At 39.9% G+C, this 127,105-nt stretch overlaps 17 protein-coding genes across 17 annotated transcripts; 6 read left to right on the plus strand and 11 right to left on the minus strand.

Annotated features, from left to right (window-relative positions):
• Positions 1 to 1,037: 1,037 nt before the first annotated feature.
• K441DRAFT_726455 (uncharacterized protein) lies at positions 1,038 to 1,815 on the minus strand (the record flags this gene model as incomplete). Its single annotated transcript, XM_067654144.1, has 4 exons — positions 1,038 to 1,253; positions 1,298 to 1,432; positions 1,542 to 1,643; positions 1,735 to 1,815. 4 exons carry the CDS (start codon positions 1,813 to 1,815, stop codon positions 1,038 to 1,040), a joined length of 534 nt encoding a protein of 177 aa, XP_067502151.1.
• Positions 1,816 to 2,235: 420 nt separating this feature from the next.
• On the minus strand, positions 2,236 to 2,475 carry K441DRAFT_569545 (uncharacterized protein; the record flags this gene model as incomplete). The annotated part of the gene is made up of 1 exon (XM_067643869.1): positions 2,236 to 2,475. A coding segment is annotated over one exon (240 nt), but the record flags the coding sequence as incomplete, so codon positions are not given.
• Positions 2,476 to 55,508: 53,033 nt separating this feature from the next.
• K441DRAFT_678805 (uncharacterized protein) lies at positions 55,509 to 56,235 on the minus strand (the record flags this gene model as incomplete). Its single annotated transcript, XM_067651190.1, has 2 exons — positions 55,509 to 55,823; positions 55,885 to 56,235. The coding sequence occupies 2 exons, from the start codon at positions 56,233 to 56,235 to the stop codon at positions 55,509 to 55,511; spliced, it is 666 nt and encodes a 221-aa protein (XP_067502153.1).
• Positions 56,223 to 58,351, plus strand: K441DRAFT_614319 (kynureninase). The gene is made up of 2 exons (XM_067645674.1): positions 56,223 to 56,978; positions 57,073 to 58,351. Exons 1-2 carry the CDS (start codon positions 56,445 to 56,447, stop codon positions 58,084 to 58,086), a joined length of 1,548 nt encoding a protein of 515 aa, XP_067502154.1. The 5' UTR covers positions 56,223 to 56,444; the 3' UTR covers positions 58,087 to 58,351.
• A 6,817-nt stretch (positions 58,352 to 65,168) lies between these two features.
• Positions 65,169 to 66,275, plus strand: K441DRAFT_662776 (arylamine N-acetyltransferase 2). The gene is made up of 2 exons (XM_067649097.1): positions 65,169 to 65,569; positions 65,656 to 66,275. The coding sequence occupies exons 1-2, from the start codon at positions 65,199 to 65,201 to the stop codon at positions 66,218 to 66,220; spliced, it is 936 nt and encodes a 311-aa protein (XP_067502155.1). The 5' UTR covers positions 65,169 to 65,198; the 3' UTR covers positions 66,221 to 66,275.
• A 529-nt stretch (positions 66,276 to 66,804) lies between these two features.
• On the minus strand, positions 66,805 to 69,800 carry K441DRAFT_688239 (vacuolar protein sorting-associated protein 35; the record flags this gene model as incomplete). The annotated part of the gene is made up of 7 exons (XM_067652165.1): positions 66,805 to 66,966; positions 67,061 to 67,207; positions 67,272 to 67,817; positions 67,864 to 68,338; positions 68,392 to 68,908; positions 68,963 to 69,597; positions 69,667 to 69,800. 7 exons carry the CDS (start codon positions 69,798 to 69,800, stop codon positions 66,805 to 66,807), a joined length of 2,616 nt encoding a protein of 871 aa, XP_067502156.1.
• Positions 69,801 to 70,003: 203 nt separating this feature from the next.
• Positions 70,004 to 71,389, minus strand: K441DRAFT_662779 (uncharacterized protein). Its single transcript, XM_067649098.1, has one exon. It carries the CDS (start codon positions 71,174 to 71,176, stop codon positions 70,340 to 70,342), a length of 837 nt encoding a protein of 278 aa, XP_067502157.1. The 5' UTR covers positions 71,177 to 71,389; the 3' UTR covers positions 70,004 to 70,339.
• A 3,091-nt stretch (positions 71,390 to 74,480) lies between these two features.
• Positions 74,481 to 75,681, plus strand: K441DRAFT_678812 (uncharacterized protein; the record flags this gene model as incomplete). Its single annotated transcript, XM_067651191.1, has 3 exons — positions 74,481 to 74,491; positions 74,574 to 75,517; positions 75,566 to 75,681. 3 exons carry the CDS (start codon positions 74,481 to 74,483, stop codon positions 75,679 to 75,681), a joined length of 1,071 nt encoding a protein of 356 aa, XP_067502158.1.
• A 16,296-nt stretch (positions 75,682 to 91,977) lies between these two features.
• Positions 91,978 to 94,489, minus strand: K441DRAFT_662783 (uncharacterized protein). Its single transcript, XM_067649099.1, has one exon. It carries the CDS (start codon positions 94,392 to 94,394, stop codon positions 92,085 to 92,087), a length of 2,310 nt encoding a protein of 769 aa, XP_067502159.1. The 5' UTR covers positions 94,395 to 94,489; the 3' UTR covers positions 91,978 to 92,084.
• Positions 94,490 to 94,673: 184 nt separating this feature from the next.
• K441DRAFT_706601 (uncharacterized protein) lies at positions 94,674 to 96,563 on the plus strand (the record flags this gene model as incomplete). The annotated part of the gene is made up of 1 exon (XM_067653675.1): positions 94,674 to 96,563. The coding sequence occupies one exon, from the start codon at positions 94,674 to 94,676 to the stop codon at positions 96,249 to 96,251; it is 1,578 nt and encodes a 525-aa protein (XP_067502160.1). The 3' UTR covers positions 96,252 to 96,563.
• K441DRAFT_176800 (uncharacterized protein) lies at positions 96,497 to 97,172 on the plus strand. Its single transcript, XM_067640351.1, has one exon. The coding sequence runs from the start codon at positions 96,743 to 96,745 to the stop codon at positions 97,118 to 97,120; it is 378 nt and encodes a 125-aa protein (XP_067502161.1). The 5' UTR covers positions 96,497 to 96,742; the 3' UTR covers positions 97,121 to 97,172.
• K441DRAFT_176832 (uncharacterized protein) lies at positions 97,173 to 100,250 on the minus strand. Its single transcript, XM_067640352.1, has 3 exons — positions 99,280 to 100,250; positions 99,078 to 99,214; positions 97,173 to 99,021 (listed from the first exon to the last, which is right to left on the minus strand). Exons 1-3 carry the CDS (start codon positions 99,906 to 99,908, stop codon positions 97,226 to 97,228), a joined length of 2,562 nt encoding a protein of 853 aa, XP_067502162.1. The 5' UTR covers positions 99,909 to 100,250; the 3' UTR covers positions 97,173 to 97,225.
• A 343-nt stretch (positions 100,251 to 100,593) lies between these two features.
• On the minus strand, positions 100,594 to 101,630 carry K441DRAFT_688248 (DUF833-domain-containing protein; the record flags this gene model as incomplete). The annotated part of the gene is made up of 2 exons (XM_067652167.1): positions 100,594 to 101,505; positions 101,565 to 101,630. The coding sequence occupies 2 exons, from the start codon at positions 101,628 to 101,630 to the stop codon at positions 100,594 to 100,596; spliced, it is 978 nt and encodes a 325-aa protein (XP_067502163.1).
• A 907-nt stretch (positions 101,631 to 102,537) lies between these two features.
• On the minus strand, positions 102,538 to 103,287 carry K441DRAFT_662786 (uncharacterized protein). The gene has a single exon (XM_067649100.1). It carries the CDS (start codon positions 103,126 to 103,128, stop codon positions 102,670 to 102,672), a length of 459 nt encoding a protein of 152 aa, XP_067502164.1. The 5' UTR covers positions 103,129 to 103,287; the 3' UTR covers positions 102,538 to 102,669.
• A 675-nt stretch (positions 103,288 to 103,962) lies between these two features.
• On the plus strand, positions 103,963 to 105,083 carry K441DRAFT_570023 (uncharacterized protein; the record flags this gene model as incomplete). Its single annotated transcript, XM_067643892.1, has 2 exons — positions 103,963 to 103,991; positions 104,159 to 105,083. The coding sequence occupies 2 exons, from the start codon at positions 103,963 to 103,965 to the stop codon at positions 105,081 to 105,083; spliced, it is 954 nt and encodes a 317-aa protein (XP_067502165.1).
• A 327-nt stretch (positions 105,084 to 105,410) lies between these two features.
• Positions 105,411 to 106,449, minus strand: K441DRAFT_688244 (Mgm101p-domain-containing protein; the record flags this gene model as incomplete). Its single annotated transcript, XM_067652166.1, has 2 exons — positions 105,411 to 105,681; positions 105,785 to 106,449. 2 exons carry the CDS (start codon positions 106,447 to 106,449, stop codon positions 105,411 to 105,413), a joined length of 936 nt encoding a protein of 311 aa, XP_067502166.1.
• Positions 106,450 to 109,783: 3,334 nt separating this feature from the next.
• Positions 109,784 to 111,556, minus strand: K441DRAFT_614347 (monocarboxylate permease-like protein). Its single transcript, XM_067645675.1, has 2 exons — positions 111,037 to 111,556; positions 109,784 to 110,983 (listed from the first exon to the last, which is right to left on the minus strand). The coding sequence occupies exons 1-2, from the start codon at positions 111,373 to 111,375 to the stop codon at positions 110,024 to 110,026; spliced, it is 1,299 nt and encodes a 432-aa protein (XP_067502167.1). The 5' UTR covers positions 111,376 to 111,556; the 3' UTR covers positions 109,784 to 110,023.
• Between the last annotated feature and the right edge of the window lie 15,549 nt (positions 111,557 to 127,105).

A 127,105-nucleotide genomic window follows, 5' to 3' on the forward strand; every position in this document is an offset into this window, starting at 1 on the left:
GCGCTGTTGCCTGAACTACTAATTCTTTACAAATTTCAGCCACGATTATTTTCAGCATACATGGGCAACCCTAGTTTATACTAGTACTAGTATACTAGGATTACTAGGATTACTAGCCTTGGCGCTAGGCTTGGCACACAAAATCAATGAAGCTTCTGTCGATCGGTAGTCCGTGCACCGATTGTAAGAAAAGAATGATGACTCTGTCTCATTGCAAGAGGTCCTAGAACTTCATTATATACACAAAGTAGATGAAAAGACTGACGTCGACACTGACGTTGATACTGACGTCAATTTGAAACTGTTACCCCATAGCCATTTGATCGACATTGAGTATAGGGTAATGGAAGGGTAATAGAAATAGTATGAAGTCATAAGGTGTAGGTAACTAGAACAGGAATAAGGTAGTCACAAAAACCAGACCTCGATCGACAGCTTCAAACCCCCATATTATCGCAGTCTTGTATACAAAGCATGGTGTTGAAGTACTACTAGCTACCAAACCACGGAATCTCATTGATTATCTCATCGGTAAACCTTGGGATAGCCTCATCCTCTGCTGGATCCATTACCAACCCCATACCCTCGTCAGTAGATAGTTGAATGAGGCCTTGTTTGATCTAACTACCGACACACTCAATCATCTCAATACTGATAGGATTGAGGCGCAGTCTGTCCCAACTACAAGTCCTTCGCGCGTCTGAAAAAACCCTCTCTGCTTCTGCAGATTCCGGTGGTATTAAGAGTATAGAGATAGCCATACAACTCAGCTTTGGATAGCGGCGTCTCTGCTGCGGACGACACTACCATTGGAGCGGTGTCTCATCTTCATCCAGTATCTCAACCTCGCCTTTGTAAAAGGCCTCAAAACTATCGTAGTCTACCGGCGTTATGGTGTTTGTAACGCTGACCTCGCTTTTTAACCGATTGAATTCGACAGATTCCCGCTTTCTCTTCTTCGGACGCGGTGGTAGTAGCTCTGGCATCTCCGGAATCTCATTACCACTTAGTAATACTATGCTCTTGTAGTCCTTTACCTAAATTTGAGTGGCCTTTGCAACCGCTGGCTTGATCCAGGATGGATGCCAGTTCTTCTTAATGTAGGTAAGGCGCTTTAAAGGATCGAGAAGGAGAGCGGCGGTATAGACAGGGACCTCGTCAGAGCGTTTGTAATACTTGTCGATAATAAACCATCCTATTTCAATTGAAGTGAGCATTAGATCGTCGCGAGTAGCAAGGGACTTGTATTTCATCTAGTAAAACGTCAGTAAAGGTACAAAAATAAGATTTAACGGACCTTCTGCTGTTCGTAGTGACGGAGGAGAATATCTATGGTCATAAGAGCAGAGGAGATAGATGATTTATCGCCCTCGCTGTATAACGTCGCGGCTGCGAATAGTTGTAGAAATAGGTGCGCTTTCTGTAGAAAATCCTAATCTTCGGCAGTCAGATAGTTATCAGGTCCTAGGTTAGCTTTATTCTCTGTATAGAAGTCTATTATCTTATCCTTTTTCGCCAGAGCCTTAGTAATAAGCAAATACTATAAGCACCACCGCGTCTTGTTGTCTAGTTCTAGACGTAGATTTACGGTCCTTTGCTATAGCTTTACGCGAATAGAACTGCCTTTGATCCACTTTGTAAGGCTATGAAGTTGTTAAAGTGGTGGTAAAGCTTCTAGTTGATCAATTTTCTAGTGTTAAGGATCCTGACTATCGCAACTCTGACTACACTCACGTCCGCGGCGATTTGAAGGTGTTGTGAGGATCTTAGTAAAGCGGTCGAAAAGCTCTTCGCCTGGGATAAGAGATGAGGCATCTAAAGCTGCTTAAAGGGCTTCTTTTGAAGACGCGAGAAGGAAGGCTTAAAGGGATAGATTGATGATATGACCAATACAGCGGACGCGGCGTTCTTTGGCGTTGAATTGAATCTAGTAAGTAGACAGTTAGTTAAGGACTTAGAATATAAAGATAACCTACCTAGTGGTTTGAAAGAAGGCAAGATTTAAGTACTTCTAAGCATATATCGTTTGAACTCGCGTTATCGCCATCCAATTTTCGATGTAATTTGATGCTTCTTAAGAACCTAAAGAATGAGGTTTGCTTAGGCCTTACCTAAGTAATCGTCTGGACATTCAACGAGTCCCAGAAGCGCCTTTTAAAGCCGATATTTATAATCAACCTATTAATCGCAGACCCCAAGGAAGGAGTAGTTGTGAGGTGAGGTTTAGAGGTCAGATTAAATATAAATCAGACCATTAGCCTGCGCAAGACTAGTTTGAAGCTGTCGAAGGTAAAGGTCGTAATTTAAGGCTATAAGACGAACCGTAGAGTGACGACTAGCAACTAGATAAGACTTAATAGCTGGATTATAGGCTAGAGCTAGTTGTCGTAGTACTGGCCACTTAACCGTAGAGAACGCGACTCTGTCTACTATAAGTAATCTAATAATAGCTTCTCGATAAGCTATTGGATTGAAGATGCGCTATAGGGCTTTAGTTAATATAGTAGTTTGAAAATAGCTTAGGATTGACTGCTGTTAAATCTCTGGCGAAAAGGATAATAACGGAGTGATTGTAGATAATTAAGTCTAAAGGCCTAGAATTAGGATAAAGTATTCGACAATAATATAAGGCGTTATTTCTATATGGAGAAGATTATAGGGGATTTAAATAATAATAATTCATTGCTTAACGTCCGATTTGGATCCCTATTAGGCCTACGCAGACTACTCCTTATTTACATATAGGGAGAAAACTCAAATTAAGAAAGACTTAACTTAAGAAAACCCTATAATCCATCTCCCTACCTTTTAAGGCTTGCCTATAAGGCGCCTGTAAGGCGCCTACAAGTCACCTATAGTGCTCCTACTACCTTACTTTTTAACCTCTTTAGGAACCACTGCTGCCGTAATAAGCCTACGGACGCGCTAGTATTGTATACTTTACTCTACTACTATAGAGTTATTAGGGGCCGCCCGTTGCTCGCCCCCCCGCCCTCTATTATTATTTCCTTTATAACCTAAAACTGGTTTAGTATATTTTAGCTAATAAGCCACTAGGTAACCACCTTAAGGCCTTTTTATATTAAGAGTAGTATCTTATAATTCTCTATGCTAGCTACTAAAAGTATTACTTCTTAGTTAGTGCGTAAGGGGCATAATAGTATTATATATTTTAGTATCTGTCTTAGCTAGCTATATTTACATCTTAGGCTACCTACTAAGATACCTACCTAGTAGAGCTAGTCTTTTAGTCCTATTATTCCTATTCTTAAAAGTGTTACTATTATATTTTCTACCTTTATTAGGCCTTCTTAGAGCCCTAAAGTATTTACCCCCTATAGCGTTAACTATACTACGGCTTAGGTTCCTCTTACCTTAATTAGCCTTTATACCTTTAACTTTTATATACCTTTTTAGCGTTAGTTTAGCTAATATTATATTACGGTAGATAGTTTCCTAGTATTCTTTTATACTCTACTTTAGCTCCTTTTTCTCTCTTACTATTATTCTTACTGGCCTCTTATATATCTTTCTTCCTCCTCTATATAGGCCTAGGCCCTAAAGTAGTACTATTTTTCTTCTACTTTCTTTACCTATTTCTCTAATATATCTTCCCTACTTTAGGGTTATTAGTTTATTCTCCTATAAGGCGCCCTAAGGTCCCTCTATAGTTTATTTAGGCGTATCTTAATATACTTTATAATATTAGAGTTATATTCCTTTTACGCCCTTTATATTGCAGTGGCTTTAATATATAGTTATAGGGGGGGAATATTAGCTTCCTTCTTAAGCAGTACTGTAGCCGTTTACTTATATCCGCCTATTATACTCTAAAGGTAGGCTATTTAGACCTTTTAGAGTGGTTTAAGAAGTAATTTAGGGGGGCCTTTCTTAGATTCTCTAATGGCCCAGATACTAGACCTATATATTATGGTTAGCCGGATAACTACTATATATAGTAGGCGTAACCTCTAGAAGTATAAACCCTATATAGAATTAACAATCCTAGATAATGTAATATACTATACTTAGTCCTTATAGGCCGCTTACGCTATATATACGCTCTACTAGAGCTTACTATCTACCTATACTTCTAATACTCTTAGGCCCTAAACTAGTTAACCCCTAAAGCCTTAGATGTAAATTATATGCTAAAGATCTATAGATTAGTTGCGTTTTCTTATAAAATAGATTAGCTAGTATTTCTTTAGTAAGAATTAGACTCTATATTGTCTTGCCTATTTTATATAGGTATTATATACTTTTTCTAGTGTTTTACAATTCTTTACGGCTGTTGGCCTATATATAATTAGGTTTATATTATTAACAAAGCCTATCCCCTAGGTCGCCCCTTTCTTAAAGGAGTTAAGTAGGTTGCTTATAAAGAAAAGGAAGAGTATAGGCGAGAGGGGTAATTCTTATAGTATTTCTATTATAACTGTAATAGGGGGGATTTAGTATTCGCTAAAGACTAGTAATATTTCTTTTTAATCTATAAACCCTTAAATAAATTATATAATCTATTCTAGGAAGCCTTTTGCCCTAAAAATATATAGGAGATACTTATGGAGTATATTGTTATAGACGCCACTAATATTTAGGCTAAGCATTAATACTATAAAGTCCCTTCGCATCGCCTATATAGATTTAATAGTAGTAGTAAGTAGTATAAGTACTAATAGTGTTAAGCGGTTCTTTCTTGCCCCTATTTAGCTTTATAGTAGTAAGGTGTATTCCTTAGCCGTATCTACTATATAGTCCGCTATTACCCTTTTTAAGATCTTACTTAGGGTATTCTCTAAGGCAATAAGGCGGTAGCTCCCTAGGAATAAGTAGTCTGCTTTACCTTCTTTATATAGGATAAACGTTATTATAGCTCTTCTAAGTCTTAAGTAGTAGCCTATTATAAAGTATACTTTAGCTATATCTATAAGCTATAGTACTATTAGTAGTCTGTAGGTCTTTATGGCTTTATTTAAAATCCTATCTAGTCCTAATACTATATTATTTAAAAGGCGGCTAATAGTTCTGGCCATTTCTTCGGTTATTATATCGCTATTAACCCTTAGGCGAGTTACCGGTGCTTTACCTATAATATTACTAAGGTCTACTAAAGCTAGTTAAGGGAAAAATCTTTTTATAAGGATCTTTGCCTTCTTATTATTATTGCTTATAGCTAGTAATTTACCTAGTCTTTATAGGGGCGGAAGGTATAGGTCTTCTACTAAACGTCCCACCTTTCTCTTTACCTATTTTGCTATTTTTTAAAGACCTTTGTTATAGGGGAGGCTCGGATTAATAGTATGCTTATTTATAAACTATCTCCAGCTATTCCTTATTTCTTTTTTTAGGGTATTTTTTAGCTGGTTTTTTGTGTCTTTATCCCTTATATAGATAGATTCGTCTATAGAAGGGTGGCCTAAGCTTAACTAATTGAAAAGCTGCGTTCGGGCGTATGTGGTGGTTTTTTCTTCATCTAACGCGACAATTTAGGATATTGAGTAGGCGGAATAAAGTCCTTATCGTTAGTTGTATGATTTCTAACCATATTGGTGGTTTATTTAATTAATGTTCTTTGTTTTATACGCACGGGCTATATCCGCACGTCACCTATCTATACAAGGGATATTATCTCTCGTCTTTAGGATTATAGCTATTTATATATATTTTTCTCACTTATTATTAGCTGGCGATAAGAATTGTATATTATACGGACTATGCGTATCGCGTATAGGGGCCCAGTTTTAAGACTAGGTAGTGCTCTTCTAGCCTATTTTTAATTACTGCCTAAATCCTTTCTAATCTTTAGTTGATTTCCTTAGGGGTAGCTAATAAGCCTTGCTTGTTTAGTATTGGGTGGATTCCTTCTAGGTCTTAAAGTTATTGTTTAACTATATTAAGGAAGCTGTCTATTTTAAGCTTTCTTATTGCGTATCTTTTGCTATTTAGTTACACCTTAATATTTAGATCTAGTTATATCTAGATAGGGATATAGTCTAAGGCGAGTGCCTATTCTTCTTTAGGGTTATACCTTTTAAGTCTCTGGTATAGGCCTTCGTCTATAAACATAAGGTTAATTATACTTTTAGTGGTACCTTATTGCTATATAATTGCTCCTAGGGGGGTAGCTAGCTTAAGGCCCCAGGTGTCTATAGCTCTTAATAGGCACTCTACCTATTATTTAGTAGTAATATAGATACCCCCCCACCATAGGTGGTAAAGGTTTATATCTCCTAATAGGATAAACTCTATACCTTTAGTTTTTAGTAAGCTTATTACTAATATAATATTCTCTATTTATAGAACCCCTTTAACCCTAGGGTTATATATATTAATAATCTATACTAGTCCCCTATATATCTAAATTATTATAACTATAATATTTAGGTTAACTACCTACTATAACTATAAGGGTAGGCTAATAGCTTTGCTAATTATAAAGTATACGCATATAGCTGCTTTTGGTTTATATAGGAGCTAGAATCCTTAGGGGTAGTATATTAATTATATATAAGCATTATAATACGGCTCTTGTATAGTAAGGATATAGTATTTCTTTAGGTTTAGGCTATCTAGTAAGGGCCTTATAAAATAGTGGTTTATATTGCCGTAGTTATACTATATAATAGATAGGTAGTAAACCCCTAGCAAGGGTCCTTTACCTTTTCTTTATTTCTCGCTTCTTCTATTTCTACTTTCTCTAAAATATTTAGAACTTCTATCTCTTATATTTATACCCTAGTTATTACTTATTTTATATAGAGCTTTCTATTTCCGTATCTTATATTTCTACTAGCGCTTCTATATTTAAATCTATTATTATCTCTAGTTCTTCCCCTATTCTTACTAGTTAGCTATATACCCTTTAAGAGTTAGCTATAAATGTTATATTTACCGCATTAAGTCTAATTCTTAATTATCCTGGTCTTAAGCTTACTATAACTGTCTATAAGGGTTTTCCTATAGGGCGTCCTCTTCCTTATGTCCCCTATAACCCTTATATCCCTATATAGTCTAGTAATATCGCGCGGCGTCGCTTCTAGCCCATTAAGGCTTAGGATAGCCAGCCTAGCCCCCTAGTATTAAAGGTAGAAAACGCTAGGAAGGCACCTACGCCCCCCTAGCTTATTGGCTATTATTTCTATTTATATAACCTAGCGTTTAGTTATTCCTATAGCTATTAAGCCCTTACCTTCTATCTCCTGTATTTAATGCAGTCTTCTCTCTCCTACGCCTTATATATACTTTAGTAGCAGTTTACGCATTTTATTTAGCCTTAATTTAAGTAGTGTCTTATATTGTGGGGGCCTATATAGTAGCCGTAGCATACCTATACTGCGTATATAGATTAGGTATATCCCTATTATATATAGTAATAGTATTATTTTAGGCGGAGTCTATAGTTATAAAGCCTTATATTATATATAAGGCTATTTATAATAATACCTTTTTAGATAAGGAGTTTTTATATTCCTAGTATATATATACTAACAATAAGGGAGCTATGCGTTTAACTAGCGTCTCCCTAGTAAGTTTCTGGCGACCCTTATATTCTTTTATTATTCTTATTATATACTTAGTTTACATTTTCCTATTAAAGCTATTAGATTTAGGTAATTTTAAGTCCTAGTATAAGGCGTTCCGTTTATTTTACTATCTTATATATAGTTGCTATATTATCCACTTAGCGTCCCTTTTCTACCCTTAGGCTTAGGGGAACCACTAGGACTTTAAGTAGGTAATCTTCACAAAGCACTTTTATACTAATACGTTCTTCTAGCTATCCTTTACCCTTATAGCTCGTTCCTTTGCCTATTAGTCCCTTAAGGTAACTTTAATATCTCTGCTCCTAAGATATTAGACTATAATAGCGTTATAAACCTCTTTATAAATCTTTATAAGGACTTCTATTTCTAATTATCCCCTAAGCCCCTCTACTTTTTCTATATTTAGTTATATTATAATTATATACCCAGATATTATCTTTAGGGGGGTAGGTTCCCTATACTATAAAAGCGCAGCTACGGTGGCCTAAGTGCGGTTCGCCGGTAAGGAGGGATTTTATTAGCGACTTAGTTAATTAAGGCATAGGCACGGCAAAAGGGACGCGCAAGCCTATATAATTGGATTGTTTATAAACAAGAATCTAAAGCTAAAAGAAGAGGAAAGGAAAAGATAAGTAGTAACGTAAGGAGTTATATACAATCCCTAGTCACGTAAGAGTTATATAAGCTCTGCGTCTACTATAACTGCTACTATAACTACTGCTTTCTACTAGTGCCGTAACATTACCCCCCCCTCCAAAAAAGCCTGCCCTTAGGCTTTATTGCTAAAAGTCTTAGCAAGAGAATCTAACTAATTAGATAACTTTAACCGCTGGTTAAAGTTCCTGGATATTTTAAGACCTTACGTAACTAAGAAATTTCTAGGGTGTTTTTGTCCTTATATTCTTCTAGTAGCTTATTATCTTTATTATACTAACATTCTATCCACTTATCTAGGTACTTTAGCAGTCTAGGTTTATTAGGGTAACGGCTATAAAACTTTTAAAGCTTATAAGGACTACCTATAAAGTTCTATATAGGGTACTAAGTAGGGTCTAGGTTATATCCTTTCCAACTAATATAATACTTTAACGTTCCCTTTACAAGTTTATAGGCTAGTATTTCTTTAATTTCCCATTTATTATCGCCATTAACTTAAATTAGTAGGGGAGGTTCATTCTTCTGTCCGGGCAATAGGTTATTTATAGCTTTTTATAGCTTATCCGGTAAGAAGATAGGGTAAACTTTAATTAAGTTTGGGAGCTTAACCTTATATAAGTTGCCTACTTTATTAAAAATCTTATACGGTCCTACTATCTTATAGTCTAGCTTATAGCTAGGCCGTTTTATCTTCTAGTTCTTTACTATAACCCAGACTATATTACCTATAGTAAAGTTAGGCTCGCGCCTATACTTATTTGCCTACTATTCTATTAATTTCTAGGCCTTTTTTAGGTTTGTATAGGCTACTTTCTAGGCTTCTTCTAAGAGCTTAGTGTACTACTAGGCTTCCTTATAAGATAGTTTTTCGCATATAGTTTAGGGCCCTTTTAGTGTTTCCCAGTTAAAGCTTATATAGGGTAGGTAACCTATTTCTAGTTAAATAGGGGCAAATCTAGTAGAGTTGTAGGGTAAGGTAGCTTAGGCGTAGTCCATTAAGGGCAATAGTTCGGCCTAGTTATCCTAGAAGTAGTTAATAAAAGGCCGGAGTCTTTAGTCTAAGTATTAATTTACAATCTCCGTTTAACCGTCTATCTAAGGGTAGTATGCTATAGAAAGCTTTAGCTTAATACCTAAAATTTAGGTAAACTTATTCCAGAAGACTAATATAAACTACGGCCTATAGTTAGATATAATAGTATCTAGTAGTCCGTAAATTTAGTAGACGTAGTAAATATACAATTAGGCCACCTCTTTAGCATTAATATTCTTATAATAGGGAATTAAAAACGGGCGTTTACTAAAGCGGTTAACTAGAATTATAACTATATTATATCCGTTACGGTCTAGAGGTAGCTTATAAAAGTCTATAGAGATATATTGCTAGGGGTGGTTAGGTATTAAAAGGGGTTTTAATAATCCTAGGGTCTTATCTCGTGGAATTATAGACCTATAGCAGTTATTATAGTTCCGTATATAGCGGTTAATATCTATAATTATTCCGGGCTAGTAATAGCGGTCGCCAATAATCCTACGGGTCTTATTTTTCCTAGGGTAGGCTGTAAAGACCTAGGTATATACTTTAGTAATAAGCTAAGTCCGTAAGTCCTATTCCTCTACTACCACTAGCCGTTTATAGTACTTAAGCAGTCTACTTTTAAGGGACCATAGGCTAGAAACGTTCTTTACCCTTTTATGGTACTCCTATAGAGAAGGGGCCGTATAGTTTACCTACAGTAGTTTATTAATAAGGTTTAGTTTTATAGAGTTAATAGGGCATATCTTAACATTTAAAGAGTCTATATTTAGTTCTGCCTATATCTAAAAGTTAAGGTGCTCTAGTTATAGTAGCGCTTAGGTCTATAATAAGATCTTTACGGCTATCTAGTTATTTATATCCTATTTACGCCTTATAAAAGCGTCCGCACGGTTAATAGCGCCTAGCTTATATATAATTAGGAAGTTAAACTAAAATAAGGTATCCGCCTAGCGCGCCTATTAGGCCGTAAGGGCCTTTATTATTATGAAATATTCTAAGGCCTTATAATTGGGGGCTACCTAAATAGACTTAGGGGTGCCTTCTAGTTAGGCTCGCTAGTGCCAAAAGCTAGAGATAATAGCCAGCATTTCTTTATTATAAATCGGGTAGTTTAGCTTAGTATCTACTATAGTTTTTAAATAGTAAGTAATAGGGTCCTATTCTCCGTCTATCTACTTTTAGAAGTAAACGCCAGCTATAACACTATCTAAGGCATTAGTTTCTAGCATTAAGGGCTATTTTAGGTCAAAGTAGGCAAGTAAGGGAGCAAAGACCAGTTATTTCTTAAGCTCGTTAAAGGCCTACCTATATACGGTATTAAAGTAAAAGGGCCGATCCTTATAGGTAAGTAGGCTTAGCGGCTAGGTAATCCTACTGTAGTTCTTAATAAAGCGTTAGTAGAAGTTATAGAACCCTAAGAATAACTACACCCCCTTTACGGTCCTTAGGGGTACCTATTAGTTAATTATAGCCGTCTTTTCTAGGTTTGCCTTAATCCTATTTATACTAATAATAAACCCTAAGTACTTTATACGCTTAACACTAAATTCTAACTTCTTAAAGCCGTTATAGGACTTTACAGATATACTCTTTATATTCTAGTTTATTTTTAGAGTAGATTATAATATTATCTAGGTATACTATATAGAAGTCATTAAGGTAGTTAAATAGTACATTATTTATATATCGTTAGTATATAGCCGGTCCGTTAGTCAGTCCAAAAGGTAGTACTTTATATTTATACGTTTCGTAATAGGTCCAAAATATAATAAGGTCTTTTAATTTAGGGTCTATCCTAATTTAGTAAAAAGCCTAGCGGATATTAAGCTTTATAAAGATCTTAGCTCTACTTATTTAGGCNAAAGTCNTATTAAGTAAAGGNAGTGGGTAGCGGTNTTTAANGGTNAAATTATTAAGCTTATNGTAGTNNATANANAAACAAAGTCCTCTATTTAGCTTTTTAGTAAAGAGAATAGGTAAATTAAAAGGGGCTTAACTAGGCTTAATAAAGCCCTTATCTAGGTTATTAATAAGATACTACTTTATAGCCTATAACTTGGCAATAAATTACTATCGGAGGGGGCTATAATTAAGGGTAACCACTTTATCCGGCTTAATTTTAATCTTATAGTTATACGGTTAGTAAGGCGGAAGTACATTAGACGCTACTTTAAAGAAGGTGTTTTTAAATTTCTAGTATTAACTAGGCAGTTTTTATTCTACTAGCTCCTCATCTATAAGCTTACCTTTCTCTTAGGCTAGGGCTTCTTTCTCTTTAATTATTTAATTAATTTTGTATAAGCTAATTATAAAGGTAATAGTATTAGGATAAACTAGGTTCTAGTAGAATCCTATAGCGTTAATATAGTAAATATTAACTAGTAGGAGGTCTATAGGTTTCTTTATAAATATTTATTGGGCCGTATTTTACAGTATAGGGTTTATAGTCTTCCTTAGCTTACATTCCATTTTCCATAAATTATCCTTCTAGTCTATTAGTTTAGTATATTGTCTAATATCCCTAGCCTTCCTTTATAGCTATATAGGGCCTAAGTTCTCTATTAGGGACTTAGCTAAACCACTACTAACTTCCTAAGTCTTTAGTGCGGGTGGTGTAATATAGGTAGTTTAGGGGCGGTATAATATACGGATCCGTTACGGATTAAGCCATATATCCTTCTTAAAAGCCTAGTCCCTACGCGTCGCATCGGCTTAGTAAATAGTGTTTATCTATGGCTATATAAGGTTTTCTATTATAATACTAATCTCTTTTATAAAGGAAGGCGTTAGGGGTATAGTTTTGGGCTAAATAAGCTACCTATTCCGTATATTAAGCTATAAGCCTAAATAGGCTAGCTATTTTCTCCCTAAAATTATAGTATAGCTTCTAAGGTCCATAATAAGGAAGGGGATATTATACTACCTTTATCTATTAACGCGGAGGTAGATCTATAAGATAGCTATAATAGATAGCCCTATTTATCCGTTATAACCATAAATAGGGATTAGTTTAGGCAGTTCTTTAAGGGGTATATTTAAAAAGTTAGCCAGTTTTATAGCGCACTTTATATTAATTAAGGTAAAGGTATTTACTCCTAAGTTAGCTAAAGTAGAGGTTAAAACTTAATATCTATTACGGAATAAAGTATAAAGGATAGTATAGCTTCTTCTACTAACTAGCTAACCTAGATTAATATATAACATATTAATCCCTTTTAACCCTAAAGAAGAGTCTTCCTCTAGGGTTCCTCTTTTTCCAGCTCCGTACTATCCTCCTAAATTAATAGGACCTTATTTATCTTTACCTTTATTAAGTAGTTCCTTATAGGGTAGCCTATTTAACTATATAAGAAGCAAGCTCCTTAATTACTAAGGGCCTATATATAGGGGTCGCTATATATAGGCCGGGTGTACACTAGGCCCGCAATAGGGGTAGCTACGCGGCTAGCTGCTGGGTTAACTATAGAAGTTACCAATTATGCTAAAGCACTATAGGCCGTACTTATATTACTTATAGCCTAGTTTATAAGGTTTTTAATTTTTAGCTAATTAGCGCGTGCCTTAATTTAATAGAGGCCTTAGTTAATAGCTAGGCAACAGTTTATAAGTTCCTTTAACGTCTATACTATAGTATAAGCTAGTAATACGGCCCGCTATAGGTCTAGGGTAAGCTTATTAAAGAGGTNTAGNAGTAGGTCTTNNTAGGGGATNTAGGCCTNTNNNNCTAGGTATANAAAGCGGGTTTANAAGGCNAAAAAGGTCTCCGTTATTTTTATATTTAGGCTTTTATAGCTAAGGTAGGCATTCTATACTTTAAAAGGGTCTTTATAAATAGAGAATAAGTATTTAATTATTTCTTCTTTAGAGATAAAGGGGTTTATTAAGTCTTTAGTATATTACGGGCGTAAATATATCTAGGTATCTCCGCCAGTATAGCTAAAAAATATAGGCCATTCTGGCTTGGGCGTTAGGGAAGTAGTCTATATTAACTTTAAGCTTATCCTATAATTAAAGCTTTTAATTATTAAATATAGGGTCGGTTCCGTCTATAAGTAGCAGGGAATCCGCAACCTTTATTAACCGCTTTAGTGCTATATAGGCCTTAGTAGATCTACTAAGGCGCTAGGATAGGGCCTAAAGGACTATAGCAAGTCTTTAATTATCTAATAATAACTTATTATTAGATATAGGGGTATTTATAGCTTTAAGCAGCTCTTATAGTTATTTAATTTCGGTATTAGTAGCCGCAAGCTCCGCCTAGTGGGTTAAAATATTAATTATTTCTTTATTTAAAGTATTTAAGGGTCCTATAGCTGCTTTACCTACTACTATATTTCGTGGCGTAGTGGTAGAGGTATTAGGTAATTCTAAGTAATTTCTTTAGGGGTTCTAATCTATGCGTGTCTTATAGGTCCTTTCCTTAAGGTTCTATTCTTTTCTTTTAGGTCCTATCCTTATAGTCTTATTCTTATCCTTAGGGTCCTGTTTTATATTCTTATCCTATTTATAGTCTTATAAATATATTTAAGTTCCGTCTTAGGAAGAAAGAGTAAAGAGAGCTTTAAATAATATTAGCGACTTAGTTAATTAAGGCATAGGTATAGCAAAAGGGACGCGCAAGCCTATATAATTAGATTGTCTATAAATAAGAATCTAAAGCTAAAGAAGAGGAAAGGAAAAGATAAGTAGTAATATAAGGAGTTATATACAATCCCTAGTCACGTAAGAGTTATATAAGCTCTACGTCTACTATAACTGCTACTATAACTACCGCTTTCTGCCAGTGCCGTAATAGATTTTATTTATTTTTAATTTTACTTAGCCGTTAGAGGATTTAATTGAGGGTTTACTAGAGGGGCGCCTAAGGTTTACTAAACTAGCGGAGCCATTTTACTAGCTATATTAGTTTGTTATAGCTAACGGTTACTTCCCTATAACTATAAATATTAAACGCGTTTAATAGGCTTTATATTTTATTAGATACCTTTTTAATAGAGGTCTTTCCGCTTTATAGTATAGTATTCGCTTATTTTTATTATAGAGGGCTATTACTAAGCGTGGTTCTAGTGGACGCGCGCGAGTATAAACCACCATTATTTAATATGTGCCTCCCCTGCGATGCATATATCTTAGGGGGATTCTCTAGGTATTTTTTAGGGTTCTTTTAGTTAATTTTAGTCTTTTTAGGCCGGGTGTAGTAAGAGCTCCTAACTTGCTAATATTATTGATCTTTAATAGGGGATTTAAATAGAGTTTATAAGAATACTAAACCGGTCTAGTTAAGCGTTATATACGTTTGCCGTTAATTATACTACTAGTTAGGTATACTATAAGGATAATACTATTAAGTAATACTTATAAAATTATATAGATTATAAGAAGGGGGGCTATTAGACTGCTAGCTAATTGAGCTAAAAGGCGCGATAAAAGATATAGTAGTAAGCTTGCGAGTAAAGCGATAGAAGGGATAATAGTATTAAGTTATAATAGTAGAAAAAGATAAGATAAGATAAATAGGAGATAAGGTAAAAGGATTATAAGGATTAGTAACTAATTAGAGTAAAGCTAGTAAGCGTAGTACTAGGCCTAGTATAAAACTTATACTAGTATACTAGGATACTAAGATAAGCCTTATACTAGGACTAGTACTAGTATACTAGCTTTACTAGTACTAGGGTTGCCTATATATAATTTTCAGCATTAAAGTATTTAAAATATCTCTTACTAATAAGACTAAGCACCTAAAAGATTAGATAAAGCACTTGGAAACAGCAGGCTTGCTAATTAATCAATTTAATTTAATTAAGGCCTTAAATTGATTAAATTAAAAGCTTTATAAGCAGAAGGTTCAATTAATTGAATTGATTAAATCAATATTGAAACGATTGCAACTAATTGCAACTACATAGTAGTTAGTAATTATCACGAGTCTTAGCATAGTGTTGATGCAGGAGGACCTACTTAGTGACACCCAGACCGCTTTCTACCCTTATTTCTGTCGCTCCTGCCATTAATATAGGCCTATCGCGAGTCTTGGTATGGTGTTAAGTTACCATCCTACTGTGTATTTTCTGTTCCTTCCTTCCGCGGTCGCCTTAGTATTGCTATCTAAGCTATAATCGGAGGTGTGCTGGGGGCCGGTAGGGACGGTATAATCAAAACGAGCTGTAGAGAGTGTTAAGGTATTCGTTTGGCTATTATCTAACGCGTTAAAAGCCATGGTGGTAATAGAATTGATATTATTAATAGGCAGGTCTAATAGTAAAACTCTTCTTACCTGCCAAGACTCTGGCGATAATATAACAGTATAAACAACGGGTGATACTCGGGTAACCCTTTTTTGGTAAAGGAGACTAAGAAAAATAAGGGTTAGAGCATTATTATATGTTATATTTAGTACATTTCTATATAATATTAAAAGTTTCAATATTTATCAATCAATTCAATTCAACTAAAACCCCTATATTGATTGAGTTGCCAAGCTAGCGAGCTCTTGGTTAATTGAATTGATTAAGTCTTAGCATTTAATTCAATATTGAAACCTAGGTAATTAATTAGCAAGCCTGGGAAACAGATCTCTTTAAGCGTCTTTAATGGGCCTTAGACCCTACTATGACTAATAAAAAGGTCTAGTCGCTAATTAACAATAATAATAAGTATTAGACACTTATCGCTTTTTTAAAAGAGTTACTTATTATATAAGACTAGAACCTTAGGAAAATAGATCTAAAAACAATATCTATACTTTTATATCTTACTAAACTATATAAAGACAATACTAAAACCAAGAAACTATGGCACGACGTAATTACTTATGGAGAGAGATTACGCAATGCTTAAATAGTTAGAGAAGTCTAGTATAACCTCGGTACGAGATTTAACAAAGAAGGCCGCTATGTAGAAGCTGAAGATATATTACTCCCTACTTTAAATTGTCTTAAAAAGGACTTAGGCTATAGGAGTTAGCAGTATTTTAGTTATTTAATGGAAATTATTAAGGCTCTTAGCGCTTAGCGTAAGGAAGAATAGAAGAAGGAATTGTATAAAAAAGGAAAGTTCGTCTTAAGTAACGTTTACTGGTTAAAGAATGACAAGGAAAAGTATATTAAGTGGTTAGAAATTATATACTAGACTATACCTAGCACCGAAGCTACTATAACGTCTTAACTTGGGGCAGATAGGTTTAATTAAGTCTTATAGCTTATATTATATAACTTTGTCTTTATTAAAGCCTTATAGCTTATAGAATTTATAATTTTAGTATAGAATTAAAGGCGGTAGTTTTTAAAGCTAGGGAAACTTTACCTATTAAAAGGATTGTATTAATAAATCTTATATTTTATTTAAACACATTATTAAGGAAATACCTTAAAATTTAGAATAGCTATAATAAAGACCTAAAAGAATCTAGCTAACTAGGTATAAGTATTTTAGATATAAGGTTTAAGGGCCACTAGCTATCTAAATATACTACTAAGCTTATAAATTCGCAATACGGAAAAGTTTTTAAGTTAAGTTCTTTTAATTCTATTATCGTGGGTTTAATCTACTATTTAACTCGATTATTAAAATCCTTAATAATTAAAATTTAAAATTACTTAAATAGCTCCTATAGTTCGCCTTTATACAGTTTACTAGTTAAAGTATAACTATAAATGTACTCGGCCTAGAGGTAGATTGTTCTTAGCTTTTTAGCTTATTATCTTTATCTAGCTTTTATATAAGAATCTGCCCTAGCTATCTATTAATCTTAAAAGTCTCTATCTGCTCGAATCCTTAGGACTTATAGTACTAAATTAGCCCCCTACTACTACCAGCATAATAATTAACTCAAAGTAGGGATACGCCGGCCTTACGAGCCAGTGTGCGCGCTTGCTCAAGCAGAAGACCGCCAATTCCTTTGCCGCTAGAAGTGAGGCCTCTCCCACGACCACCCAGCTCGTATAATCACCTAGCTCGCACGATTATCTAACTCGTAGGATCGGCCAGATCCCACGATTACCTAGCTCGTAGGATCGGCCAGCTTGCACAAGCATCTAGCTCGCACAATCACCTAGCTCGCACGATCACCTAGCTCGTATAATTACCCAGCTCGTAGGATCGCCTAGCTTGCAGGATCGAAGCCGCGAAGTTATTAAACCTACTAATATCCTATTTGCACGCTAGGCGTTAATTAGAAGGCGCTAGGTCAAACCACCCTACTCGTACAATTACCTAGCTCGTAGGATCCCCCAGCTCCCACGAGCGCCCAGCTCGCAGGACCGAAGCCGCAGCCGCTAAATCCATTAAGATCCTAGCTGCATATTTAGAGGGCGCTACGCCTGTCTACCTAGCTCGCACGACTACCTAGCGCATCTCTTCTTATGATTTACTATGAATTCCGCGTTCTTCCAAAAAAGAAAAAAAAATCTAGACCCTCCTAGGTAGAATGCCTTAATCGATCAATATTTAATCCTTTGACCAAATCTATACATCCTCTAAGCCTCCTGCCGCCCTTTGCTACCTCCTGTCCCACTTGCACTATTTTACTACGGCTATTATATTTTAGTAACTAGTTGCGATTTAGGCTCCACAACTTCTTATTATAGCTATAGTAACCTAAGTTATGCTCTTAAAGCAGTAAGGATAAGGTATATTTTTTAGTTATCTATAATAATGACCTAATAGAGTGCTAGTGCTAAAGAAATTTCCGGTACGACGTATAAGGGTTAAGTTGATGTCTTAACTCCGGGGTAGATAATCCTTTATTAGAAAATAGGCGAAATAGGGCTATATAGATATTAGAAGCAAAGACTAAGAGTATAAACAGCTATAAAAAGAATATTAAAGAGGAGAATAAATAAAAGGCAAGGTAGAGAGAAAAAGAGGCTTAGAGGATATATAATATCGGTCTCTTTAAATCTAGTGCTACGGTAGTATATAGGCCCTAGGAGCGGAAATAACAGTTAGACATTTAGAAGTTAGCTAAGAGGGTACGCATCTTAGTATTAGTCGTAATTAGAAGGTCGGCGTTAAGGAGTAGGTATAGGGCACTGAGGGTAGGTCCTTATAGTAGGGGTATAATAAAGGTAGAAGTGGAATTTAAGGGAGAAAGAGCTGGTAGAGAGGGTAGTAAAGGTAATAAAGCGTTTTATAGACGTTAAAAGCGGCGGTCGACTAAGTAAAAGAGCGATACCTAAAAATGGGTATTAGGGCCCCGCTAAACTAAAAGAGGTAGCGTACCTGGACATAGATTACTATTGATTTCGTAATAGTTTATATTTACTTCGCAAGTCTTAGCAAGTGTTTAAATATATATTATAACGCCGTTGCCACTTTCGGCTATACCTGGATATTCTTTATAAGTGTAGTTATAACTATAGTATGGCATGCCTAAGTAATTAGTATCCCTCCGGAAAACATTAGGAAGGGCATTAGTTAGGCTTGTAGATATAATGGAAGTAAAAAGTGCTAAAGTAAAGAGTATGGGAGCAAAGAGTATATTAACTAATCGAAGAATTTGAATTTTTGTAAATGGAGTAGAGTTGTCGGAAAGATAATTAGATTATGGTTTAAAACAAAAATAGAGGATTGTATTAAGCTAAGTATGGGATATTTATATTTACAATTAAGCTGACACAGCATCTATATATCTAAAAATATTAGCGGATAGGTTTTATTGTAACGTACTTTCTTACAGTACCTTAATTAGTATTCGGCGACTAATTTCAGATAAAGAGTTTAATAAAGTTTTTAGGTATTATATAAGACCAGTAATCTTCTTAGACTGGGTTAATTCTGGAGCTCCGTGGCGGAGCCGTCTTTGGATTAAAGTGGATCCTATTAATTTAATTAGTTGGATAGAGTGGATTTAAAGCTAAGCTCTAATTCTCTAAGCTAATTTGGTAGGTGTTACATAAGAATAGAGTTAATTAGCGACGTGAACAATAAGATCCGATTTTAATTAGGAGTATAAGCTATATAATCTAAAAACTCTAGTATATACAAGTGTCGTTCCTCTTGCCCCTATTGTTATCGTTATTATTTCTTTAGTTAATCTATCCTTATCTTCTTTCTTACTACCACTGTTGGGAATAAAGGCAAGTGGTCACTATATAAGGTATATTGCCGTCATATATAGCAAGTTACCGTTACATGCGGCAAGTTGCCGTCACGTGTCGCCGCGGCACTAGCGTGGCGAGGAGCCTTAAGCTCCTCGCCCTCCCTTATTAAAAAATAAGAATAACAATTATTATACTATCTATAAACCGTATTTACGTAATATTACCTTATATAACTAACACTAATTAGTAGTTAACTTTACTGTTATACTATAGAGCAGCTAGGTATTCCACTAAGAAGAGACAAGTCACTATACTAGTGCTACTTATACTAAAGGGAGCTGTCTTTTAAGGTTAGAACTGGTCCTAAACTTTAAATAGAACTCTTTTATAAATCTAAGGATCTAAAGGCTAGAACTAGTCCTAAGCCTTTCTAAAATTATAAATTCTTGCGTCTATTATATAGAACAATACACTTTATAAGTCTTTGCGATTTAAGGCTAGAACTAGTTTTAAGCCCTATAATTGCAAATATATGTTATAAACGTGTACTAAATAATAAACGCGTACTAAACGATAAATATATATTATAAACGCGTATTAAACGATAAATATACATTACAAACGCGTACTAAATAATAATCCCTACACTAATAACACTTCCCTCCCTCTAAAAATATGGCTATGCCTACTTTAAACAACTAGGAAGACTCCTTACTACTAGGGGTAGCTTTATACGCGAAACTTATTAATAAAAATTAGGACGAATTTACCTTTAATATAATAACTTATACTATAAAACAAGTTAATAGCTTTCTCCTATACCGTATTATATTCTACTAAAGTAGATACTACGCCGATTTATAGCTGTGGGAATATTTTAGGGAGAATTTTATAGGATAGACCGCTAACACCTAGGCACTTAGCAATGTTAATATTGTTTAGGATTTTTAAGACTTCCTCTATAGAAATAGGGTATACGTTACTAAAAACGGTAATCTAATTGCTAGCAATATTTAGGCTGTTATTATTAGTATAGAAGAACTAGTATAGACGGAAGCTAAGATTATACGTTAACTATAAAAACCTAGAACTAACCTATATTCTTTAAAAGGCAACTTTAATTTAGAATGAAACCCCTAGAACGCTACTTTCCTACTTAAAGGTGCTCTCCTACCTAAAGGTACTCTTCCTCTACCTTTACTATCTTTAACTCCTCTACTCTAGCTAACTAGTAAGCCCCTATTATAAGAAGTTATAAATCTAATAAAGGTATATTTAGACAAAGAAAAGAAGTTTAGAGGAGAACTATATAATATACTCAGAGTAAAACTATAGATCTTCTATAACTGCTATAATAAGGTTAAAATTTAATGCCACCAGTACTACTACGCTTTCTCCATTATATTAAAAAGATAGGTAGTAATATACTATTACGACTATATTATAGGTAAAAACTATAGCTTTAATATAATGCTTTAGCTTACTAGAGCTTACTTTAAGACTAATAAGAATTACTAACTTTATATATCTAAATAGCGAGAGACTATATTTTAGAGGGTTATTACTTCTAACCTAATAAAGACTTATTTAGAGTGCCTTTAACTACTCTTTAATAAACTCTAAAAAATCTAATATAGCCTTATTAAAACTTACTAAAATAAGAACAGCCTAAGGGACTAGGTTATCTTAGTATACTATAGCGTTCCTAAGTATAACTTAGCGCTATATAAACCTATAGATACGTTTAAAGGAGTATATACTAAGCTACGCTCCGCTATAGGTACTATAATATAAATATAAGAATCTTAATAGTTTTATACTAAAAACCCTACCTAATTAAGTATTCCTAACTAATATAATTATAACTAGACTGATTAAATATATAGTAGCTGTAATAGGGAATACGGAAGAGGGTATAATTAATATTAACTATAAGGTAATTATAGAGGTCCTTATAGAGATTCATTTTGAAGTAATTACTAGAAGAAGTGCTATATTTATAAGAAGCTAAATTACTAGTTAACTAGATACTCCCTTAATAAGCGAAAAGAGGTATATAATAAGTTCCGCTAAAGTATAAAAAACGTTAGAAATTATAAGGTTAGTACGGCCTACTTTTAAAGCTTTTTAGTTTAATATAAAGGCGTAGAAGATCTTAAGGGTGAGGTTAATAAGACTAAATAGCTCCTTATAGATATAGAAATTAAGGACTACTCTCTTAACTAATACTTTACTAAGTATAGTAAGGTAGATAGTATATAAACCGTTACTATTCTTAATAACTAATCTACGCTCTATTCTATTACGAAATTAGATATCTTTAATAAGCTAAAGAAGAGTTCCGCGTTTTCCTTTAATAATAGATACTTAGTATACGTCTTTTATAGTATTATACCGGATATAGGAGCCGTAGGAGTATCTATAGTAGGAAAACCTTAAGTTTAAGCTCTTTAGCAGCTTAATAGCTCTATTTAGATTAATTAATTAACGGCAGGCTAATATATAATTTGCTTTAGTAAAGGTACTATAATCTTTCTTAGCATAATTAGGGTCTAAACCCCCTTAGGATATATTACTTTCTATATTATTTCTATAAATACTCTATTTCTATTTTGCATTAAAGATATAAATAAATTAGGTGTTAGGCTTAATAACCTTAAGAATATACTTATTTAGGGAGATAATTAGGTACCTATTGTTACGGACGCTTTAAGTACGATGTTACGACTACTTGGAGAGGAGACGGAAGAAGCTAGTTGGTTAATTTAGGCACGGTCTAGAATGGAGCCGATAGAACTATGTGACGAGGAATAGTAGCCGAGGTTACGTGGGGTGATCTATATAATCTGTGGGATTTGCGTAATCCGTGACAGAGTAGATAGAGCACACGTATATTACGTATAAGAAGGATTTTATAGGAGTACGGTTGTGTATTTAAGGACCCTTAGTCCCTACCTAGATAGTTCCTTCTTTATAGTGATTCTTAGAATATAATTAGAGTTAATCTGTTAGGCAACCACTCCACCAGTTGTTATTACGTTGTTGACTTTTATACTTGTATTTCCTACACACCTAGCCTAATAACGAGCCTATTGTAGTTCTTGCTACAAGGTTCTGTTATACAATCACTACCCGGTTACGGTATTAATATAGAAAGTCAAATAATATGCCACCAAAAGCACTAGCCACGACGCTATTAACGGCGGCAACTACTTCGAGATTAGGTAACGATACTAGTATAGCAGATACTGACTTATAGCAACCTATAACGGTCGGACAACTATAAGAAATAGTCGACTAGTTAATAGAAAATAATATAATGTTAGAAAATAGGATTAACGGAATAGGCGTAGTGAAGGTTAAGTTACTATCGATCAAAAGATACTTAGGAGAGAGATTGAAGCTTAAAGGATTCCTTACGTAAATGCACTTTAAGGTAGTATAGGAGGGAGCAAAGCTGGCAACACCTATAGATTAAATAGCCTATGTAGGACTGTTCTTAACAGGAAGGGCACTTAAATAGTTTAAGCTTTACCTTATAGAGATATAAGCGAATGGCATAATAACCACTAACTAAGAGGTACGGTTTATATTCTTAAGCTGGAATGGATTTGTAAAACGACTTACGTAAATATTCGGAGACCTAGAGGCGACGACTATAGCGGAAGAAAACTTTAAGATATTACGCAACGAACCTTAGTAATTAAGTATATAACGTAGTTCCAGACATTAGCAACGTAAGTAGAGTGGAATAATAGGGCGCTTATGGCACAGTATAAGCAAGGACTTAAGGTAAAAGTCTAGGACGTAATTATCCTGATAGAAGATGCGGATACCCTAAGGGAACTAATAGATTAGGCGATTAAGATTAATAATTAGATCTACTAAAGGGAATAGGCTAAGAGAGGCTAGGATAGAGTTCTATAGTTATATAAGGCGTAAAGTACGCAACAACTAAAGCTAAGTTAGAAATTATAGTATGGCGCAGAGCTAATGGACCTAAGTAGTACTAAAGAAGCCTATAAGAGATGGAGTAAGAAACCGTAGAAACCTAGGGGATAAGGATTAAGTAATTAAAGGTCTAAGAAGCAGAGGCCAAATTAGGGATCTTAATAGTAGAAGATGTTTAGGCGGACTCTATAGCAAGAAAAATAGTTTAAAGAAGGAGCTTGCATAAATTGCGGAAAATAGGGTTATTATATTAGAGACTATAGAAGTGGGTAGAGTTACTATATAGTAAAAGGCACGAGACTAGTAGACGATATACACGTATAGAGGGATAATAATATACTGCGAGGAATAAAAGAGTGTTTAATTAAAAGTTTTGCGTTTTATTACAATAACGTATACCGAATTTATAAGGACGCTAAATATGGCGTAAGCTATTAGCTATAAGAGCTATTACCTATAAGATATAGAGGAACTAATAAACTAGTTCGCAGATCGGGTATTAAGGACGATAAATTTAACATAGGCGAAATATTTTATGACGATAAGGTAATAAGAGCCGTTTACTGGGAACGAGTAGACCTTAGAGATATTATACTAGAGGTAAAGGATAATTCCACTACAGAATAGGGAACATTAGTAGGGATTAAGACCCCACTAGATATAATGTCTATCGCTTTGTAAGACGTAAGAGAAGTAGAATAGCGAACTACTTTAGCACTCAATAAAGGTAAAAGGCTAAAGGCTTAAGATTCTTAAGACGAGATAAGAGACGACTAAGATTCTTAAAACGAGATAAGGTAAGCTTAAGGACCTATAATGGACGATAACTAATAGAGTAGAGCAACGGCTTAGTTTAGTAATATATAAATAAGCTTAGGACGAAGTTTCCTAAGGACATAAGACTTTTAAGACGAGATAAGAACACTAAGTAAGCCTAGTTAGACTAAGGTAGAAGTAAAGCTTAAGATAGGAGTAAGCTTAGGATTAAAGAATCTATAAGGTTAAGAATTCGGAGTACGAATTAAGACACCCATAAGTAAGAGGTAAGAGGCTTCTTTATAGATTAGAGAATCTGCGGTATAAATAGTAATTAGACTAAGAGACGAATATATAGACCTAGAGGACTTACTAGTAGAACACTGTGTTTGGATTAAAGATTGAAAAGTTAATATAAAGATTAAGAAGTACGAAGACTTTAAGGATCTAAGTATAAGACGCAAACTAAAAGAAACTATAGAAGAGTTTAGGTAAAGAATTATTGCATAGTAAGAACAGAAACTAAATAAGAGATTTAGCATATTAGGACGTATAAAGGACAGAGTACTAGTATAAAGAATTACTAATAGGCCTAGAGCAGGCACACTAAGAGCTAAGTAGCTTACTAAATTAGAAGATAAAGAGGATCTAGGGATCCCTACTAGGTTCAAAGAACGATATATAAAGGGCTATTATAATATAGTAATGAGAAGATACTTCCTTATGGACAAGCCGTATATACTTTAGCAGCTATACTAAAAGTAGTATAGGTAAAGGCATAATGATAAGTAGGAAGATTTTTATATATAGTTGGATGAATAAGTTATCTAGGACCACCTAATTACGGAAAAGGCTATAACGTATATTAAAGGAGCCTTAATAATAATGTTAAAAGATTTTAAGGAACGATTAGAGGACTAGAGAAGTGAGAGACGTATCTTAGTACCTATAAACGAAGTTATAACGTTTAGATTAGCACGACAGAGGTTTAAACTTAAAGATGAAGATAAGTTAAGGGTTGACCTAAAGCACCTAGTATATTATACACTATTATGGATTATATACGTGGACGATATATACGAAATATATAAGAATCTAAAGGAAAAGAATTAGAAATACCCTATAAGGATATACTAGATAACAGACAAGCAATAGTATAGGAATGCTAAATATATATATAGATGGCATCCAGCAGAGGTTTAAGAGGAAGGAAGCTTAGTACTTTAACTAGGAAGATTCTTTACGGAAGAATACTTAGACGGATAATAGTAGTGGGAATGCCTAGAGAATACGTATTTATGGTATATTAAAGATAAAAAGCGAACTAAGTATTGGCTAAAGAGTAAGCTAAGTATATAAGGATTAAGCAGCTAATAGTTAAGAAAAGTAGAGGCCTACGGAACCAGAGGGAGCTAGTAGTAGAGCCTTAGACCCTTAAAGGAATTTAAGGACAACACCTAAATTTACGAGTTAAATAGTAAGATCGGCAGTTTAAAGTGCTAATAGATAGTAGAGTAACGAGAAACTATATTTTACTAGTAGTAGTTAAGAGAATAGGACTACCTTATAGATAGAAGGAGTAATCTTACCTATTAGTTACAATTTTAGGAGATCCAATAGCCTATAGAGGAGGGATTATTAATTTTAAAATAGGACCTATTTAGATAACTATCAAAGGAAGACAAATCGAGATATCTTTTAATATCCTACTATTAGGACGGGACGAGGCAGTATTAGGTATGCCTTAGTTACAGAAATACAATCTAAGGATTAATTAGATTACAGGTCAAGTTAATATTAAGGATACTTAATGCCGTAAGCAGCGATAATAAGCTAAGTTGGTATAGTACTAAGTTAGAGTAACTTATAAAGAAACTAAGCAAGGCTTAAGTTATATACTAAAGAGATACTATAAGTATGGTAAGAAACTATAGTTACTAGAAAGTAAAAAGCTGTTAGAATATATAGTATAGGACTATAAGATAGAATTAAAACCAGGAATAAGTCTAAGGTTTTTTCTAATTTATAAGCTTACTAAAGAAGAAGGTAGAGTATTAAAAGAGTTTATCTAGGAAAACCTATAAAAAGGATATATTAGACCATTGTAGTTATTAGCGGGATATCTAGTATTGTTTATACTAAAGAAGAATAGCAAACTAAGGCTGTGTATTAACTATAGATAGTTAAACAGCATTACCAGAAAGGATAGGTATCCTTTACCCTTAATTANCGAAATCTAAGATAGGATAGGTAATGCGTAAATCTTTACGAAGATAGATCTAAGATGGGCGTACTATTAGATTAGAATTAAGGAAGGTAATAAATAGAAGGCAGCCTTTAGGTCAAAGGAAGGACTATATAAACTATTAGTTATACAATTTAGGCTTATAAACGCATTAGCAACATTCTAGAAGCGTATTAATAATATATTAGGAGAATACTTGGATAAATTTATTATGGTATACCTTGACGATATTATTATCTACTTAATAACTAAGGAAGAATATAGAGAACACGTTAAATGGGTCTTAAAGAGACTATAAGAAGAATAGATGCTAGTAGCAATTAAGAAATGCGAGTTCTTTACTAGGAAGACCGATTTTATTAGATTTATTATTAAACTAGGCCAACTTAATATAGATCTAAAGAAGATTAAGGCTATAGTAAATTGGCAGGAACTAGAGAACGTTATACAGTTAAGATTGTTTTTAGGGTTTTGCAATTACTATAGAAGGTTTATAGCATAATAGTTAAAGGACATTAAACCATTTACGCGGTTAATAAAGAAAGAAGAACTATAGGCATAGGGAGAGGAATAGAGAGAACTCTTTAAGAAAGTTAAAGAGTTGTTTACCTAAGAGCTAGTTCTTAAGATCTATTAACTAGGACTAGAGACGGTTGTAAAAATAGATATATTAGACTATATACTAGGGGCGTGCTTTATATAAAAACATTAAGATAGATGGCACCTAGTAGTATACTATAGTTGAAAGATAACACTATTAGAGTTAAACTATAACATCTATAATAAGGAGTTATTAGGTATAGTTACAGCATTAAAGGAATAAAGAGCATTCTTGCAAGGTATAGAAAAATTATTTATGGTTAAGACGGATTATAAGAACCTAATAGGATTCCTAACAATAAAGGAACTTAACTAAAAATAGGTTAGATGGGCGGAGATGCTTATAGAATACTATTTTAAGATTTAGTATACTAAGGGTATAGATAACACGCAAGCAGATGCTCTAAGTTATAAGGCTAAATTATAGAATGATGAAAAGCTATTAGGGGCTTTACTGCGAAAAGATATAGACGGATTGATTAGGTACAATTATCCAAAAATTATAGCAACTTAAGAAGAACTAGATAGGGTTTATAAGATACTAAAAAGCTTTTAGGTATAGAGAATTCCAGAGGCATAACTAGAAGATCTATAAACGGAAATATATAAGAATTAAGAAGTAAAGTATATCCTAAAAAGTATAGCAGAGTAGTTTGTAGAGGACTTCTATAAGGGAATAACTTAAGGACATAATAGAGCTATAGGCTTAGTATTAAGACTCTAGGAGGAGTACATTATTAATAGAATCTAGAGAATAGCTAAAAGGGTTACTAGAGAGTGTTTAGATTACTAAAGGAATAAACTAATAAGGCATAAGCTATATAGAGGGCTATAACCTGTTAAAACACTAGAGAGACTATAGGAGGTCATATTATAGGACTTTATCGTTAAGTTGCTAAAGTTAAGAGATCCTATTACCGGACGAGATTATAACGCGATCTTAGTAATAGTAGATAAGCTTATAAAGTAGGGATACTTTATAGCATATACGGAAGAAATCTTAGTGGAAGATATTGCTAGAATCTATATTAAGGAAGTGTTTATAAGATATAAAGCACTAAGTAAGATTATATCGAATAGAGATCTAAGATTTATAGTAGCATTTTGGGAGGTATTTTTAGTGGAGTAAGGAGTTTAAGCAGTAACTTTTACCGCATATTATCCGCAGACAGACGGTTAAACGGAAAGATTAAATTAGACACTAGAGCAGTATCTAAGGCATTATATTAATTATATATAGAATAATTGGGTATCGCTATTACTAGTTATATAATTTACATATAATATAACACCTTAAGAAGGAATAGGCATATTATTATTTAAGGTAAATTACGGATATAAGCCAAGAATATTGTTATTACTACGATAAGTAAAGAAGACGAGTAGCATAGCTAAAGAAAGGATAAAGATGTTAATAAATCTTTATATAGACCTTATAGAATTAGTAAAGAAGGTATAAGAGAGAATAAAAAGGTACTATAACGCTAAGAGATCTAAGGGACTAGATCTTAAGGAGGGAGATAAAGTATGGCTACTATACAAAAATTTTAAAAGTTAACGACTAAGTAAGAAGTTGGACTACGTTAGACTAGGACCTTTTAAAATTATATAAAGGATTTTATTAGTTACATTTAAGTTAAACCTACTAGCTAAAATGAAGATTTACCCTATATAGTATATTGTAATGCTAGAGCCAGTATATGGGAATGTTAAGCTATTAATCTATAAAGTAGATATGTATAGAGGATAGGAAAAAGACAAATGGTAAGTTTTAAAGATCATTAGTTATAAGGATATTGACGATAAAATATAGTATAAGGTTAAGTGGATAGGCTATACTAAGACTACCTAGGAGCTACTAGAGAATTTAAAGAATGTTATAGGAAAGGTATAGGAGTATTAGAAGAGATTAGGTTAGGTAGTATTAAAAAAGAAGAATCGCTAAAGAACGAGTTACCTAAGGGGGACCTAGGAAGAGTAGTTGCCGAACTACTTAGATTTATTTCCTTTTCTGTTAGAAGAGAATCTATTCTTTTATTACTAAGTTCCTATAAACCTTATTTTATAAGTTTTTACTCTTTAAAACGCACCTTCTTACAGACCTTCTTAAGACGGATTAACCGAGCAGACGCCGTAAGATAAGACTTAAGAGCCCGTTGCTAAGTATTGGTAGCCTCCCGTTCTACGTTATAAGAATAGCGTAGTTCCGCTAGAGTAATAGACAGTTTATTATCTAGCTGTGTAGTAATAGATTAAATACAAGACCCTAAAACAAATTAATTAGGGAACTAGACGACTATTAAGAGTAATAAGTCGCGTATATTCGGCATTAGAGACGGAGCGAACGTTATAGGATAAATAAATATTTGCTTTAGTGCACTCTAAATAAAAGGACGGTTGTTACGAAGATGGGTTCGCTAGTGTAATATAAACTAACCCCTCTTTTAAACAGCGAGAATATAGAGACGGTATAATCTTACTAAAGAGATAATATCGCGGCTATAGTGCGAATACAACAAGCAGTTAAAGAAGAAGAAATTGCTTTAGGTATAATGAGCAACGATATTAACTAAATTAATTAGACGGACATTATACCTCTAGTAAACAATTTAGAGATGTTTTGAATCTTTAAGGATAAAGATAAAAAGGAGGGAGATAGTATTACGGACGCTTTAAATACAATGTTATAACTACTTAGAGAGGAGACGGAAGAAGCTAGTTGGTTAATTTAGGTATGGTTTAGGATGGAGCCAATAGAACTATATAACGAGGAATAGTAGCTAAGGTTATATAGGGTAATTTATATAATCTATAGGATCTGCGTAATCCGTAACAGAGTAGATAGAGCACACGTATATTACGTATAAGAAGGATTTTATAGGAGTACGGTTGTGTATTTAAGGACCCTTAGTCCCTACCTAGATAGTTCCTTCCTTATAGTAATTCTTAGAATATAATTAGAGTTAATCTATTAGGCAACCACTCTACCAGTTATTATTACGTTGTTAACTTTTATACTTGCATTTCCTACACACCTAGCCTAATAACGAGCCTATTGTAGTTCTTGCTATAAGGTTCCGTTATACCTATTATACGTAAATAGGGTTACCCCTAGTTGCTCCTTTATTAACTAGAAAAGAGTATTGCTTAAAGCCACTTAACTAAGTTAGAATTACGCTAACTATACTATTACGGCACTGACCTAACGCATACTGTTTTATACTATCTCGTACTATTTCCTACTATTAGCTAGCCCACTACTAGCGACTTAGTGACCGGCCCTACTATTTATATATAATACCCCCTTTCCACCTTCTTCCCCTCTTTATACTATAACGTAGTTATTCAATCTACTTTATTATAGCACTGTAACAGTTTGTGGTATCTTTAATTTGCGCCCTATTGCAATTACCAATTCCTTATACCCTAGCTAATTAACCTCTACCCTAGAGCAATTGCGACCTACGCACGCCTCTACTAAAACCGATACGTCCCTAGTATAATCCTAGAATAATCCTTAGTTTTTACCTAGCGCCTAAATAGGCGACACTAATAATGCTAAAATGGCTAAAACCTAGAACCTCTGTAATGCTTTTACAGACCTCTTTATAGAGATATACCCTAATATCGCATAGATAATTTACTGCTCCCTACTATACCCTAAAACCTTTAAGCCTAGCAAAGCTTACCTTACCCTTATTAACTATACTAACAAGTTCCTTAATAATATTAAAGTAGGACTATAGTGTATATATAACATAAACACCGCTAATAAGAAAGCTAATAAAAACCTTAGTGCCCTTATCGCTTCCTAGATAGGAACTATTAACTCCTAGGTAAAGACTATTACCGTTCTAAAATAATTAACCCCTATAATAACGGTAGTAACCTAGCAGAAAAAACAGAGATCTAAAGACCCGCTAATATTTAGCGGAAAAGGCACCCCGCTAAAACGATAAGCTAATTTTAAAACCTAGTACATTAAGATTAAGGGAGTCTTTAACCGGGACTGGGACTATTTTAACATAGTTTAGTCCTAGATCCTTTATATCTTGGACATACTAAAGAATAAGGCCTATAAGTTTATTAAATAGGGCCTAGAGCTTATATATAAGAACCTAAACAATATATCTACGTAAAAATGGCCTACTAAGGAAGATATGCTTAAAGACCTTACTGCTTACTATAAGGTCCTTAATATAACCCAAGTCGCAAAAAATAAGCTTAACCATTTCCCCTAGGGTAAGCGTAATTACTGGTCCTGGAAGGGAGAGCTTAATAAGCTAATAGTCCGCGCTAAGAAGACAGATAAATAGAAGGTAGACCTACTCTAAAAGTTTATCTCTCTAAAGATGGAAGAGCTGGTACTTAGACTTGCCTATAAAATTAATAACAGCGACTATATAGGCTAGAGTAAGTAGATAGATATATTCGCTAAAAACCTTACAAACTATGCACACTAAGTGTAACGGCGCTGGGGCACCGCCCCATGCGACGTCTACATGCAGCCTAGTTAGGGGCTCGCTTGGAGACTTGGCTCGTGTATATAGACGTATTCTTTCCTTAACCTTCTTCTGCTCCTTAGCTTAGTATCTTTATAATATAGCATTCTACAAGCTTCGGTTTAGAGGCATTTATACGAGCCGTAACATTATACTAAGCTTACCCACCTGGGGGGGACTTTATTTATTTGGAGCTCCCTCTTTACCTCGCCTGGGAAGGCCTGGATAATCTCCCACCCCCGTTCCGCGTGTTCTAAGGGGACACGCGTTAAATACCCCTAGCTACGCGTCGTCAACGTGTCGAGTCGCTATTATTGATACTAGGAGCCGGTATTTAAGCAGCTAAAAGGTCTCCTATAGATAAAGACGACTGCCTGGGAAGGTAAGAATATCTTACCCCCCTGACCTTTTCGACTAATACAAAGTTGTACGAGCTATAGAGATGACCTTGGTTAAGACTTAGCCTAATACTGCGGAGAATAATATAGTAATCCTATCACTAAGCCCAGCATTAATCCCGTAGTGTTGGCTAAGACAAGCCGAGACATAACCCAAGCCGTGCTATTAGGCGGTAGGTGTATATTATCCGCGAAGTTCTCTAGTATACATTAGGTTTGGGCCAACGGCTAAAATAAGCTAACTTATAACCCACGCCGTACTATTAAGCGGTAGGTATATATTGTTTACGAAGTCCTCTAGAACAAATCCTACCTATATCCTTTAGCACAGACTACGCTGTAATAACTACCCTAATTAATACTAAGCTGTATAAGGAGAGACGAAATTAATTAGGAAGGACTTGCTAGCACCGTACTACTACCCTAAAACTTTAAACCCGATAACCTGTCGCGCCGATATACCTATAACACGACTCTCTGACTTATCTATAAACGCCCTTATAGATACCCGTTAAGTTCTTATTAATAACTACCATATGTAATTAACCCGAACCTTACTATTAACCTAGGTAGTCCCTCGATTTTACAGCCGAATATATCTATATTCTACGTATAGGGGTACTAGGAACCTAGGGGAGAATTTAAGTAATTTATAGTACTCTTAATTAGGAGAACAGATTAGGAGAATTATTCCGATTTATAGTACTCTCTAACAGCTCTATAGATGAGCCTATTTATCTCTATAACCTCTTACAAACTATTAACGTGTTTCTCTTAATAGCCTTTTATATAACCTTTTATGAATAAGATAGCCTACCGTTATAAAAGTATGTCTTACTAATTGTTGACAAGAATTAAAATATTAACACGTACGCCTTAGTATATACGCTCTTAATACCATTTATTAACTACCCTCAAACTACCTACTACTTAACGGCAGTCCTCCTTAAACGATAATATGCGAATCTACTCTCTAATAGTATCTCGTCGAATTAAATGCTATATAATAGCTTACCCTTATACAACTATACTTGAATATTAAAGCGCACTCTTTCTTTAATACCTTTAACCCTCTAATAAGAATCGAAATATTAACACGTACCCTCTTAATACCTCTTTCAATACCTCTAATAACGATTTAATATACTAAGTCATAACAGCATTCCTATAAGTTCTTAATTAATCCTAGATATCTGCTACTTACAGCGATATCCTTAATTAAATCTAAGTATTTAAATACGCCTGTTGACTCTATAGCGTACCTTCGAATAACTAATAACGTCTTAAACTACCTACCAATTAATAGTAGACCTCGAGAAACTGACAGACGGATTATGCCATTACGCCTACGATCCGAATGCGATTCGAATGCGACCTAAACGCGATTTAAATACGAACCCGACCGACCGTCGTGCCGATATACCTATGACACGAACTATGACTTTAACAACGACCGTATAAGTTCGTTGACGATTAACTGCCTCCCTAATCGATTTAATTGTCTTCTTCTTTACCTACGGTAATCCTTTTTAACTAACACTAAGCTACGCATACTAAGGAACGACTATAGTTAATACTAAGTTATATAAGCTTTACCTTAAGCATTTATACACTCTAATAACGAGGTTAATACTAAGCTGTATAAGCTTCAATAACGAAATTAATTTGGATAAACTAGATAATAATTGCGCTATTACGCCTGTAATCTAAATGCGATTTAAACGCGATTTAAATGCAAACTAATTAACTAATTGTGCCGTTATACCTGCGATTAATTGACCAATAATAGCGCTAATACGCCTACTATCTACTATCGGACGCTAGCACCGTACTACTATTAAATAGATAAGAGCTCGTGCTAATATGTATATAAGCTATATTTCTTTTTTCTATGGCTCGGGGCGCGCTATATTAAAGGAGGGGGTAGTAGAGCTAAGGAGGTACTAAAGTTCTAAGAGGAATAATAACCACGGAGGGCTCCTAGCGATATACACCCCTCGTAGCAGCAGGACGGCTGCATGCCCTACGCCAACCTGATAATAACTGTGCCTCTACGCCTACAGTCTAACGACTAAACGATCGCGCTAATACGCCCGTAATCTATGAACGAGATAATCATGCCGATATAACTGCTATCGCGTACTACTACGACAACAATCGCGCCGTTACGCCTGCAATCTATTAACCAACAATTATGCCACTACGCCTACGATCTATTAACTAGCTAATAAACCAAGCTCCAAATATTCGACTAACTATTACTACTTAACGCTTATACCGTACTACTATTACAATAAACCACCTACTGCTCTACCTGTAGTAACCCAATTAACCTTTTGCTACTCTACCTATAGCATTACTATTAACACCTACTGCTCTGCCTGCAGCTAACTAACACCTTGCTGCCTTGCTTATAGTACTATAATTAACTCTAGCTGCTTTGCCTGCAGCTAATACTAATTTAACCTCCGCTGCTCCGCCTACGGCGAACTATCTTCTACTGCCTTGCTTGCAGCACTATAATAAACTATTACTGCTCTGCCTGTAGTCTACAACCGACTTTTACTGCCCCGCCTATAGTAACAACTGTATATAAGGGAGAGCTTTGCCCCTTGGAATACGACCCCACCGCTAGCACCGTACTACTACCCGAATTAATAAGCTTCGCGCTGATACGCCTATAGAACTATAACCTATTAATAGACGAGCTTTATACTCGACCTACTATTACTACCTAATGCTGGCACCGTACTGCCATAAGAACTGATACCTCGCTGCTCTACCTACAGCTAACTAATTAAATAATTGCGCTAATACGCCTGCGATCCGAATGCGATTTAAATATAACCCGAATATAATTCGAATATATACCCGACCAACTAATTATGCCGATATGCCTGCGATCTACTAGCTAACTAATAAATTAAGCTTTAAATATTTAACCTACTATTACTACCTAACGCTGGTACTGTACTACTACCTAACTAGATAATACCTTGCTGCTCTACCTGCAGCTAACTAACTAGATAACGATAGCGCTAATACGCCTGCTATTACGACCTAATAATAACTATGCTACTACGCCTATAGTCTAACCGATAGACCAATTGTGCTGTTACGCCTACGATCCGCCTGCGACCTGAATGCGATTTAAATAATACCTAAACGTAATTCGAATACAAACCCGACCAAATAATAGCGCTGATATGCCTGCTATTATAATAGACCCTTACTGCTCTACCTATAGCTAATTAACCCTTATTGCTTTATTAGTAGCTAGCTAACCCTTACTACTCTGCCTATAGCCAACCGACTTTTACTACTCCGCCTACGGTAATACCTGTATATAAGGTAGAGCTTTACTTCCTAAAATATGGCCTGTCGCTAGTACCATATTGCTATAATTCTAATAAGTTACCGCGCTAATACGCCTGCGAACCACCACTAATAAGATACCGTGCTAATATACTTGCGGAACTATACCCTAATAACCCGTCGCGCTAATATGCCTGCAACCTAAATATAACTAGGTAGAGCTTTGCTCCCTAGAATATAACCCTATTACTAGCATTATACTGCTACCTAAATAACCCGTTACTAGTACTGTACTGCTACTAAATAGATAAGAACTCGTGCTAATATGCATATAAGTAACTCCCTAACCCTCCTACCCTTATTAAATCTTTACGCCTACTTTTCTAAGAGGGGGACTAGGGGGGCTTTTTTTATGGCTTAGGGCGCGCTATAATAAAAGGGGGGAGAGTATAGCTAGGAGGTACCGGAGTTCTAAGAGGAGGGAGAAGGAATGATAACTAATAGAGGGCTCCTAGCAATAGACCCCTCGCTATAGCAGGAGCTACAGGACGGCTGCCTACCCTATATTAACTAGGTATAGTAATATACCTCACAGCAGCAGGAGCTGTAGGACTGCTGTAAGTCCTATATTAACTAGCATCGCGATTAAGCGCCAAATATAAAAAAAAATTTCTTTTCTCTTTCTTCTCTATAAGGGGCTAAAGCCTAAGGGCAGGCTTTTTTGGAAGAGGGGGGTAATGTAACGGCGCTGGGGCACCGCCTTATGCGACGTTTATATGCAGCCTAGTTAGGGGCTCGCTTAGAGACTTGGCTCGTGTATATAGACGTATTTTTTTCTCGACCTTCTTCTGCTCCTTAGCTTAGTATCTTCGTAATACAGTATTCTACAAGCTTTGGTTTAGAGGCATTTGTATAAGCCGTAACACTAAGCTAATCTTAAGAAAAACACTAACTACTATCTACCTGCCTAAGCCCCTGCCCCTATATTAACCCTAACCCTAGTAGTAACTAGAGAACCTATAGACCTTAATAGAATCTTAGATATAGAGCGTAAGTGCCGCGTTAATAATAGACTATGCCTTACCTATAGCCTGCCCGGCCACTAAAAGGATACCTATAACCCTACTAAGATAGTAAACCTAGTTCTAATGCTACCCTATTAAATAACGCAAACTAATAACCGCGGACGCGGCGACTGTAGAGTCTATTATAGACGCGGCGACTATAAAGCCTATTATAGCCGCGGCGGACGACCCCCCCCCCTTTAACCCTATAGCTTAGTTACTCTAAACTATGCCCTATATAGGAGCCTAACCCGTTAATAACACCTAGTATTAGTAACTTCGCGCTAGCGAATATAAACACGGCCACGTTGTTAGTAAGGTATTATTTTCCTATACCCCAACTAAAACTAAGACTAACACCGCCAGCTAAATAGACACTGGACCGCCCCGCTAAGATAGCCCTATACCCTAGTTATTAAAAGGTAAACCCTTAGACTAAGTTACGTCTAAGGGTTTAAACTATATAAGGAGGAAGATAAAAAGATTAGGTCCCTATTACTAGATTAATTAGTCCTTTCTATTAGTAAACTACTACTTAATCTTAGATTAGCAAATAGTAATAAGAAATTAATCCTTATTTAAACCTAACTCTCCTTATTACGTAACCTATACCCCTAAGTTTATATTAATACAATAAGCCTAGTGGACTCTAGTAGTACTATAATAGCATTTGCCGATATAGAGTCTATTATAAGAAAGTATAACGTTATAACTAAGAAGCTGCTAGCACCTAGGCCACTGCGCCTTGCAGATAGTATCCTAACTTCGCTTATTATAGACTACTTCACTGCCTAAATATTAATCGGCCTCTATACTAAAGCTATACTCTTTTTTATTACAAAACTCTCGCCTACTACCCTAATTATCCTAGGTATACCCTAGCTTTAGAAGCATAAGCCCCGCCCTAGCTTTAGAAAACTTAAGATCCGCTTTAATTTAGACTACTACTCTAGGCACTACCTTCCGTAGGGGATAACCAATGTTAGTAGAGACGCCCTATGTAGATACTTAGCACTACTAAGCCTAGTGCCTAGGACTATATATAAAGCCCTAATAGTAGAAGACGTTCCTAATAAAGGGGAGCTTATATAGCTGCAAAGAAACAAGATAGTAAAAGACTGGACTACTTTAGCACTTAAGACTAAAATAATGGGCTAGCTAGCCCTACTAAGACTAAGAAAGAAGGTCTGCTTTACGCCGCTACTACTAAGAATCTAACCCCAACCTAGGCACTATCTAAACCCTAGCCGCCTAGCCTAATACCTAGAACTAAGCTATATACCATATACGCATACTATAGCTCGCGTTATAGTAAGGATTGGCTATAGAACTACTAAGACCCAGATAATAGAAACCGCGCCACTGTAACGCCTAACCTTATACCTATCTCCCGCGCGTACTATATAGGGCCACCGCCTTATTTCCGCCCCCTTAGGCCAACTAAGCTATACTAGCCTAGCCGTAGCACTAGAGAACTAGATACGCCCCAACCTAGACGATATTAAATACACTTATGCTATTAATTTCACTCAGTTCTATAAATAAAAAGACGTAAAGGTAATAAGGATTTATATAGTAGAGCTAGTAGAACTGGTTAAACAAGATAAATACTAACAGCTACTTAAAGAGCTGCCTATAGGCCTAATAGAAGTACTAAACCTATTAAAAAGGTCTTTCTGCCAGCTGGTGGAAGGCGACTATACAATAAAGGAAGCCCGTAAAGTGCTCCCCCCCTATTTCTATAACTTCCTTAAGATAAATNTAAAAACTAAACCCNAGCTTTTANNTTANAAGATAGTNNANACTAATATTAAAAAATTCCTAAAAGGCAAACTAGGATTAACCCGCGAAGACATTCTATAATGCCTACTAAAGGAGTTTAGTAAACATATTAAGCACTTCCTCCCTAAAAACGTAGATAAGCTGCCCCCTTACTAACTATAGGACTATAAAATTAAGATCACCCCCGGAAACTAGGCCCCGTACTATAAAAATAGACTACTTTTACCTACTAAACTTAGGTATATAAAGAAGTGGATTAATAAGATGCTAGATAAGGGTTTTATCCGCGAATTAACCTTACTAGCTACCGCACTACTCCTCCTCGCTGCTAAGCCTAGCGGCGGTATGTAAATCTACTATAACTACTAAGGCCTAAACACAGTTACTATTAAGAATTAATACCCACTGCCACTAATCCGCGAGACACTTGACGCACTCTATAGTGCTAAATACTTTACTAAACTTAATATAATTGCTGCGTTTAACCAGATCTGGATTACGGAGGGCTATAAATAGCTTATAGCATTTATTACCTGGTTCGGACTCTATAAAATACTAGTTATACCATTCGGCCTCTATAACGCACCCGCTACATTCTAAAACTATATTAACTATATTCTATATAACGCCCTTAACGACTACTACACTACCTACCTTAATAACGTCCTTATCTTTTCTAAAACACGCGCTAAGTATACTAAGTATATAAATAAAGTCATCCAAAGACTTAGCAATGCTAGACTTTAAATTAATATTAATAAGTCTAAGTTTTACTCTACTAAAACAAAATACCTCGGCTTAGTTATCTTAACTAATGGCATAACTATAGACCCTAAAAAGGTACAGGCCTTATAGGAATAGAAGGACCCAACATTAATTAAAGAACTATAACAATTTCTCGGCTTCGCGAACTTCTACTAATAATTTATCTAAGGCTACTCTGCTATTGCTACACCTATAATAAAACTCCTAAAGAAGGATATCGGATGGCTATAGGAACTAGAATAAGCTAAATCGTTTAAGGCCCTTAAGGGAGCCTTTACTTCAGCACTAGTACTAGCATACTATAACTATATAAAGAAAATAGTGGTAGAGATAGACGTATCGAATTAGGCTTCTGGCGGAGTCCTTTCCCAGTATAATAATAACGGAAAATTAAGACCGGTCGCATTCTTCTCCATAAAGCACTTTACGCTAGAGTATAACTATAAGATCTACGATAAAGAACTCTTAGCTATTGTTAAGGCTTTAGAGGAATAGTGTCCTAAGCTATAAGGGACTAAGGAGCCGTTTAAAATTATTACCGACTATAAAAACCTATAGATGTTTATAACTACTAAGCAGCTAAACTAGCGCTAAGTCTAGTAGGCAGAGTTCCTTTTATAGTTTAACTTTGTAATTATATATAGACCTAGTAGCAAAGCCACGCTCCCTAACGCCCTAAGCTAGCTACTAGGAATAAGGCCTAAGGACGCTAATAATAAACGCCTCCGCTACTAAGCCTAAGTCGTTATACCGCCCTAGAAAGTTAACCCTATAATCTTAGAAGAATTACTATATAAGTCCCGTAACTCTAATAATGCGGAGTTTATAGCCGCTTTAGACCCTAAAATAGCTAAAAAGTTACTAAACAAGTTAATTTAGCTAGGATACTAGGAGAACGAACTCGTAAGAGATATAGTGGTAGCCCTACGTAATTAGAAAGCTCGCCGTTAGCTAAAGAAGATTAGAAAATTACTCCGTTGTAATAAGTTAGAATATAGTATTATTAACGGACAGATCTACTTCTACTAACATCTCTTTATCCCTAACGCCCTAGACCTTCACCTAGAAGTTACCCATTGCTCTTATAGCAGCGGCCCCGCTAGTTACCCTAGCTAGGTTAAGACTCTTAACCTCTTAAACTAAATATATTAGTGGCTAGGAATCTCCTAGTTTACGGCTACCTTCGTTAAAAACTGCGCCCTATACTTTCGCACTAAGACCCCCCGTTCTACCCCGCCCGGTTTCCTAAAGCTACTAAAATTACCCGCCCGCCTATAGACCAATATCTTAATCGACTATATTATAATACTACCGGTATACTAATGCCATGGTAAGGTATATAAATATATCCTTATTATTATGGACCGCCTAACTAAAATATAATACCTTGTTCTAGTAATAGGACTCTTAATAAAGGAGCTAGTTAATAGCTTTATTAATAACGTGTATAAGCTCTATAGTATACTAAGCACAATTATTTCTAATTACGGCACACAATTTATTAGCAACTTCTAGCAATAACTAAGTAAACGCCTTAAAACAACCTTATAACTAAGCTTAGCCTAATACCTAAAAATAGACGGCCAAACTAAAATTATTAACGCTGCTGTAAATAAATACCTCTGTGCTTTTGTTAGCTTTATATAGGATAACTAGGTTAACTACCTACCGCTTACCAAGTTTACTATAAATAACTAAGTTAATAAGAGCACAGGCATCTCCCCGTTTTTTGCAAACTATGGCTTTAACCCTCGCCTTAGAATTAAGCCTACTAGCCCCCGCCTACTAATACTATTAGTATAAGCAAAAAAGGAGTTCTTCCGCGTAGACTCTATAGCTAACCGCTTTAAGCGGATATTAACACAGCTTAAGGCCCTAGCCCGGATTTTATAATAACGCTATAAAGATAATACTAATACCTATAGGGATAAGAGCGTGTTATTCTACGAAGGCGATATAGTTATAGTTAGCTTAGAAAATATAAAGATAAATAGACCTAAGAAGAAATGGGATAATAAATAGGACGGCCTATACCCCGTACTCGCAGTATACTAAGGGGCAGTTATAGTAGACCTTCTAGACTATATTTAAGTAAACAAATCCTTTTATATATCTAAGGTCCGCCTCTAGGCTACTAAAGAGATCCCTAGCTAAGCAAATATTAATACTATAAAGCATTATAATGTATAAGGATGAGTAGTAGAGAGAGATAATAACGGCAATATAGAAGATAAATAGGAGTTTAAGAAAATCCTTAATATACACGACAAAGACCCCTAGGGCCTAACTTATAAGATTAAATGGAAATATTATAAGGATATAACCTAGCAGCTAGAGGAAGACCTAAAGGGTTATAAATAAGCTATACAGCGCTTCTATAAGCAACACCCTAAAAAGCTAGGACCCCTAGACTAGACACGAGATAAGGAAAAGTCACGCTAAGGTCGCGGTTAACCACCGTATTAAAATTTGTGGTGGTTAAGATGTTATAGAACTTTAACCAGCGGTTAAAGTTATCTAATTAGCCAAAATTCTTGCTAAGAAACGCCACGCGGATCGATTTAGGTGGCGGTATAGAGTTTTACCAACCTTACTTACTAAACTAACTAATTAGGATTTTCTATGCCCGGTATAGAAAATTGCCATTAGCTTAGTTAAGGGCGGTAAGCGGAACTAATATCTTTACGGTAAAAAATAGGCAACCCTATATACTGCCTATTTTTAAGTTATCTATTTAGTTTAGGGACCAAACCATCTAGAGAAGAGGAGTACTGTCACGGCACTGACCTAACGCATACTATTTTATACTATCTCGTACTATTTCCTACTATTAGCTAGCCCACTACTAGCGACTTGGCGACCGGCCCTACTATTTATATACAATACCCCCTTTCTACCTTCTTCCCCTCTTTATACCACAACGTAGTTATTCAGTCTACTTTATTACAGCACTATGACATACACCATTGTTTTAGCTACCTATCTATTTATTAATTACTTAAAGTTCTTTAGTAAGCGGGCTATAAAGTTAAGGTTAAGGTAATTAAGCATCTTATAAAGTATTAACGTATTCCACCACCGAGCCGGCCACCCCACCAAGCCGGCCACTTTTTTTCCCACTAAAAATCGTGAAAATCGCAATACAATATCTCAATAACCACTTAATAATAATTCCTAAAAATTTATATTTAAGCTTGCATATATACTATATTTCATTTGCTTTAATTTTAAATAAATCTATTAAGTAGTTATAAAGATATTAAGATTAGAGTAAAATTTACGATCAAAAACTATATATCTTTAAAACTACTTAATAGATTTATCTGAAATTAAAGTAAATAAAGTAGAGTATATATGCAAGCTCAAAGATAAATTTTTAAAAATTATTATTAAGTGGTTGTTGAGATATTGTATTGCGATTTTCACGATTTTTAGTGGGAAAAAAAGTGGCCGGCTTAGTGGGGTGGCCGGCTCGGTGGTGGAATACGTTACTATTATTACTAAATAAACCAGAAGTCCCCTAACCAATTTAAGTTTACCCTTAAGAATAACTATAACTTTAACTTCTATATTATTATTAATGTTATATATTTTAGTAGTAAACTAGTACTCTAAGTTATTAACTTCTTAACCTCCTTTTAAGCCGCGCGTTTTTTAAAAGATATATTAGCTAGAAACGTATAGGATACCCTTTAATTATACTAGATTAATATCTATTTAGGACCCTTTAATTAAATTATCTATAATATAGGAAAGAACTTCTTATCTATAGAGTTCTAATAATAGATAAAGGTAATAATAATTAAGGTTAAGGAAGTCCCCGTTAAGGTATATAATAGTATTAAAAAGGTAGAGTAATATTACGCGTTATTACGCCATATATATAAGATTATCTCTTTAAAACTAAAGGACGCTAGCGAAGAACTTACCTTATAAATAGCTATTAAAGCTATTAATAATTCCGCTGGCCTGGATAGACTTATACCTATATTACTAGTCTTTAGCGCCTACCCTTAAATAACTAATAATTCTCTACTATTTTCCTTTATTATATAATAAGCTAAGGCTATTTATAAGGTAATAAAGGAGGTATAACGTCTCTACGCTATACGCTAGGTCAATAACACACTAGGAATAAGAAATGGCCTAAATATCTTAACTACACTTAATCTGCCACTCTAGTCTAAAGTACGCGTATAGCGTAAAAAGGAAGGATAGTTAGGCCTATACCAACTTATTATAATTAATAGTTAAACTTATACTATTTAGATGCCTTATAGACCTACTTAATTCTATTTAACTATTATTAAGCCTTACTATAAAGATAATAAATCTAAGCCTTTATAGGATGCCCTAAAAGATGCCTTAGAGGAGAACTATAATTAATGTGTTCTAAAAGGCGACTACAATCCTAAGATAATTATATTAGATACGCTATAACTATAACGCGGTAGAGGTCGCCCAAAGGGATTACAAAATCACTAACATCTTATTAATTTTAAAGAATAATTTGTTACCGCTATTAAGAGTAGAGTTAAGTTATTAATGGCCTTTATAACAGCTAAAGAGAAGGCTAACTTTAAGCTCGCAAAATAGCTTTAAAAGGAAGGTCGTATTATAACTTTAGGAGCTCCTTTCTAAGTATATAATAAGTAGGAGATCGATAGTCTTATTATAAAAGGAGTCTTTAAATTCGAGAAATATAACCCTACTAAGTTTAATAAAGTTCGTATCTTTAAGTTAAGGATAGTTAATAAGATTAAGGGTAAAGCTACTAACGCCCTATTTAAGAAATTAAGGCTTATTATCTAAGGTTACAACAATAATAGTAAAGAGATAATTCTTATATAATCTCCTATAATTTAACGAGCTAGTTAGTAAGTTATTATTATATTAGCTCCCTCCTTAATAAAAAATAGAATAGCGGTTTATTTATAAAATATTACTTAAGCCTACACCTAATTAGAGACGCACCTTTAGCGCTTAATATTAGCATACCTTTTGGAACAAATTCGCTACTAGTATCCTAAAGATATAATTATGGTTATACTTAAGCCATTATATAAAATTATAGAGGTAGGAACTTACTAGTAAGCTATCTACAGTAAGCACTATAAAGAGAAGCTTTTAATAACTACTTCTATATTTAATCCCTATTTCCTTATTACAACTATAGGAACCCTATTTAGAATTATCGGTATATAAACTAATAATATAATTATCTTAGGANACAACNAATTCTTAGCTCTTAAAGAGGATAAGCTAGTAAAGGNAAATCTTATAGCAAAGCTAAAGGAAAAGCTTAATTTAATAACACTATTACTTTTTAATAGATATATCCTCTCCCTAAATAAGGATTCTATTACTTTGCGCTAGAAGGGTTAAAGTAAAAAGATTAACATTATTAATATTAATTCCCTAAAGTAAGGATATATAGAGTAACGCGCTTATAAAGCTTATATTGCTTCTATCTATTAGCCTAAGGCTTTATTTAATCTCTTTATTACCACTTAATACTAGGAACTAACTAAGGATAACATTCTTGCCCTAAATAAATATCTTTTTTAGTAAATAAACCATCTTAATTAGTGACTACTCTATATGCCTATTAATCTTCCTACCGCTAAGCTCTTTATATTTATTAATAGATTATTTATAAATAATAAAGATTTTAGCTCCTAGTTAGGATATAAGATTATTATTATAAACGAATTTACTAGAGAGAATGACTTTATAATTTATAGTAATCTTACCTATTAGAGCTTAACTAAGAGTAAGCGCGTTACCTAAAGTGTTTTAGTGTTAGAGATATATAGAATAGTTAGCGGAGTTAATATGGTAATTGTAATTGGAACTACCCTAAAGATAATTATAGATTAACTTAAACTTCCTATTATCCCTACGATTGTATATACCGACTTATATTCCCTTTATAAGTGTTTAGTTAAGCTTAGTACTATAAAAAAGAAGCGCCTTATAATTAATATTATAGTACTTTAGTAATCCTATAAGCGTTAAGAACTCTTTAAGATTTAATAGATTAATGGCTAAAATAACCTAGTAGATATAATAATAAAGACGAACCTAAATAAGGTATTAGAGACGTTTGTTAATATAAATACTCTATATATATAAGTTAAAGGTTAGGTTAAAAGGGAGTCCCTAGAAATTTCTTAGTTATATAAGGTCTTAAGATATCTAGGAACTTTAACCGGCGGTTAAAGTTATCTAATTAGTTAGATTCTCTTACTAAGACTTTTTTAGAAGGGGGGTATAACATTCTATAAACCCTGACTTAACCTAGCTAATTAGGATTTTCTATCCCCGGGATGGAAAATCGCTATTGGCTCGCTTATAACTAGCGCCTTAGCGGCCCTAATACGATATCTATCACATATCGGGGCTGATTTGGCGCAGTTACGACCCGGGTTAATACGAGGTTAGGGCTACCTCTACTAATAACGCGCCCGAACCCCGTACGAGGTCGCGTAGTGACCGCCCCTAAGTACTTTCGCACGCGATTTTGGGCGAAAAGGTATATAATTTATGTTAAATCGGTACTTCTGGACGGTCGCGTAATATTACTCTAAATTTATAACACCTAAATAGGCTCTATTCCTATATTAAGGCGTCTTAGTTACTATAGTGCAGTCCTATATTAAGACGTCTTAGTTACTATAGTATAGTCCTATATTAAGGCGTCTTAGTTAATACAGTGCAGTTGTATATTAAGGCGTTTTGGTTACTATAGTATAGTTCTATATTAAGGCGTCTTAGTTACTGCAGTATAGTTATATATTAAGGCGTCTTAGTTACTATAGTGCAGTCCTATATTAAGATGTCTTGGTCACTAGTATAGTTCTATATTAAGGCGTCTCGGTTACTATAGTAAAATAGGTATTATCTACTACTTAAGAGGGAGCCTCCCCTGCTTTAGATATTCTTATAAAGCTAATCTAAAGAATGCCGACCTCGTAGCTATTTTAGCTGGTTAATAGCCTGTCTCTCGTCTTTTGCCATACCGTCTTTTACGCGCCGTCTTATATCCTTAATAATCCTACGGCAACGGCTATAGAATATAGCCTCGCCGTTAACCTGCTAGCGTGCCCCTTAACAGTAATTAAGAGCTTTAATTAACGGCCTACCTACTAGCCCTAAAGTCTACTTAGTCCAGAGCTAAAAGACTAAATTACCGCCTTAAAGCATTTTATATTTCCTTAGTAGCGCCTATAGGTTAAGAATAAATGGGAGAGATAGTTAAGTATTAGCTTATGCCTATGCTAGTAGGGGCAATACGGATATAGTAAACGGCTAAGCGGGCGGTGCGGATATTATAGACGGCTAAGCGGATAGTGCGGATATTATAAATGGCTAAGCGGATAGTGCGGATATTATAGATAGCGGCTAAGTAGGTAGTATAGATATTATAGACGGCCGAGCAGGCGGCGCGGATATAGTAGACGTTATAGTAGACAGCGCGGGCTCGCCTAAAGGTGGATATATAGACTCCGTAGGCCCTATCTAGATACCCGTCTTCCCTTACTAAATCTATATAGGTGCGAATAATACTAATAACCTTTCTATTTCGCCAAGGCGTTCTAAGATCGTCTGTATGCATAATTAAACCCCCTTTACCTTAGAGATCGCGGCCTTATATTTTAGCTTAGCTACGGCCTTATAGGCGGGCTAGTATTTCCGCATTATTAGCTTATCTAGCGTAACTACGTTAGCTAGTAAGCTTTCTACCCGTGTAGCGAACCTCTAGTACTCCTCGCAGCTAAAGAGGGGGTCCTTTTATAGGGGGTAGAGCGGGAACTGCTTATATAGGATTACTAAGTCCTGTAATAGGATTACCCTAAGCGCGTAAAGGAGGCGTAGAAATCCTAAGCCTATAAGGTTAAGCTATATAACCTTATTATCAGCCCTACCTAGGTAGTAGGCCTCTATATATTTTAGCCAGACGTTAGTCTTAGGCTATATCTTTAAATAAAGGGCCTCCTCTAGCACCTCCCGTGTATAGGGGAGAAAGTAGCCCTTTCCTTTCTTTAGGAAGCCGGCAATTGACCATATAAACGCATAGGGTAGGTAGCTAAGGTAGGCTCCTATTATTACGTCCGTATTCTAGCGTCCGGCCCATTTAATTTAGGTCTCCTTAACGCCGCTAAGCTCGGTATATTAGATGCTCTACTTATAGGCGCTATAGGTCTTCTCCTTTAAGTAAATTCCTACCCCCTAAAATATCTTTTTATTCTATTTAAACTGCGTATAATAGCTTAGCGGCCGTTACGGTACTTTAATACTGCTAGGGAAGACGTATAGGTTATAGTAGTCCTCTAGCTGCCGAAAGGATGGGAAGCTCTTAGCGCCGTCTTTACCCTAGTAGTTAAAGAAGTAGAAGGCTACTATAAAGAGGGGGTAGAGGATAGGGTTAGCGTTCCGTATATAGCCTATATACTTAACCTTACCGTGCTAATTCTGCTTCCCTTATATTATTAATATAATTATACACGGCGCTAACTTATCTAGTTTAGGCCTTTTATTCTCTAGTTTAATAAGGATAAGGTTAGCAAGCTAAACGTCTTATCTACTTTTACTATAGGTAATGGTAGTATAGCCTAAGGAACGGGTTAGAAAACGGTAGCTATATAGACCGGATAGGGTATATATAAACCTAATAAATGCTTAGCTGTAGTTTAAAGGTAAGACTTAACTAAACCTAGGATCTTAGAGCCTATCTCTTAGCACTAAGTAATTACCTTTTTAAGCCCTTTAACATTATAGCTGCTAGTAATTATAAATAGGCCTTAATTAATAAAGTTAACGCGTTAAATCTAGTCCTTATTGTGGCGGACGCTATCTAGTACTGCTAAGAGCTTTACCCCCTATAGCAGCTGCAAGGTTTTACCTTCTAACTACTATATATAAAGCTCGGTAATAGCGGAGATATAGCTATTTATAACTAAGTATTGGACTATCTCGTTAAATAGGGCGTCTAGGGCCTCCTCGTCCTATATTTTTCCTTTCTCCTTTATAGCTTCCTCCCCTATACCTACGGCTGCCCCTATAGCTGCCCCTATGGCTACCTTCCTCCCTAGCTGCTTTACCCGCTTAACTGTCTTCTATCTCTTCTTTACCCACTTACTATCTTTCTACATCTCTTTTTATTTTAACTTCCGTTTTTAATAGCTAGCAGCCTATAATTCTTAGTTAATAACTTACTGCTTTAAAAATAGGTAAAGCTTATCTTTTATTACCTAGGCGCTATCTATATTACCTTCTAGTCTCGCGTACTAGTCTTCCCACTCTTTCTACTTTAGCTTGTACGCCCTTATAGTATTCTTTAAGCGCTAGGCCTTATAAATATTATATAGCTATGCTATTTAGGCCTTAAATTTGCTTTAGAAGCTATAGGGGGAGGAGGCTAGGGGGGCTTCTATTAACCGTAAAGTAGACCGTAGGGTAAGGAGATTCTTAAAAGACTCTATATCCGTAAGAGGTAAGGGGGAGACGCGTAAGCGCGGCGTGGGTAAATAAAGCCACTAAATGCGTAAATATTAAAGGAGAAGAAGGAGAAGAGGGCTCTATATTATACAATTATAATTATAGTAGGTCTTTCTATATAAAATTAGAAGCCCTATATAAGCTAACGCGGGCATAAGGATAGGAGAGGGTTAGAAAATAGATTGTTAAGGTAATGATAAAGGCGCGCTAAGGCCCTTTATACTAACCTAGTACTAACTTAGGCCTTAAAAACGCGTCTAAAAAGTAGGGGCCACTACTAAAGGGGGGAGGTAATATTTAGACGATATGTCGCGGACCTTAGGGGGTCGTGCGTAACCTAAGGTTATGCTAAGCCTAACCTAGACCTCCGATACCTACCTACAACTCCTAAGTAAGAAAGCACTACGTGCTAAGAGGTAAATGTTAGGATAGCGAGACTTATGTTATAATAGTAATAGTAAGTAAAGAGGATTAATATTTGTTCCGCTAGTTAAGCAATATCTATATATAAATGGCAACTATAAAAGAAGAGTTGCTAGTGTTGGGAATAAAGGCAAGTGGTCACTATATGAGGTATATTGCCGTCATATGTGGCAAGTTGCCGTTACGTGCGGCAAGTTGCCGTCACGTGTCGCCGCGGTACTAGCGTGGCGAGGAGCCTTAAGCTCCTCGCCCTCCCTTATTAAGAAACAAGAATAACAATTATTATACTATCTACGAACTGTAGCTATGTGATATTACCTTATGTAACCAACAGCCACTATAAATCGATATTGTTAACTTAATTACCCCCTATGTCTGACGACGTAATCCTTATGCCTAAGAGCTTTAACCTAAAAGCTAATAAGTTAAAAACGGTTAATAAGTTTAAGCTTTATAGAAAGTAATATATTTGGTATAAAGCTATTACTAAAGCTCTAAAGTATACTAAGTAGCGATCCTTATACATTTAGAAGTAGGGTAAGGATATCCGGTTAAAATCCTCTACGGATTAGCGAACGTTCTTCTACTGCTATATTTATAAGCAATTAAAGTATAAAAGCTCTGCGTAGTATTATTAAGAAGATTAATAGCTATAGATTACCTTATAAAAGATTAATGTGAGGTGAGGGTGTGGATAGGGAGTCCAATTAATAGAATAATAGGGTATATTGTATAGACAGACGAATTCTTGAGGGAAAAGGAGTCTGGGCGAGGTAAGGAAGGGTTTTCCCTAGGCACGTGCAGCGCACGTGCCTCACAGGCGACTTGCAAGGGGTAAAGCTTTGTCATTAAGTACTCGCTACCGAGTATTTATATTCCTCCCAGTTTAGACTAAAGGCTTTCAATGCCGCGTAGATCCCTCTTAGCTTTTTAGGATATTAATCCCAAAGTATATAAGCGTCTCTAGTAACCGAGACAGAATCTTCTTACCCTGCAGTGCCTTATGAGATCATTTCGTATAAAGAAGGTACCCGAAGTTTCAACTAGTAGTGTCAATTGGTAGTCCGTGCACCAATTATAAGGTAAGATTGAGGACTCTATCTATTCAAACTATGAAGGAAAAAGACTATATATACATAAGGTAGTACCCCCCACAGGGGTCCCTAGAGAATTGGTGAAACTAAATTGAAACCAGGTTAAGACAAATCTGAAGCTGATGTCTAACAGTACCCGTCACGGTTAATATACCCCCCCAGCTTTAAGCTGTCCTGTAGGTTAAAGCTATATTATAAGTCTTAGTATAGTGTTAAGTTAAATTTACCTTTGTTAATTTAGATTCTTTCCTTAATATTAACCAGGTTTAATTAATAAACAAATATCTCGTGCTTCTGCCTTAGCAGAGCTTTAGTTAGTCCGTCTGCTACTATTGCTATAGTAGGCGTCCAATTAATCTTAATTCGATTGTCACGTACCTCTTAACGTAACCAGTGGTGGTATATGTCGACGTATTAGAGCTTCATAGATAGCTCTGGTCCGTCTTTTATAAGTAGTTAAATTGTCTATAAATTATCGCAGTTAATCGTCTGCCTGTTATCTAAGGTTAATCTAATTTCTTTAAAGAAGCGACTCCACTAGATTAATTCCGTGCCTGCATATAACAGAGCTATAAGCTCTGCCTTAGTGCTTAACTTTATTACTAACGTCTGCTTAGTAGAGCGCCAGTTAATTAGTCCCCCGAATAGGGTAAATAGATATCCTTCCGTACTATGTCTACTTATTAAGTTGTCTCTAAACGCTGCGTCACTTACTCCCGTAAAGACTTAACTTCCTATACTATGTCCTAAGTATTTAATTGCGAGAGTCCTTGTCTAATAGAGGTAGGCGATCACTTAACGAGCTGCGGCGTTATAGAGGGGTAAGGGATTTCATAGAAATTCCGATAGCTTGCTTAAAGCTTAAGCTGCATTAGGTCTTATAATATAGGTCACGTAGAGGAGTAATCCGATCATCCTCTAGTAGACGTAGGTGTCTTAATTTAAAGCTTCCTCTAGGTTTAGTAGGAGCCTATTAGTGCTTATAAGTATACTAACTAAGCGTATATTAGTTAAATAAAAGTTATTAGCAATCTTCTTAATATAGAAGTCTTAATAGAGCTATAGCTTCCTCTAACTCCTATCTCTTAAGACTTAAATTCCTAGGAACTAGGACAGTTTACCTAGGTCCTTTATCTCATATTTCTTTATAAGCGCAGTCTTAAAGCTTAGAAGCTCTAACTGGTTCCCCTTAGTACTTACGGCATAGATATCGTCTATATAGAAGAATACGATTAGCCGATCGTTGTAGTAAAGACACGGCTCTCCGCTAATAGGCTTTAACCCCAATTTGGTTAGTTTCTAACTTAAGTTATTATACTAGAGACGTGGCGATTATTAAAGTCCGTAGAGAGCTCTGCGTAGTAGTAGACATTTACCCTTAATGGTAAATCCATCTAGATACTTAATATAGACTATTTCATTAATTAAGCTGTTCGCGAACGCGTTAATAGCGTTGCCCTACCAAACGTCCAAATCAAATGCTGTGATGACTGCTGTAAGAGCCCTAAAGACCTTAGCTGCTAGAGTCGCCGCATAGGTGTTCTTATATATCGACTCTTATAGATCGCCTCTTATACAGAGTCGTGCCTTAAACTTCGTTAAATATCCATTAGTGTCTATTTTATAGGTAAATCTCTAGGTAGTAGGCACTGTTTTAACTAATGGAGTCTTATCTACGACCTTAAATATTCCACGACCCTCTAGGTTAGTGTACTCTTTTATAGCAGCAGTAAGGAAATCTTCCCTATACTAGTGTCTTATAAACTCCTTCTAGTTCTTAGGCGGAGGTAGTAGCTTATCGTAATAGATTTTCCTATAATATTTTAGGCCTATATAGAAGGCTACCTAAAGCGCTTTAAAGCTATCTACCTCCTTAAGGTAAGTCAAATGAGCTATATATTATTTAGGTAGCCTCCTTAATCGTTTACCTTTTATAATATTATCTTCCTTAACAGCTGCGCCATCTTTATCCTTTAAGTCATCCTCTATAGGTACGTATTTATAATGCGGTTATTAACGGGTAAAAAGAGCTAAGGAGCTTAAGGATTTTTTAGTAGGAATTAACTAAGGTTCTAGCGTCTCATCTGGGGTAGGAAGGGCAGGTAGGAAATCATCCTTTAAGGTTTATAAGCTTACTACGTTATTATCTTAATTAGTCGCTTAGTCTTAATTTCCACTAAAATCTACCTATTAATTTCTACCGTTTTCCACTTAAATCTTATCTAAAGTCTTATCGTCCTTATCTAACGTTTCGTTAAGCTCTTCCTAAAGCGTCCTATTAATATATAACACATTAATTACCTCTAAAATTTAATTAGCGCGTTTTTGGAGCAGATTTGTAAGATTTAGCTAACCGTTGTTATAAAGCAACTGCTTATTAAATGTCACGTCTCTTATTTAAATTACCTTCTTTTTACTGGGTATATAGACCCTAAAGATATTCGTTAACTAGTACCTAACTAGGTATCTAATGTAAGCTCTTAGCTTAAGCTTTTAAGTACATAGGAGGTTGTATTTAAGCGGGTAAGCTTTGCAGCCGTATACACATAGATAAGCTATATTTGGCTTTAATGGTAAGAGCCCTAGTACTAACTAAAGCTTCTCAAAAGGTATTATCTAGCTAAGCTAGGCGTTCGGTATCTAATTAATTAAATATACTGCAGCTCTAATAATCTCTAGCTAGAGCTCTTCTAGTAATTAAGCTTCGATTCGTATATAACGAGACTTAATAATAATTACCCCCTTAGAACGTTCAGCAGAACCGTTTTAAGACTTCATATATAGAGCCAATTGCTCCACCGTAATTCCTTCTTAGTTCGTCCAACTATAGAAGTCGCCACTAAAGAAGGTCTCGCCATTAACTCGGATAACCATAATCTTCTAATTATATTAACGCTTCACCCTATTCGAATATTATATAATTACTTACGTTAATAACAACTTTCGGGCAAAGGTCTCTACCTTATTTATTTATAGAAATTCATTATAGAAATATATTATCTATTTATAACCGTTATACGCCACGATCTCCTGGAATAAGTTAATATATACTTAGTAGAAGGGCCTTATTACCTTATTAGTAGGTGCTCTTCTTAATACAATTTTATAAGCCTTACTAACAGCATAGGATTTACATTCAATTATCGCTGGTCCTCAAAGCTTCGCACTACCTACCTCCTAAGGTAGATGCTCAATCGCGTCGGGTCCTATATAACCTAGTCTCTTATACCAGAGCCTTCCTGCTACTTCTTAATTAGGAAGGGGGTCTCGCAATTGGATTGTAAATAAGGCTTTTAGCTTATTATATTTAAGCGTGTTTTAGTTATAATATCGCCCGCAATAGGCAAATGTCTTATAATCGTCTTTGTAATATAGTAGGTTCTTTTTATTGTCCTACCATATATTTTTATCGTTAAACCTATCTAAACAGGCCAAATTTGTATAGAACGCTAGTATATATACTACATTAGCCAGTAGGATCTTCTTAGGGCCTACTAGCGTCTGGATTATAACTACTGCCGTCCCTATACCCTTAACTAGATCTAGGCCTGTTCCGGCGTATATAAAGTTATTACTTAATTAGAGCTCGTTGACGAATCTTAATTAATTATTAATGACGTATATCGTGGTTTTGTTATTAAGAATAACGCTATTATATAGCTTGTAGTCAGAACCTGCGTTATAGGCGCCTACTTAGTATACGGCAAAGATACCATGGTTATCTTCCTTTTAACTTCCGTCTGGGTTCCGTACGGCTTCCTTTTATAGAGCTTCCTTACCTAAAGCCTCCTTCCTTATCTTCTTAATCTTTAACTTAGTCTAATCTAATACGCTTACAATCCTTTCCTTAACTTTTATAGCCGTAGCTTTATTAGATTTTTAATCCTTTAATTAAACCAATTCGTTAATATAAGAACAATCCGGAAACCAGTAAACATCTCCGCAGTAGCACGTTAGGGTATCTTTCTTCTTTAACGTCCTAGATGGTGTAGTAGGGACCTTATCCTTAAGAGCCTTGTCCTTAGGAGCCTCGTCTTTATAAAATCCGTTAATTAACTCGCCCTAAAAGCCCACTGCATTAGCGCTAAGTTAATCCCTTCTCTTTTAGGCAGTCTCTATTCATTAATAGTTCCGATATATTTTAACTAGTTAATCTATAGATATCATCTGGTTACTGGCCCAGTCGTGTTTATTAAATTTAACCCTCCACGTCAAAGCCTAGTTTGGTAATGCTGGCTCTATAGCCAGCAAAAAGTCTCTAATCGCTCAGTCACCGTTTACGTCTAGTAATTTAATCTTTTTGCAGTCATTATATATCTTCTCCTACTACTATAGCCAGGCCTTAAAGTTCTGGTTCTTTAGGCCCTTTTTAACCTTAGCATATTAAGTAGATAGGTACAGCTTACGTGCTATATCGGTAGGGGCAACCCTCTCCTTAAGAGCCACCAGGGTATCATATACCAAGTCAATACCCAGTATATAGGTGTTAAGGTTCCTGGCCACTACACCAGTGATATAGCTTCGTAGGGAGGTCAAAGCTACCTTCTACTTCTTATATTCCTTCTTTACTATCTTATACCTCTTACGGAGAATTTAAAGCTCGTCCTTCTCGTCCTCAGAGAGAGCTGCATATAAGGTCGTTCCTGTCTTCACATCTTAAGGCCTAGGAAAGACTAGTTCAAGCAAACGGGGCAACTAATCCTATTTAGTTAAGGGGTTAACGTATTCCCATACGTCTCCTGTTCGAGCTCAAAGCCTAATAAGGTTAATCCATTCGTCCCAATCGGCTTAGTTCGATAATATCACCGTCGTAGTAACAGCTTAGGTAGCTTAAGAAGTTATATTAAAAGGTGCTTGCAAGGATAAATGAAGTATTTAATAAGGGATAGGGTCAATCAAATCAATAGGTGCAATATGGCAAGTCACCCGGGCTCATAACTGTCAATCGGTAGTCCGTGCACCAATTATAAGGTAAGATTAAGGACTCTGTCTATTCAAACTATAAAGGAAAAAGACTATATATACATGAGGTAGTACCCCCCACAGGGGTCCCTAGAGAATCGGTGAAACTAGATTGAAACCAGGTCGAGACAAATCTGAAGCTGATGTCTGACAGTACCCGTCACGGTCGACAAGTAGGTAGAAATGTTCCGATTCCTCTGTATATTAAAATGCCGTTAGAATCCCTGAATTCATGGCTATAGTCTCAGGTTCCTCATGGACAGGGTGCGTGCCGAATGTGAGTGAGCGTAAGAGATTGCTACTTCATTGTTTCTTCAGTGTAGAAATAGAAATAAAGAAGCTTCGTCCTGTAGGCTGGAGCAGGATGGATGAGGCACGACCGGTAAACCAAGGGTACATGCGAATTTCGAAGCCTGTTCCGCTACTTCAGTTGGAACTAGAAGCGGAGGAGTATGTCCCACCAATCATTCAGTTAAGAGGGTATCTGTCAGTCAGTTGCGGCTTCGATTTGCTCTCCCCTTGCGGTAAGCGACGCTGCTCTGCCCAGATGGAAATGAATGCTGCTAAGCTGGAGTTCTGGATTACGCTATATAACTAAATTCGGTGTTAGATGGAGCGCCCAACTCTAATACCAAATGAATCTCAGTCCGACATTTGCTAAATGTTATGAGAGTGGCGAGGCATTCTCCTCATTTCTTCAGTATGTGCAGGTACGGCGGAATAAAAACGTACAAGACTAAAGCGTGCTGTCTTTATCAGATATGAGAAGACCCAATGTGGGCCAAGCCCCGAAGTCCAAAATGCGCCCTGAGAGCCCCACTAACTCCAAATGATGCATCCTCCTCTTCCATAGCTACCGCAAAGTCACATCTTAATATCGAAACTCGTGCCACACCCACAACTACTTGTTGCAAGAGGATTGTCCACTATTTTGAACTGACTGCCTATTAGCTCCATCGTATAGTCGACTTTGCTACCTTTTAGCAAATCTAAGCTGGGCTCATCCAGAACCACCTTCGTGCCATGCGCNCCTTCGAAGACGGTGTCTTCATCTGGGGATATTTTGGAGCCATTTGTAAGAGACATGAGATATTGGAAGCCGTGGCAGCCACCAGATTCGACAGTGATGCGGAGGGCGAGATCAGGATTGGAATCAGCGGTCATGATTTGGTGGAGGCGCTGAAAAAAATTTAACAAATGATTCACAGAGAGCAGCATTTAAAGGGGCTCAAGGGTTTACATTTGCGGCGCGGGGGGTTATTTCTATGTTCATCTCATTGCCATCTTCATCTTTGCGCGGGTTCTGTATGGCTTTCTGGACAGCCGAAGTGGAGGAGAAGGAGTGGTGGAAAGGCTTCAAAGAGCTGATTTGAGATTTTCTGGGGGAATTAGAGGATATTGATGGTTGCGGCCGGTATGAAGGAGCGAGGAAGTCAAGGTAAAGTGGTAATCGGATAGTGGCGGGTTGAGCCAGACTAAAAGATCGACTGCTATTCTGGTGCAGTGGGCTCGCGTAGGTGAAGCTACTTCGCAGCATTCCTCTCCTAGCGCTCCGGAGACACGCCGCACACACTGTCAACGGAGAAGCCATAACGACAAAGGGGAAGGGTTTGAAAAGCACGGTGGTGAGCAAGAAGTTTGATGGATTGTTCAGCAAAGGCCCGAGGGCGGAAACCCGTGGCAATATTTCCCCTTGGCGTGGGACCAACCACCACTTAAAATCTTCCCCCATCTCACTCTGTGATTGACTCACTGCATAGATAGCACTACACAAGCAATTACGACAGCATCCATTTAACAATGGCTCTAGACAAGAGGCCATTATACGATGCTAATAAGCCAGTCATCTTTACTAAAGACTTTGCATTGACAGAAGACGCAAAAGATTCGCTCCGCCACCTCCGAAATGAGTTTATTATACCTACAAAAGACGATTTGAAGAACAAACGCTATGGACCGGCAGAGAAAACAAGGGACTATGACAGCTGCTCCGCGACTTCAATACAGCCACAGCCATGCACTTATCTATGTGGTAATTCTTTGGGTTTACAGCCGCGAAGAACATCCGAATATATCAAGAAGTATCTGGATACTTGGGCTTCGAAAGGAGTATATGGCCACTTTAAGGAATTAGAAGGTGGCCTTCCTCCATGGTTGCACATAGATGATGCTATTAAAGAGCAGACAGCAAAGATAGTGGGGGCCTTGCCGGGTGAGGTGGTAGTCATGCAGACTTTAACAGCAAATCTCCACTTTCTATTGGCTAGCTTCTACAAGCCGACAAAGGATAGGTATAAGATCATTATTGAGGGCAAAGCTTTCCCCAGTGACCATGTAAGTAACTAGCTGTTGTTGGACCTTTGTTATATGGAAATTGGCATTCCCCTTTGGCATTCTTCATTCCATCCATCGCTGATAATCTTAACAGTATGCTGCCCTTTCTCAGCTTGAGCACCATAATATACCTGCTTGTGCCCTGATAACTATAACACCCCCTTCTCCTGACTCGCCATACCTCTCAACGGAACATGTTCTCTCTGTTATCTCTCAGCATCAAGCATCAACTGCTCTAGTTCTTCTCCCGGGCGTCCAATTCTACAGCGGCCAGCTCTTTGACATCGACATCATAACACGTCATGCCCAATCTCTCGGAATTACCGTAGGCTGGGATCTCGCACACGCTGTGGGAAACGTGCCGCTTAACCTCCACGACTGGAACGTGGACTTTGCTGCCTGGTGCAACTACAAGTACATGAACGGCGGGCCCGGCGTTATCGGAGGGCTATTCGTGCACGAGCGACACGGACGCGTTGAAACGTCCTCTACTAACAACAGACCAGACGATCATGTTGACGGATCTACTGCAGGAGAGCAGCAAATTATATATCGACCTCGATTAAGTGGTTGGTGGGGCAGTGACAAGTCTGCTCGCTTCCGCATGGACAACAAGTTCGTTCCTATCCCTGGTGCGTCAGGATTCCAACTGTCTAATCCCTCTGTACTCGACATGGCAGCTGTTATGGCATCGTTAGATGTCTTCGCGATGACAGGCATGCAGGCACTACGCGAGAAGAGTGTGAAGCTTACTGCGTATCTCGAAACGCGCCTTCAGCACTACCCCGATGGCAAGGCGCCGTACAGAATCATCACTCCCGCAAATGCGGCAGAGCGAGGTGCGCAACTTAGCATATTACTGCAGCCAGGCTTGCTAGGTTCGGTCATGGAGATCTTGGAAGAGGAGGGTGTGGTGGTAGATGAGAGACGACCGGATGTCATACGTGTAGCTCCTGCGCCGTTGTACAACTCGTATGCCGATGTGCATCGATTCGTGATGGTATTTCAGGAAGCGTGCAAAAAGGCGCAAAAGGGTCAACATGGACACAACAAGAGTATCATGATAGAAGGTGGTAAGGACTCACATGGCGGGGCGGAAGTCAAGTGAGGTTTTGGGAGTCGAGGTGATTATCTTGATAAATAACTGGGCGCTTTACAGAGCGAGCACTTGCAACAATCTACTCGGGAAGTCAAAAGAGCTGATGTCCTTAGATGACTCTCAACCGAAGATTTACGAATGATTTTTCTTGTCACATGAGGGACAAGGTTATATGACTGTATCATAGTAGACATAGACATCAAGCAGATCTCAGAGCTTCCTTCGTGCACTAGCTGCACGAAGAACTTTAGATAACAATAGGCTGAACGGGTGGCTTTCGGGTATCTGAATACCCTTACCTAAGATCCTTTCTGAATGCAACGCCGCAATCGATCGTCTTAAACTGCCGTCTCCAGCGCAAATCCAAATAAACTATCCATCTGCACCCACTGCCTTCCATTTTTCTTCAGCCACATCTCAACTGCATCCTTCACCGTCCCAAACCTCTCCCTATTAACTTCTGCCAGTACCTTCACTTTCTCCAACTCTTCCCCTATACTCCCCTCTCCGCCCACTTTTACCTCCTTGCTCCCAGCTTTGTCCACATCGAAAAGCGATTGCAGATACAACAACTGGTTCCACAAATCCTTCTCGCTGAATTCCCAGTTCATTTTTCCTAAGCAACCAGTCGCGAGCCCCTTTGGCCCTAAACATCGGTGTCCGTACACACTCATCTGCCGGGTACGCGCGCCACAGGATGGGTCGTCGCAGACCAGCCAACCAGAATAATAGCGGGCGAGATGCTGTCTTACGGCAGCCTCAACTTGGGCGACGACGCTAATTGTTGTCAACGACGCGCCGCAGTCTTGATTAGCGCATTTCACGCCATCATGGGAAACGAGGCCGGGAGAGCCTGCCAGGCCGGAAAACGGGAAGGTGGCGCGGCAGGTGCGGCAGCGGAGATGGAGCGGTATGCAGGATTTGAAGCGGACTGAGTCAGGGATTTGGGATTCGAGAGGGTGGATTTCGTTATCAGTGGAAGATGAAGTCGAGGATGTGATGCGATATTTGGACGTGTCGAGCCCGAGGCAGGCAGCTAGTTGTATGATATTGGTGCTGGGTATAGGAGCACAGAGGCGCTCGACAGGGGGCAGGATTTGTTTGTGGAGATAGTGATCAATGTCTATGTATTTTGAACGTTAGAATTATGTTCAGTGAATCCTAAACGGGAAGAAAGAGTGGGGGAGTGATAAGGGAAGGGCCATACCGGGTTTGAGCCCTGAGTCAGGTTTCATAACCTCTTCGAGGGTAAATGCATTCTTCGCTGCGTTTTCGGCGGAGCCACTGCTGTCCCCTGTAATCACAAATGACATAACGTCTTTTGCTTTAACGTGCTTCCCCTTGGCCATCAGACGCAGGGCGACTTGAACGGAAGGCATGCTATTGGGATTTGGATATTCTTTGGGATTCTTGCCTAGTTGCTATGGGAATTTCGTTAGTGGGAGACCGAGACTGATTGCGAGACCAGAAACAAACCGTAAAGATGGTATATTTTTGCACTGGGATAGAGAAGCTGCGCATTTTTTCGGCGAGTTCCCGGAGGTATTCATGGATTTTCTCGACTACGCTTTCTGCATCATCGCCAGAAAGGAGGAAGTTCAGTAATTGGCTATTTAGTTAGTTAGTCATTGACTTCAACACATACAAAATGGCACATACGAAGAAGTCTCTTTAGAAAGAGCGCAGTACTCTCTACGTCTCATATCGAGACCCTTAACCTCCAATTTTTCGGTATACTTGCCATCGATTTGGACCATGTTGATAGCCGCATACTTCTTCTTGGCATGAAGGAGAAGACGCCGGAAAATGTTGTCTATATCAATTTCCAGGAGCTTGTAGCTATCGTTAACGTCCTTTTTGAACTCATTTCCAACTTTTATGGCGTCTTGGATATTATCAGTATTAGTATTGATCATGACCGAGTCAGTGTCTCCGTAAATAACCCGAAGCATTTTAGCCTCAGCCATGTCTTTCGTTCGGCGAAGGATCTCGCGGCCTTTGAATGTAATGAGCATCGCTAGAGGGCGAGCGTAGAATCGAGACCTGGTGTATCCGAGACATCCATACATAGAGTTTGCGGTGAGTTTTAACGCCATCTGTTTGATATCCCAAGTGGCGAGCTGATCTAGAGTTGCAGTTGGGTCTTTCATGAGCTTCTTGACCTCTCGCCGGCGATTCACGAGTGTGGCAATAAGTCTTGGTAGAACACCTTGATCTTCGGTATCACTTGGAATCTCAGGGACCTTCTCGTCTTCTTCGGACTAATGAAAGTTAGTTAATAGTACCGGTAGAAATTGAAAAGCACTTACGACGTCTGCTCTTTCGATCGTAGTAAAGCAAATATTGAACTCCTGGATGATACTTGGGTACAAACTATTGAAGTCCATGACCAGAACGAACTTGTCATAAAGACGCTTTTCAGGTTCGAAGACAAGACCGCCTTTGTATTTATCCTTTTTCTTGGCATCGACACCCTCTTCACCTTCAGGGTTCTCTTCCTCAACCTTTTGCTTGCTTTTGCCCCACACTTTATCCGGGCAAATGTATTTGTTACGGTAGAACTCATGAAGCAAGATGTACTCGTTTCGCTCAGCTCTTGTGCCACTCAAGGTGCGAGCCCAAGAGTTTCCGGCAAGGTTCGTTAAAACCTTAGTAAGGGGAAGCATCTGTACCTTCAAAGCGATAGCAGCGATGAAGAATGCATCTGCTTCACAATGCTTGACATAATTCATAAGACCATCTCGTGTTGAGGCCCAAGTCTTAAGTGCTTCTTCGTTATCAAGTTCCATGCGAGCATGTCCATTTCCAAGAACTAGTTCGCACATCTCCTTGAGACTCCATGATTGGCATTTTGTCATAAGAGACTGGTTAAAATTAGCATGAAAATCTCGGCAGGTGAAGGCTATCTTACCTTTCCAAGATCATTTCCCAAGTCGCAGAGCAGACGGCCAGCAGCTAACTGCCTCTCAACGAAGAAACTCCCACCTCCCTTACCCATATTTTTCGGCCATTCGCTCCTTCGAAGCCGCCCAATTCTGTGCCAACCCGGAGTTTTCCTCTCTCGCATGNGATTGAGTAAGATACTGTAGTCAACGTCGTCAAGCCGGTGACCAACCAAGACATCTGGATCGTCTTTTTGTAGAACTGCCATGAACAAGCTGAGGAGGTTTTGTTCTGTCTTTTCAAGTCGTATGGTGCCTTTGTGCTTGTCGGCTTCGGCTTTGAACCCCATTGGGAATGCCTCGCCATTCGGACGCATGACGGTGAAAGTCTTGCAGGGTAACTTCTCTGCCGGGGTATTATCTGTGAGGGATATGTTTTCATAGACCATAGCAGTGATCATGAGAATTTCCTGCTTGTTTTCTTTGGGATTGAAGGTAGTTCGAAGAGCAATGCTCATGAGAGTAAGAGGGGGTGCTTCAAGGTTGTCCGAATTTCCTATAGTTGTGACAAGGTTAGGTTTGCTCACTTGGAGCTCGAGTTTACACCAGGACGCGTTGTTGACAGCTTGGAAATCAGCTCCTTCGATCTTCAGCCAGCATGGGCCCATTATATTTTTCCATAATACGAACTGCTCAAAGAGCGCGGTGTTCGTACCAAAAACATGAGAGAAAGTCTCGCCTTTTAAGTCTGCCGGCAGTGAGGCCTTGTCGTAGGGATACAACAATTTTAGGTAATCAGCCTCCTTGGGAATACCGGCCAACTCAAATGCGTATTTCCTTGAACAAGGCTTGATTTTGTGCATCCCCACGCGTAGTTTCGTCATCAAACCATCTACTTCATCGTAGACATCACTCATCTCCACCTCCTCGGATGTATCACGTCCGTGGCGTTGACGATATTCGCGAGGTAGAAAGTAAAGTTTCCGGAGAATGTTGTCTACTTTGACGAAGCAACTCACGTAATTTCCCGTTGTTCTGTCTTTTACCTTACCGAACAGGCAAAGACTGCCGTTGATTTCCGTGTAGTCCATCCAGAACATCCGGACACTACCGTCGTCTTCAAGAGCAGATTGTGGGTTCAATTTGCCCATGGGTGCCGAATTCGGTGCAGGGTTGCTTAAGACGTTAAGCCTGCTAGTGACTTCATTCCAGGAAGAGGCATCAATTTCATTGGCAGGGATTCGGACCGGAGAAGAGGTGCCAGGTGTAGGATATTGAGTCTTCTTTATCTTTGGAACGGGCCGACTACCCGACATGTTCACGCTTGTTGATTGAATCCCGGAATGGCCAATCGATTGAGCCACTTCTAAATCATCGTCTTCTTCCTCGACCTTTATAGCCACATGCGATTTTCTTTCCACTGCTTTCGTCACAGGGGATGATTGCAGAGGAGGGTCACTCATAGGAACATCATCGTCCATTGCTGGTATGTACCCATCGTCGTCATCATAAACGGTTTGGGCAGGAGGGGTATCAAATATGAATGTGTCTGAATTGCCTTGATTCTTCGAGGCGGCAGGGAGGTTTTCCGGGATGGGAGGAGAAAGAATACGCGTTTTCCTTCGAGATTCTAATTTCACAGGACGCATTCGAGAAGCAGAGCGGTGGCTTGGGATATTGGTGTCAACTTCGCCGAGGAGGTCTGCCATAAAGGCCGTGTCCTCCGCAGTGGCAACAGGCTGTGCATCGTGTCAGGGACATGCGTGAAGTAATACTGGTAGGCGCTTGCTCACTTTCGGTTTTGGCGCTGCGGCCGTAGTCTTTGCGCTGAAGTACTTGCTAATACCATTATTGATCTTGTCTTGCTTCTCGCGATCTTCCTCACGCTTCCTCTTTGCTGTTTCAAGTAAAAGGATCAGCATCGTTCATAATGGCCTAGGGCAAAACTCTCATACCGGCCTTGCCTTTCAATGGCTGCTCCTCCTCGCTTTCGCTACCATAATCATATCTCCGTTCGGTGGTATCCCAATCTTCTCTCCCGTCGTCGGCGTAACCTTCTCCGTTGTCATCCACGACAAAATCGTCTTGGTCCAATCGGCTTCTGACAACTTTCTTATAACCTTCTTCATCCACTTCTTCATAGAGCTGCTGCTCCTCTTCGACTTGGTAAGTAGACAATCGCGTCTTGCCCGCTGCTCTCAAAGCGCGGAGCTCCGCTAACTTTGCTGCTCTTGAAGTCATATCCGAGAGTTTATGAACAATTATAGAAAGTGAGGAAGTGGTCCAAAGTAAAATCTAAAATTCAAGAAGTAGGTGCTGACATAGTGTGAGGGGAAGCGTGTATGTAAAGACACGATGGTTTTGGCGAAGGAACGCGTGAAATTGGCCGACGCGCGAGGCGCGATTTGACGGGAAAACCTCGGTGTCTTCGTAATTGATTGTCCTCAAGTACTGCTCCTAAGCTCGCCTTGTCAGCGACGATTGATCTCTTTCCACAACTCATTAATTAGTTATATTCCTACGGAATTTACTATCGTGGTGTCCGTACATGTTGATATAGCTTGCGCACATTCCACATGTCCGTCGCTTCAATATGCCAGACACTGCCTCTCGGGACCCACTTGTATGGATTGATTGCGAGGTACTCTCAAGCTTTCATGACTAGGAAACGGGATGCTGACGTGTTATAGATGACAGGGTTAGATCCAGAGACCGAAACAATCCTTCAAATTGCCTGTTTTGTGACAGATTACGATCTTAACCTCCTCGAACCCAATGGCTTTGAAGTCGTCATCCACCATGATAAAGAAACATTGGATAAAATGGGAGAATGGTGTCAAGAGCACCATGGAGCTTCCGGGCTGATACAAGCTTGTATCAGGTCCGAAACCCTGCCTGAGCAAGCCGCAGAATGTCTTTTGCAATACATTAAGAAATACGTGCGACATCCGCAGGAAGCTTTACTTGCAGGGAATTCTGTCCATGCGGATAGGGCTTTCCTAGTCAAACCACCGTACAACACTGTGGTCAACTATCTTCATTACAGGATACTGGATGTAAGCACCATAAAGGAAGCTGCGCGAAGGTGGGCTCCAGATGAGACTCTGAGGCTAAGTCCGCAAAAGCAAGGACTACACGAAGCTCGTGCAGACATTCTTGAGAGCATTGAAGAGGCCAAATTTTATCGCAAATGCTTCTTCCAAAGGCCATCATAGAGGGTTGTCAGCACGCACATTGCTCTCTTACCCTTACATGGCCGCAGTGTAATCATTCATCATTTCATCATAGAGCGTAAATGCACACTTCAATGACTTCGACAAGCCGTTTCTCATGGCCGCAGTGTAATCATTCATCATTTCATCATAGAGCGTAAATGCACACTTCAATGACTTCGACAAGCCGTTTCTCCAAATTACTTGTCTAACCAGCCAACAGCTACACAGTCTCGCGTACACTTTTAAACTAGTTTCAAAAAAAATTGACCCCGGAATATTTGTTGTCCAGAGCTGTATGATCTTCCTCCAACCGCAGAAATACAAAGAAATCACAGCTCTCTGAGGACTCAGTGATATTTGCGCAGGGATAAATTTGACTTAGAGCGTGTGGCCTTGGACTAAAGATGATCGCAAAAAGTTCCCGTTTCCCCGCCCAGTAATAATTTCTTGTAATAAACTATAACTCTAAAAAGAATATCTCCCAGATCGCACGCCTACATTTTCCTTGAACATACGTAGATAGCCAGTACAAGCCTCTCTAGGTTTCCTAATACCAAGGTCATAAATTAAAACCTACTTTTATAACTGTAAAACGGCTCTTTTGTTTTCCTTTTTTGGAAAGACTATTTATTACACCAACTCTTTCTTTTTATTACTTTTTATTCTATCCCTTAACCCGCTGACAACGTACTACGTTATCGATAAGACTTGATGAGAAATAATGCACAGACCATATCGTATCGATAAGGTAGGACGCCAGCAAGTTAAGGGATAAAATCTCTACCTAATTTTATAAAGGGTGTAAATATCTTGGCGGGAAACCGAAACTTTATCGCCAAGCTTTAAAAGGATTTAGGTACGCATATGCCAATTGACGCTAGTACTTCTTTAGAGAAACGGACTGCGTGAGTCATGCTCCTTATCCGAAGCACAGTACATATGAAGCATGACAAGTTCCCCACGACGTTAAAGTTGCACAATTGTTGTCTGTAGATCGCTATTCTTTCTCTGGGCGCTTGCCTTAATGGCTTCAGCATACAGAGAAGAACAAATATGTCAATACCTTAATCTCATCTCTCTTCCCAAAATATATCACCCTATGCCCTCCTACTCATCTCAGAAAACTCTCGAATTTCTGACAGCCCTGCACACTCATCAAATCTCCACAATCCCTTATGAAAATTTGTGTCTCCACTACTCTCAGAAGAAAGAGATACTCTTGGACCCACAAGCCCTGTATGAGAAATGTATGAAAAACGGACGTGGCGGGTATTGCATGGAAGCCAGCATCTTTTTCTACCACGTCTTGCGCGGTTTAGGGTTTGAGACATACATGACGGGTGTGAGAATCCGGCCGAGAGTAGGTGGTGTACCGCAGGGGGATTACCTCGGATGGTATATAGTTTTCCCACCAATTGGCTCTCAATTCAGACTTTAGTGAACTTCAGCTAGGCAATAAAACGGAGGCTAACGAGACGCAGGGTCCACATAGTCAACATTGTGACCCTTGATGATGGCGCGAAGTATATGGTAGATGTTGCATTTGGTGGCGACGGCGCCACGAAGCCAATCCCGCTGGTGGACGGGCAGATAACTCCCAACATCGGCACGCAGGAGTTACGGCTTGTGTATGACCGAATACCGCAGCAGACTTCTCAATCCCAGAGGTGGTGGATTTATCAGTACCGGAACAGTGTCGAAAAAGAGTGGAATTCGTTTTACTGCTTTTCGGAAATTGAGTTTTTGCATCAAGATTTTGAGATAATGAGTTACTTTGCCAGTACAAACAAACGAAGTCCTATGACCTCCACAGTGCTAGTGGTGAAGTTCCTACGCGGAGAAGGCGAAGATGGCCGGGTATATGGGAAGGTCATGCTTGTGGATGGGGAGGTAAAAATAAATACTGATGGAAAAACGCGTGTAGTCAAAGTGTGTAAGACTGAGGATGAAAGAGACGGCGCACTGAAACAGTACTTTGGAATTACGCTAGAGGAGGAAGAGAGGGAAGGGATAAAAGGGATGAGTACAGAACTTAGCAGGAAATAAGTGTTATAAGATTATGGAACCATTAATTTGAGAAATTGTAGGAGGCATTGACCCCCTCCCGTTTCATCAATTGTTCTGGCTCTGCGCCGTCTCCCTGACCTATTTAATCTACCTGGTGAGCTGCCCACATCTCCGATGCTAAAATTCTTCTCAAACTCTCTAAATATGGCCCATCTGTGACGAAGGCTTGATCTTATCGAGTACTTAACCGAATTAGCCCTGTCTATAGTATGACCCGGCCACGAATCTGTGGCTTTTTGAGGCATTTCTGGGGGGCTTCAAATGAGGGGAGAGCATTGTGGTCGTTGTGGAGGTTCTATACAATTGAAAGATAATACAGAACAGTATTTTCCCTCGTCTGGGGTAGCTCAAGTACCTTCCAACTAACATACAAGCTGAACATGTTTTTACTCAGTCTTGTCTCTACAGTTGCTTAGTGGCAGCTGTTACCTAAAACGATCCCCACAGTTTATCTGTACAAGGTCCGTCGACGAGTAGAATTACCTCCACCTCTGGCCATTGCATTTAAACTCCACGAAGAAATCCTAAAAATACGGAAGAGCCAGGTTTGCAAGAAAAGTCACCTACTTTGATGCAGTGACCACGCCTTCATATTCCCTAGATGCAATATAATCCAGCGTACGTTGGAAATGTCTTCGTGGGTTCTCGACTGATGACGCCGCTTCGTTAGACTGCAGGTTTGAATGAATCAGTTCAATGAGGCCATTGAGATATTTGGTCGTAACCTATTTATAATTAGCCTAAGCTCGACGTTTCATAACCGGAAGACATGAACAGCGAACTCAAAGGATCAAAAACAGAGAAGAGTTCTTTGCTTACCGCTTCGTTCTCTTGGTCAAAGTAGTATACATAGCGGTTCAAAATCTCGACAAATAATTCAACAGAAACAGCAGCATCCATGCAGGCATCTGCAACGCGGAGAGCGCGCTGTAGACACTCGAGCACGCGCTTACCGTCACGATAGAGCTAAAAAAGAAACATTAGCACGATCTATTTGTAATTGTCAACTTTAAGAAAATGTTTTACTTACAGTTTTCGGATCCTCTTCACCCCTTGCTCTAATCTCAGTTGCCCACCAAAGATGGCTTGCCAAATAAACTGCTCTACACTGATCCGGTTTCTTTAGAAGCTTGCTGCCATGCAAAGCGCATTTCGTGATGAGGGTATCATAATTCTCTTTTCCAAAATTCCTCGTGGTATGCAAACCACCCGCGATCACACACACAGCCTGGAACTGCGCTCTCGAATCACTTATAGCTTCTTCATAGATTGTAAAGGCTTGAGCGAAGAACTCGTAAGCGACTTCTTCAAATCCATTCTGGTCAGCAACTTGACCACATGCGACGAAAAGGCGTAGTGAAAGATCTGCAGCGCCATTAACACGAGTGTAGAGAGTTGATAACGTGTTGTGCATAAATTTGTAGAGTGCTGAAGACTGGGAACTCCAATCATCCTCGAAATGTTCGCGTGCTTTGTATCGACGGGCAAGCTTCAGTGAGGAAGTAAGGAGAGCAGGGGTTGTATATTTGACGCGCTCGTTGCCTTCCATGAAGGATTTCCGGGCAGTTTGAAGGAGCTATAAAAGTATTAGCATATGACATTTTTGGAAAGAAGATACAGACCTTGAACTGGGTATCATTATTCGGCCCCTGGATGAGGTGGATAATGCGTGCCAACCATCCTTGCTCTTCTATTGTTTCGTCCGTTTCCATGGCCTTTCTTTGTATCGGCCCACCAGGATAACTTGCTGCTTGCTGGATTCCTTCCTTAATCAGAACTTTCAGAATTTCCAAAACACTCTCCAAATTCTCCACTGAAGTAATCGGTGTTTGGTTCCTGAGGAGACTTCGGGCAACTTCTCCAGCCACCGATCTTCGTGTAGGGTAGGGCTGTGAGTGGAGGAGTGGAATAAAGCTTGGCAATGCGAGGGCGGTAAAAAGAGATAGATAAGCCTTAATTGGAGCGAGAAGGAGGCTTAGTATTTGACTTTGGGTTGCTTGGGAATGCAAATCAGCGCTGTTAGCATACTGAGCAACCTTTTCGTTGGCGAATGCTAGGACTTGATCCACGTAGTCTAACCGGTCGGGATAGATGTTCCTAACCACGTGAATAAATATAAGGTTACGCAAGCTGTGTATCAAACAACTTACAATGCGAGATTTGTCAGAGATACTAGCAGTGCAATGGTGTCTTGTATTGGCAGTCTTTGCAATTTTACCAGGCTAGCAACTTGTTCATGGAAAATTTCGAACAGTTTCACATTATCAGGTATTCCACGAGACTTCTTCGGTTCGCCGTCAGTCTCTAATGACTCGGTTTCAGTTGCTGGAGCTACAGCAGTTGTGGAGGAAGCTATCGACGCCTCCTCCGCACTAATATCTGCACTGTCTAGCGCATCCCCATTTTGTTGTTTCGGTTGCTCTGACTCTTTGCGCTCCTTTGATATCCGCAGTTGTTCTAGTAATTTGGTTGTTGCTTCTTCCTCTGTTTTCCGTCTCTCTTCTGGAGATTCCGACTCCGATTCTCGTTGGGCATATGCAGATAGTCTGTCCATCAATCCAATGACTATCCCTTTGACATTTACGTGAGGGTTAAGTCGGGCGGTCGCAGATAGGAATTGATCTAGAGTATGAAGGTGGTATTCATCAGGGAAAACTTGCGTTACGACTATATGCACAATATTAGTGAACATTTTTGAACATTCATGGCGGAGAAGCCTGCCTTCCAGGAGGTATTCTTGTGCGAGCACATCTCTACACTGAACGACTTGTTCTAGCAAAGGATTCAGTATCTTCTTGTAATTCTCCAAATCCACAAGTTGGCTCAGCCTAACAAGGTTGCTGCCTACGAGCAACTGGAGCTCTTGCCGCTCCTTCGTCCTTTGCTCACGCTCTCTAGAGTGGCCTTGGTGTTGTAGGCGTACCCATAACTTGTTCATCTCGACAAAATTTGTCAATATGAAACTTATCGAATCCTGGAGGTTCCCTTCTGGTCCATCGCCATTGCCACTAGGAAGATGGTCCCGTGCTTGTCCTGCAAGATAGTATCGCAAGAATAGCCCTCGTATCGGGTGCTGGACACCCCGACTCATTTCCATCATGTCCTTCATGATTTCCTTGACCGGTGCGTCCTCGATTGCCATATAGACGGTGCCCACAGTTATCATAAGATATAGTCGGGGTATGATATTTCCAGCATACTGAACGAGCTCGTACAAGTCGGCAAGGTGATTGACCGGGTGGTTGTCTCGAAGATATACAGAGAGGTGGCGCAGCGCATCGAAGACGGCCATGTAAAGCTCATAGTACTGCTTGGGTCCCAAACTACTTGTTCGGAGTTCAGACACCAATGTTGAGCTAAGATACTCATCAGTACTATAAACCAAGGGATTTGCATCAAGCATTTCTCCAAGGTTATATGCTTACCTGCACTTGAGCGCATCCATTAACTTCCCCGGAGTTTCTAGGCACCGCCGCATCAGCATGGTCTGCTGGCGCACCACGGCCAACGCATCTTCGAGTAGACGAGACTGATCTTCTACCGGTGGCGGCGACGCCATTGCTGCTACTATGAATTGTCCAGTGTTGCCTTGGCGGGTCGAGTTGGAGACGGAAGGTCTGGTTGCTGCAAGTTGACGATTGGCATCCACCGTTGCGCTCGCTTGAGAACTCGGGTGGCTCGTATTTAGGTTGTGGCGCAGCGGACGCTGCTTCTGGGACGATATACGCAAACATTGAACGAAAATGCGACAGCTTTGAATTTGTTCAGAATGATCATATTCATCTATGGCTACAAGTATAATTATCTAAATATTGTTCCCCGTCCATGCTATGCAAAACGCCTTCCCAATGCGTGACCGGTCTAATTCCCAGTCCAGGTCCGTTGCCTCCCATTTATACATTAGCGTCAAACTTCAGTAAAGTCGTATCATTTATGTCGCATAAAAGTCCTCTAGCGATATCAATTGCCGTCCATCAAAGTAATCATGCCCGCAGAGTAAATTAGCATTCAGCATGACAGGCCGATTAGCTTTTCCGCGTTCGGACCAGTTTTGAGCATGATCGTTGTATATTTCAATTCGGGATGAGATTATTTTCATCAATAAGAAATTTGTGTGTGATTGTAGCCTTGGGTGGAAGTAGCTACGACGGTTGGGAGCGGTATCGACGGTATCAAAGCACTGGCAGTGGACGGCGGGGGATAAAGAGTTTCCCACTGTCCATTACCAACGTAATGCTCAAGAACTGCGCCAATTGTTGAAGGGGCGGGAATTATGGATGATGTGCTTAAGTACGAGGCAGTTGTTTCGACATTGCTCCATACAGTTGTAAAGGTGCGAATTGGGTATCTCGTATGCCACATTCCATCATCATAGTACTCCGTGGTAACTACTGCCTGGGATGCAGTAACAACAACAGTAACTATAGATGGTTCTCCAGTTGTAATTATGGATTGAGGCGTTGTGGACGATGGAGGTGATTGTGTCGAATCAGTTGGCGACCCAGCCAAAGTGAACGATATGCTGGGCGTGGAGCAAGGTGTAGTAGACATGGAACAAGGAGTAGTAGGCATAGGGCAAGGGGTACTAGGCAATTGATGCGAGTAAGTCGGGGTGAGGGATTCGATAACGCTTGTTGGTGGTGGTTGCGTCTCGACGATAGTGAGAGTGGAGATGATTGTGTTGGTTGATGGAGGGGTAACGTCCGTAGCAACCACCGTCTCCACCTCCGTAGACACAGCACTGGCAGAAGCAGTCACTGTCTCGATAACGGCGATGGGCGAAGAAGTAGAACCCCCATCGACATTCACAACGGAGTAACTCTTCACTCGCTTAACGAGATTGGATCGCGGTTGCTGAGGTCCGTTTAGAGGAAGGGCGGCTGTGAGGAGCGAAAGTGATAGGAAGGCAACGACATCTTGCGAATTGAAACGCATCTTGAATGATTCGTTAAGAAAGACGGCGGTTCGAGATTGGGTGCGGGATAGAGAGTCGTCGGTGTTTTGGCAGACAATAGTGCACAGGACGTGGAGATGAAACTGCGATCCTGGTAAGTTCAGATATCAGAAGACGCCTGTAGAAAGGATGGGGGGGAAGCAAAGGCAAGGGGGTAGATATAGGGCGATCCATGATGGCGATGCAAAAGTCGATGGCTGGTGTGGTGAAATTGATGGAGANCATGAGGCTGGGATCGTTTCAACCACCGCGCACAGACCATACCTTAATAATTTATTTGCCAAGGCGGGAGATCAACCTACCTAACCTAAACACGGAAATGCTGGGCATTTTCCCTCTCCCCTTCCCTTGTCCGCAGTCGCACGGCGTAAGGAGGTAAACTGTTCTAAGCTCGAGCATCATATGTCTGGGACTAATGAGACCGCAATCTCAGACGAACCACAGGGCAGATCAACACCCAGATCCTCTATTTCGCGACTCGAGAACCACGATCAAGAATCGCTCGGCAGTAAAACACGAAGATCTTTCCTATCATGCCGATTTCTTGACACTTGCTTATAACTTGAGTATCGAACACATCAATCAACAAGCAATAATATCTCATACCAGAAATCGAAGACGGCCTCCTGCTTTGACTACCTTAAGGGAGGTCTCAAGGCTCCAAAGCAACGCCCCTAAGTTTCGCTCCCGATCGTTCATAGTGATTCAGCCTCGTCATTCTCTACGTTTTCTAAGCTCTACAAAAATCACACTTTTGCTTAAGAATAAATAGTATGCTATAATATTCGTTCCGTGTCTGGATTCGGACAGAATTGGTATCCTAGTGAAATTCGGAGCTCAGTATATGCCGGCTTCCGGGGCGACTCTACATCATAAAGCTGTGAAGGAATACGCACAATTAGCAGATAATCTTATGTCCACGTGATACTTACGTTTTCCATTTCGGTTTCCTACCCTTTAGTTAACAAAATCTAAAGAGCTATCTAAGTCCATTTGTACCACAACTACCATGTCCAAGAAATCCTCCGCCAACCGTGTTGGGAAGTATATCCAGCCTGCCCTAGCCTCCGAGGCCATTGATATCGACCCTTCCGCAAAAGGTACGGTTATCCGCTGGGCTCTTGGCCTTGAAGGGGTAACCAACATCGTCACCAGAGTATGGATGATGTTCTACCTACAAGTTTTATAAGCATGCCAGTGCCAAAGCCTTCAGACATCACTAGCATGCACTCAACATTTCGGGGCTATGATGTTTGCAGTCACTACACCTATGCTTCTAGCCATTCCGAATACTCGTCGTGCGATCGAGAGCCGTCAGTCTATGTCCCTGATGCTGGTACATTTCGTCCTACTGTTATCGATAAGAGCTGGCCAATAGGATCGAGGCTCCGTGACCGCATACTTTTGATTCTAGTATTCACGCACGGTCTGCTCTCGTAGGACGCTACCAGCGGAAGGGATACTCAAGCGAGGTAGCCATAATATCCTTAGCTACGTATCAGGCGTACTGGCCCAACAAGTGGTTTCCTTGGTTAAGCAGATAGGCTCCGCGTTTCTCTGGCGAATATTCATCTTATTTGTCAAACTCGAATGGCTTGGAAGATACAGAGAGGGTCACAAACAAAATTAAAATCGCTAGTGAAATATCCCTTAGCACGATGAAATGGGCCCTACGGTTATCGATAATAGAATCAATAGGATCAAGGCTCCATGATGGTGTTCGCGCACAGACCACCTTATCGCAGGGTTGACAGGTACGACCCAGCCACATATCCATACATTATTTCTAGAGCAGTTTTATTTCCGATAAAATGGTCAAAATCAGGGACTGTGGGCATGATTAGGTTGTTGCGCGATGGACCTTCACCGCTAGTATAGTGAAGATTCGCTACTGGAGGGCTTGAAACTATCCTGCCTCTATGGTTGGCTATCGAACAAAAAAGGAACAGTGCGGCATGGTTGAGATGTATTCATTTAGTTTATTAGGTGGCATCTTGCCCATAGAGTCTAAAACAACTGTAATCTTTTTACATCAACGAGGTTGAAATTTAGTGCCATGATTCAGACAATTGAAAGACCTCAGCGTACTATTTTCGACATGGAAGTTTGTTCCATGAAAAATATATGTTACTAAAACACAGGTTAATGACACGGATTTTAGCTAAATTCTGTTCAATTAAGCCTGTTTGGCTACTGTTGTTTTTCTTTTCGAAAAAGGCTAATGCACCAACATCTAGACACAACGGTATAGACAGGGATGCATAACTATTCTATTAGTTACATAAGTTATGATTACTATATAACATAACTAATTGCAATCAAAATTAATCTTTTGATTATGGTTACGATTGCGTAATCAATATAATCGCCCGCAGAAAGAACGTGTAGGAATAGAACGTAGTAATACAAAAACGTCCGTGTAGGCTTTCTTAGAAAAAGTTAATATATGCGCGCCAATGCGTTACGGCATATCTTATCTAGAATTACTTTTTAATCACCATCTACCTGTATTTACACTTACTTACCTAATTAGGAAATTAGTACATAACTAAAATAATCAATGCAATCAATCAGGCCGGTTTTACAAGAATCAAAATCTATGAGCCGATTACGGTTGCACTGACTGTGTGCATCCCTGCGGTATAGACACTAACTACACTAAACCTTATTGAGAAGGAAATATTTCAGATAATCCTTCGTATTTGCCTGAGAGAATGATAAGTATTTGGTACGTTATTTTGATTGACTGTAATGCTATACTTGTTAAACAAGAACGTTGGGAATACATACACGAGACGTGTCGACCAAGATCGGCTTTGCTTACCCTGTTTCAGTTGCCTACCACCCTATGACTCACCACCTGTTTCATCGGTCATTCTACACACGAGTTCGTTCGAGAAGACGGCTGACCTATCGATAAGTAGCCTTTACCTCCCACAGTTCGCATCATCCAAGCTATATCATAAACCTTCTCCCACTCGAAAAGGGCATTCTATAAGCACTTGCACTATACGAGTTTTTCAAAAAAGTAGCCACACAAAGTCACCTTTCCATGGAAGTTTCGGGTTCCTTCATATTCAACAACGGCCTAAGCTATAGTGCTACACCCCTTCAGTAAACGGCTCATCACCGGCCTACCCTCCATTACCGTTCGTATAACCATTCTGGCATTAGAAATATTTCTTCCTCACAAGTGGAATCGTGCATAAAATCCTGTTTTGTCAGTCAGCTCACTCTCAACTCCCCTACTTACCATTCTATTGCGCTCCAGGGCCGTCGCTACCTATGACTACATCGTGAGTCCCAATACGCCTCCTAACCTAGCGATTCTCTAGAAAAAGGCCAGGTAAAAATCACAGCTCACTGACATTATCCCAGATGGCCGTTTCGGCAGCTTCGAGTGCCTACCCAAAATGACCTCCACTTCGAGCCTGCGCAACTGCGACGTCTTCCCGCAGAGCTTCGGTTGGTAATTTTCTGCTTCGTGTTTGATGAGAATTTCGGGAGAGATCATCGGATCTTGCTGTGTCGGGATTCTAGCAGCTTGGAGTTTTTATACAGCGAGGCTCTGCAGAGAACATGTCCATACTTGGATTCAAGACTTGTCGGCCTAGACGTTGCAACAGAGGCCGCAGAGGCATTTTATCGAAGCGGAATTCACCTTTACTCTGGCCTAGGCCAGCTCCTGAATGTCTTGGAGCACTGTCCACTCTCGTCAAATGCCACCCCCGGCAGGTTCGTCACATGTTTGAGGTTGTCCATTGACGAAGACGTCGAGTATACCGGTGATAATATCGGCCGTCACTCTTTGCGGAAAGCAGACTGGGTGCTGCTAGATGACCAAGACAATGAACGAATGTTGCAACCAAGAAGATCACAGCTAATGCGACGCTGCTCTAAAGTCGTGTTAAAGATGCCTAAACTAAAGATTTTCCACCTCCTTATTAAACCAGCCGATGAATGGAAGTCGGAGGACAAGCTTTCACTTTGGGAGATGAGGGATTGTGTCCCTATTATCTTTCGACTGCGGGCACGCGGCATCAATGCCTGTGCCTTCCTGAAAGTCATGCCATCGATAGGAAATCTAAACGGAAGTAAACAGAAGGTAAACGAAACACGATACATAAACTCCACTGTTGACGTTTCGATGTGTTTCCCATTCTACAACCCCATAAACAATGGCCTATCTGACCATGGCGGCATCGTGCATGTCGGTGAAGGAGTTTATAGCAGAAACAGCCACAGCTGGGAACAGTCTGATATTCGAAGGCGCAACGCAGAGGCACTGAGAGAATTGTTTAGCCGCCTGGCTGCCGACAAACGTAAGCATTCCCCACAAACTTCTATTTTTACTAATAATACTGTTTCAGGTCTTGACTATGTTGACGGGGACTTTAGAAGGGTAGTCAAGAAAAATGGGAAGAGAGGACCGGTTGGTTTAGGCCCATCAACAGAGCAGGCGCAAAAGAAGGCCCGAAAGTCATGAAGGTTAAATTTCATTGAGACACCATTGCTCAGATCTGATTGTCATGGGCACGTAAATATCTTAATCTGTTGAATAGAATGATGTACTCTGACATATTTGCCTTAGTTTGATAGCCTCTATGATGTACAGCTATAACATATTCGGCTGTAAAAGAGTGCTTCGGGGCATACCTAAACTCTTTCCGAAATTTGGATCAGCAACTGAACGACTTGTGGGCAGTGATTGTATTGGACTGGGGTAATGTTGGAGCTCCATGTGGATCTAGGGGTCGCATCGGAGCTGGATCTAGTGATTTTAGATCCGGAGTAGAGTGGATCTGGTTGAACTGGGGCTCCTGGAGCTCCAGTTCTATACCCGAATGGGAAGAGTTCTATACCCAAATCGGAAGGAGGTTAAAGGAGGAAGGACCAAAATGTGTTAATGCGGGTATTAAGGACTAGCAGAGCCAATTGTTAGCTCTAGCGGTGAGCGTCTGCCCTAGAAAACGCGTGTATTATTAGTATAGAATTAAGGACAGCTTGTTATCGTCGCGTTGTTGCTGCTACTTCTACCGTCTAACCTTATTTTCTCTTACCTACCTACTGCCGCTATGGAGCGATTTTATTTTTAACTCCGCACCTTTATTGTATCTAACGACGTTATCCTTATACTGGAGTGGCTTAACAAAAAGGCTAAGGGCTAGGCGGAGGTTAAAGAGTTTAAGCTATAGGGTAAGCAGTATATTCGCTATAAGGCCTTAACAAAGGGACCAAAGAATACTAAGCTACGATCATCGCTAATTTGGAAGTAGGGGGAGGATATATAGGAGAAGGATGATACTACTAAGACGTAGTACTTCTATTGCTACCTATATAAGAAGGTAAAGCGTCAGTAGGAGCTTATAGTTGTATTATCTAGAAGAACTACTGCTTTAGATTACCTTAAATTTAACTACTATATAAACTATATTTCTGGCGAGCTTTAACTAAAAGAACCTTTACCAAATTAGCTAATAATTAAGGAATATCCATAGGCAAAGTCTCTTAATCTATAACGAAACTTTAAGGCCTTTAAATACCTATTAATTTAATAGATTGTTAGCTACTATATCGCCTTTTTTTAATTTAAAAACGAGTATTTCTAAATACTCCTATTCTATATTTATCTAGGGCTTATAAAGTTCCTACTAAAGACTAAAAAGATAATACGCGGTTAGGTTATTACAGCTTTTAAATAAAGGAAAATAAAACTAAGGAGGGAACTCTACGCAGCTTATAGTTCTATATTAATATCCTTTAATCTTTAGACTTTACCAAATAGGTATATAATTCTGGGTATTGCTACCTATTTTATTAACCAGTATAGTAAGCGTCGGTATGTAATACTAGGCCTCCATAAGGTAGTTAGTAAATATAGTAGCGAGAATATAGCGGTTGTCCTGCTTACTCTATTTAAGGAGTATTAAATTAGTGGCAATATTAGGTATTTTATGGCTAATAACGCTAAGTTAAACAATACCTGTATTAACGCAATCCTTTAAGTCCTCTATTTAAAGATATTAGTAAAAAAGCGGAAAGAACAACGGCTATACTGCTTTGGCTATATTACAAATCTCTACGCGCAGGCTTTTATTATTAGAAAGGATGCTAAGAAAATCTATAAGGAGTTGGTAACTGTTGGAAATATAGGGCAAATCACTAATACTACTCGAGTAGATACAGTGATGGAATAGGTTCTTGTTCTAGATAGGGGAGGGTAAGAAATTTAAGGTTCCTCACCACGCTAGTGCCGCAACGGCACGTGACGGCAAGTTGCCTCACGTGACGGTAATATGCCGCACGTAAGGGCAAATTGCCTTATTCCTAACACTAGCAACTCTTCTTTTTATAGTTGCTATCTATATATAAACAGATAGTATATAATAATACGACCATAGGCAGACTATAGCAGAATTTAGTAGGTAATACGCCTTATTCTACCGACCCAAACTTCTACTAACTAATTACGATTTTCTATCCCCAGGATAGAAAATTGCTATTAGCTCACTTACTACTAGCGCCTTAGCGGCCCTTACTACATCTTCTACTCCCTCTTAACCCAACCTTTAACTTATATATATAGAGTATTTATATTAATAAACGTCTCTAGTGCCTTATTTAGGTTTACCTTCATCATTACATCTGCTAGGTTATCTTAGCTATTAATCTATTAAATCTTAAAGAGTTCTTAACGCTTATAAAATTGCTATAGTACTATAATATTAATTATAAGGCGCTTCTCCTTTATAGTACTAAGCTTAACTAAATACTTATAGAGGGAATATAAGTTGGTATATATAATCATAGAGATAACGGGGAGTTTAAGTTAATCTATAATTATCTTTAAGGTAGTTCTAATTGCAATTGCTATATTAACTCCGCCAACTATTCTATATATCTCTAACGCTAGAACGCTTTAAGTAACGCATTTACTTTTAGTTAAGCTCTAATAAATAAGATTATTATAGATTGTAAAGTTACTCTCTCTAGTAGATTTATTTGCGATAATAATCTTATATCCTAGCTAGAAGCTAAAATCTTTATTATTTATAAACGATCTATTAACAAATATAAAAAGCTTAGCGGTAGGAAGGTTAATAGGCACATAGAGCAGTCCTTAATTAAGATAGCTTCTTTACTAGAAAAGACGCTTATTTAGGGCAAGGATATCCTCCTTAGTTAGTTCTTAGTATTAAGCGGCAACAGAGAGATTAAAGGAAGCTTTAGGTTAATAGATAGAAGCTATATAAGCTCTATAAGCGCGTTACTCTATATATCCTTACTTTAGAGAATTAACATTAATAACGTTAATCTTCTTGCCTTAACCTTTCTGGCGTAGGGCAATGGAATCCTTATTTAGGGAAATAATGCATCTATTAAAGAGTAATAGTATTATTAAATTAAGTTTTTCCTTTAGCTTTACTATAAGATTTACCTTTACTAGCTCATCTTCTTTAAGAGCTAAGAATTAGTNNTCTCCTAAGATAATTATATNNTCTATTTATATNCNNANAATTCTAAATAGAGTTCCTATNGTTATAATAAGGAAGCAGGGATTAAATATAGAAGTAGTTATTAAAAGCTTCTCTTTATAGTGCTTGCTGTAAGTAACCCACTAATAAATTCCTACCTCTGCAATTCTATATAGTGGCTTAAGCACAACCATAATCGTATCTTTGGGATATTAGTGGCGAATTTGCTCTAAAAGGTATGCCAGTATTAAGCGCTAAAGGCGTATCTCTAATTAGGTATAGGCCTAGGTAATATCTTATAAATAAACCGCTATTCTATTCTTTATTAAGGAGGGAGCTAGCGTAATAATAACTCGCTAACTAGCTTATTAAATTATAGGGGATTATATAAGAATTACTTCCTTACCATTATTATTATAACCTTAAATAACTAGCCTTAACTTCTTAAATGGGGTATTAGTAGCTTTACCTTTAATCTTATTAACCATTCTTAACCTAAATATACAAACCCTATTAAACTTAATAGGGTTATACTTCTTAAACTTAAAGACTCCTCTTATAATAAAACCGTCGATCTCCTACTTATTAGATACTTAGAAAGGAGCTCCTAGAGTTATAATACGGCCTTCCTTTTAGAGCTATTTTGCGAGCTTAAAGTTAGCCTTCTCTTTAGCTGTTATAAAGGCTATTAATAGCTTAACTCTATTCTTAATAGCGGCAACAAGTTACTCTTTAAAATTAATAAGGTATTAGCGGTTTTGTAATCCTTTTAGGCGACCTCTACCGCGTTATAGTTGCGGCGTATCTACTATAGTTATATTAGGGTTATAGTCGCCTTCTAGGGCACGTTAATTATAGTTCTCCTCTAGGGCATCTCCTAGGGTATCTTCTAGGGTATCCTATAAAGGCTTAGAACTATTATCTTTATAGTAAGGCTTAATAATAGTTAAACGGAATTAAGTAGGTCTATAGGGTATCTAAAGAGTATAAGTCTAACCATTAATTATAATAAGTTTATATAGGCCTAACTATCCTCCCTTTTTACGCTATACGCGTACCTTAGATTAGAGTGGCAGATTAAGCGTAATTAAGGTATTTGGGCCATTTCTTATTCCTAATATATCGTTAACCTAACGCGTGGCGTAGAGACGTCGCACCTCCTTTATTGCCTTGTAAATCGCCTCAGCTTATTATATAATAGAGGGAGATAGTAAAGAATCATTAGTTATTTAAGAGTAGGCGCTAAAGACTAGCAATATAGGTACAAGCCCATTTAGGCCAGCGGTATTGTTAATAGCCTTAATAGCTATCTATAGGATAAGCTTTTTACTAGCACCCTTTAGTTTTAAAGAAATAATCTTATATACGCGGCGTAATAGCGTATAGTATTATTTTACCTTTCCGACACTATTATATGCCTTAATAGGGACTTCCTTAACCTTAATTATTATTACCTTTACCTATTATTAAAACTCTATAGATAAAAAGTTCTTTTCTATATCGTAAATAATTTAATTAGGGGGTCCTAGGTAGACATTAATCTAGTATAATTAAAGAGTATCCTATATATTCCTAGCTAATATATCTTTTAAAAAGCGTGCGGCTTAGAAGGAGGTTAAGAAGTTAATAACTTAGAGTACTGGCTTGCCGCTAAGATATATAACATCTATAATAATATAGAAGTTAAAGTTATAGTTATCTTTAAGGGTAAACTTAAATTGGCTGGGGGACTTCTAGTTTATTTAGCAGTAATAGCAGTACTTTATAAGATATTTAATTGCCTTAACCTTAACATTATAACCTGCTTATTAAAGAACCCTAAGCAGTTAGTAAACGGATAGGTGGCTAAAATAACGATATAGTTAACGTAGCTCTAACTTAATTAAGTGACTCTAAGCAACGCTCCTTTTTAGCTATTAAAGGAGCAACTAAGGGTAACCCTACTTGCGTATAACGGGCACCTAATTATCTCCCTAAATAAGTATATTCTTAAGGTTATTAAGCTTAACGCCTAATTTATCTATATTTTAGATGCAGAATAGGAATAGGGTATTTATAGGAATAATATAGAAAGTAATATATCCTAACGGGGTTTAGACCTTAATTATGCTAAGAGAGATTATAGTACCCTTACCAAAGCGAATTATATATTAGCCTGCCATTAATTAGTTAATCTAAATAAAACTATTAAGCTGCTAAAGAGCTTGGACTTAAGGTTCTCCTATTATAGATACTCCTACGGCTCTAGTATCTGGCATAATACTATAAAAGACATTCGCCGAGTATCTATTGTTAAAGGAAAACGCGGAACTTTTCTTTAGCTTATTAAAGATATCTAACCTTATAATAGAATAGAGCGTAGATTAGTTATTAAGGATAGCAACGGTTTATATGCTATTTACCTTACCATACTTAGTAAAGTATTAGTTAGGAGAGTAGTCCTTAATTTCTATATCTATAAGGAGTTGTTTAGCCTTATTAATCTTACCCTTAAGATCTTCTTCGCCTTTATATTAAACTAGAAAGCTTTAGAAGTAGGCTATAGTAACTTCTTAATTTCTAACATTTTATATGCTCTAGCGAAACTTATTATATACCTCCTTTCGTTTATTAAGGGGGTATCTAGTTAACTAGTAATTTGGCTTTATATAAACGTAGTATTTCTTCTACTAATTATTATAAAATAAACCTCTACAAGGACCTCCATAATTGCTTTATAGTTAACGTTAATTATACCCTCTACTATATCCCCTACTACAATAACTATATATTTAATTAGTCTAGTTATAATTATATTAGTTAGCTAGGTCGATTAAAGTAGGTTAGAGTTAGGTATTAAATTGCTATACTTTTTAAGAGCGTAGGGCGGTGCTAATAGAGGATCTTAATTAAGTATATACTCCTTTATAAGTACTTATAGGGTTAAAGAGAGTAAGGTTATATTCTTTAATACCTTAATATACGCTAATAACTTAATTATATAGGCTAAAGTCCTCTTAATATAATTTGGATAAACTACGCTAAATTATTTAGAGTTAATTAAAGAGCTTTTAAAGATAATCGAGTTAAGAGGCACCTAGGTTTATAGCAATAATTCTTAGAAAGGTAGTCTCTCTCCACTCCGACATATACTGCTGCTTATTCTCCTTTATTTTAAAGTAGCATCTTATTTTATATATTATTCGGTTAAAATTATATCCTTTTCCTACTAAATAATTATAGTAGAAGGTACTAGCTCGGCCCTTAAGTATAACTAAATAAGTAATATAGTATTAATTAGGTTCTAGTCTAACCTTTTAGTAACAGTCGTAGAAGATATATAACTTTAAATTAAGGATATTATACAGTTCTCTACTAAACTTCTTCTCCTATTCTAAATAGAGCTTTATAAGCTCTATAAGCATTTTTAAGGTGCCTCTAATTAGTATTTAGCTATATTATATTATAGGCTGCAATAATAACGTAGATCTAGTTAGCGAAGTTTAAAGGTTATTAGACCGCGAAGTAAGGGGATCTTGTACTTATTAGGGGTTGTTAATTAAGGCTATAGGTTAAGCTAGTTAATATAGGGGAGTTAAAGATAGAGGTAGAGGTAATAGATATAGAATATTAAAACTTATGCCTAGAGTAATAGAGTTAAAACGCGTCTCTAGTAGTATATTACTTAGGTTCCATTATAATTTAAGCTTCTTTATAGTGCGTAGTTAGTGCTTAATCTCTTATAGAGTCTATTTATACTCTTCCTTTATATTAATAACATATTCCTAAATATTGTCCCTAATACTACCCCTATCTATAGGGATAAATACTCTATACTCCTAAAGGAAGTTACGGAAGTCCTATACAATATCTTTATTTATAGGAACCTATATTTCCTTTATCTATTTAATAAAGTCCTCCTTTATATAATACTATAGCGCGGTATTATTATATTCGCTAGCCCGCGAAGCCCTACTGCACGCGTCTACGTCGCCGCAGGTGGAAACATCATCGGGAAATCATTCCTTATAATGGCTAAGTGCAGAGGCGATAGAGGAGAGCCGTCGCAGCGCGCGCAGCGCGCTGGTGTTGCGACTCTGTGGTGTTGAGCCTGCGACGCGTATATCGCCCTCAACAACACCAGGAGTCCTACTGCCCCCGCTTAGGGCTCCTGCTATACCATCTAGGGGGGCCATTAAGGGAAACTAGGATACGAAAACCGCCCGACGTATGACTACCTGGCTCGCAGCTAGGCCCGAAACTGGCCTTATTCAGCCAGTCGACGTAGACGCGCCCTAGGCGTACGACAGGACACCCTTGGGCTTGCACTAGCTCTAAAACCGAGAGGATACGGCAAAGGCGTAGGGAACCTCTTTTTATAAGAACTTGTTAAGGTTAACGCGTCGCAGATACTTTGTACGAAACTTATTAAGGCCCTAAGGCTACCACGAAGAACTTATTAAGGCCCTACCTAGAGAACTCGTTAAGGCCCCTCTATGAGGGCCTATCTGGTATCCGGTATACCCAGGTAACTCAAAAAAGGGTCTTAATAGGCGTAGTACGCGCGACCTGGACGACGGCGACGCGCCGGCGACGTAACGGCAATATAATGGCGACCGGACGGCGACCAGACGGCTTAACGAGGTGGAAACACGGGTAAAGCTCTAGGTAGCGGAAACACAGGCCAGCTTTGACGGCCCTATGGCGTTCGACTTACAGTCAACTCATAGTTGACTTACGGTCGACTTATAGGCGACTTATAGGAGGGTCTTAATAGGCGTAGTGCACGTAACCTAATGCGCATATGTATAAGGCGACTTATAGGAGGGTCTTAATAGGCGTGGTGTACGCAACCTAATATATATATATGGGGGAGGCTGCAGGGGAAATATAGGCCAGTTGGACGAGGACTTAATAGTTAGAGATATAGGCCAGCTTATAAAAAGGGGGGACATAAGCTTAGTTAGTAGGAGGGGGGAGAGTAGGTCGCCTGGTGCGGGACCTAGTCTTTACGGCCCCCCTCCTATAAGACACGGTCGGCCTATTATAAGGAGACTCTTATAGGTAACGCGAAACGGGAACTAGTAGTATATAGGGTGTTGCGCCCCTATATTACTACTAGCTTCCTATAGGGCGTAGTACGTAGTAGCTACTACTGGCTCCAAGGACCTTATCCCTTAATTAGGCTCTGACCTTTAGTGCACCTGGTAGGCAGGTAGGATTATACCCTAGCTAGAGAGACTACTACATGGCTTAAGAGAACGGATGCGCGTATTAGTATATTAATAGACGGAACCGTTCGCCTCTAGGGCGGCTCGCCAATAAGATATGCTTAAGGAGCAAACAGGAGTTACTCAGGCGAAAGAGGCAGTGGCTCGGCCTCGTCCGTAGAAGGTATACCCAACTATATTACAGGATGTAGCTACGACGCCTCTATAGGATTACGTCAGTAGGCGCGAAGATAGGAGTTGCGACCCCTAGAAACGGTAGCTTATGCCCACGCCAGCGGAAATAATAAAGAAGGCGTGAAACTAGAGGCTATGGAAGGCTCCTAAGCCGTACAAAAGCGTACCAACTCTAGAAGGAAACTCTTATATAGACTACTAGGGGGTAGACTAATACTCGGGTAATACCGTTATAAGATATCCAAAAGAACTAGTAAAATTCCCCGCAATTGGTGGTGGCAGCTAACTGCTTATAGTTTAGGACTAAAGTACTAAAAAACTGGGGTAGAGGCCTAGATAAGTAGGTATATTAAACTCTACTGTATTACTAGCTAATATATAACTACCTGCTTATACTAGGACTTAAAATCACCTAAATCTAATAGCTTTGATAGGAAAATATAAACTAAGTATATAACGAAAACAATAAGAGGATATGAGGGTCGCTAGAGACTCGCTAGGGAGACGCTAGACGAACGCATGGCTCCCTTATTATCAGCATATATATACTAGGAATGCAAAAACTCCTTATCTAAAAAGGAATAATTATAAATGGCCTTATATATAATACAAGGCTCTATAACCACAGACTACGCCTAAAATAATGCTATCGCTATATATAATAGGGACATACCCAATCTATATACGCAGTATAGGTGTGCTGCGGCCACTATACAGGCCCCCACGATATAAGATATTACTTAAATTAAGACCAAACAAAATGCGCAAACTGCCACCGAAGCATATATAAGGCGTAGGAGAGAGAAGACTGCATTAAATACAGGAGATGGAAGGTAAGGGCTTAACAGCTACGGGAATAACTGTACGCTAGGTTATATAAATGGAAACAACAGGTAATAAGCTAGGGGGACATAGGCGCCTTCCTAGCGTTTCCTACCTTTAACACTAGAGGGCTAGGCCAGCCATCCTAAGCCTTAACGGGCCAGAAGCGACGCTACGCGACATCACCAGACCGATCAGGGACATAAGGGCCATAGGGGATATAAGGGAGAGGACGCCCCGTAGGAAGACCCCTATGGACAGCAATAGCAGGCTTAAGACTAGGACAATTAAGAATTAGACTTAATGCGGCAAATATAACATTCGCAGCCAACCTATAAAGGGTATATAGCTAACCAGTAAGAATAGGGGAAGAACCGGTAATAATAATAGATTTAGATATAAAAGCGCTAATAGGAACACAAGACACGGGAATAGAAAGCTCTATATAAAATAAGTAATAACTAGGGTATAGATATAAGAGATAAAAGCTCCGAATATTCTAGAGAAAGTAGAAATAAAAGAAGCGAGAAATAAAGGAAAGTTAAAGAACCCTCGCCAGGGGTCCGCCACCTATCCATTATATAGTATAACTACAGCAACACAAACCACCGCCTCGCAAGGCCCCTACTAGACAGTCTAGACCCAGAGAAACACTATATCCTTACTATACAAGAACCGTATTATAATACCTTCACATAATTAATATACTGCCCCCAAGAATTCCAGCTCCTATACGAACTAAAAGCAGCTATACGCATATACTTTATAATCAGCAAGGCTATCAGCCTGTCCTTATAGTTATAGCAAGCAGTTAACCCAGATATTGCAGTTATAATAATCTAAACATATAGGGGACCGGTATAAATTATTAATGTATATAACCCTAGGGTTAAAGGGGTCCTATAAACAGAGAATATTATATTAGTAATAAGCTTATTAAAAACCAAAGGTATAGAGTCTATCCTACTAGGAGATATAAACCTCTACCACCCGTAGTAGGGGGGTATCCATATTGCTGCAGATCAACAGTTAGAGTGCCTACTAAGAGCTATAGATATCTAGGGCCTTAAGCTAGCCACCCCCCTAGAAGCAATTATATGGCAACGAGGCACCGCCAGAAGTATAATTAACCTTATATTTATGGACGAAGGCCTATACTAGAGACTTAAAAGGTACAACCCTAAAAAAAAATAGGCACTTACCCTAGACTATATCCCTATCCAGATATAGCTAGACCTAGATACTAAAGCGTAACTAAATAGAAAAAGATACGTAATAAGGAAGCTTAAGATAGACAGTTTCCTTAATGCAGTTAAACAACAACTCTAAGACCTAGAAGAAATCCACCCAATACTAAACGAGCGAGGCTTATTGGCCACCCCTAAGGAAATTAACCAAAGACTAGAAAGGATCTAGGCAGCAATTAAAAATAGGCTAAAAGAGCACTACCCGATCTTAAAACCGGGCCCCTATGCGCAATATATATGGTCCACACAATACGCAGTTCTGGTTGCCAGCTAATAATAAGCAAGAAGGAAATATATAAGTAGCCATAACCTTAAAGATAAGAGACAATACAAAGATATAAGAAACCAGCTAAAGAATACCCTAAAAAAAGAAGTAAGGAATAACTGGAGACGGTTTATAAACAAGCATACTTCTAACCCGAGCCTCCCCCATAATAAGGGCCTTTAGGCTATAGCGAAATAGGTAAAGAAAAAGGCAGGGCGCCTAGTAGAAGACCTATACCTACCACCCCTATAAAGAGCAGGAGAATTATAGGCCACAAACGATAATAATAAAAAGGCAAAGATCCTTATAGAAAGGTTCTTCCCCTAACCGGCTCTAGCAGACCTTAGTAATATTATAGGTAAAATACTGGTGACTCGCCTATAGGTTAACAGCGACATAACAACAGAGGAAATAGCTAGAACTATTAGCCGCCTTTTAAACAATATAGCACCAGAACTAGATAGGATTCTAAATAAGGCCCTAAAAACCTATGGGCCACTTATAGCACCTTAGCTTATAGATATAGCCAGAGCATGCTTTGCTATAGGCTACTACCCATAACTCGGAAGATCTATAACGACGGTTATCTTATAAAAAGAAGGTAAAGTAGATTACTTAATCCTAGGAAGCTACCGCCCTATTACCTTAGAAAACACCCTTAGTAAGATCTTAAAAAGGGTAATAGCGAAACGCATAGCAGACACGGTAGAGGAACACGCCCTACTACCACAAAGCTAAATAGGGGCAAGAAAGAACCGCTTAACACTATCAGCACTTACGCTACTCGCTGCCACTATTAAATCTGCATAGGCGATGCGAAAGGACTTTGTAGTATTAATGCTTAGTCTAGACATTAGTAGTGCCTACAACAATATACCCCACGAGCGTCTTCTGCATATCCTTAGGGCAAAGGGCTTCCTAGAATGGATTATACAATTTATCTAAGGGTTTACAGGCCAGAAAGAAATATCACTAGTCTTTAGCGGATACTAGAGCCCCCCTATTATAGTTACAACAGGAATACTACAAGGATTACCCCTCTCGCCTATACTCTTCCTTTTCTTTATAAGCAACCTGCTTAACTCCTTTAAGGAAGGGGTAACCTAGGGGATAGGCTTTGTTAATGATACAAACCTAATTATATACGGGCCAACAGCTGTAAAGAATTGCAGAATACTAGAGAAAGCCTATAATACTTATATAGAATAGGCAAAACGTTATAGAGTCTAATTCTTACTAGAGAAATACCAGCTAATCTATTTTATAAGAAAACGCAACCAATCTGCAGATCTTTAGCATATAATTCATATCTAAGGCTTTAGGGGTTAACCAGTTTAGGGCCTAAGGGTATTAGGAGTATAGGTAGACAGTAAGCTTTAGTGGAGCACATATATGGTGTAAGCGGCCCGTAAAGGCTAAGTACAGTTTATCGCTTTATCTAGGATTGTTAATTCTATATAGGGTCTATGCTTCTAGAGGTCACGCCTACTATATATAGCAGTCGTCTGGCTAACCATAACATATAGATCCAGTATTTGGGCTATTGGAGAAACTAAGAAGGGCTCCCCTAAATTACTCCTTAAACTACTTTAAAAGGTCTAAATAGCCTACCTCTAGAGTATTATAGGCGGGTACAAGCGAACGGCTATAGCACTGCTTAAGAAGGAATCCAATATTTCCCCCCTATAATTATATATTAAAGCCGCTATAATATAAAGGACACAAAATAAACGCAACTCTAATATTATAAAGTATATTAAGACACGCCTAAGTAAACTATGGAGGGACCCTAGGGTACCCTATAGGAGAACAAACCAACAACCCTAAAGTAGGGAAGAGATATTAGAGAAATAGGTAAAGAAAGTAGAAGAAGAATGGTGCCGCTTTAGGGCCTAGGCCTATATAGAGGAGAAAGGGAGACGCATAAGAGGTTAGTAAAGATAATAGTAAGATAGAGAAAGGAGCTAAAGTAGAATATATAAGAACGCTAGGAAACCATCTACCGTAATACAATACTGGTTGGACCAACGCTAAAGAGGTAAATAGGAGTTAAAGGTATAGAGGCTAACTTAGGTAAGATAAACCCAAGCTATAGCATGGTTAACGCTATAGGGGGTAAATACCTAAGGGCTCTGAGAAGGCCTAATAAAGGCAGAAAATATAATAGCAACACTCTTAAGAACAGGAATAATAGGACTAAAAGATTAGCTTTACTAGGTGGGTATCCTAGTAGGTAGCCCGAGATGCAAATATAGCTAGCTAAGACAGACACCAAAACACGTAATACTGCTATGCCCCCTACGCACCAATTAAGAAATAATACTCTTAGTAGCTAGCACAGAGAACTATAATATACTGCTCTTAATATAAAAAGGCCTTAAGGCGATTACCTAGTGGCTTATTAGTTAAAATATACTAAATCAGTTCTAGGTTGTAAGGGAAATGGTAATAAAAGGTAAGGGGGCGAGCAGCAGGTGCCCCCTAGTAACTCTACAGTAGTAGAGTAATAGTTTATAATACTAGCGCGTCCGTAGGCTTGTTACGGCAGTAGTGGTTCCCAAGGAGGTTAAACAGTAAGGTAGTAGAGCACTATAGGCGACTTGTAGGCGCTAAGCAGGCGAGTCCCAAAAGGCGGGGAGATGGATCATAGGGTTTTCTCATTTTTCTTAAATAGAGTTTTCTCCCCATATATAAATAAGGAGTAGTCCACGTGGGCCCAATAGGGATCCGAATCGGACGTTAAGTAATGAATTATTATTATTATATTCGCTATCTTTATAGTGTTCTATACGGTATACTAAGAATCTATTTAGGTCCTATTACTTAGCGGTTACAAAGTTAGTTACGGCTCTATTCTATATCTCTAGGTTAATATCTTTCTTATACTTCTTCGGATAGGTTAACGCTATAGTAGGTAGAATTAACAAGGTGTTATATATCAAAGGTAGGTAGGATTTTTGGTTTTATAGGATCTTATAGGTTTACTGTCTAAAGGTAGGTAATTTAAGATATTGTTTAACGCGTTTCGGACATTAACTTAGGACCTTAGGTTTAGTAATACTTCTAACCTAAAGTACTTAACCAAATCTTTATAAACGTAATTATTCTGCGTAATAGACGCAATTTAGTATCTCCTAGTACTTAGTAACACTTCTATTACTAGTTTTCCGCAAGTCTAAGGTAGCACAGTATCGCCGGGATCTATTCTATATAAGCGCATATAGCACCCCTATACAAAACTATCTCTTCTATCAATAACCTAGCTGCTCTATAGTTAACTATATATTTAACTACTAATTAGTATTAGAAACACAGGGCAAATTACTAATACTATTTAAGTAGATATAGTAATGGAATAGGTTCTTATTCTAGATAGGGGAGGGTAAGAAATTTAAGGTTCCTTACCACGCTAGTGCCGCGATGGCACGTGACGGCAAGTTGCCTCACGTAACGGTAATATGCCGCACGTAAGGGCAAATTGCCTTATTCCCGACAGTAACTGCCTATTATAAATAGGACTTTAAGAAGGTATATAAGCTTTGGAGGAAGCGCAAAGTAGTTAATCTGCTTTATAATATTATACGGTATATTTATATAACTCCCTAGCGTTATAGCTTCTTTAAAAAGATTTAAATTGGTAGTAATTTGGCAGAATTTAATAGCTTAGAGGTACGTAATAGACTTATAGTATTAAGTATTTGTGCTATTTGCTAACCGGTAGAACGCCAGAGGCGCTTCCTGATTAGCTATAGCTTCGGATTTTTATATCTACCGCTCTACGGTTATAATATTCTGCCTATAGTCGCAATATTCTGCTTATAGTTGTAATATTTAAAAGTTATACTAACGATCTACTAGCTTATTTAAAATAACTAAACGCGTTAGAACTCCCTTTTTGCAGCTATTAGCCGCTTTCTAAACTATAAAGAGCGTGTTATTAAGTTTTATAATAACTATTCGCCATCTACTAACTTAAAGGCGCTTATATATAATAACTTCCTCTAACCCCATTACTGGAAAGAACTTAAATATCTATATAACTACCTTAAGACGTTCTATAAGGCTATACTTATAGTAGAAGGCAATTATATAGGTCTTACTAACCACTTTTAGACTCTAGATTAGCTTATAATAGAGCTTAATTAAATAAAGCAGAAGTTTCTTAAGCTGGCGGCTAAAAAACGAAAGTAAGCTAAGGCTTAAAACTATAAGATCTTATTTAGCTGCGCCAATGCAGTATAGGAGAAGTGCGAAAAGTACTATAAGTACGCCGATAATACGCTAGCTTACTACGCCACAATTGTTCTTAATCTAATACTTAAGATATAGTGGTTTAAAGAGAAATAGAATGACTATAAGGTTAAGAAGCACTAGATTCTATAAGTAAGGAAGCTAGTAGAGGATCTTTTCCTTAAATATAAAGGCAGGCGCTGTCTTAATTAAGAATTATTATCTAGGTAGGTACCGCGGCGGAGGTAGTTAAAGGTCTATATATCTGCTCGGGCTTATAAACGCTTAAAGACTATTTATTAAGAAGATAATACGTTACTAATAGAAATAGATAACCTCTAGGAGTACCTTAATACGAACGTTAAGGTTATTAAAGACGACGAAGACTTTAACGTAATTTAATACTGGTAGGACCGCTATACTAGCTAACCTAACCTTGCTTAGTTTACCCTTAATATCCTCGCGGTGCCTCCTATAAGTAATAAATGCGAACGCCTATTTAGTAGCTATAAGATCCTCCTTAAAGACCAATAATCTTAACTTTAGATGGATATAATTAAGGTAAATAAGGTCCTTTAGCACTTATTTAGGCCTCCGCGGAAAGATATATTTAATAATAAGGATATTAGTAAGGCAGAAGGCAAACCATAGGCTTTATTAGGAATACCACTGACAGAAGCCGCGAAGGCTTATACTGCTGCGGATGTCTTTATAATTGCTGCTGCGTAGGTGGAGCTTTCTAATAATAGTATGGAGGGCTTTGAGGAGGTCCTAGCTCTAATTAAGGGCAACAATAACGATATTGCTGAGGTTAATGTAGTAGATGAGCTCAATTGGATGTAATATAGGCTATTTTTGCATTAGATTTGGTACATTTGCTTACCTACCCGTCTTAATATCAACACCAAAATCGTGCTAAGACTTACTATTTATAGTATATATTTGCATTGGATTCCTTTGGAGCTCCAGAAGCCAAATTCTAAAAGAATTGGATGGACTGGATTTGAGCTTAAATCCAGTCCAGTCCAGTCCAATACAATCACTGCTTGTGGGTGCTTCCACGAACCCTATTAGCAATCTAGGGTATGTCTGTCAATGCTTACATCTTAGCTGTAGGCTTCTGGGAGACTATTAACGTATTCATGGTATTCACGGTATTGGCTTTCTGCATGGATTCCCAATATCACCATTAGCATAGCTGTCTCCTTGTGTGGAGGTCAGAATAATTACTAGTGGCGGAGGGCTACAAGCTGTATTTAGAAACCCCTCAAGCAATTTGACGGCGATATGATCCAACGTTTCGTTTTATCATCGTTCACCTGCAAAAACCATGTTTCAAGAAATAAATCATTCAGCTAACGGTCGGGGAAGAAAACAATTGGCAGGACACGTCTGTTTACGGTATTTACTCAAACTAATATTTTAACCATGAAGTCTAATCTCGTATATGTTCCCGAATTTGCCAATTAAACCGCCACGTCTTCCACTCTGACTAGTCCGCACCCTAACCCTGCAGCTGCCCAACCTCCAAACCTCAAATTTGGGTTCCATGCAAGTTGTGTGACTGCTGTACCCTCTTCGTAAATAGTAGCAAAGCGGGTGCCTTCCTGCACATTTGGGCCTTGCGCTCTTTGGAGTTGGGTAGTCTCGGGTTTGTGGCCATCTGTGATGCGACTCAGAGGTTCGCGGAGAGCTGAGAGGGGTGGACGAGCTCTGGAGGTTGTGGCTGTGGATGATGATGGAATTTGAGGGCCAAGAGCGTTGGGTGTGCTTGGTTCCGCGGGTTGTGTCACTGGCGTTGCGGCTGATACTCCATCTTCAGCTCCAGCTGTGCTCGCATCATTTTCCGGGGTCTCCTTCGCATTCATTCCTCTCCTCCATTCATGCCCAAACCAAACCTGTTGCCAAGGCTCCGTCTTCATATCTAGGACCCTCCTAATTGGGTTGCTTGCTAAAATGAACCCATCGGCGGTTCCAATTAGTACACTCGGGTGTACTTGACTACTCGCGATCGCTAGAATTTGTGCTTCGGCTCGCATGCTCGCCATGTGCATGTAGAACCTTCGTATTGGCTGATTTCTTAAACAGTAGTTCTCGTCAGATGTGAGAAATGACTGTGTCCATTCATGCCAGGCTATCGCAACACCGAAGACGCGGCTGCGGGCTGAGAGTACGGAGTCGAGATGTGGGGAGCGGATATCAGTAAGGCGGACGAAGCCATCTGCGCTGCCGGTAGCGAGAAAGTGTGGGCGCGAAGGGTAAGCGGAAGTAATGTTAACTATGTAAGAAGCGTTTAGGGTGTGGTATAGCCAAGGGCGGGGGTTTGAGGTTGTGTTGGATAAAAGCTCGGGCGTGAGAGTCCAGATGGCAATACTACCGTTAGCGGTGCCTACAGCGATGGTAGTGCCGGAGAGCCAGGTCAGACAAGTACAAAGGGTGTTTGGGGGTTGACATTCGAAGGTGGCTTGTTTGATGTTCAGATAAAATGGAGATGATGTTGTAGGTTTTGGGTATTGGATATCAAGGACCCTGACTTTTCCATCGCCCCAAATGCCAGCCAGAAGTCCCATATGAATAATGCCATCATCGTTCGCCTTAATCACATCCATCATTCCGACTGGACACCATTTGAAATTCTTAACAGATCCCCAATCTGTGCAGATAACCAGCTCAAGATTGGGAGGCGTTTCTGGGTCTAGTCTATGATTTTCTGAGGATTTGAATCCCCAGATCTGTATCGAAGCAGGAAATGGGCGTTGAGGTGTAAAAGAAGGGGCCTTGGGATTTTGGAAAGGTTTATATGATCGGCCAGTGGTATTCTTTTGTAGAACGGATATAGACAGATATTGCGTAGCTCCTGTTTCATTTGGAAGCCATTCAAGGATTTGAATTTTATTTCCAAGATTCAATATCCAGCCTCGTCTTTGTAGTTTGCCTGAGTACTGAGAATCGTTTCGATTAGAAGGATCTGTCCACGGTTCATTAAGGCTTAGTCTCTCTCCTGTCCTGAGAGTATAGAGCTTTTGATTGCCGTACGGCCCCATGAGAAAATTGTGATGATTCAATGTAGGTTTAGGCATATAGGAGACAGCGTCTTCAGCAGTGAGGCTTATTGTTTCTTGTCGGAGCGTGAAAGCATCCTTTGCTCCTTGCTCATGGTACCATTTTCTACTATTACATACTTCGCGTTCTGTGGCTCCTTTAGCGCAGTAGAAGCTGGGAGCCATGCCTCCAACTCCATATGCGTCTGCCTTCAGGGACGGTAGAGTCGGATCTGGTTGCCATTTATCCCTGGTTTTTAGTATCGGGGCTATATCTTCCTTACTGGGTCCGAAAGTGTAGATGAGTCTTGTCTCTTTGGCGCCTTTGATACGAAATTCTGAGATGCCACGAGTATGGACCAGTGGTGGGTCAGGCCGATAATCTCGGGTGTCCTTTTGACGCTTTTTTGCAGTGGTAGGTCTATCTTGCTCTGATTCAGATCCAACTATAAAGGTGTCTTCATTTACAACCTCCGGGCCTGGGTCTGTGATACTACCTTCTCTGGAAGAATTGCCTTCGGAAACAACACTGCCCGGGGGTAAATTCTCATCTTCAGGGAGATCAGGGACGTCATTTGCAGAGAACTCCTCCTCGCTGTCCGATGATACTGAGGTACTATCACTGGACCCCGAATCATCGGATGCGTACAGTACATTTTCCAGGCCAGTAAATGGGTCGACGTTATATTTCTTGTTGACCTGACGAGATCGGCCTGATCTGCGTAATTCAACCATCAGTGCAGATCAAGAATTAGCAGACTACCAAGACAATAACGTGATGTTTAGCATCGCTGCTTGTGTAAGTCGGTCATGTAGGATTCACGCAGTTGATGAAAGCTTTTTGAGTTGAGGTGCTTGGCACCTGCTAGAGACCGAACCCATCAAAGTTTACCATCATTGCCCTCGCTCTCCTTCATCACACTATGGACCTTACAAACCTACACACATTTACTTAGACCTCACATAAAACCATATACTGTCTAAAGGGTCTTCGCTTTGCCATTTGTTTCCGACATGGCTTCTCTTCCTCCCCGACCAGCCTCCCAGTGGAGGCCCTCTCCCCGCGAGCAGGACCCATCCTCGTCTGACTCCCATCAGGCCCAACTTCCTCGTACCGACAGTGAGGCCTTCTCTACCACATCAGAAGACTCCCAAACTCTTCTCTTAAATCGACGTCGGTCCACCCAGCCTTTCAGTAATACTACTCCACAGAACAGGCAAACTTCGTCTGTCCCCGAAGCAGATGCCGAACCCCGCAAATGCTGGATATGTTTCAATGATGAAACTGAAGACACGCCTGTATCATCAGAATGGCGGAGTCCATGTCCTTGCGTACTTGTCGCACACGAGAAATGCATTTTAGATTGGATAGCAGATATGGAAGCACCGAACTCACGACGCAGAGCCGGCGGCTCAGGAAAAGTGCTCTGCCCGCAGTGCAGGTCTGAAATACACCTCTTGCGGCCACGTAGTGTGGTTGTGGATACGGTTAGGGCTTTGGAGCGATTGACTGGACTCATGCTGGTACCCGGTGTCTTCGTTGTCTTAGGCTCCGCAGCCTACTCCACCGCTACGATGCTCGGAACACACGCTATGTACGAAATATTCGGGATGGAGGATGGCCTACAGATTCTGCAACCGCTCTACAATCCCCCTGATGTCACCGAGGCATCGCCAGTGATCCGCCTTCTCAACCATTTGCGCCAGCATTGGCGCCTCGACATAGGGCTTCCCCTTATCCCTAGCATTCTTATTGCGTCTAGGATAACAATTGCCGACAGTTTCCTCCCAATTATCCCCATGATCTTCTTCGCCAGCTCCTCTAGTCCAGACGAAATGCTCAACGTGGGCCATTGGCCTCCTAGCGCCGCCCTTACTGTCGCGCTGCTCCCGTACATCCGCGCAGGCTACAACGCATATTACGAGCGATTCTGGTTACCACGTGAGCAGCGATGGCTGAAAGAAATCCAACCACGAGCCGGCGACACTCCCGAGGAAGGCCAAGGAGCTAATGAAGATAATAACCCCAACCACATCCATGAGATATTCGAAGACGAGAACGGCGTCATGGACATTGAAGTCGACCTGGACTTCGAAGTCTTCCGCGACTGGAATAACGGCGGGCCTGCTGACAACCACAATGCTGCCGAGCCCCCTCCGGTCCCAATTGCCAGGGGTCCCGCGCCGCCTCTCAATGCGCCGCCTCTCGACGCGGACGATGCGGCGCCCGCTCCGAACGTCCCGGCCCAGCCTCGAAACAGGAATAACCGTAGGATAGAGCGGGGTCTTAATTTCAACACCACGTCTCTAGCCGACACGGTTCTCGGCGCGCTGCTCTTCCCCTCCATCGCGGCTGCCGTAGGTGAGGCGTTGCGGCTTGCGCTCCCGCGCTCCTGGGTCACGCCACCGGTATCTGGGAAGCCGACTGGGTTGCTGCAGGCGAGGTGGGGGAGGAGTATTGTCGGTGGATGCTTGTTTGTGGGCGTCAAGGATGCTGTGATGTTATATGTGCGGTGGAAGATGGCGCAGAACCATCAGAAACGAAGGGTGCTGGATTACGACAAGGTGAAGAAGAGGGTCATAAGGCCATGAACATATCTTATGAAGCATCGAAAGAAAGTTTTTGGGTGGATACCCATCTTATTATTTTGGTCGGAGAGATGGGTTGAATTGGGACACCACTGAACTGAGGACTGCACAGCTCGGCGTTGATGGATCGGCTCATGGCTTGTGAATGTATGGAGGATAGATTCCGATCTTAACATGAGTTCTCCGCTTTTATGTCAGATATAAGGCCATTTTAGGTATCTCCGCCGTTGGTAAGAGTATTGGCAAGAAGGAAACGGCATTCATCGTATGCGCATACTGTTACGCTCTTGGAAATGCAATATGATACCGCCTAACCAAAAACTTATTTTTTGGAGTCTACTATCCGTGAGCCTTTTCCGCCAAACGCCCACCATGCATCTATCTTCCATCGTCCCTTATTAATCCAGAATCAGACTGGAACCAACAAGCATGCTAGTTTCTAGTTGGTCTGCCAGTACTGTAAAATCCTCAACGAATGAGGAACGTGCCAACCCATGTCTTGTGCCAGAAACGGAGGGATAAATTTACAAGCAGCTTTAGCAGAGTTTGGTTCGAGAGGCAATAGCCTACAAGAAAGAGAAAAGGGAAACAGAGCTGTAGTTACGTCCTCGCTAGGACTTTTGGAAACTAAACTAAACAGAAATAGAAGGGAGAGGGGAAATCGGGCAAAATATAGAGTCGTTATTATACCTTCAATAGGAGGCAGGGGAAAAAGAAATCCTCGGAGAGAGAAGCAAAAACCGAGAGCAACACAGCATAATAAAACATCCTACAGCCACGAAAGATCCTTCCAAAAACCAAAAACCACCAGAAAACAAAGTACAACCCACAGACTCAATAGTTTACTCATCAATACGACCAAAGGGATCTAGTCAAAGTCTTTCTAAGACTCGACGCATAACCAAAACAAACCAGCTAAGTATAGCCTACCAAAACCCAAGAAAAAACAAGAAAGAGAACAAGCAAGTGCTAGTCCATCACACTGGCGCAGCGTTCCCAGGGCCTTGCACCATCCGACGCTTATAAAAATCATTGAACGAGAGCTGCTGGAATAGCTTCTCGGCAAACTGTTGCACAGTCATAGTAGCTTGGTTAAGAAACGGGAAGCCTGCCAGGCAGCTCGAAATCTGCTCCTGAGTGTGTCCCGCGATGAGCCGCTCGATGACCGTGTCGCTGATATGCAAGATTTCCGGTGGGCTGCTCACCCACTCGTGCGACTGGATCATCATGCGGATCCAGGGCGTCGCGCGAGCTGCGGCCTCGTGCGCGTCATTCTGTCCAGGCTGCGTTTTCTGTGCAAAGGGCGGTGGGCCCATTGGGTGCGGGAGGGTGTCTGGGTGCTGGCGGGAATGCACATCGGCCGGGTGGTATGTACCGTATGGTGGTGTACCATTTGGGCGCGGTACTGCAACGGGGTGCGGCATTGGAACTGGTTGTGGTGTCATTGTTTCTTGGATGCGAATGATGTGGATTTGCTCAAATAGCCAGTTCGTAAAACTGCGGGCGCTGGGGTCGTGCGGCATAATGTGTAGGATTTCGTTCAGCTTCAACACAATATCATCCTGCGTTTTCCCATCTGCTAGCATGCCAATCACGCATGAGGCTAATGCGTCATTCATTTCGCTGGCATTACCGGCTTCGACCAGCCTCATGTGGGCCTGTCTTTGGAGGTACTGCGCAAAGGGTGTACCACGCACGATTTTGATAGGCAAAGGGGGTTCAGGTTGTAGAGGCTGTGGATGCGTTTGTGGCTCGCATGTAGTATGTATCTGTGGTACCTCAGGTTCAGTCTCTCCATGGCAATCCCCACTAGCAGCACCGTTGATGCTTGAGTCTTTATCAGGGAGAACAACACGGTTGTCATCTCCATTTTCCAGAGGCTGTTGGGCTCTAATGAGATGTCCGAAACGCTTCTCGAGCTTTGGAACAACGTTCTCGCGGAAGAGCGCTTGGCTGGTATTGTGCTTGTGTTTTGGAGTGGTGGACCGTGAAGAGCGTGCCGCGCGGCGCGAATGAAATTGCGAATGAGTCGGAACGTTATATGAGCTATGTGATTGCACGTGAACGGAAATGGCCGCAGGCACCAAGTTAGGCCATGGAACTTGCTTCCCGAATGGGCCGTCGTGGATATACAGCAACCCAGGATCGTTTAAGGCATGATGGGGTGGTCGGGGAGGATGCGGTTGATATGGCTGATACGGTTGGTATGGTTGATATGGCTGATACGGCTGGTATGGTTGATAAGGCTGGTATGGCTGATACGGATGATATTGAGGATAAAGAGGATAAGGAAACTGGAGGGGCTGACACTGGACATTCTGATTAACCGAGGGCGAATTTCGGTTATGCTGGGCTTGCTGCTGGGCTCGCTGAGTCTGTATTGCAAATAACTGTTTGCCAGGGGTATCACAGAATGGACCCGGGTAACGCTGGACCACGTGAACAGGGTATGGAAAGTTATTTTCGGTAGGTGTTGACACCTGAACTGGGTTATTTGATGCAGAAATCTGCTCCAGCTTGACTTTGGGGACGATAACCTCCTGCATATGTTGAAAATTAAGTTCTCCATGATGTTCCGGTGTCCGGCCTGGAGGACTTATATGGCTGGCCTGTGGTGTAGAGGGTATCGGGCGCACGGGCGAAGCGTGTGAGCCCTGAAGGTGATTTGTATGTGTTTCCTCTGTCACATGTGATATATCCGCATTGACATCTTCCTGGAGAAACTTCTTATTTCGAATAATATCAAACACCTCATCAACGAGCATGGCCGTGTCTGTATAACAGTTAGAATCCGTAGGGCCTTAGCTATGAGAGGGATGGAATTTTTACGGTTTCGGAGGAAGGTACTTAGGTTAGAAATACAACTCTTTCTTACATACCCTTCAGGGCCGCCAGACTTGACGAGAGCAAGGACGTAATCAGCGAGCGCATCGGTATCAGGAGATTTGAGCTTTGGACTCCAAGTTCTATAAATATCTATAAGTATCTTGAAGAGGAAGAGTCGAAGGGCCAGCGGAAACTTGAGGCTTACAAGGTACTTAATCTATTAACAATGCATTTCTTCAGCTTTAGCACGTCCACTTCATCGACGTAAATATATCCGGGGATAAGGCCTGGATCGAATACACTCAAATCGGGGGAGGGCACTGAATGAGCGCCCGAACACGGGCGTTGAAGCGGAGATCCAGTTGAGACATCTGAGAACCGGATTGATTCGCAATCATCCTCGTAACGGGACTTCTTGTCAGTGCGACTGTGTGGGAGCGGCTTGTTGACTGGATGTAGGTCCACTGACGGAACGCATTCTCGGGCCTCAAGCCCAAGCGCAGACAGAGTTATAGATGAGACACTGTTTGAATCAGAAGCCCCCGATAGGCTAGCATCTGAAGAGGTGCGCCTGCGACTTCCTATGTAGTCTCCGGAAGAATCGCTCGATCCGATCTTGCTCGACCGCGTCCCGCTTGTTTCCGTCTGAGCGTCCAAAGAATCTTGCCGCTTACCTGTGAAAGTGCACGGATTCTTACACAGTGTGCATGGGTAGCCAGGATCCCCAAGATTATCTGTGGTGTAAGTATGTGATGTTGACGTACCGCAGCCCTGAGTTCCTATGGCTTCTTGATGACCACAAGCGTCAAAGGTGTATATTATGTACCGACACATGCCAACAAAGAGGGAGAAGAGCACCAAAAAACCTGCCGCAAGAGAGAAGAGGCAAAACTTGGGCCTGGCACAGAGAGTGAACGAGGCGTGGAGTGCTGAAGGAAGGTGTTGTTTTCAGAGACGATAAAAATCGGCGAAATATTTTGAATGGCAGTGAAAGGTCTTACCACTCAGGTGAATCTCCCAGGAGGCCACAAGATCACAAAGTGATTTTGATGACTCAAAGCTTCAATACTTCGTAGTGTCTCTCGATTGAACGCGTGGATAGCATTCACTTCTGACCCATGAAGTGAACGCCGTCGTGACACCTAACGCCTGACGGTGGTCAACGCCAAGAGCTGTCGGTGAGTTTCTGGAAATTCCTATATGTTAAAATCTTTCATCAATTTGTGGAGGTTTGGAGCCTTGCTGAACATGTCTGGATCACGAGTTCTGGCAATGCAGTCCCTCTCTGGTCGAAGGCCAGTCCACCGTAGAACCATCGAAAATACGTATGAGGTTGTGTCAGGCCTGAGTTGAGGAAGTTACGACAGCAATGGCTCTCTAGATGAGAAAGAAACTGTTCCAAAAAGGATTGGGATATAAGAATGGCTTTGGAAAGTCAAATTGAAAATAAAAGCCCTGCGCCAAAACTCCGCCGCCCAGGTCTATACCGAACTTTCTATGTCTTAACCCACCGTCATTGTTACCAGCCCTCAATCTGAAATTGGAAAGTCCTGTCACCCTTGCCTCTCTCGACGGGATCTCCTTTACCGTCATATATCGTTCTCTCGATAAACGTTAGTTTTCCTTTCCGGTCAACTAATATTATTGACTCTTTCTGCGTCCCATAAACCCCGCTTGTGGCATCGGCTATTTCAGCTACCCCGTTGGTATGCGCAGCAGCAACTTCACCCGCAAGCTTTTCCGATAATTCATCTTCTCCACCAACCGCAGGAATAACCGCAGGAACAAAAATACTGTTTCGGAGTTGCCTCAAATAAATATCCCACTCTTCTCCATTGCGCTGCCTTGGCAGGGTGTCAATGCTTAGCACCTGAAACAATCTTTCGAGCAATTCTTCTTTGCTTTCGCCCTTCGCCACACTCTCAGTAACGGCCGCTTTGACAGCCTCTTCACCCTGAACGATCTTCGGCCAGCTTCTATCGCCGTAGAATGAATTGCTGAGAGCATGCGTTTCGTTGGGCTCCCGTGCGACCCATATTAAGCCATCCATGTCCGGAGTTCGATTGGAGATGATAGCGAGGCCCTTTTTCCCGTGGTCGACGACATCCCGGATTTGCCCGAAGAGGAGGCTAAAGCCCCCAACGCCTCTGACCCCGTCCTCGTCAACAAGGCGCTGCGCAAACTGCTCGGTCGTCTCCGCCGAGTGCGGGTCCGTCATCAGGAACGAGTTCACGATGCCGCCCCTACTTTTCGCGCCCTGGACGATGGCGTTGTCTTCTTCGCGGTAATTGGTCAGGACGGCCAGCCGGCCTTGGCGTGTCACGCCCAACCAGGTGCCGTGGACGTCTCGGTGGAGATCGTATCCGCCGAGCACGTGAGAATTTGGGGGATCCCACCAGGTCGCATCTGCCGTCGGACGAAGGAGATATTCCTGTTTCTTGATGGTTAGGGAGTGCCCTTGATTTCCTGAAAACATTGAGGAGTACTGACATCTCTGTTGTTGAGGAGAATGAACGGGTATTGAGGATGTTCTGTCGTGATAATAGCGATGCACATTTTGAGAGACACCCAAAATTACGTCTTTCGATTCGCTTGACGAGTCAGTAAGGTGCCTAAGCTCGATGCCGATAATCTTGAAAGATGCTGAGGTAAAAAAAGGAAGTATTCTGTATACTAGGCCGACAGTGATCTCGAAGTGTTTGCTACAATCTCCGCGGAATGCGCTAGGGTTGTGTCTGCTTGGTTTGGCAAGTACAGACGCTGGCGGTGAAGGAGACAACTCCTGGTTATACGTGGTTCCAACGCGGTGGCTAAACATTCGTGCCATGAGCTGTCACGATGGGGTGAGCGGTTTGAAATGGTCATCTTCTCCTTGACTGGTACACTTCGGGACAAGTGGTGGTTACGGCATGAAAATTCGAGTCCAGCCTTCGCCTTCCTTGTGCACCTGACCCGGGACACTCGGGCTGACAAAGTCACTTTACCATTCTACAACCCACGAAACGAATTCGAATAGAAACGGCTAGAGTATAGAACGTGCAGGAGAACTAGAACCATCCATTTTTATCCAGGTGCAAAATTGCTTTTATTTTCAGACTTTGGTTTATTGCAGTACTTATTAGTAAATATGAAAGTTACAACTTTTAACTCGCATTAAGTTACAAGCTAGTCCGTGTTCAACCCTAGACCCCTCGGAAGTCTTACGTCTGGGTGATCAGCTTCCAGCCGCATCTATGACAGCATACTTCTCGACGTTCAGTACCCACAGTGGCTTGTGCCTTAGGATCGGCTTAATAGGCTTGGCGTTCGAATATGTAGGCGTGGTACCTGGGATGGACGCCAAGGACATACTCATCGAAATAGGCACATATCTCAAAGCATAAGTGTATTGCAAAGATTGCTAGGTGCCCGCAAAGTAGCTCTCTGGTTTTCACGTGCTTCGTGTGCATCAAACTGCTCTATGCTCCTTCATAGCTTTTCCGCACAAAGAAACATTAAAATATATCAATAACTATTTTGACTAAAATTTTCTTACGTTGTTAGGTTAGGTGTATACCACAGCCCTCATTTCTCTCTCTCTCTCTCTCTCTCTCTCTCAACCCTCCGGATTACCAAAGGGAGTTGACATGTCGCTTTCGGTATTCATACTATCATCTTCCACTCCGGTCATAATCCTTCTCCATCCGCGCATGTACACCTGGAGCGGCGGTACCAGCCCCAGCGTAAGAATCGGACTGTCGTCCTCAATCTCAAACCCCGAGCCCAGTCCTAGCTTCTCGCAAATATCCTCCAAACACTCCGCGACCTGACCAGCTTTCCTTGCCAGAAACCGGTAGCGGAACCCGCACAAATACACCTTGACGCCCACTTTCCGTAGCCGCGGTGGCTGCGGCCCGCATTCGTGTTCCACCATAGGAGGGCAGATAGCTTCTCCGTCCCAGCTAGGCGTCGCATTGGTCAGAAGAACTACTGGGATGTGGGTGAAGCAAATAGATTGGAGCGTGTCGGGTAGGAAGCTGGGTAGACGGGGGATACGATCCACATTAAAGCGCATACCGAAGAGGAGATTCGATGAAAACGGAGAATTAGAGTAACTACTGATTTACGAATTATAGGGTCATAATAGACTTGGAGTTAGGAACTAGTCTAAAGTTCTTTCCGACCTATAAGCTTACAAGCGACGAGTTAATATAATACGATTTAAGAAAGGGATATATCTAACTATTATAATTATTAGCAAGGTATCCTATGCTCTTTACACTAAAGGAAAATAGAAAATTTAGGTTATATATTAACTACCGATAATTAAATAGTATTACTAAAAAAAAGTTAGATATTCTTTACCCTTAAGGATAGGGTAGGAAACGTATAGATCTTTACGAAGATTAACTTAAAGAATATATACGACTAGATTAGGATTAAGGAAGGAGTTAAATAGAAGTAGCGTTTAGATCTAAGGTAGGTAGGAAGACTCGGGTGCAGTATAAGGACGTAGGAAGGCTCTTTCACGGAGCCTTGATCCTATTGATCCTATTGGCTAACTCTTATCGATAACGGTAGGACGAATTGTACCAGCCCAAGGGAGAGTGCTAAAATACTAAAGTACCGTGTAGAAATGGGGGATGTGTGACATCAACAAATTAACAAGTGCTGATATCACAAGTGGGCGTCTTTGTGCTTGAGTATTAAAGACAAAGCGCCGGCTCCTCGCGAGGAAGAAGGGCCGATATCGATAAACCCGTACTGTATGCTCATCGTGACCTCTTCTCCCATTGTTCGCTGCCTTCCATCTCTAACTTAGCCTCCGCTGCCTTCCTACGCTTTCCTCAAAGCTATTTTCTTCCAAATTTCTCCTTGGAGCCGATACTGAAATAGAATAATACTAGTCATGTTCGGAATCATAGCAGATGCCATTAAGTAAGTGCTGGCAGCCCCCGCTACTGTCCCGCGCTTCGAGCTCCGTAAGCTCGGCTCCAGCTCCAGCACCAGGAGCTCCGTCACCACTGCCAGAGCCCTAAATCTCACTTGGAATACTCTTAAATGCCTCTTGGTATCATCTACAACATTTAGCTGACTTATAGCAGTATTATAGCCGCTGTCCTCTTCCCCATCTTCGCCTCTTACAAAGCTTTACGGACCTCCGACCCCGCGCTGCTCTCACCATGGCTCATGTACTTCGTGACGCTATCACTCCTCCACCTTTTTGAAACCACCTTCGATTTCATCCTCTCCTGGATTCCTTTCTATGCCTGGCTCCGCCTCTTCATACACCTCTACCTCGTCATGCCTGGGTCGCAAGGCGCCGCGTTTCTCTACCGCGAGCACATTGATCCCTTCCTCGAACAGCACGAAGCTGAAATCGATACCTTCATCACAAACGCGCACGACCGCGCCAGAGCTGCTGGACTGAGCTACCTGAAGCAGGGAATCGAGTGGGCCAAGGTGAACGTCCTGGGCATGGCGCCGCATCCGCCGTCGCCGCCGCCAAGTCGGCACGCGAGCTATGCGCAGACACTCCTGTCACGCTTCAACATGCCATCCGCGCGAGGCGACACTGATTTTTATGGTCTCGTGGCCCAGGCGCTGTCGGGTGCCACTGGTTCGTACGGTACCCGTGAGGCTCAGGTGGAGGAGCTTAGTGCTAGCGGCACGTTGATCCCATCAGGGATCGAGGGCAACGAGGAGCGACTGTCATACTTGGCGACTCAGAGGCAGCGATTGATGGTGCTGTTGCAGGCCTTTGACAGGGAGCAGGTGAATCTGATGGATGAGAGGGAAGGGGAGAGCAGAGGCGGAGGATTGGCGAAAAGTAGGAGTGAGGCTGAGTTTGATCGTATTGAGAGGGAAGAAGTGGAGAGGGAGAGGGGAATGGGTTCAAGGACGCATTCACAACAATCACCAGGCTGGATGCCCTGGAACTGGAGTGGGAAGCCTAAGCCTTCAGAGCCAGAGGATTTGGCTTATGGAGAGACGCATGGACGATCTACCGGATTTGACCTTGGGTCTTAGCGATTGTATCCTCAAAAGCTTCTTGGGACGCAATAAATGCTGGAGTCATGAGACATTGGGTTATGAGCTGGATGTGCTGGTTAGATAGTTAACGGCCTCACTGGCGCTTACAGTAATTGGATTTTTCGGGTTGAGTTGATTTAGAGAAGAGAAATGAACGCTCTGCGCAATATTATACACTCTATAATTGTACACCCCGAGTGTAAACAAACCTCCGAGATATGCAAACCCAATGCTTCTCATGTCATGCAATTCCTATCTCTGGAAAACCGTCACTCCAGACCCGTCGTATACCTCTTCCTAATACTCAAAACCACCTACCCCCTCTTACATCTTAACCTCTTTAAACGGATATTTCACAACATCATCCTTCCTTACCACCAACTTTCTCTTCTTCTTGGTAGTCGCGTGCTCCACCCAGACCTCCTTTGTTTTCTCCGAAAGGAACTTTCTAATAAACCGGGGATCCCAGAGTTCTGATGCAATACCGATATCCTTACAGCACCGCATCAGTGCGTTCGATTTGCAGCCCTCAGTGGCTGTGGGAATGCCGTTTGGGTCGAAATATTGCATCTCGCCACGCGCTATTGAGACCAGCCTACCGGCAACACACGTCAGCTCAATACTCTCCTCTAATTCTGCGCGGTCCGTGCAAGGCCATAGAAACAAGCCAAGTGAGAAAGAGAAAAAAGATCCCATACCGTCCCTGCACCACAAGTCCATACTCCCTCGTGATCAGCTTCCCCGTCACAATGCTCTCGCCACGCGGCGCCAAACCCCACCCACCGGGTCCAAACGCCTTATTTAGAATCCGCCTGTACTTGATCTCGGGCAGATACACAATCCCATCCGGCTTGACCTCGACATCGTCCGGTTCTATCGGCGCCAGCAGAATCTCAGAGGTCTCGGGGGGGAAGGCCGCATTGCCGAGCCCGTGATATGACCGTGTCCAGTCGATATGCTTTGCGTTTCCGTTGAGCTCAAGCGGAGTGTCGTCTAGGCCGTCGGTCAGGGAGCGCAGGTTGCGGGACGATTCTTCGAGGGAGAAGGTACGGGCTGTTGGGGGCGGGGGTTCAGTGGGGGTAGGTGTAGTTATCGGTTTAATTGGCGTTGAGGCTGGTCGGCTTGGAGCAGGTGTAGTTTTCGGTTTAATTGGCGTTGAGGCTGGTTGACTTGAAGTAGGGGCTGTGGAGGTAGTAGATCTGTTGTTGGAGTTTACATAGGCGGAGGGGATGGGAGTGGTGGAGAACGGGCGGACGGCATTGGGACTCTGGAACGGTGCCCGGTAGGCAGTACTAGTTAAACTAGCAGATGGTAGTGAGGAACGAAGGAGCGAGTACACCCGTCGCGCGGATATGCTGCTCATGGTGGAATGGTGTTGTGTAATGATGAGGTACGGCGCGAAGTCACGAATTTCTTTAGCAAGGGCGCTCAGCCACAGCTGACTTCGCCACAGAATTTAGCGAAGGTTTTACTCGGAGACTTTTACCTTTACCTCCGACAGCTGAACTTTAGGGGTAACCACTAAATGGCGTTATCTAGGTTCCGGTAATCTAATCTGCTTGGCCCAGAGTTAGGTAGAATGTGGTGTTTATTAGATAACCTTTCTTTTTTAATATAGAGATATATAGATATATCCATTATATTATACTATATACAATACTTGTTACGGCTCGTACAAATGCCTCTAAACCGAAGCTTGTAGAATGCTGTATTACGAAGATACTAAGCTAAGGAGCAGAAGGAGGTCGAGGAAAGGACACGTCTATATACAGGAGCCAAGTCTCCAAGCGAGCCCCTAACTAGGCTGCATGTAGACGTCGTAGGGGCGGTGCCCCAGCGCCGTCACAATACTACGCATACAGCCTCTAGGCTATAGCGCTATAGCTCTATAGCTCTATATATACAAATCCTTCCTAGGCAGCTTAATATAAACTAGCAGCTATATTCTAGTGGTTTATAAACCCTTACGCTAAGGGTTTATAATATAACGAGACTAGCTGTCACGGGAGTCACCCGCGCACGTTCGTCCCGTGACACCTACGCACGTACCACTACTACCCCTATATCTTCGACCACGTTTCCTGACCTGTTCCTGTTCTGTATCGAACGTCTTGAACCATCACGCGTCAATGTACTTAGCACGGTCAATAGCTAGCAATCAAGCTTATTTGTAAACTGCTTTGTTGACTCCGTGACACTAGCCTAGTTACAGTAAGAACGTCTTAGTAATATTACGGACCTTATATTAGCAGTAATACGACTACTAAGAAGAGATATAAACGAGTTGGTTAAGACAGTACGGGAGGCGCTAGAACTAGTCAAGCTATGGGTAGCCCGAGTTATATAATGTTATAGGACCAGTTTAAAATATAGGAATGTGGGAATGCAGATGTGAGGCATATTTGCCCAGGTGTACGGTAGGGAGCAGGCAAGCCGAGTATGAGTCACAAGGAGAGTCGATGGAAGAGGACGATATGGTAATGAGGGTAGGCAATAGCCTCGTACAGAGACGAACCGATGAGGGAGGAAGGGTTGCAAGCCCGAGGAGCTTATAAGGAGGTGCCAAGGGCTAGCCGAAGGCTAGCCTTGGCAGCCCCTAAGAGCTCCCAGGTATGCACCCGAGTAAGGGATAAAATATCCCTTACAGCAGAAATGTAGGACGTACTAACGTACTAATATACTAACGTACTTAGTATTTTTTTAGACGCAGTATTATATATTTAAAGGACTATAGTCCCTACCTAGATAGTTCTCTTCTTTATAGTAAATGTCACAGTACGTGCCGACTGTCAAGGTACGAGGTACGAGGTGACTGTATATCATTGACAAACGATGTCGTGTGAGGATCTATGTAGGAGGTAAGGTGGTATATATACACGTCGCTCAGGGGTCAGGTCCGTGCTCATGCATACGCGTACACTCAGCCGAGCCACAACAACGCGTGAGGTCAGTGCCGTGACAGTAAATCTTAAAATATAATTAAAGTTAATCTATTAGACAACTACTCCACTAGTTATATTTACGTTGTTAACTTCTTATTTACCTATATAACTGGCCTATTAATAAGTCTACCGTAGTACTTACTATAAAGCTTCGTTATAATATATATATATATATATATATTTAAGTTAAATATTACTACTAATGCATATTCTATATAGGCAAAAGTATAGTACTACCAACCTTTTCCTAATAATTTTATTAGTGACTACGCTTAGTTTCTAGTAAGCCCTATCGGTGACCACGTTTAACGCCTCTGAGACCACGTGTAACGAAGCCTTGTAGGAAATACTACGGTGGACTTGTTAATGGGCTGGGTATGTAGGTATAGAATAGTCAACAACGTAAACACAACTGGTGGAGTGGTTGCCCAACAGATTAACTCCAATTGTATTCTGAGATTCACTACGAAGGAGAGAACTATCTAGGTAGGGACTGTGGTCCTTTAAATACACAACCGTACTCCTAAGAAATCTCCTTTGTACGTGATATACGCATTGTACGTATTGTACGTACGTTCCCCTCGTACACCGCGTACACTGCGTACAACGTCATGTGACCTCGGCTACCATTCCTCGTCACATGGTTCTAACGGATCCATTCTGGACCGTGCCTGTATCAACCAACTAGCTTCTTCCGACTCTTCTCTAAGTAGTCGTAACATTGTACTTAAAGCGTCCGTAACACCACGACCAGCTATACCCCCTAATCTATTTAACCTCTTCGTCTTGTTAAACGCCAAATATGGCCTAGTTTAGGGTGTTTACAGGGGGTCTCCCCCTTTACATAAATAGCATAGATTCTCATCAATTTGATCCTTACACGAGTTCTGACACATCTTGAGGCCTCCCTTCGTCACTACTTCGTCACCACCTCCGCCAATATCCGCCACCTCATCGTCTCTGTCTCTGCCCCTGTCTCTACTATACCGCTCTCTACTTATCACCCGTTAAATATTAGAAGACGGTAGTTATTTAGTTATATAACTACCGTAGAGCTACTTATCCACAGGGCTCCCAACGATAACCTTATTCCTTCATTTATCGTTATAAAGTGATATGGATACGATATTGAATCTTATGAATGAATGAATATTCATAAGCTTATGGATATATATGTGTGTGATTTGGAGCGTTGGTGCTAGTCAGTGGCGTTCGCAAAGGATTGTGAATACGCCTATCGTTCTAAAATATACGCATAAGTAACTAACAAACACGCAAATGCCAGCCTTCCTAACCACCCCCAATCTACCACCTACAACCAAGTCCTATGGTTTTCCCTACTTCAGAATCTCTTTTTGTCGAATCCGACAGCAGTTCCGATGATTCATCTAAAAGACGTAAGCCTTATTGGTTCGAGAGGCAGAAAGGGGGCGACGATTTGGGAGGACTTTGAGGACGATCACCTCTCTTAACACCTTGCTAAGCCTGGTGATATTTTTTATTAAGTCAATATCGCGATATTATCGCAATAATGAATATCTGGAGGCCTTAATGATATGAATACGATACGTGGTACGAATATACATTCATTCATTACTGGGAGCCATGCTTATCCATTTCGATAGCAGCCTGCCAAGTTGCCTGCTCGTTAATTTATGTTTCTTGGGCTGAATCTAGAAATCGTGTCAAATAGGAAGATCAAGTATGAGAACTCCGTTTATTAAATGTAGCTCTAGAGCCTCACTATATACACCAGATAGGTGGCAAATAGGCTGACGACGACGTCGTCATTCAGTCAGTAATTAGTAATAGAAATAGGTAATGAGACATTCGATGAGACATACGAGTCAAGAAAGAGGGTTATTAGTCATAAGTTACGAGGCAACTGAGACAAAGTACGTAAATACGATCTGGGTCGACAAATCGCAATGAAAAAGATAGCCAAGAGATTTGCAGACAAAATTCCATCCATGAGATATAGGAAGCATCCGAGCGTTATATCTTCCCCAGAATACCTTGAGGGGTTGCGGCCTTGCTCGCAAGCGCAGTACAACCACCGACCAAACACATGACGCCGCTGAATACGAATGCTTCAAAAAATCCTCCATATCTGTTGACAAGCATCCCATTAACCGGAGGGCCTATCAGAGCTCCAAAAGAGCTTACGGCCAACCCTATTCCTATGTAGGTCCCGATGTCTCGGGGGTCTTTAGGACAGACGGCAAAGGCTGCGGAACTTCCAGAGACTATCGCCCCCCAAGAAAACCCAAAGACAACCGAATATAGCACCAACGTTGCAGTGGTTTCCGCCTTGTTCAAACAGCAGATGGCAATACCGGTGATTACGCCCGCAAGTGCTAGTATGTTCAATCGCCCAAATTTGTCCGCTAGTACACCTTGGATGATACGGCCAAACGTGGCCGCCGCGTTGAGAATCGTAAGCAAATACGAGGCAAGTGCTGCGTCCATGCCTCTTGTGACCGCATATGCTGGGATGAAGAACAGTGGAGTTAATATGCCGAGGAATATGAAGAACACCGAGACTATTAGGAGGATGAAATTTGCTTCTTTGAAGGCCGCTCCGATGAAGAAAGTGGTTTTTCTTGGCGGCAGGCGAGACTTGACGGTCGCACATGAGAAAGCCAAAAGGGGCAACATGACAAGTCCAATGGCTCGCACTGTCCATCCAAACCCCAGAGAAGAGCTGTTCAGCATCTTTGACAATGCAATAGGAATAACGACGCCGCCGATGGATGATCCGGATAAGGCCAGGCCCAAGGCAGTTGCTCGTTTCTTGTCGAAGTATTGGGACACTGCTGCCATTGCTGGGAACATTAGAAGGCCTATGGCTATGCCCATCAGAACACCTTGCGTGAGCATGAATTGCCAATACTCGTGGCATAGGCTCGTCATCATTATGGAAAAGACGTAGAGGACCGCCGCCGGCCGGATAACCTAATGCCATGTTAGTGGACTGGCTTAAACGTCAATGGGGCCAGAAGACATACCCATGCGCCAAAACGATCAAACAATGGTCCTCCGATGGCGCCTGCTGCGAACTGGAGGAAAAGCGACAGGGATCCAATCCAGGCGATGTTATCTGGCGACTCCTCGCGGACCTGGTGTGTCATATAGTACTCCTGAAAAACGCCGAATGAGTACGCGTAGCCTACAGTTGAGAAGAAGATGAAAGCCGACCCAGTCACAACAAGCCACGCTCGAGGGCCGCCATCCGGCGCTTCCCCAAAATTGGGAGGTGTATTCTCTTCATCGAGTTCGGCGGCGATGATTGGCTTCTGTTCTTCGCCTTCGCACGAAACTTCATACTCTGTTCCTGTAGTCGCCATGTTGCAATAAGAGGTATGCAGTAGCTTATTCTTGAAATGATAGGGGAGGCGGGCGGACTGCAGGACGCTGCCAGGCTGTACTGTGATGTGGTGGAACGTAATACATTATGAGTGAAAACAAGCGGGATGTCGAAACTCATTATATATGATAAGGTCAATGATGGTCATACGACCCCTAAATGATATGCACACCTCCTACCCAAACAGGCTTGGATTATTCCCGTTCAGTTTAGAAAGTCACCATTCTCACTACCATTCTTACTACCTATAATACCATCTACCTACTTTTAAGCTAATTGATTAGATTACGTAGGGGCCCAAAAGGCGTTGCATGAGCTAATTTAGGTGCCGCTACCTTTGCCCAGCGCCTATCCCTTAACCCGTCGACGTCCATCGAATATGTGGTGCGTGCGGAACACCAGAACCAGAAGTACGCGTATAGCTTATATAGATTTAATCAATACAATACCATCAACCATACCTTCCAATCGTACTTCCAATGATATAGACCTTGTTCAGCAGACTTAATATAATGTTTAACCAAATTAGGTCGCTAAAAACTCACTACTAGAGCTATAGCTGCTGCCTGATTCTACACCTTTTTAAGTTAATGATTTTAGTAACTATAGTACACTAAATAAACTTTCTGATCTTAATCGACATGATCTGTTTACTACATTCAATTAATTCTTTATAGATGAGATTATGGATAAGCTGGTAAAATATACCTATTAAATAATATAGGTAAAAAGTTATAGGCCTTATACAAGAATTATCCATTAAGGATTACTGGGGTTTACATTGTTTTATATGATATTTAGTGGATATTAGGGACCTTTCGCACAAGAATATGACCCAATATTGACGCTATTTTGGCGCGCATAGCCACGTACTACCCCTAATTAAGTAGCAATCACCGAGAATCTATATATTGACGAGTTCAATATGGGTTTTAACGGCCGCTTATAGTTAGACCTTAATAACTAAGCACGTTATTTCTACTACCTCTACCCCTTTTTAACGAGTAATACTATATCAAGGTATATTTCTTCTTATAACTTTAAATTTATAACTCCTACAAAAAATCTTTATATTATAAAGATATAGGAATTATAAAGACAAATCTAATAGTATAAAAATTATAATTTTTAAACATGTAGTTGTTAAAATATAAGGATTATAAGTTCTACCGGTCGCATTAGTTTAATTCGCGATTAAAAGTTGTATTCTACCTCTCCCTTTCTACCACCAACTTTGCAATGCTATAGATCTACCTCTGCTATGTGCATCGCCCATAGAATCTCTATAGAATATCTCATTTTGATGGGGTGGATATTGCTGGGTAACCCTGCGCGGGCCAACTGCACGGCCGTGTGGCTCGTCAACCCCTAACGTGGGTCACCAGGTTATGATGGACCACCTAGTTAACATGCGGATCGTTGGTACCCCCCAACGAAAATTTTGACCCGAGTTTATGATTAATAAGCCGATTAATTAACCNAAAGCTTTAATTTAGAGCCTTATTATATAGAGCTTAATTAACATATACTAGTAGGTATGGATTTGTTTCGTAAATCCTATACCTCTGTCGTGCTTTGCAGTAGGGGGTAAGCTTTGGGCAGAGCCTTATATAGAGCTTTAATAGAGCCTTATATAGAGCTTTGGTAGAGCCTCATACGGAGCTTCGTGTAGAGCCTTGCGCAGAGCCACATACAGACGTGCAGACGTGCAGCTATTTGTTCTAGCGATTAATTGCAGAGACATTTGTAGAGACGATTATATAGGCAATTGTATAGGCGTTTAATTGATCGTTCGTACGGGCGTTTGTGTAGGAAATTGATTAATTAATTAATTGTATGGACGTTTGTAGAGCCGTGTGTAAAGCTATACATAGAGCCATTTATAGAGTTATTTGTAGAGACGTTCGTATGGGCGTTTAGTTAATTAATTAATTAATCGTATAGGCGTTTATATAGGCAATTAATCAATTAATTAACTAATTATATAGGCGTTTATATAGGCGATTATGCAGACGTTCGTAGAGCCGTTTATAGAGCCTTCCTAGTATATCAGTTCTGTATGTTAGTAAAGCTTTAGAGCTCCGTATTAAGCTTTAAGTAGAGTTTCAAGTAGAGCTTTAAGCTTAAGGGGGAGACCCCCTTAGACCCCCCTGCGCACTGTGTGCTCTATTTACTACGTAGGCAGAGCTCTTATAGAGGCTTTAGTAGAGCGTTTAGTAGAGCTTTTACAGAGCTTTATATGGAGGTTTGTATAGAGCTTTTGTAGAGCTTTTGCAGAGCTCTATATAGAGCTTCGGTAGAGCTTCGTGCAGAGCTTTAGTGGAGCTTCGTGCAGAGCTTCGGTAGAGCTTCGTGTAGAGCTTTGGTAGAGCTCCGTGTAGAGCTTCGGTAGAGCTTCGTGTAGAGCTTCGGTAGAGCTTCGTGTAGAGCTTCGGTAGAGCTTCGTGCAGAGCTTCGTGCAGAGCCTTGTGCAGAGCCACATGCAGGCGTTCGCACGGGCGATTAACTGCAGAGACGTTTGTAGAGACGATTGTATAGGCAATTGCATGGACGTTTGATTGATCGATTGTATGGGCGTTTAATTGATTAATTGATTGATTGTATGGGCGTTCGTATGGGCGATTGTGTAGACGTTCGCAGAGCCGTTTATAGAGCCGTTCGTGTAGACGATTATAGAGCCTTCCTAGTATATCAGTGCTGCGTGTTAGTAGAGCTTTAGAGCTCCGTATTAAGCTTTAAGTAGAGCTTTAAGTAGAGCTTTAAGTAGAGCTTCGAGTAGAGTTTTAAGCTTAAGGGGGAGACCCCCTTGGACCCCCCCTGCGCACTGCGTGCTCTATTTACTGCGTGGGCAGAGCTCTTGCAGAGGCTTTGGTAGAGGCTTTGGTAGAGCTTTTAGTAGAGCTTTTGCAGAGCTTCGTACGGAGGTTTAAGCAGAGCTTTTGTAGAGCTTTAGTAGAGCTCCATGCAGAGCTTTGATAGAGCCTTATGTAGAGCTTTAATAGAGCTTATATTTAGGCTTGTTTTTAAAAGCCTTATAAACGACTTTGTATAGAGCTTTGAGCAGAGCTTTGTATAGGCGTTCGTGCAGGCGTTCGTGCAGGCGTTCGTGCAGGCGTTCGTGCAGGCGTTCGTGTAGACGTTCGTGTAGGCGTTCGTACGGACGTTCGTACGGACGATTGTATAGGCGATTGTAGACCTTCGTAGAGACGTTTATACGGGCGTCTGATTAATTGTATAGGTGTCTGATCGATTGATCGTATGGACGTTTGATTGATTGATCGTATGGGTATTCGTACGGGCGATCGTGTAGACGTTTGTAGAGCCGTTTGTAGAGCCGTTTATAGAGCCGTTTGTACGGACGATTGTACAGGCAATTATAGAGCCGTCGTAGAGGTGTTTGTAGAGACGTTCGTCGAGACGATTGTGAGACTTCCTAGTATATTAGTGCTGCGTGTTAGTAGAGCTTTGGAGCTCCGTATAGGGCTTTGAGTAAAGCTTCGAGCAGAGCTTCGAGCAGAGCTTCAAGGGGGAGACCCCCTTAGACCCCCCTGCGCACTGCGTGCTCCATTCACTATGTGGCCAGTACACTGAGTGGGCAGAGGTGCTACAAAGTCTTTGGTAGAGCTTTTGGTAGAGCTTTTGGTAGAGCTTTTGCAGAGCTTCGTACGGAGCTTCGTGCAGAGCTTTTGCAGGGCTTTGGTAGAGCTCGATGCAGAGCTTTTGCAGAGCTTTAGTTAAACTCAAATGTTTTGAAGTTCGTCACGTGTATTTTGCAGGTAGATACCGCCCGCAACTTTTTTTCTAACCAATTAGAAGCTAGCTTGGCGAAGTTTGAAATCCAGGACCCGAAAGTAATAGACCCTCGTACCTCGGGTCAATGACGGAAATCTGACCGCCTTTCTAATTAGGAAAAGCGGTCTCCACTGCAAATCGGCATTTGGCAGTATTTTGGTGTTCCCGTCATAACTAGGTGGTCTGTCATAACCCGGTGACCCACGTTAGCGTCAATCTCGTGCGAAAGGTCCCTATTACCAGTTTCATATTCCTGAGCACGGCGATTTGATTCTATTGATCTGATTGGCTAAATCCTTATCGATAACAGATGGACGCAAGTACAGCCCAGGCCCAGGCCCAGGCCCGCATCTAGTGTATGCGGTATTTTACTTAAATGCCGACAGCTTACGACAAGTTGAGGTATTAATGCGATTTACCCTTTAACCCGTTGAAATTCGCCCAACAGTATCGATAAGGATCCAGCTCGTCAGAGTAACTAGATCGTCGACAGTGCTCAGATATAAGATGATGATAATCGTCTATGAGGAAGGGTTTGAACTTTGGTAACTCCCAAGACTGGGGAGGAGGTTTCTTCGCAATCCAATGGGGGGAACCTTGTATTGGGTGGGCTGAACAATATCCAGGTCATTATAAGCACGATTAGGCGGCATGGTGGTGGTGTAATCGATTAATGAAATATACACCATCTCGTCAATTCCGGTGGTTAGCGCAGCCACGTCTGCACGGCCTTACTTTCCCTTAAACAGCAAAAATACCAAAACTTCCCCTACAAAAAGGCCGTGCAGACGTGGCTGCGCTAACCACCGGAATTGACGAGATGGTATCGGGTACTTTCAGAACTGGTGTTCGAAAGGGCGCGCACGGGCTATATTTCCTTATCGATAACGTTAGACGCCAACGGGCTAAGGATATTTTGTAGAACTGGCTGTAAGGCTAAATCACACAATTTTTAAATCTAAAGCGGAAGGGTCTAGGCCTATTTTAGGGAGATACATGCATATTAATTAGGGCCACCGCTAGTTATACACCCCCTAAACGATACGCATACACCCCCCAATTGATACACATACACCCCCTACTTCATTTATCCTTATTAAGTTAGATGCTTCCTCATTAAGTTAGAATATCACGTGCGTTTGACTTGTTTGCGCCTGCATCGCGAAAATCAAAGTATTTCGCTCAAATGCTGAGGGCTCTCTACAAGTAGATCTGTCGACGCGATTGGTAATGATAGAACCGGTTGTGGGGTTGATTGACCGACCATCGCGACGCTCTATAATTGCAGGCCCTTGGATGCGAAGCAGAGGTGTTGATTTGGGTCCCACCGGGCGCGCGTGGGCGCGTGGGCGCGAAGCAGATAGCAGTACCTGAATCAGTTTGCGCGACGCCTCACAAAATACTGCGCAATCTAATTAATCGACTCAGTCGCGATCCAAATTTAGACTCTACTACTTATACTATAACTAAAATCAAGACTTGATCGTGATGTTGCAGTTATAAAACCTACGTGGCGCGTACTTTGATTTTCGCGATGCAGGCGCAAACAAGTCAAACGCACGTGATATTCTAACTTAATGAGGAAGCATCTAACTTAATGAGGAAGCGTCTAAACTAAATGAGGTAGGGGGTGTATGTGTATCAATTGGGGGGTGTATGCGTATCGTTTAGGGGGTGTATAACTAGCGGTGGCCTTAATTAGGGGGTATATGATTATCATCGACCTATAAAAATTGCTGGAGAAGTCACTTTTGGACTGTTTCCGCATATTTCGCCGTACTCTTGGAGATGAGATCTCTCGGAGATAATACCACGGCCGCGGACACAGACTCGGTGTATTCTGCCAATTGCATGCTAAGAACGTTCGGCAAATGGCGAGCGATACGGACCAAAAGCGTAGATGCCGACTTCGACTAATCAACAACATTATCTGACTTCCCGCAACTTATCGATTTTCTTATTTTTCAGGTCAGACAAGAGAAAAGTCGGCCCGAGATATGACATAGTCTGAGGTATTGTACGACTACTTATACTTGACAATTTTGAACGGCCCAAGTGCGAATCAAGGGTGGTCATAAGGAAATAGCCATGACCGAGCCCGAACGTCGGCGCAGAAGGCCGATTGTGTAGGTTGGAATCACCTGTCGGTGTTTGCGCTGACAACAGGAGGAATACAGTTCACGCTCTCTCTGCAGGAGACGTAAGATTTGATTGCAATCGAGAAACTCCCTCCAGCAACTGCATGCGGTCCAGAAACGAGACTTGCGGCTATGAGAATCACGCTTCTCAACCTCCGCGGCAACATCTTGGCCATGGCCAAACCAGTGAACCTGGCCTGGCCCAAGAGTCCCGAGAGCCCCACTACCCAATACCTATTGACCGAGCTTCCAGCATAAGCAGAGGGTCGACAGCCCCAAGCCATCCGTCAATGTCGTTAGTGCCTAGTTCAACAAGTGCATCGACTCGTGCCAGTCAACTGTTTGCTCGGGGTGTCGAGTCCATGAAGAGAAGCTGTCTAAAGCGACTCAGAAGTCTACCCAATCTCCTGTTCTAACTTCAAATTCTAACATAGAGACAACGTCATGTATAGCTGGAACTTTCTACGTCCATTATGAAAGTCGCTTGTTCGGCCAAGCTTAGGTCATCAGCCGTAGCGTTATGATAAGAACCGCCTGTTTGGCCAAAGCCGTTAGATTAATGGACTTACACTGGTAAGTTCTTGTGCCATCCATCGGACTTCATTGGACAAGTAGCTTAACAACCATTAGTTCCGGGATATTTTTGAGATAATTGAGCCGCATGTACGAGAAAAGACATCGAAGGCTTCCTTTGGTATACAAAGGTGTAAATATTTGGCAAAGGCCATCAAATCGCGGCGGGCACCTCCGTGGCCATCGCCACCAAGGCCGATTTACCCCGAAAGATGTTGCTGACAAGCTCGTCGACTGTTACCTTCGCACGACTGAAACCGTCTATCGAGGTTAATATGTTAGAGAAAGAGCTAGTTTTCTTCTGCACAGTCCTGCAATTCTCCTTAAATCGTGTTGGAGGATGAGGGAGAGGGTCCCAAGTGGTTGCCATTCGCTTTGATTGGCTGAATTCATGTGACGGACTCCTTATCTCATCCCTTCGTGTGGCAAGTTTTCTTGCACTTTTCGTATATGCACGCCTCATAAGCCAATCTAGAGGCTCTATACCGTATAGAGCTTGGTGTTAAAGCCGCTGGTCAGTGCGGTTGCTCGGCTAGCGCCTCATTGACGTTTTTGACGCTTGGATATTGCAGTAAACAGCAGCGACGTGGCCGGGAAACCTAACATGCGGAACGTTGATCCCCCAACGTAAATTTTGACCCGAGTTTATAAGTAATAAGCCAATCAATTTTAGAGCTTTATTATATCGACTTTAATTAATATATATAGAGATAAGGTTTTCCAGGGGGAGACCCCCTGGAACCCCCCTATATAGAGCTTTTACTTAATTTAGAAGTAGTAGTAAGATTAAGGCGCCTTAGTTACTGCTAGGTAAGGATCTACTACAGTAACCGAGGCGCCCTACTTAAGCTGGGCTTAAGGATTATATTGGTTACGAATCTAGTATATATTTAGACTGCAGAGCTTTAATACAGAGCCCTCTACGTAGGATTTAATATAGTAGATTATAATTCCAATTTAAAGCTTTATATACTAAATATTTTTAATACCTAATAACTAAATCGCCGCATAGCTGGAATTAAAGTAAGTCTACTACTCTAACTTAATTAAATACGCGTGTAGGAAGAGATATAACTATATACAGAGACGTTTAATATAATTAAGTAACTACGTTATTGCCTACCCAGTTCGGACGTATAACAACGTAATGGCTTGGCGATAATGTAATAGCTTAGCGCCGAGTAATGGGAGGGGGGAGGAGGGGGAGGAGATTAGGGGTGGCTCGGCCACTATAAGAAGGTCGTAATATTAGTATAGTGTTAAACTTTAAAAATCGTATCCCGGGAGCTTAATTAACAACCCCTATATAAAATATTAATAACGTTTAATTATAGAGCTTTAAACCGGTAGATCTCCTAGGAATACCTATTATAAGTAACTCCGAGTATAAAATTTAGAATATTTAGTAGTGGTATAAGTATGGGATAGGGGTACATATTTACGTTCCCAAATGTCGTTATATAATGCAATTTTTAGGTAACAAAAACCGCCGTTAATTTTGCTTGACTAATACCTACTAGAGGTTCCTCCGTCCTTCCTATCTCCTCTCTTACCTATCTCCTTGTCTAATACTGCCTATATTGCTATATTAACTAATAGATCCCTTAGTAGAGACTAGGGAGGGGTATTAGAGCGCCTCTAGCTCTTATAAGGAAGAAGAAAGAAGAAAAAAAAGGTATAAAGGAGGGAGTATTTATAGACGGAAGGAGGCCTATAAACGGGAGATTAGGCAGCTATAATATAAATATTAATATTGCTTAACTAACACCTACCGGACGCCCCTCCGTCCTTCCTATCTCCTCTCTTACCCGTCTCCTTGTTAGATGCTATCTATATTACTATATTAACCAATAAATCCCTTAGTAGGGACTGGGGAGGGGTATTAGAGCACCTCTAGCTCTTATAAGGAAGAAGAAAGAAGAAGAGAGAAAGGTATAAAAAAGGGAGTATTTATAGATAGGAGGAGGCCTGCGAATGGGAGATTAGGCAGCTATAATATAGACATTAATATTACTTAACTAATACTTACCGGACACCCCTCCATTCTTCCTATCTCCTCTCTTACCCGTTTCCTTATTAGATGCTATCTATATTACCACGTCAACTAATAGATCCCTTAGTAGGGACTAGGGAGCACCTCTAGCTCTTATAAGGAAGAAAAAAAGAAGAAAAAAAAGTATAGAGAAGGGAGTATTTATAAATGGGAGGAGGCCTATAAATAGGAGATTAGGCAGCTATAATATAGACGTTAACGTTACTCGGCTAACACCTACTAGAGACTCCTCTATCCTTTCTATCTTCTCTCTTACCCGTCTTCTCGTCTAATACTATCTATATTACTATATTAACTAATAGATCCCTTAATAGGGACTAAGGAGGAGTATTAGAGAACCACTAGCTCTTATAAGGAAGAAGAAAAGAAGAAAGGAAGGTATAGAGGAGGGAGTATTTATAGATGGGAGGAGGCCTATAAGTATAGGAGATTAGGCAGCTATAATATAGCCGTTAAAGTTGCTTAACTAACACCTACTAGAGGCTCCTCCATCCTTTTTATCTTCTCTCTCGCCCGTCTTCTTATTTAATGCTGTTTATATTACTATATTAACTAATAGATCCCTTAGTGGAGACTAAGGAGTATTAAAGTACCTCTAGCTCTTATAAGGAAGAAGAAAAGAAAAAAAGGAAGGTATAAAGAAGGGAGTATTTATAGATGGGAGGAGGCCCTATAAGTATGTAATTTGGTAAGTACTAATAAGTATAAGATTCTCGTATAAGATGGGCTTGATTACTTACCAAAATACAAAATATCTCTGTTACTGCAGTGGTAGAGACGCCTTAAATATTTAATATAACCGACTACTAAGGCTGTTAATAAGTGAAAGGTAGGCTACCGATATAGTGCGAACGATGTAGTTATTAATATCGTTTATAGCCTATTTTTGCTTTTAGTGTACGCGTAGATTATCCTTATATTTGGCGTAGAGCTAGTTATAGGTAGTAAGCTAATTTAGGTCTAGCTTTGCTATTAATATAGCCGTAGGTAGTATGTCCCTTAGTATAGGCCGACTTAGTAGTTCTAGCTTTAGAAGATTGTTTTTCTTCTTAAATAGTGCTATGCCTCGTTAGTTTTAGCTATATCTTAGATAATAAAGAACCATTAAATCCAATCGGATAGCTTATTAAGGATAAGGTTAATTTTTAATTCGGTAGAGGTTATTATTTTTAGAATTTAATAGGTTAGGAAGGGTCTAGGTTAGGGTCCAGCTAGCGTCTTAGCAGAACCTTATTTAGACATTCCGAACTTTTAATTTAATTTATTAGTTTGTTTATTAGTCGGATTTTATTATAGGGAGCGCGATTAATAACCCCTACTAATAGCTCTAACTATGTCTAATTTTTAATTTATAAATTGGTAGATCTATAGGTAATAGTTATTTTTAAGTAGCTCTAGGTGCGGTATATATAAAATCTTAACTATAGCGTAGAGAAGTTGTGGCTGCTAATATGCGGTCTTAAGTAGCATATATTCTCAAAGGTCACGTAACTCCTTATATAAGTAACATTTCCGCCCTTTAAAAAAAATTTAAAAAATTCTAAAAACCAATTAACGCTATAGACAGCAGTAATATTAATCCGGCAATACTGCCAATTCTCCTTATATACTATTGTATGTATATCTAACAGCTCTAGAAGTGGTAAGAAGGTAGGATAGATAGGGGGGTTAAAATTTAGAAAATTGGATTTCGCGGTTAAGATGTTTAAAAGTTAGGAAACTAAGATAAATGCCGTATTCTCCGCTTACCTTTAAGCTAGTATATAATTTCCTAATTAGGAAAAGTCGTTTATAAGTAATTGCTACTGCCTCTGTGTAAAATCTTCTTATTATACCTCTTTAGTCTTACTTATAGATAACTAAAATCGTTTTATATTAAACCTACGTTTAAATATAAGCCCTAAAAGCTTCTTAACTTATGAGATTACTATATAGGTTAGCCCGGCTATTTTATCCTTTTCCTTAATATCTAGAACTACCTAGTTAAGTATTAGGCCCTAGCTTTTATATACGGTAAGAGCAAAAGCTAGAGTAATTAGAAATTAACGCCATAAGTAAGAGCCTTTTATACCCTCTTACTTATAAAGCACGGAAAATATAGGGATAACTTTCTTACTATCCTGCCGAGTAAATAGGGCAGGTCCGTTATACCTATCTACTGTAATTAGTAGTGACTAAGGCTGATCCTTTTTAATATCCGCGTGTCCCTTCTATATAATATCTTTAACTATACTAGTAGTACCATTTACTAAGCCTAGTTTAACCCAGATATTTTATATTAGCATTACTTTCGCGCTAATATATAGGGCTAGATTCTCTATAGTATTGCACTAATTAGAAGTAACTTTCCGTATACCTACACTAGTGTTAACTAATTTAATAGCCACTACTGGCTGTAAAAGGTCGCGAAGCCGAATAGCGTTATACTTACCTATAGCAGCGCGTGTGCTATATAGCCGAATTACGTTATTAAAGCCCGTAACCTTATTAGTAGATAGGCCCTACTTATACCTAGTTAAAAAAAGCTTCTAGGTTAAATTACTTACAGAATCACTACGTAGCTTTATAAAGGCGGTCCTAAATATAGAGCTCTTAGCGTTATTACCGCCCTACTGTATAACTTGATCTAGGACAGCTGTTTAGTTAATTACCTTATAGGCTCCCTTTCTGTGGCTAGCGAGCTCTAACGGCCTAGTAAGTAGATTGCTGTATAAGGCCGCCTAACCTACAGGGGGAAGCTAATAGAAATTGCCTACTAGCAAGATGTTTAAGCCTCTAAAGTAGTTATTATTACGCGTAGGGTAAATCTAACGGAGGCGGTGATTAATCTAGGCCAGATGTACTTGCCCAATTATAGATTTCTTATTAAGGATAAGATAGTAAATATCCTTAAAAGCTTATTGTAGAGGCATAAAACTAGCAGTAGGTAATTTCTTAAACGGATGATTTACTGGCAACCTTAATAGATTATATATAGTTCTGCCGTTAATACTAAAGGCAGCTACCCCAATAGGGGTAGCTTAAGCTAATGGTAACGGCTTGCTATTAGCCCTTGCTATATTACAGAGCGTAATAAAAAAGACAGTAATAAAATATAATTTACCGGTTCCTACCTCTCTATTAACGTTAATCCGTAGTGGGGGGAGGGCTAAGGCCCGCTTGGATCTGCCTATAGTAATTAACTATAATATTATAGATATAACGCTAACCTAGTTATAAGGAGGACGGAGTTGCTATTTAGGATAGGCGGCTTTACGGTAGAGGCTGTAGCCGTGCTTTCTACTAATAAGTCCTTTTATTACGCTGCGGGTACGTACCCTAATACGTACTTTAGTCGTAGTTGTAATTAAGCTCCCTATTACTAAGCCTGTTAGGATCCTTAATTTTAACTCTATTAGTATTTTAAACGCGGGCATACAGAGCCTTAAAGGACTGGTATAGCTCCAAGTCGTCTACAAAATCGCCCTTAAACTTATTAATATTATTAGCAGTTTTATAACCTTCCTCTAGTTTCTAATTATAGAAGTAGTTAGGTAGGTGCTAATAAGAGTTAATATAAGCCTAATAGGAAGCTATATAATTAGGGGCCCTAAATCTATTAGTATAAGCAGCTACTTCCTTATACTCCCTCTACGGGTAATAAAGAATAAGCTTTACACGGTAGAACTTAAAATACTACGGATAGGAACGATTGCCGTTATATTGCGGAAAGTATAATATAACTTAAGGCCTTACTCTTAGCCAACTCTTATAAGTAGAGTAATTAAAATAGAGTAGAAAATTAAGGAAAGTAACGTCCTATACCCTATCTGGGCGGCGCTTATATTTTTTATAGTTAGACAGTCCGCACCCACTTAGTTGCCCATTATTAAGCTTATATATAGCGCTTTAATTGTCCTCCTAGTGGTAGTCTAAAGTTACTATATTTCTAGAGCCTTTATAAAGGGGAATATTAAGAAGCAAATGGCATACTTTCTAAGCTAACTAATTACGTTTAGCAATAAGCTTGTTTATAAACCTAGCCACAACCAAACTAAAGGCATAAAGGCTATTAGCGTACGGCTATACTAATTAGAGTAACTCCTAGTAGGAAGTCAACCTTTTCTCTTTCTTGCTGTAATACTTACCTATATAGTTAACTATTACTAATACGCTTATAGCGGGTAATATATTAATATTTGATATCCACGCTAATATTATAGCTGCATTATAACTATTAAGAAGCTTATCATTATGCTGTGGACAGAACGTCTAGTAATATAGATTTTAATCCTTTAATACAGCGGCCTTATTATAAAGAGATTGTGAAAAATAGAAGCGGCATTCCTTTGCTCTAGTAGAGCCTTTCTTTAACCTTAAGCAGTAAGATTCGGTGCAATTGCGGTGCCGTTAAAATCGATTAAGGTAGGCAGTAAGAAGCTTACTAGTATTAAGCTGTTCTTTATAGCTAAGAGCAGAAGGATATTAGAGATCGGGAGGTCTAGATCGATTAGGATTAATTATAGATATAAAAGTAGCCTAGTACTTAGTAAAAGCCGCCCTTGATTTAATAGCTAACGGATTTAGCTTTGGGGCTATTAAACTCCATAAGAAGCTATATATATAGCCGCTACCTTATACCTACCACTTATATCAAGACCAAAAGTTAGTACTATTAAATAGGCCTATAAGCACGTGCTTCCTAAACAGATCGAAGCGGCGATGCAGCCAGTAAGCAGTAATATGTAGATTATCGTTAAGATTCTAAGAAGCAATCTGGTAGCGTTAAGCCTTATTAGCAGCCTTATATTCGTTAAATAGAGGTATATAAGAGTATAGATTATGCTAATATAGATTAGCAGCGCAAAGTATAAAGAATAGAGACCCGCTCTTAATATTCTTAGTATAAGCCGTAAGCTTATTTCTCTTATGCCTCTAATAAGGTCTAGTGCCCTTAAGGTTCTATATATACCGTATAATCTTATTTAGTAACTAGCTACCCCTATTGCTATTTATAAGATTACTAAGCTTATTTAAAAATAAACTATTCTTATCTAATCGGCTATAGAGAAAGTAGGTGGCGTTAAGGGCTTGCTCTCTTATAATTTAATTAAACACATAGTAGCGAAATAAAGGGTAGCGGCCAAACCGACCGTCCTAATACTTAAGCATATGCTTGGCGTACGCAGCTAGGGTAACCATACGGCTTTGTGGTATGTTAAAATCGGCTTTACTATAAGGAAATAGAGTAGGAAAGGCGCTACGCATAATAAAACTAGTTAATCGCTTAAAGAGAGGTGTCTATTATATAGTAGGAACCTTTAGGCCCGCTTATAAGTCTTATTAGTATTAAACCTTATAACCCAAAAGCTCTAATTTATTAAGGTTAGGTACTAGATTAGGAACTAAAGTATCTAGTATATTGTTATTAAATTCGCCATTTAGTATATTACTGCTAAGCTTGGCAAGTAGAGGATTAACAGCAGGACGTTATATAGGAGCAGTAGGGTAAGCCGTTGGGCCACTAGAATTAGACTTTAACTTATTAATATAAGGTAGCTAATCTAATATAGAGCCATTTTCGGGTAAGCTAGTAAGCTAGGTGCTATATATTTTAACGTTACGATAATTAGAATAATTGACCTTTAGAAAGTAAAGCCACTATGCTATAGTAAAGCGCCTTATAGTATACCGCTTAGTAAACCGCCGACTTAGGTATTTACTACCCTCTACTACTATAGGCCTTACGACCAGTATATTGAGTTTAGTAGGTAGCCGTGGCAGCTGCCTTTAGGTCTTTAGTATATTTTAGCCAAAGTAGTAAATATAGCCAGTATAGCGATATTACTGGCCGCGTATATGCACGACTTGTAGATAAACGTATACGCGCGTAATTAGAAGCTCCTCTACCACGGTAAGTATAGGTAAGAAGCCAGGAACAGGCCCCGGATTAAGCCCGTTGCTATTACTAAATAGGGGAAAAAGGGTTGGATCCTTAAGGCTATCGGCGTCCTTAATATAGGCTTTATATACACCTATATTATTACCCTCCGTAGCTAGGCCTATTTGGAACTACCGCTCCTTATAATAACTGCACGTCTTTATATATTTAGCCTATAATATACTCCTAAACTTCTTAATTCGCTCCCAATTAATAGCCGAAATAGGTAGTGGTATAGCCGTAGCTAGAGCTTACTATAAGGGAGCTTACCGCAAGGGAGCTTACCGCGAGGAAGCTTACTATAAAGGAGCTTGCTATAAGGGAGCTTGCCGCAAAGAAGGTAATATTAGTAGTAGAGTAGGTATAGGAGCTAGTTCCGGCAAGGATGCATTTAGGCCATTTAGAGTGCCTCTTCTACTGTATAGAGCTTTATCTATGGTATATAGCAGAGGAGTAGGCGAGTAAGCTTTACCCCGCCAATTAAAAATGCAGTGTTCCCGCTATATTGCCCTAATTGTCTTCCGCCGTTAAGCCATTTCGGGGGTATCTTAGCTATTCTAGCCGCGAGGTAGAAAGGCGTTCTTAGTATCGTTTTTAGGTAGAGCAAGTTACTAGCGCCTTATAGGACGATTCTTAGCAATAAAACCTAACTCTATAAGAGCTCTCCACTTATTTAAATTATATTTAGACATCGGGAAAATATTCGCAGGATGAGATTCAAGTAGACTTTGGTTTTCGCGTTTCGCGTAATTGACATGCAATTTAACCAACTTAACACGTAATTGACCAACTTGACACGCAGTTGACCTACTTAACATGCAATTTAACTAACTCAACACGCAGTTGACCTACTTAACATGCAATTTAACTAACTTGATATGCAGTTAACCTACTTAATAACTTTAAAAGCTAACTATATATTTCTTAACGTGCGATTAAGGTAAAGTTATATACTATATATTTAACTATTATATATAATCTTATACAATCTTATACAATCTCATACAATATTATAGTCTTATTACTTGGAGGCTCTGCACGAGGCTCTATATAAAGCTCTGCGTACAGAGGCTCTGCACAAAGCTCTGCGCATAGAGGCTCTACACGAAGCTCTACACGAAGCTCTGCGCATAGAGGCTCTGCACAAAGCTCTGCACGAAGCTTCGCATAAGGCTCTACACGAGGCTCTACACGAAGCTCTGCGTACAGAGGCTCTGCACGAAGCTCTGCACGA

This window comes from Cenococcum geophilum (genome assembly GCF_001692895.1).
Source record: "Cenococcum geophilum 1.58 unplaced genomic scaffold K441scaffold_31, whole genome shotgun sequence".
Classification (NCBI taxonomy): domain Eukaryota; kingdom Fungi; phylum Ascomycota; class Dothideomycetes; order Gloniales; family Gloniaceae; genus Cenococcum; species Cenococcum geophilum.

Bases quoted from the DNA above. Each gene is read 5' to 3' on its own strand.
- K441DRAFT_614319 (XM_067645674.1), top strand. From the start codon at position 56,445: ATGGCTCTAGACAAGAGGCCATTATACGATGCTAATAAGCCAGTCATC. The intron at 56,979-57,072 runs GTAAGTAACTAG...TAATCTTAACAG, and splicing joins AAGCTTTCCCCAGTGACCAT to TATGCTGCCCTTTCTCAGCT.
- K441DRAFT_662776 (XM_067649097.1), top strand. From the start codon at position 65,199: ATGGCTTCAGCATACAGAGAAGAACAAATATGTCAATACCTTAATCTC. The intron at 65,570-65,655 runs GTATATAGTTTT...AACGAGACGCAG, and splicing joins CAGGGGGATTACCTCGGATG to GGTCCACATAGTCAACATTG.
- K441DRAFT_662779 (XM_067649098.1), bottom strand. From the start codon at position 71,176: ATGCGTTTCAATTCGCAAGATGTCGTTGCCTTCCTATCACTTTCGCTC.
- K441DRAFT_662783 (XM_067649099.1), bottom strand. From the start codon at position 94,394: ATGGTTGAATTACGCAGATCAGGCCGATCTCGTCAGGTCAACAAGAAA.
- K441DRAFT_176800 (XM_067640351.1), top strand. From the start codon at position 96,743: ATGTCTTGTGCCAGAAACGGAGGGATAAATTTACAAGCAGCTTTAGCA.
- K441DRAFT_176832 (XM_067640352.1), bottom strand. From the start codon at position 99,908: ATGTGTCGGTACATAATATACACCTTTGACGCTTGTGGTCATCAAGAA. The intron at 99,215-99,279 runs GTAAGCCTCAAG...AGATATTTATAG, and splicing joins GTTAATAGATTAAGTACCTT to AACTTGGAGTCCAAAGCTCA. The intron at 99,022-99,077 runs GTAAAAATTCCA...ACTGTTATACAG, and splicing joins AAGTACCTTCCTCCGAAACC to ACACGGCCATGCTCGTTGAT.
- K441DRAFT_662786 (XM_067649100.1), bottom strand. From the start codon at position 103,128: ATGCGCTTTAATGTGGATCGTATCCCCCGTCTACCCAGCTTCCTACCC.
- K441DRAFT_614347 (XM_067645675.1), bottom strand. From the start codon at position 111,375: ATGGCGACTACAGGAACAGAGTATGAAGTTTCGTGCGAAGGCGAAGAA. The intron at 110,984-111,036 runs GTATGTCTTCTG...ACATGGCATTAG, and splicing joins TTGATCGTTTTGGCGCATGG to GTTATCCGGCCGGCGGCGGT.